This window comes from Neovison vison, chromosome 3, assembly GCF_020171115.1.
Source record: "Neovison vison isolate M4711 chromosome 3, ASM_NN_V1, whole genome shotgun sequence".
Taxonomy (NCBI): Eukaryota; Metazoa; Chordata; class Mammalia; order Carnivora; family Mustelidae; genus Neogale; species Neogale vison.
Genome location: NC_058093.1, coordinates 115,306,621 through 115,450,799, shown reverse-complemented (window position 1 = coordinate 115,450,799; position 144,179 = coordinate 115,306,621). Strand labels below are relative to the sequence as shown.

At 41.6% G+C, this 144,179-nt stretch overlaps 2 protein-coding genes across 13 annotated transcripts; one reads left to right on the top strand and one right to left on the bottom strand.

Annotated features, from left to right (window-relative positions):
• Positions 1-67,892: 67,892 nt before the first annotated feature.
• Positions 67,893-88,787, top strand: ARHGEF4 (Rho guanine nucleotide exchange factor 4). Of its 11 annotated transcripts, none has more exons than XM_044242747.1 (10): positions 67,893-68,003; positions 80,326-80,505; positions 81,526-81,702; positions 81,777-81,956; positions 83,595-83,827; positions 84,144-84,273; positions 85,633-85,764; positions 86,472-86,715; positions 87,448-87,525; positions 88,045-88,787. In XM_044242747.1, exons 1-10 carry the CDS (start codon positions 67,938-67,940, stop codon positions 88,221-88,223), a joined length of 1,599 nt encoding a protein of 532 aa, XP_044098682.1. In that variant the 5' UTR covers positions 67,893-67,937; the 3' UTR covers positions 88,224-88,787. The 11 variants fall into 11 exon arrangements, with proteins under 11 accessions (XP_044098682.1, XP_044098683.1, XP_044098678.1 ...); XM_044242748.1 differs by having other exon boundaries at positions 67,897-68,003; positions 88,072-88,787; XM_044242737.1 differs by lacking the exon at positions 88,045-88,787 and adding an exon at positions 87,838-88,037 and having other exon boundaries at positions 67,912-68,003.
• A 1,235-nt stretch (positions 88,788-90,022) lies between these two features.
• On the bottom strand, positions 90,023-125,588 carry FAM168B (family with sequence similarity 168 member B). Of its 2 annotated transcripts, none has more exons than XM_044242749.1 (6): positions 125,513-125,588; positions 117,553-117,636; positions 97,195-97,337; positions 96,898-97,075; positions 95,090-95,215; positions 90,023-94,638 (listed from the first exon to the last, which is right to left on the bottom strand). In XM_044242749.1, the coding sequence occupies exons 1-5, from the start codon at positions 125,580-125,582 to the stop codon at positions 95,103-95,105; spliced, it is 588 nt and encodes a 195-aa protein (XP_044098684.1). In that variant the 5' UTR covers positions 125,583-125,588; the 3' UTR covers positions 90,023-94,638; positions 95,090-95,102. The 2 variants fall into 2 exon arrangements, with proteins under 2 accessions (XP_044098684.1, XP_044098685.1); XM_044242750.1 differs by lacking the exon at positions 125,513-125,588 and adding an exon at positions 117,726-117,787.
• Between the last annotated feature and the right edge of the window lie 18,591 nt (positions 125,589-144,179).

Sequence of the window (144,179 nt, the reverse complement as noted above, 5' to 3'; positions counted from 1 at the left end):
CCCCCGCGCGCCGCGCCCGCGCCTGCTGTCGCTCCAGGTCTGCGTGCGCGCGTGCGCGAGCGCGTGCCGACCGGGCCCGCGACCCGCAACCCGCCGCCGATTTGCGCCCGCCAGGCAGGCAGGGAGCTGGCCGCGAGCGGAGGCGCCGTGCCCTCCTGGGTGGGCGCCTGCCCTGACCCTGAGTGGCGTGTGCCCCGTGCCTGCAGAGAGTCCCCGCCGCCGTGGTCGCACAGACCGAGCAGGCGGCTCCTGGCCGGAAACCTCCTTAGCGGAGCCCCATGATGTCAGCTGGCCCGAAGCTGCGGCCGTGTGGCGACGGGGATGGGGCCGAGGACGCCGTGCGATCACCTGCACGCCCCTCGCCCTCCTACGGCGCTGCCGGGTCCGGCGTGGGCCCCGGCTCGCTCGCCCTGTCGCCTGGCAGCCCCACCACCGCAGCGGCCCCTGCGCCCTGGCCCGCGCTTCCCCCCGCGGCCCAGCCGCCCCCAAGCCTGTGGCTGGAGCTCGGGCCCGCCTGCATGAGGGCGCAGCAATGCCCGAGCGAGTCGAGCGGGCAGACGAGCGGCGACCTCGGCACTAGCAGCAGCAGCGGCGGAAGCAGTAGCTCCGGGCTGTCTCCGGGCTCGGACTCGGACAGCAGCGGAGTAGTGTGCGGCGGCCGCGGCTGCAGCGGGGGCATGCGCGGTGCCCTGTCCCGCTCCTGGAGCCTGGAGAGCCTGCGCTCAGCCACCGCCGGTAAGGGCGCCGCCCGCGCCCCTGCCGCTCCCCGGGTCTGTCCTTTCTCCAGCTGCTGCTTCTCTCCTTTCCCCCTGGAGACTCTCTTGCTTCCTTTCCACTCCTTTCTCACTTTTTCTGTTTTTCGTTTCCATCTTCTGGTTCCTTGCTTCCCATTGATTTACTCTCCCGATTCCTTTTCTTTTCCCTGGTTTTCTTCTGATTTGCCACCCCCACCTCCCACCATCCTGTCCCTTCTTTCACCTACTTTTACCAGTGGGCCACCTGTTACATCTGGGACCTTGTTTCCCCCACCCCCAGCAGGGTGCGTCGTCAACTGGAAACTGAGTGCTTAAGGTGAGAACAGAATTTGGTCCTTGATGCTCTGTTTTCCTTCCCCAAACTGTTCTCGACCAATGGCACCTGTCTGACTTTCTGAGCTGCAGTTCTTTGAGCTCTGTGAAACAGAAGGTAGAAGAGGGCTCTCTGGCCAACGGTGGACAGGATTCAGTGCATTTGGTCCTCGCTTCAGAACAGGCTCCTCACCCAGAGAAGGGGGTTGTCTTGGACCCTCTGAAATAAGCAGTGCTGTTTCTCTGAGATGGGGTTGCTCTGGGGTCCCAGGGACCATGTGCTTCCCTAGTGCCCCCCTTTTCTATTCGGAAGGCCCAATTCTTGCTATAGGATGAGAGAAAGACTTTGACCCTAAATATTAATTAAGTCCAGACTAGTTTTATAAATGGTGTTGGCCTACCCTTGGTTAGTTGGCAAACGGGATTCTTTATATTTTACTTCTTGCAAACATTCAACAAGTTATTTTTGAGCTCCTGATGTGGGAGCTCTAAAGGAAGATAAGTGTTGCCCAGAAATCAGAAATGGGGGGTTGGGGGAAGGTAACACTTGCCCTATGCTTGTGCATGGTATAGGGGGTGCGACCTGTGAGAGCTATATGGTCCTACCAAGGACTTGATGTGGAGGTAAGGCTCTGCGTGTGCCCTGGTCAAAGCAGCGGAGCCAGAAAAGAGCAGGGGGCCATACAGACAGCCGTTCCCCTTTTCCCCAAGGGTGGAGTACAGGCCATGTTGGGGAGTAAAGGTTGACTTCCAAGGGTTGTGAGAGTACCCTTACTGGCAGATACAGGGTTGGGACCCTGCTCTAAAACAGATGGATTTGGAAAAGGAAAGTGAAGGATGCCCATTGTGTTGAGCATTCCATGATTCTCATCTGCTCTGTCCCAAAACAAACACGTGAAACTCAGAAAAGTTGGTGTCTCGTCCAAGTAAAAGTTTTTTCAGAATTCTACAGCTGACTCCTTCCCATCCCAATTCCCTTGAAACTCTCCATTCCCTCCTTTCCTCAGGTACTTAGATAGAACCCAACTTGAGAAAACCAAGCAAGATAATACCATAAGTGGGACTTTAAGGAAACTGATAAAAGATGCTTTTCTCTCTCTTTCTCTCTCAGCCCAAATAGCTTTCCTTCCACTTTAGAGTGAAAAGGCTTACCTGCTCCACCCCAGCAATGGCAAACAGGCCCAGAGAAGATCAAGAGGTGGCCCTGGTACCCCCAAGGTCTCCTTTGCTCCAGGGCAGGAGTGAAGCAGATGGAAATGGGAGAGACCTAGGTTAATTAGGTGACCTTGAGATTCAGGGACTCCCCAGACCACACCAGGGGCACTGAGGCCACCTGAATGAGTTTTAGAGATAACAGCTATATGGGTATGAAGGTCTGGGGTGGTATATATGTGTGTGTTAGGAGGTAAAGAAGTTAAAAGCTAAGGCCTGGAAGGCTGCTCCTTGAGGGACTCAGAGTTGCCCCTACAATGGGAGGACAGTGTTTAGAGCAATATGATATTGGAAGAGTTGATATGAGACCCAGAAGCAAATGCCATGCCCCTCACAGAACACAGGTACTGCTAGGCATATAAAGAGCTCAGGGAGTGCTGGTCAGTAACCAACCACAGAGACCCAGGGCTTGAAGGCATTTTAAATCCCCTCTTGACCCCCTGCTCTCAATCCCAACCCTCAGCCCTCTACTCCCTGCCTTGTTTGGGGGACCCTGTATCAGTTGTATTCAATACTATATTTGTAGCGGTGCTGCCATGGACCCTGTAGAGTTTTATGAGTCCATGACACCATCACAACTGGATTCCAGGAGAGAATTAAACCCTAATGTCCTAAGACATCTACTGTATGCAATGTATGAATTTTCTTCTCTTCTTCTAAAACAGCACTAACTATTCCATCCTTGAGAGAAATTAAGAAAATAGGCACTCGAGTAGTACTTTTTAGATTTGTGGTTTAGATGAGGAGATCTGGTTGGAAAGGCTGCCATGGAAGGGGATTCAATGTAAAGAACAAAGGGAATTTGTTAAGCATCTTCTTATGGGCCATGTTAACTTCTTTACCACATAAAAATCCAGTGAGGTAAGCATTATTATCCTATAACTCCGGTACAAAAACAGGATCAGAGAGATAAAATAATTTATTCAAAGTTGCCTAGCTAGGCCATGTCTAACTAAAGCTTCAGGCCTGGACCCATGTGATTTGATAAGGGCTCTTTACTAGGTTTGGAGTGGAGGCTCCAGTGGAGTGCCCGGTCCATAAAGAAAAGGTATGTTGGATGGCACACGGGAGGGGAGGGTACATATTGAAGTAATGTCTTGGCTATTTGCATGCTGTTATCTTTTTTTTTTTTTTTAAAGATTGTATTTATTTATTTGACAGAGAGAGATCACAAGTAGGCAGAGAGGCAGGCAGAGAAAGAGGAGGAAGCAGGCTCCCTGCTGAGCAGAGAGCCCGATGCGGGACTCGATCCCAGGACCCTGGGATCATGACCTGAGCCGAAGGCAACGGCTTAACCCACCGAGCCACCCAGGCGCCCTGCATGCTGTTATCTTTATTTGAGAGCTATTTTTTTCCTAGATCCCAGTTATCTCATTTTCAAAATGAAAGCATGACTCCTTCTCTAATCAACTATAAAATTCCATGATTTTAGTCAGAGCTATTGATTTCAGGTGGATACCCTCCATGAGTCAGCATTTTTTGTATATTCTATATTGTATTTCTGTTCCATCGATAGCTCTGAAACAAAATACATGTGTGTTTAATTGAACTGTTTCTTTCTTAAGAAAGATTCAGAATTACCAGTAAAAGATCCTTAGCAAACATAATTATTGTTGTTGTGATTTTTGTAATGGAGTGTATTTGCTAAACATTTTTGTAGTTGTCAGCAAAAACCAGAAGGGCTAGTCCCTGAGGGCAGAATTGCAATACTTACCTGCAGAGCAGAGCATCAGCTAGGGAATCTAGCAGAGAGCTGTAAATTCTCCTTATTTCCAAAAGACTTTTTGAATCTTAAATGTCCAATCTTGGCATTTTCCTTTGAAATTTCACTTTTCCTGGTGTGGAGAAGGCTTTCCTTTTAGACAGAATCTGAGAATTAAACACAGTTGACAAGGTGGAATTTCTGTTACCCTTCTTCCTACTCCACTGTTCTCATTCCCCTCACCCCCCAATTCAAGTGCCTGTAGTCTCTGCAGCCCTCAGCTATATTATCACACTGCTGCTGCTGGGCTAAGGCTTTTCAGATTTCTATTCTGGATATCTTGTCTGACAGAATTATTTCTCAGTTCAGGCTTCTGGGGTTGACAGTTTTCACTACCTGTGCTTTTGCATGGTTAATGTCATATGATTCCTTCTTGGTAGAGAACGCTTGCTACCCCCACATTTCCTCTGCAAGTCTCTGAGGCATTTTACTGACTCAGATAGGAATCAGGCTTTTCAGAAGGCTAGGTCTGTCTTGTGGTCAGACATTAGTTTAACACTTAGCATGTCCCAAGCACAGTACTAGGCACTAGAGATGGTAGACAAATCAGACAAATCATACATCTTACCCATAAATAAATGACAGCAGAGCGAGACAGACAGTGATAGAAGTAAATCCAATGGGATGATGTAGTGAGTCAGGAGCACCAAGCCCTTGGTGCCCAAGCCCAAGTGGCATCCACTCTCAGTGACTGATTCTCCAGAAAGATTCACAGAGCTCGGAAAAGCTGTTACATTCATGTTTCCAGTCTATTACAGTGGAAGCCTACAGACTAAAATCAACTAAGGCAAAAGGAGCGTAGGGCAGTGTATATAAGAGAAATCAGGGGTATACTTCCAGATGTTTTCTCCCATGGAACCATGTGGACCATGCTTAGCTTTCCCAGCAACAGTGTGTGACAACATGCACGAAGTATTGCCAACCAGGAGAATTTGCCAAAGCCTTGATGTCCAGGGTTTTTAATTGGAGGTCATTTACTTAGGCACATAGTGTCCATAAGACTGACCTTAGCTGCTTAGTCTCCAAGCTCTCCAGCAGCCACACTGATAGAGTATTGCCCAGGAACCCCCATCATAAATCACACTGTTAGTATAAAGTATCTGGGGTGGTTGAAGACCCCAGGTATACAAAGCCACTCTTATCAGACAGGATATTTCAAGGACTTAGAGTCAATCTCTCCAGAACCAGCTGAAGGCCAGCCCTTCCTTCAAAATGTATAAGGTTTGAACATCCCCAAACCTTTACTGTACATCCCCAAGCTTTCCCAAGGAAGCTCAGAAGAGAGGCACCAGACCCTACTAGTTATAAGGGGCAGAGAGAGGGAGAAGTGAGTCAGAGAAACCTTTCAGGATAAGGTACTGCCTAAGTCCTATTGCCTGCAAATTAGCTGTGTGGTGAGGAGTAGAAAGAGCCTTCATGAGGAAGAGCCAACATGAATGTAGAAAGATGTACAAGGGAGGGGAGCCTGTGTTTAGAGCACCTATGCTAGGTACTGTGCCAAGTGCTTTAAATATGCAGGAATTGCAAATAATTTGGAATAAGGGCCATAGGAAGAGATAAGGAAGACCAGGCTGTGGCTCCATGCTAAGAACTAAGGACTAACAGTTCTTGGAGCCTTGGCAAGGTTTTAAGAGGGACACTAATGTGGCCAAATGCTTGCATACTTTCTGTCCTTCTTTATTTTTAAAGTTAAACACAGTAAAAGTTACTCTTTATGGTGATAAGTTTTTACAGATGTATGCAGTTATGTAATCACCACTGTGATCGAAACACAGAAGAGTTCTATGACTCTAAAAAATTAATGCTGCTCCTTTGTAGTCACTACCCTCCCCTACCCTCAGTTCCTGGCCAGTTTGACTATTCTAAGAGTGTTACATCCATGGACTCCTGTCATATTGCCTTTCAAGGCTGGCTTCTTTTGCCTGGGATAACACATTTGAGGTTCATCTATGGTTTTGCATGTATCAGTAGTTGTTTTTTCCTTTTATTTGTTGAATATTATTCCACTGAATGGATATACCATAGTTCATCTATTAGGTTCACTAATTGAAGGACTGTTTGGGGTTATTCCAAGTTTTTGACTATATATAATTTTGTTTATTTTGTTAAATAAAGCTACTATGATGTTAGTGTAAGAGTCTTTGTATAAGTTTACATTTCTCTTGGGTAAACACCTAGCAGTAAATTGTGGGGTTGTTTTGTAAGTATATGTTTAACTATAGGAAACCATCAAACTCTTTTTCAAAGTAGCTACTACTTTCACTCTCACCATCAGAGTATGACAGTTCCCATTGCTCCATATTTTCTTCGGTACTTAGTATTGCCAGTGTATCAAACCATTCTGTTAGGTGTGATATCCCATTTGGCTTTATTTGCATATCCCCAGTGACTACTGATGTTGAACATTTTTTTCATATGCTTGTTTGCCATATGGATATCTTCTTCTTTGGTGAAGTGCCTGAATCTTTTGCCCAGTTTTTATTGGATTATTTGTTTTCTTATTACTGAGTTTTGAGTACAAGTACTTTGTCAGATCTGTAATTTGTAAATATTTTTTCCAGTCTGTGCCTTGTATTTTAATTATTTAATGGCATCTTTGCAGAGCAAAAGTTTATAATTTCAGTGAAACTCAATTTATAAATTTTCTTTTATGGACTGTACTTTTAGTGCTGTATCCAGGAACTCCTTTATTGAACCTGAGTACATAGAGTTTCCTATGTTTTCTTCTAGATGTTTTTATACTTTCAGATTTTATACTTAGATATTTGATCCATTTTGAGTTAATTTTTATATAGTTTGAGGTAAGAGACAAAGTTCACTTTTTTGCATATGCATGTTCAGTTTTGTAGCACCATTCATTAAAAAGATTATCCTTTCTCCACTGAATTGCCTTCATATTGTCAAAACTCAACTGTCTGTATTTGTCTAACCCTAATGTTATATTATTTCTTGAGGAAGGCAGGTGAACCTCTCATTTTATTCTTCTTTTTGAGTATTACTATAGTTATTCTAATTTCTTTGTCTTTCCACTTGCATTTTAGAATCAATTTGTCAATATCTACAAAATGTCCTTCTATAATCTTGATACAGATTGTAATGAATCTGTAAATTAAATTGAAATCTTGACAACATGGGGTCTTCCAGTTTATGAGCGTTGTACATCAGAGGCTAGGAAGCCAAACCATGAACCACCCACCACTCACCTACAGTACCTATAGATTTGGATTAATTCCTCCCTTCTAAAAGTTTCCAAAATATCCTAATGGTCTTGAGCCTGCCAGATAGTGACCTTCCTCACTGACCTATAAGTCTGGGAATCCTTTAAGCCCCAAATCAGACCAGTTTTTCTAAGAAGGCTTTGTAAGCATTGGCTGCATGAAGTCAACTTAGGTCCTTAAAAGTGTCTGGGTGTATGTCATTAAATTCATATTTTTAAATATGACATTCTAATCATATAGCCAAGTTTCCATGTATTCCTCCTGTTAAACAAGGAGGACAGATTCTTTCTGAACCTGTGCAAACAATTATATTGCTATGAATATAAGAGTATTCAGAGTGTCCAAATTCTGCAGGGGTTAGGCAGAGAGAAAAAGGTATAATTAATAAAGGTTTCATTTTACAAAAGCATATCTACCAAATGGCTGTTTATCAATTTAAAATAACTTAAGAGAATAAAAGGGGAGTTCCTTATATATCCAGAAATTAGAACATTAGAATGTTAACAATGTTGCAAATAAAACTCATAATCATCCTTAATCAAATTATTCAGTTTAATGTAGGTAATTATCACTTTGGTCTATCTTGGGTTTGTAATCTCTTAAATCCATCTGCTTCTCTGCTAGAGTTTTAGAAATCCACTGCTGGAATTTCAAAGTTGATTATGTGATATCATCAGAACATGATACCCAAAAGTATCTGGCATAGTCCCTTTCATGGAGTACTGAGAAGGTTCTTTGTTGAGGAAGTTTTTAGGCCACTAGCTGTAGCATCAGAATAAAACAAAAAACTATCTATAGAAGACCTAAAGTAGCTATGGTTAAATTATTACCAATAATTTTTAAAAGTGAAAGATCTTGAGATGCCTGGGTGGCTCAGTTGATTAAACATCTGCCTTCAGCTCAGGTCATGATCCCAGGATTCTGGGATCGAGTCCCACATCAGGCTCCTTGCTCAGGGGGGTGCCTGCTTCTCTCTCTACCTGTCACTCCCCCTGCTTCCTACTTGTGTTCATGCACACTCTCTTGCTCTCTCTGACAAATAAATAAATAAAATCTTAAAAAAAAAAAAAGTGAAGATCTCATGAGAATTCGTAATAAGAATAGTGTAACAGACAAGGAATTTTGGATATTTCTGCTATATACAAAGCAAGATAATAAAGTTATTCAAAAAATTTCAGATATTATAATTATAAACATAATGATTAGCTGTATTTTCAAAGAAGATAGTTAACATTATAGCTAATTTATTTAAATGAATGAGCATATCTTTACATAAAAAATCTTCAGATATAATATGTAATAATCCTGACAAAATTTGTTATGAATATACCAACCATGTAGTTAGAAGATACTAAGAATATCTATAAAGAGGTTGAATAAGTCTGAAGCAGGTCTTAAACATCTGTATATTAATAAAATTGCATAGGTTTTATTATTTTAATCCCCTGTTGAAAACTACTGGCCTACAAAATGCTAGATTTAAATTAAAGGAGTAAAGTTGCAACCAGCTTAACTTTTAAAAAATCAATGAAATCATAATTTATAACACTATGTTTTTGTTGTATGACACTAGGCAAAGTAGTACTCTGACATATAAGAACACATCAGGTGACAAGGGCATTGGAACTTTCCATATAGCATACATTTTCTGAAATATTTCTGTTAATATTTTACCCATTCATATTCAACCTAGGGAAGGTTAGATATCTCTTCTAATTTTACAGCTCTTCCTATTCAACTCATCTATGGTTACATATCAAATAAACCTAAATATTTCTAGCACTTGTCTTTTTCACAAGGTGAAATAACAGATGCTTTATGATTTTCCAAATACCCTCCAGGAAATCCCAAAGACAGTTTCAGGTTCAAAAGTTATTAAGGACTTAATTTTGGAAGGACAAAATATCAAAAGTTGTCAGGAGATTTGAACATTGATTAAGATAGGATCATAAGTTACTGAACAATACTTGACTAGCTGTTTAGCAGAAGTGACAATAAAATATTTCTAAAATAAACATTATTGCAAGGAATCTTAGATCTTTCCTAACTAAGAAACCTTTGTGATCTGAAATAATCAGACGTGGCAAAGTCAACATAAAACACAAAGAATGGTTTTCATAACATACAGAATCTCTGCTGTCTAGGCAGATTACAAGGAAAGCAACAAATAATCTACAACTTCCTATTAAGAACAAACCAATAATCCAAGAAAATTTTGTTATTTTTTTTAAAGATTTTATTTATTTATTAATTTGACAGATAGAGATCACAAGTAGGCAGAGAGGCAGACAGAGAGAGAGAGAGGGAAGCAGGCTCCCCGCTGAGCAGAGAGCCCGATGCGGGACTCGATCCCAGGACCCTGAGATCATGACCTGAGCCGAAGGCAGCGGCTTAATCCACCGAGCCACTCAGGCGCCCCGAAAATTTTGTCATTTTAACAAAGAGAAAACTAAATTCTTTTTCTCCATCGGTTCAATACTCATTTTGCAAATCTTATAAAACCTACCAACTCTTTGTCAGCTTTGACTATGACAAGATGAACTCTTCTCTTATAACTTCTAGTTCTGTCTGTATCCCTTACAGTATGCTTTTTAAAGTCGAAAAAGTAAACGCATTTGTTAACAGACCCAATTATATGTATATAGTCTCTCTGTAGCATAAAAAATAAGAGCACATAAACTCAGTGAACAATTCAGTATTCTATCTTATTGAAATAATCTAAATATCTATTGAATATCAATTAGTTAACTCCAGTTTGAGTGACATAAAAATCTTGGAAATTATTTTCAAGCTTACATACTTACTGTTGAAAGAGGGTTTGTCAGAATAACGATTCAGTTTTGTTAAACACATGTACATTTTCATAATGGTAAACACTTAGTAGAAGTAATTCTAATTTATATAATAAGTCTATATAAGTTTAGGAAGAACATACCCTAGTAGGATAAAAACCTACACATATATTAACACTGATAATTATTTAAAATAGAGAAGACATAGTTCCACTTATTAAGCCAAAGACTTACCTAAATTATCTGAACTTGAATAGTTAAACTGTTTCTGAGGGTTTTTTTCCAGACTGAAAATATTTGAGGTTTGATTTCCTTAGCTTTATACAATACTAGGAATATTCAGTTATTACAAATGCTAATTTATTTGTTTTTTTGTGTGTGTGATTTTTTTTTAGATTTTTATTTATTTATTTGATAGACAGAGAGATCACAAGTAGGCGGAGAGGCAGGCAGAGAGAGAGGGGGAAGCAAGCTCCATGCTGAACAGAGAGCCCGATGCGGGGCTTGATCCCAGGACCCTGAGATCATGACCTGAGCCAAAGGCAGAGGCTTAACCCACTGAGCCACCCAGGCACCCCATAAATGCTAATTTATTGTTAAGCTGATTAGAATAGAGCTCCTTTAAGAGATTTTATAATCTAATTTGGTAATATTATCTGAAATTAGGAAAATATTACACAAAGGGAAAGTCCTTTCTGAATTACAGACATGGAACCATACAGACACATAGAAGTTTTATAAGCTTCAGTCATAAAATTTCAGCAATTCCCAGAAATACAAAACTCGCCAGTCCAGATATCCACCTCCTGGTGAGTATGGAACTCTTAATTGACTTGAGCTTAAGAAAGGCATGGAGACACACTGAAGACTAACAAACCAGATTCTCTGCCATCTTGGCTCAACAAAAACAAGATCTCTATAAAGCATTATCTGTTTATGGAGATCACCAAATGGTAAGACCATGAAACGAAAAGAAGTCAGCCCCAGAAATTAAGTGAGCACTCAAAAGGAATCAAAATCAAATCCTTACCGTGCTACTGATGGACATGAGTCCACAGCCCAGTACCATGAGCCTGACACACGATTGTTTCCCCATCTCCAGCCAGGAAGGAGAGACTCATCACCTGGGTGGAGCAAACAGGGATCTGAAGACTGGCTCTGCGACTGTACCAGTCACAGCACCAAAACTACCAAAGATAAAGTGCACTGGGCAATTGAGATTGTTTGATTCAAGCTCTTTCAATAGGATGTATGTTCCTTACTGAGGAAAGTCTCAGAGAAGAGAGAGAAAATTTGGGGTTTTATTAAACAAGGGAGTCATTGAAGAAGGGCAGAGGTGGTCTTACGTGAGGATATGGGAGAGCAGAGTGGTCCTTTGTATTCTCAGAATACAAAAGAATCACAAAAGGAGGGAGATTTTTCTGTTTTTTGGGAGCTCAGGGCTCAGCTAAAGTTCAATATTGTCAGAATTATTCTTTTTTTTATTTTTAGGAGATTATGTAAATTATGTAGATTTGGGATTAATTTTCCTAAAATGCTCAATAGAATTCAACAGTAATTATCTAGGCCTGGAGGACTTTGTTGTGGTGGTCTTCTTTCTTTTTTTTTTTTATTTTTCAGTTAGTCTAACTAGTGGCTTGTCGATTTTATTGACTTTCCAAAGAACCAACTTTGGCCTTATTGACTTTTTCCGTCTTCTGCTTTCTTCAGGTTTTTTCTGCTGTTTTTTCTAATTTCTTAAGGTCTAAGTATAGACTTATATGTTAATAAAAAAAATTTTTTTTTAAAGTGTAAGTGTAAACAATTGATTTGAAACCATTCTTCTTTTCTTATAGAAGCATTTAAACTTGAGTCTCCCTCTAAACACTGCTTTAGCTATGTCTCACAAATTTTGATATGTTTTTATTTAATTAAAAATATTTTTTAGTTTCTCTTGTGACTTCTTCTTTTATTTATAGACTATTTAGATTTTTAATTTCCAGATATTTAGGAATTCTTCCAAATATCTTTTGATTTCTAGTTTAATTCAATCATCAGAAAACACATTTTGTGTGATTTAGTTCCTCTAAAATTTTTAAAGCTTGATTTTGTGGCACAGAGTATGATCTATCTTGGTTAATGTTAGGTGCTAATTCCATCTTAAAAGAACATTTTTATTTTTATATAAAGAGTACAATTAGGAGTCCATCATGAATTGGGCTGAGCTGAAGCTCCCAGGTATTGGAGTAACTAATTAAGACAAGCCAAAACGAAGCACTGGTCAAGCCTTTGATCACTCACTGTGATATATAAGCAAGAAGGGAAAACATGGCTCCCCCCACCGTGTTTCATTTTCCCTTGTATCAGGGCAGGTGGGGAGAATGTCTCACTGCTGAGAGGACAGAACAAAAGATTCCTGACATCTTCTGGACAGAGCCAGGAGTTGAGAACAGGGAAAGGACAGGAGTACTACGTACTGAGTCAAATTGGACAGAAGAATCTTGAAGGTTTCTCTCCTCCCTACTATAAGGAGATCTCTGTAGAAGCAGCTGAGTAAGGCTTTGGCTGAAGACCCCCAGTAAAGAGGTCTCCAAATAGAGGCACCTGTACTAGGAATGCAAGCATGTATGGGCGCGTGGCTGACAGGGAGGCCTGAGCCCTAACTACAACTCCTTTCAGAGACTACAGTGCACTGGCTATCACCAAGTCCACTATAGGGGTGGAGAGGTTGGAGCTGGGAGAAGATTTCCCCAGTAAAATTCTTTGTAATTGCCTGTGATCAGACCCGGAAGATCCTATTATGTTTCTGGCCAGAAGCTAGACTTCTTAGAACTTTTTGTGGTTATCAAAGCAACACATGATAGCAGCCATGAACTAAAACACTAATAGTAGGAGAAGACTTGAAAGTAGACTTCACAGATGTTAAGTTGGGAGTGTTGCCAAGACTTGGTAATAGATTGGTGCCATGGGTTGGGTTACCTGAGACACAGAATCAAAATCTGTGAAATGAGAGGAAGGACCTTCAGAGTTGTCTTGATTTGGACCAAGATGGTTAGGCTTTTATCCTTACACATCAACTGACCATAGGCCACTAAGTAGACAGGAAGGGCCTTGAATAAAGTGGTTCCCTAAGACTATGGCAGTCCCTGAAGGGACTGTCACTGAAGGCTGCCATCGGTTTCTAGCACTGGGCAACAAGTCCTTTATCAAAAGAGAACTGTATTAGCTCACAGCAAAACAGAGGAGTCTCTAACCCCTAGGTGTTTGACTTAGATGCCTGGGTAAATGGAGATATTCTTACTGAGTTAAGTAGTACAGGATGGACAGGTTTAGGGAAGAAAGATGGTGAGTTGAGTTCTGGACAGGTTAACAACTTGGGAATCAGTGAAGATCAAATCCCCTTCTTCTGAGTGTACAAAGAATTAATTGCATATTCATGTTTTTATTTGCTAATGCTTTGACATCTTGGGGCCTTGCTGACACTGGGAAGAAAGCCACTCCCAGGATACCTCTTCCCTTGAGAGAGAATACTCATCTGAGCCCATTCTCTTCCAAAGAAGGCTAACCAATCCAGAGGTCACACTCCCAACCACCTCCTTTATGGGTCTCTTACACTCAGTGCCAATATCCCCCAACCCTAATCATCCTAGGGTCAGAGACCATACAACTAGAGGTAGCCCCTGGACCCCAGAATCTGCTGAAATTATTCAAACTAGTCACTTCTAAGCCTGGTTACACCATGAGGCTTTGCCTTCCCCACTGAAACCACCATGTTTTCCCCCACGTCATGTGACATCCGACCTGTGCTTCCCCATGCGGTCTGCATGGCATGCCATGCTTCCTGTGTATAGGAAACTGTGAGCAGAATACATTCATTTATGACAGTCATTTCCATGCCCACATATCTTATTGTACCTGATTACAACAAATCTGGAGTACATTTTAAAACACTAATTTGGTGATCTGGCCTTCCAGACCTATCAGTTATGCATCTCTCCACCTACCATCTGCAGTCAGTAGTTGAAAGAACACTGTGAAGATGAGAAAGAAGAAATGCCACTAAGGATTTTTCTATATAGTCTTCACAACCATCCTATTTAATAAATAAGAGAAATGGGAACTCAGAGTTTAACTGACTTATGGTGATCACATCACATAGCTGATTGATTATTTTAGAGTTGACCTCAGGTCTATCAGATTTCCATGTTTGTTCCATCCAGCTGTCTCTGATTTGAGGCTTCTATTTGGTTTCTGTTGAAAAATGAAGAAATTGATGCATGGGGAGCTTGTCCAAGGCCACTAGTGTGAAAATCAAGCTAGAAACATGTGTCCCAGAGTGCATGGTCTCAGTCTTGAGCAATGTTCAGTGGAAGATGAACCCATAGACCAAATAAGTTGGGAAAATGCAGGTTAAAATATCTTAGCCTTTCTTATCTGTTCGTAGTGTTTTCAAAATTTGACTCCACAATTCTTGTGTGGAGTTTGCGCACGTGTATGTTTGTGTGGTGTGTCTTGTGCTACTTTTCTCTGCATCAGCTTCCTTCTTAAGTCTTATTAGGAAAGGAGTACCTTCTGGAGGTTATCTGGAACAGCCCACAGTGTCTAAGGTCAAATGTTACAGTCTGTTCTCATAGAGAGGGCAAGTGTCTCTCATTCCCAGTTTGAGATCCCTTGAGAAGGATCCTGATTGCCTTAATGTGTGAAATCATCTGAAGCCTGCACAGTCATAATTGCCTATGTGAGCCAGACAGACGTTCCAAGAGGAATGTACTGCAGGGAATTCCTAGTCTCATTAAAAACCTGCTATTTATACACAAGAAGCAGTGGAGACACTGTTGCTAAAATACATAGCTCAGACACCACTGCTAAGGAGGCTGAAGGGGAAGAGGCTTCTGTTCAGGCTGGCTAGTTGGCTTTGAGGGGTTTGAGGTGGACAAGTGCAGTAGTTCCATGCTTGGGAGGCAGAAGGAGGCTGGCAGGGGACTACAGGATAGAGCTCCGGACCTGCGCTAGCAACCTTAGGGCATGCTGGTTTCGGGCCCAGCAAAAAGAGCTCTCCTTATGGACATGCTTCCTTTCATTAGTGCTTCTGCCTCCTTTTCAGGTTGCAGCCACCTGCCCCAAGAAGAAAGGAGCTTTAAGGCAGTAGATGTGAGAAACAGGTGAAATTTGGAGGAAATAATTGGCAATGCCTGATAATTGTTTTGTGAGTACCTGTTCTCCCATTGCATCCCTTCATCTGGCTTCTCCTTTCTCCTGCTTTAGGCAATTCAGTAGACTTTGAAGCAGTCTTCTCTCCTTTCCTCCCTCCCGCAACACTGTCTGGAGAGCCTTGGGGTGGCCTACCCCAGGTGGTCTGCATCGATGGAGAGGTGAAGTTGGGAAGAGCACTTCCCAGGCCCTGAAGCAGCAACAGGGATAATGGGACCCCTTCAGTGCATGCACATTGCGAGTAGATTGGCTATTTGTACTTGCTGTAGGACTTTAACTATGTCTGCCATAGTGCATTAGGAACCCCATTACCAGTGACAGGAGTGCAACTAGTGTGCATAGGCAGACGGGGAAGGGGCACTGACCTCACCCTGGGGGCCCAGGACACAGCCCAGGGCACAGAGTGCAGCCAATAACTATACAGCACTATCCTGGCCCTGAACACATCTATGCAGGGCCACAGAGAGATGGTTCTGTGAGGTCAGAAGGCAGCCAGCTTTCCCACGATCTGTAAGGGGCTGATCAAGAGCCCAGCACGATGGTGGATCTTGTTGTGTGCAATGATTTCCACATTCTCACAGGGGTCCTAGGCTGAGAGCCTGCAGACCGTCCACAGTGGGTGTTAATGAGATGTGTCAATACCAAATTAGCTGTGCATTTTTTTAAAAAGATTTTATTTATTTATTTTACAGATAGAGCACAAGCAGGGGAGTGGCAGGCAGAGGCAGAAGGAGAAGCAAGCTCCCCTCAGCGCAGAGAGAGCCTGATGTGGGACTCAATCCCAGGACCCCAGGATCATGACATGAGCCGAAAGCAGTCACTTAAGCAACTGAGCCACCCAGGTGCCCTTAGCTGTGGGTTTTATTGGAAAATCAGCTTGTGAATGTAGTGAAAGATATGGATTAGTGTTCTATGTATCAAATCTGATCTTCTGATGTTTTAAAAAGAAATAGCCCATAGGAGGTACTGGAGGATTGTGAAGGACACTGGACTTGGCAGCCACATAGACACTGGGTTTGCATCCCAGCTGTGCCTCTTACTGTGATAAGCTGACAATTGACCTAATTCTCTGCCCTCCAGTTTGTCATCTGTAAAATCAGAAGCATGAGATGATTCTCAGGGTTTTCATGAGGAATGAGACAGTAATGTGTGTTTAGTTCCAAATTTACTGCCTAGCACATAGACACTAAGTGCTCAATAAATGTATAGAATGAATGACTGAATTTCTTTTTTTTTAATATCTATATTGTTTTGTTTGGCTTTCTTTTTATTATTATTATTATCTTAAGTTAGCCAACATACAGTACCTCATTAGTTTTTGATATAGTGTTCAATTTCTGATAGAAAAATAAGTAAGTCCACCATGGATGAGATCTATTTGCACTCCAGAAGTATCAGGGAGCCTGGCCATCCACCTCGGGCAGTGGCCAGAGGAGGCGTCTCAAGGCAGCTCTGAGGGTCATCCCAGGACCCTCATAGGAGTCTGACTCAGATTGGAAACCTCCTGTTGGCCTTGGATGACCAGGACTCTGACTCAGTTCCAGAGCTGCATCTTTGGAGGCAGTGCTTCATCCCCTGAAGAAGCTCAGGCCTTGTTACTACAGGGTAGAAATTGGGATCACCTGTGTGTTGTGATAGGTGACACAGAGAAATGAAATTGGATCTGAGGTTCAGGAAATTTAAGAATTAACTTATAATTGACTTTTATTATTACAAAAACAATGTTGATTATAAAATTATTTTTTTAATTACTCATAATCTCCCAACCCAGAAACCATTACTATTAACATTTTGGTGTATATTTGGCCAATCATTATTCTGTTTATAAAATTGTTCATTAACAAAATAGAGCTCCTACTGTATGTTTTGTCTCAGGACATTTTTTTTCCTCCATGTAACATACTGTGGTTTCTGTGGATGTCATTAAATATTCCTTTTATTTTCTTTTTTAAAAGAAATATCTACTTTATTATTAATATATAATGCATTATTTGTTTCAGGGGTACACGTCTGTGAATCATCAGTCTTATACAATACCCAGTGCTCACTACAACACATACACTCCTCAATATCCATCACCCAGCCACCTCAGCCCACTCATCCCCCTCTACTCCAGCAACCCTCAGTTTGTTTCCTGAGATTGAGAGTCTCTTATGGTTGTCTCCCTCTCTGGTTTCACCCTGTTTCATTTTTTCCGTAGAGGGTATTATGCTAAGCGAAATAAGTCAATCAGAGAAAGACAGTTATCATATGACCTCACGGATATGTGGAATTTCAGAAACAAGGCAGAGGATCATAGGGGAAGAGAGGAAAAGAAAGAAATGAAAAATAAATATTCTATTATTTTCATGGCTACATTTTATTGACATGTCATAATATTTTTAGTTAATATTTTATTATTGAGCATTTAGGTCTTGTTTACAATTTTTTAGTGTTTTAAACACTAACTTAATTGGTATCCTCCACATATCTTTGTATTCTTCCATGATTATTTTCTTAAGATAAACTTCTAGAAATAGATTTGTTGAGTCAAATTGTACATAAAATTTGATGGTTTCTGATAAGTTTACATTACATTTTGATTGCAATTTTATTCACTTTGCTACAAATCCCTGGAACAGGATTATCCTCTATAATTCCAAATATCAGAGCTGATACATTTATGTTCGGAAACCACACTACCTCATAAGTAAGATATTTTGTAAAACACTTAATTGAAGCACATTATATTTTTAGCAATGAGCATGACTATAATTTAAAAAATCTGAGACTGAATAAGCATAAATAGGACAAAATTACCCAAAATTCCTTTTTCCAATTAGATTTATTCTTAACATTTCATATTTTCCTTTCAGATTTTTTTCTATTCATTTAAACACAACTGAGATCATTCTATATCCTTCATTTGGTACTTCCACTAGTGTTATTCATGTGTAGTAAATGTGCTCAGCCTGTCTCCATCAGCTTTTCGATGACAGGGCACTTGTTTTGTCCCTCTTTATGGCCTGACATCAAACAAAACTGTTACAAACACCAAACAAGATGTTCTATATAGACGTTCTCTGAACGGATTTGAGAGTCAGGAAAAGCTAAGGTAAAATTAGTCTTGTGGCCGTACGGACGGGGAATTACTGCCATGTAGTTAAGCTTCTGCCCTTCCAGGATTAACTCACGTTGCTGATTCTCAGAAGTGAGAATCAGAGGAGAATCAGAATCAGAGGAGAAAAACAGTTCTCCATACACAGATCCCTTTGAACTTCTGTCAGTAAACACAGCATGGACAGTGATCATTTCCTCTACACACTTCCACACTACTTTACTTGGGTCTTCCTAACCCCTGCTGTGTGCTGGGATCCATTCAGATTTGCAGCTTTGGAATCTAGAGATCTTTAGGGCTTGGGTTGTGGTTTCAGATAAGCTTTTAGAGTTTGGCACATTCCAGAAAAAAAATGTACACATAAAATGAATTGATGTCATGGAGACACAGATCAGCCTTCTTCAGGTGAGCGAATTGTTATTGAGAAAAATATTCTGAATAGCCAAGGGCTAAAGAGTACGCTCTTTCTGTTTGAATATTTTTGCATTTTTATGCTAAATTCATCTTCCCTTTCTTTAAGTGAGTCTAGAGACTTTAAATTTTTCTTTGTTAATTAAATATCAGCAGATACTCAAGAAGTTTTTGTAATGAAGAATGCCTAGCATGGGCTTCAAGGTCAGACCAATCTGAGATTAAGCCCTGGCTCCAATTCTGGTGAACTGCTTGGCTTTAGGCAGATTATCTAATCAGGACCTGAATTTTCTCATCTTTAGAATAAGACTAATGATACTTCATTAGTTGAAATATTGAATGCATATTTCCTAATACAGTATTTAGCACACAGTAGATGCTTAATTAGTGTTTAATATTTTCTTCTGCTTTCCCAAGAACTATCGTCAGTGGTCGTGAAGTGATCTAAGACTGAAGTCTTAGATCAGTGCCAGATATCAGTACCGTGGCCAGGAGCTGTAGGAGAAAAGGCATAGGAAATTAGCACATAAATAATGATCTCTGGGTATTAACTGGTTACATTTTTAAACAAATCCTTAATAGCAGTTAGTTTTATTATCTTTTTTTTTTTTGCTAAAGATTTATTTATTTATTTATTTATTTGAGATAGAGAGAGAGAGAGAAAGAGAGAGAGAGAGCATGCTCGAGTGGGTGAAGGAACCGAAAGAGGGAGAGGGGAACAATCTCACACAGATTCCTTGCAGAACCTGATGTGGGACTTGAACTGGCAACCCTGAGACCATGACCTGAGCCGAAATCATGAGTCAGATGCTTAGCCAGCTAAGCCACCTAAACACCCCTATCTTTAATTTTTTTCTAAAGAAATTGACTATATCCAAAATTTAAGTTTCTCTCTGCATATCTGAATTCTGCTTCTTTTTACCTCTGTGGCTGGGGGAAGAGTATGTTTGTAAGTAGTTTTTAAAGGTGTGTAAAACACCCTTGGGCGTTTTGGGTATTGGTTAAAAAAAAAATTTTTTAACATGCACCAATCTGATATTTTCCATGATTTCTCTGTTAATATTGAGATTTAATTTCTTATTAGCTTCTTGAGGAGTTTACAGTCTTAGAAGCTGCAATTCAGTTATTGTTTTATGTAAAGATAAAATTACAGCTTCCAGTTCTGCCAGATGATAAGCTGCGATATCCTAAAAACTTACTTGCTGTAAACTTTTCAGTATGCTGGGTAAAATACAACAAAAATTACCATAACAACATCAGGAGGCTCTGAAGCTGAAAGTTAACTCTCATACACTCTGACACTATGGTTGATGAGATAATAAAGGGTATTTGCCTGAAATAATGGCAGTTAGAGTTGTTGTTTCCACTTGGGAATAGAAGATCAGGCCTTGGACCTATGCAAGGTGGGAGATAGAACTAAAACCCTTACTCAAAACTGAGGCCCTGTAAAACCTGTACTTGTGGGAGGGTGGATTTTTTTGATTCCACTCAACTCTTGCTATCTCTAGGTTTTGGGTCTGTGTAAGGAAAAGAAAGACTCTCCTTGAGAATTGGAAATTTGGGGCCTGTACTTTACATGGATATAGGGTTCAAATTTATATCAATTCTTGCAGTCTGAGAACCCACAAATTGGGAAATCACCTAAAAATCAGTTCCTATTTAGTGATAACTCAGGGCATTTGAGAAACATTCATATATCTAAAGGTGTTCCAAAAGGGAAAAAAATAGTATAAGAAACAATATTTGAAGCATTCATAGCTACAGATATTCTAAAATAGATGAAAGATATAAATCTTTAATTCAACAGTCACAGTAGGCTGGTCATCATGGTGAAACTGCAGAACACCAAAGGCAAGTAGAAGATACTAAAAGCAACCAGAGAGAAGCCAGATTATCTATGCTAGAATGACATTAGATTGAAAGCCTACTCATTAGCAGTAACAGTAGAAGCCAGAAGAATAGTAACTTTGGGAATAACTTTAAAGTACTTCAAAATGCTAAGAATTTGTTACTCAAATAAAGTAACATTCAAGAATGCAGCTAAAATAAAGACATCAAGGCCTTCCTCTTTCCTAATGCAAACTTAAGGCTATATATTTTCCTCCAAGCAGATTAAGTCACATTCTAGGACTTATATTATTTTCATTATCTTTCAGTTCAAAATATTTTCTAATTTATATCTAAATTTCTTCTTCGGCCCATGAGTTATGTAGAAGTGTATTATTAATTTCTAAATCTATGTGAATTTTTCTAACTAATATTTTGTCCCTAATTTTTGGCTTATTTGCATTAAGACAAAAAGTTTCATAATTTCAACATTTTTGAATTTGTTTAAAACTTGGCTGATTTTTATGGTATTTTTGGTATTTTATATGTACTTGAAAATAATGTGTATTCTATCCTTGTTAAAGGCAGTATTTGTCAGCAAGTCAACTCTTGCTGTATCTGTTTGTCTGCTTGTTCTCTCAGATGCTGAGAAAAGAATGCTTAGATATTATTCCACCAGGATTTTTAATGTTTCTACTTGCTTTATATATTTAGGGGCTATGTTATTAGGGACATGTAAATTTAGATTTAGGTTATATCTTCCTTAAATATTAACCTTTTGTTATTATTAAATGTTTCTTTTTATCTCTAATTATGTATTTTTCCTTAACATCTATTTTGATATAAATAAAGCTGCATTAGATATTTTTGGTTAGAGTTTGCATGACATTTCATTTTCCATTCTTTTATCCTTTCTGTTAGTTTAAACCTATCTCTTACAAATAGCAAATTAAGTGGGTTTTTAATCCAGTATGAAAACCTCTCTTTTAATTGGAATATTTAGCGCAGCATAATTAATAATATATTTAGTTTTAAATCTGCCATCTTCATAAATGTGTTTCATTTGTCCCATTTATTTTGAGTTGCTTTTCACTCCTTCTTTTTCCCTTTTTAGGACTGACTAATTTTTTTTCCTTTTTTTAAATTAGCTTGGAAGTTATAAACTTGGAAATTATAAACTTTATCACTCTTTCAGTGGTTATCCTAGAGATCACGTCATAAAACCACTTTCATCTTATAAAGATCTAATATGAATTAGTACTTTAAATATCTTTCATAATGTAAGGACCTTGGAATATTCAGTATATCTATTCCTCTACTGTCTTATAAGCCATTATTATCTTTCATTTTAAGTTTTTGTATATTTTGGGGGCACCTGAGTGGCTGAGTGGGTTAAAGCCTCTGCCTTCTGCTCAGGTCATGATCCCAGTGTACTGGGATCGAGCCCCGCATCAGGCTCTCTGCTCAGCGGGGATCCTGCTTCCCTTCCTCTCTCTCTGCCTGCCTCTCTGTTTACTTGTAATCTCTGTCAAACAAATAAACAAAATCTTTTAAAAAAAGTTTTTGTATATTTTTTCTACATATTTTTAAGTCAACAAGACATTTTTTTTTTGTAGAGTCAATGCTTATTTATATTTTCCCATATATTTACATTTTCATTTCTTTCTGAATCTCCAGTTTCATATCTGGGATACTTCTCTCTCTGCCATGATAAACATGCCTAGTTTAAATCCTTATGCCTAGTTCAGACCCCTTCACTTTGGGGTGTAGAATTGATACTTTGAAGATATCATTACACTGTGTTCTAGTTCGCATTGTTTCTATTGAAAAATCAACTGTTTGTTTGTTTGTTTGTTTGTTTTTAAGATTTTATTTATTTATTTGACAGACAGAGATCACAAGTAGGCAGAGAAGGGGAGAAGCAGGCTCCTTGCTGAGCAGAGAGCCCGATGCGGGGCTTGATCCCAGGACCCTGAGACCATGACCTGGGCTGAAGGCAGAAGCTTAACCCACTGAGCCCCCCAGGTGCCCCGAAAAATCAACTGTTGGTCAGCCTTTTGCAGCTTTAAAGTCAATCTGTCTTTTGCCTAAACTCCTTATAAGATATTCTCTTTGCCTTTTGTTTTCAGCAGTGTTGCTGATGTGCATGGATGTAGATTTTTTTTTCTTTTGCTTCTTCTTTTTTTAAATTTATTACTCATCTTAGGGTTTTATAGAATTTCTTAAATTTGTGACTTGATATCTGTCTTCTATCTTGGAAAATTCAAAATTCTCAAACCATTCTTTTCAAATATTGCTTCTAGCACACTCCCTCTCTCTCTCTCGTCTCTTGAGACTGTAATTACACGTAGACTTCCTTGGTGGATTTGCCATCTTTTACCTTCTCTTCTGTGCTTTCCATCTTTTTGCCTCTGCTTTATTCTGATATTTTGTCTGACCTACCTTCTCTATTCGGCTGTATCTAATTTTCTGTAAACCCATTCACTGGGCTCTTGATTTCAGTTACTGAATTTTTTAGCTCTAGGGTTTCCATTTGTTTTGTTGTTGTTGTTGTTGTTGTTTTTACACTTTTAACTTGCCTGCTGAAATGGTCATTCTTGCCTTTTACCTCCTTGAACCTATAAGTATGTTAATTTTTTAAGATCTCTATCTAATAATTCCATTCTCTGGATTGTCCTTGGGTCTGTGTCTATTGAAGTTATTTCTTTTGTTCATACTGCCCTTCCTCCACATGTGTCTGGTTATATTTGGTGATGAGCAGATATTTGCAGAATTGTTTATAGAAATAGTTTTTGGGTCTACGGCCATACCACCCTGAACGCGCCCGATCTCGTCTGATCTCGGAAGCTAAGCAGGGTCGGGCCTGGTTAGTACTTGGATGGGAGAAATAGTTTTTGGTTTAAGATGATATTATCTTTCTGAAAAACAAATTTCTACTTGCTTCTGCCAAGTAAGTCCAGGCACTAGCAATGAGTGTCACCTTGGTCCAGTTTTAAAGTATTCAAAGCTCAGCCAAATCCTGCAAGGGCCTCTCTATTTATAATGTATCTGCACTCCTAGGATATAGTCCTACAGAGTTCCACCATAAGGATAGGCAACCCCCCTTAGCCCTTCTGGAAGCCCTTGCATTTATTTCTTCCCCCCTAGCCCCTTGAGGTCTTCTAGACCCCCAGCCATTCCTCTGTTTTATCAGGATTCAGTACTCCTCTTCCACAAGGAAATGAAGCCATAAACACTTGGCTTCTTTGCTTGGGCCTGTTTTCCTCTGGATCTTGACTGTGTTGCTCATATCTTAATCACATTTTCATGTCTTGAAACATATGTGTTTCATATTTTATCTACTTTTTCTAATTGCTCCCCATAAGTGGATTATTTGAATTATAGTCTCCCATTATCAGAAGCAGAAATCCCTTATCATATTTTTAAGATCTGCCTATGTTGTTGTATATATGTTTAGTCCTTTGATTCTCACTGCAGTCTATGATGAGCATCTACTACATTTTACCTATTACTCCAGTGATAAACACCTAGATTACCTTCAACTGTTTCCACAATTAGTACTACAAAGAATATGCAGAATTGTGTTTCCTTATAAACTGTGTAGGAATTTGGGGGAGCTATCCAGGAATAGATTGCCAGAACATTGGGAATTCCTGCATTTATTTTAATTAAGAGCTTCCAGGTGGAGGCACCTGGGTGACTCAGTGGGTTAAAGCCTCTGCCTTAAGCTCGGGTCATCATCCCAGGACCCTGGGATTGAGCTCCCATGGGGCTCTCTGCTCAGCAGGGAGCCTGCTTCCCCCTATCTCTCTGCCTGTCTCTCTGCCTACTTGTGATCTCTGTCTGTCAAATAAATAAAATCTTTAAAAAGAAAGAGCTTCCAGGTGACTTGTCCTCAGTCCAGGATGGTTGCATCAATATATTTTCCATCAGCGTTATCCCCACACTGTGACCAAAACTGGAATGTTCCAGGTCCCTAATTTATGTCAAGTCTAATGGAAATAAAATGGTATCAAAAGTTTAATTTGCATTTTCAGGTTAGTTTTTCTATTGGATTTCTGTCTTTTTTCTCATTGATTTTCAAGAGTTCTTTTTGTTTTTAAATAATATCCTTTGTTAGATACAGGTATGACAAATATATTCTCAGTCTGTAATTGTCATCCTATTCATAATGTCTTCATTGATCAATATTGCTGTTTATGACTTGTGCTTTGTACTACTCTAAAAAGTCATTTTCTTGCCTTATTTCTTCTTATTTTGAACTTTTAATTTTATATTTTTACCATTAATTGATAAGTATTTAAATCATCTGGAGCCCACTTTTGTATAATATGTTGATAAGGGTCCAGTTTCATTTTTCTTTATATAATAATCCAGTTTCCCAACACTAGCTATTGACATTCTACTTTTTCCTCTTTTTTTATTTCTTTTCACTTTTGATAAATTCCTATTTTTTTAATATGTTAATAGCCAGATTTTTTAGTTTTATCCCCCAACCCTATTTTCCCCCAAATCCTATGGTTTTAGTTGTGTAATTTTATATAGCATAATGATTTTTAGGAATGCATATGTTGCATGATAGAACTACATGTATATGAAAATTTTCATAATAAAATTTTTTTTAATTTTTAAATAAAAATGTAAACCACATAAATTCTTTTTTATTTCAACTTTGCTAAAAGTGTTTGTGTTTTGGTGCAAGTGAGCATTAAACATTTTTTTAGCATTAAACATTTTAATATGCTTTTTCAGAATTGATGGAAATATCTTTTCAATGATTTCTCTTTCTTGTCTCTATTTGGTGAATTTTATCAGTAGATTATCTCATGTGGAACCACCTTCGCATTTCTGGATAAGCCCCTAATGATGCATTATTTTTAATGCACTGATGTATTTGGTTAGTTAATATTTTATTTAGGGTTTTTGTATCTATTTTCTTAAAGGAGCTCTGAACCTTATTTTTTGTTGTTGTTGTATTCCCTTATTTGGTTTTGAATCATAGTTATACTACCCTCAAGTTGAGCAGTTTTTGTTCTTTTTCTGTTTTCTAGAACAACTTTTATAAGATATGAATGAACTGTTCTTTAGAAGATTGATAGCCTCTAATCTGGTCTGAGGTGCCTGGGTAGTCCAGTCAGTTAAGCATCTGACTTGATCTCAGGTCAGGTTAGGGTTAGGTTTAGGGTTAGGGTTAAGATCTCAGGATCATGAGTTCAAGCCCCGTGTTAAAAAATAAAAGATCTGGGCGCCTGGGTGGCTCAGTGGGTTGAGCCGCTGCCTTCGGCTCAGGTCATGATCTCAGGGTCCTGGGATCGAGTCCCGCATCGGGCTCTCTGCTCAGCAGGGAGCCTGCTTCCCTCTCTCTCTCTCTGCCTGCCTCTCCATCTACTTGTGATTTCTCTCTGTCAAATAAATAAATAAAATCTTTAAAAAAATAAATAAATAAATAAAAGATCTTGTCCATGGGCTTTGGGGCACAAAGGTTTTTTGTTATTGTTGTTTTGTTTTGTTTTTTAATACTACCATTTAAATTTCTTAAACCTTTGTTGATTCAAATTTTCTTTTATGCCAACTTTTACCATTTTATGTGCATTTTTTTAAGATTTTATTTATTCATTTGACACAGAGAGAGAGAGATCACAAGTAAGCAGAAAGGCAGGCAGAGAGAGAGGGGGAAGCAGACTCCCCGCTGAGCAGAGAGCCTAATGTGGCCTGATCATAGGACCCTGAGATCATAACCTGAGCGGAAGGCAGAAGCCTAAGCCACTGAGCCACCCAGGCGCCCCTTTATGTACATTTTTATCATTTAATGTACTTTTTCAGAATTTAATTATTTTATCTAGGTTTTCAGATTTAGATTTGAATGACAAACTGAAACTGCCGCCAAATCTAGAAGAAAAGATATGTGCCTTAAAATAGTTAAGAAAGGGGCATTTGGGTGGTTCAGTTGGTTCAGCATCCAGCTCTTGGTTTTGGCTGCGGTCATGATCTTGGTATCCTGAGTTAGACCCCTGCAGGCAGTCTGCTTGAAATTCTCTCCCTTCTCCTCTGCCCCTCCTGCTATATTTGCACATACTGCAGTCTTTGTCTCTCTCTCAAAATAAATACATAAATAAAATCTTTTTCAAAAACTAAATAAAGGGGCATCTGAGTGGCTAGGTTAGTTAAGCATCTGCCTTCAGCTCAGGTCATGATCCTGGGGTGCTGGATCCCCAGGCCCGTGTGGGGCTCCCTGCTCAGCAATGGAGCCTGCTTCTCCCTCTCCCTCTCCCTCTGCCTACCACTCCCCTGCTTGTGCTCTCTCTCTCTCTCTCTCTGTCAAATAAATTTAAAAAATTTTTAAAATAAATAAGTAAAATTTTTAAAAAACTAAATAGAATAAAATAAAATGGTTAGAAAAAGTAAAAGTCAAAAAAGAAGCCCTAATATAAAGGAAACAAATGGATAGATCTAATAACATTAAAATGTAAAACTATGCTTCAAAAGACCATCTAGATAATTTGACACTTCAGACTAGGAAGTAGACCATGTCATAGTATAAGAAAGATATTTACAATATTTTGTAAGTGACAAAGGATTAGTGTAAACAATGTGTAAAGAACGTCTAAAAATAGATAAGAGGAAGACAGAAAACTCAATATACAACAGGTGTATGGTACAAACAGGCAATTCTTAGAAGTGGAACTTGAATAATCAATAAATATATGAACAAATGCTCAGTTTCATTGATCATCAAAAGAAGCAACATAAAATTGACACTCTAAGTGTGAATCCCAAATATTGGTGAGGATGTACAGTGTCAGGAATTTTTGTAAGTTGCTAGTGGGAGTGTGAATTTATACAGAGACTTTGGAGGGTGGTTTGTCAATATCTAGTAAAGTTGAAGATAATTTTCTGTGTATCCTAGATACATGAGGGGACACCTGTGTATTGATTGGTGCTTCAAGGTTTGGTTATAACCAAGGAATGCAGAAGAAGCAGGCTTCAGAAGGATACATGCAGTATGATAGTGTTTATGTAAGTGTATAAAACACAAATAATAGAATCCATAATAGTTTACTTTTGGATATGTATATATTTAGTATTAGTAATATAAAATCCCATGGGGCACCTGGGTGGCTCAGTGGGTTAAAGCCTCTGCCTTCAGCTCAGGTCATGATCCCAGGGGTCCTGGGATTGAGCCCCGCATCAGGCTCTCTGCTCAGTGGAGGGCCTGCTTCCTCCTCTCTCTCTGCCTGCCTCTCTGCCTGCTTGTGATCTCTCTGTCAAATAAGTAAATAAATTAAATCATTTTTAAAAACAGTAATATAAAATCCCTTTGGATATATACATATTTAATCAGATTATAGAAAATTCATGAGAATACAGGATAATGTTAAATAAAGAGATAAGAAGTTCACATGACGGGTGGGCTTAAGATGCACCCAAATGTTTTGGGAGATCAGCAGAGAATATAGAAAAATGTTAATTAACACTGTTTAATCTCAGTGATGGCTGCATGAAAGATTCTACCATTTTCTTTTCTATGCTTTTCTGTATGTTTAGTTTGCATTTATTCAAAAAATATTTACTGAACACCTCCTAGTTGTCAGGCTTTGTTCAGGATGCTTAGAATCGAGCAGTAAACAAGGTACACATGTTGCTCTACCCTCATGGAGCTCACAGAGTTTAAAACGCTTCAGAATTCAAAATTTTTAATGCTTAAAATAATTTTTAAAAGACCCCTTTGGGAACTATTCCTTCTATAAAGTTCTAATTACACTTCTAAATCCATCCAACTTCATTTCTCCTTATCCCTGGACTCAGGCACTTAAAAAGCTGTGGGTAACAAACTCAAACTCTGGTACAGAATGCTGATAGAGGAGGCGGGAAGGAAGTGGGGGGCAGGGGGTGTATAGGAACTCACTGTACTTTCCACCGACTTTCACTGTTGCTGTGAACCTAAAGCTGCTCTTAAAATAGTCTATTTAAAGTGTGGGGGGGAAGCCTTTAAAGGGAGGGCGGGAGGAAGAAACCTAACTGCTCCTTGTAAGGTCAACCTTCATAAATGGAATGTGCAGTCTGAATGAGCTATGGGTCTGCATCCTATACAAGGTTTCCAGCCTTGTGGTTAACACTTTGAAGATCATAGAATGAGCGCCTCAGCTCTATAGTTCTGTAAATAGTCACCTATGGGAACTGTTTTAATGAATAAACAAGGATGGTTTCTAATTGCTACATTCACTGAACATATATTGGGCACCCTTACTTTGTGCAAGACTAGAATACAGGATATGGACCAAACAGAAACAGAGACCCCTGTTCCCAGAGGTCCAACAGTATTTATAGTAATAATAAGTAATAATAACAGCAGCTGTGATCATTCACTGTGCTATCTCTTGCATCAATTATCAAAAGACCTGGACCAGAGCACTGATGCAAGGACTGCCATGCACAGGTCTCCACATCCAGAGATTAGGGAGCCAGAGATCCAGGGAGTCAGTAGTGGTGGAAGCATCAGAAAGGGGTGGTAAAGGGGCACCTGAGTGGCTCAGTCAGTTCAACGTCCGACCCCTGATCTCAGCTCAGATCTTGATGTTAGGACTGTGAGTTCAAGCCCCACGTTAAGCTCCACACTGGCGGTGAAGCCTACTTAAAAAAAGGAAAGAAAAGTAAGGGGTGGCAAAGGAAGCCCCTAGAAAATGAGACGGTACATGCTGACAGCCTTTTCAACCAAAGGGAATAACCTGAGCAGAAAATGTCAGAGCGGCAGAGTGGTCAGGAAAAGGAGGGCATGCATGAAGCTACTCATGGATCAGAGAGATTTTTGAAACCACAAACATGAGCGAAAGTGTAAAGGGGGAGAAGGCCAAGGGCAGAACCCCAGTACCTGCTTTTTGGGGTGTAGACAGCATGGGAGGAGACCCTGTGCCGCTGGGCCAGGGGTCTGAGTGGCCCGGCCAGTCTGGCCAGGACCGTGCAAACCATCATGTACCCAGCTTAGTAGAGAAGGTTCCTCCATGGAGGCCATGTTCGCAGTCGGTAGCTCTTGTGGGGCTGGTGGCATCCTGACTGAGCCAGTGTGCAGTTGTCTTAGCACAGACACTGACATCGGCAGGCATCAGATTGGGGTTCTGACAGTTCTGTAGGACTTGCCACAGGCCATGTTCCAGAGTTAGTGAGGACATTTGGCCCTCGGGCACCCTCATTCCACACCTCCCAGACTCTCCAAATGTTGTCATCCTTGGTCAACCTGAGTTCCAGACTTGTCTTGGATAAATGGCTCGTACTTGAGGACCTGGTCAGTGTCACTTCTACTTCTGAACACAAGGCTTGAGGATGACCCAGAGAAAAGTAGAGACCACTAGTGAGAGTCGTGTGTAACTAGAACAAATGGCTGGAGCCAGGCATTCCCCACTACCTCACAAAAAGCTACAGACTTAAAGGACGCCTGCTAAAGGAGACCCTTTGGGACACATGTCTGAGAGCTGGAATGCTCTGAGTCAGACATTTGTACAAGGTATATGGGTGTTAGGCCTTGTGTGTGTTAGGCTTTGTGCCAGGTGGTGAGATACACCAACTCAGGTGGTGAGTTGGAACAAGAAGTTGTCCCTGGCCTTTACAGGAAATTTATCCTAGTAGAGAACCCAGACCAGTAAAAATGGCAGTGCAGGAATAATTGCAGAGGGTGATGTTAGTATTTTTGTCGACAGAAGTGCTGGTTGCAGGAATCAAGGCAGTAGAGTACTGGCATAAGAGATACACATAGGTCAGCAAAATCAAATTGAAAGTCCAGACATAGTTCTTATACTTCTAAGCTCAATTAATTTTCAACAAGTGTGCTAGGACCATTCCCTGGATGAAAGAATAGTCTTTCAACAAATAGTACTGAAACAATTGGACGTCCACATACAAAACAATATAGTTTGGTCCCTATCTCATACCATGTTCAAAGTGCATCATAGAACTAAATGTAAGAACTAAAATTTTAAAAGCTTCACTGCACAGGGCAAGATATGGGAGAGTTGGCTCCACAGCAGAAAAGCTACCAGGGGCTTTAGCTGACAACTGAAGGAGTCAGCCATAGGGTGGAGGGAACAAACAAATTGGGGCACTTTTACGAGCCTTAGGCTGAGCCATTTGAAACCCAATCTTGGAGTGATTGGTTAGTCCCTCACTGAGACATTGCAGATATGTGTACTACAATGTTGGAAGGGCAGAGCAATCCAGAATAGTTCAAAGGAGTGAATAGATTCACTCTACTGTTCCATGCCTTCTCTGAGATCTGTATTCTGTGTATACGTAGCAATGTATGTATATTGTCTCTTTCCCTGGCTGGTGCACAGGCATAGATGTTACCACTTCTCTGTGGGCCAGGAGGTGAAAAAGATTGAAAGGCACTTTTCTCTGCCTTCCGTGGCATCCCCCTGTGTGAGTGGACCTGTGCCCAAGGGTGCACTTCCTCTGATCCTTTACATATATCTGCTTCTCTGTCTAAAATAGACTCTACTGTACCAGCATGCTTGTTCCTGTATGTGCATCTTCATTCACGCATTTTGAGTTCCTTCCCCATTCTTTTCTCTGTCTCTCTCCAAACCTACTTTCTCCTGGACATGCTAGCACCTATCTATCTTTCTTAGCTTCTTTCTCAGTTACTCATTTGCACCCCACAGTAAGCACAGACCATCAGCTTTAATATTCCTTCTAGACCTAGACAACTTGTTCAGCCAAGTGTTGTCCATTTTTGATGTGTATTGCAGACAGTGGCAAGATTGCCATTACCTATTCTTTCTATTAACAGCTTGGTTGATGTGATTTGCATTGTTGCCTCATTTTGTGTCATGCATTGGCAGTTTCATTCAGCAGACCATCCCATCTTCTATAGATCATAACAGGAGTATTAGGCTCCTGGTTGTAGTTCAGGAAATGTCTGTTACCTTACTGGTTCTATTGACTCTTTTCTCTTCAGACCCAGTTGTGTGACTCCAAAGGCCATATTGAAATCTGGAGCGCAAAGTATTTATCATCAAAAGGGCTAATTCCTTAAGGGTCTGGAACTATTTGTACTTCAGCAGCCTTCTCTGTCTTCATCTTTTCAGAGTTCTCCAAACAAACCTATCTTCTTCAGTGGGCCAGGGCCCCTCACAGTCTTCCAGATAATCCAGAGTTTCTCCCACTTCTGAGTCTGCCTGAATGAATGCCTTGCCCCATCCTCTGCCTCTACAAAATCTCAATCCTATGTAAGGTCCAGCACTAGTGTCTCTTTTTCTTAGAAATATCTCTCTTAGTGTCTGTACATAGAGCTGCCACCAATTCCACTGCATTTGGTTGTTTACTATTGCCTGCATTCACCTTGGTTTCTCAGTGGAAATTATTTTGCTCTGGATATAGCTAGACTTTACCTCCACACCCTCTCACTCCAAATCACTACTGCTCTGAGCCTCACTCATTTCCTTATTTATAAAACAGTGGTGATTTCTATTTCACCCAGGCTTTGTAGTGAGTGGAATAATATATATGAAAATTCCTGACACATCATAACCTCTCAGTAAATGTTAGTTTTATTTTCTTCCTTCTTGAGTAGGAGCACTAGCTCTTAAAATTTCTTCAGTAATCTCTGCAAAGAATTCTCTTTTCTGAGCAGAGTTCTGGTCAAAGCAGGACACTCAGTAAACACTGACTGATGGGACTATATGGTCCATTGAGTCCCCAGAAGCACAGGACAAGTGGCCTGAGGGCAGATGGCTGAAAAAACTCTAAAAGATACTCTGTCCAGATTTACTGGGTCACTGAGAAAGACGACAGCCCAGCCACTTTACAAGACTCTGCTGAGTCTTAGAGACTCAAGTGATGCTGATTTTAAGATTGAGATAATCTTTTCTGAACTCTGACTTAGCCAGCAGTCTGCCTTGCATTGGATAGTACATGACAGCACTTGCTAGGATGTTGCTAAAATGCAGAAACATTGAGGAAAAAATAATATCTGACAGCCTAGCCTAGAAGTCCAAACCTAAGCAGGTTTATGTCCATCAGCTGATGGCTTTCAGGTCTGTCTTCTGGAAAATAAGCTTTTGTGAAACTGATGGGCTTAATCAAAGAGAACTTAAGTAGGATAACGGGATTTGGAAATAGTTATGCAGGGACCATTCACAAGGAGTTTTTGTTGAAGTAGGACTTTTTTAAACCCTAAGTTTTCAACACCCAAGGGCCATCTTGGGGAGGCCATCGTAGAAGGGAAATATCACCTCAGAGAACCTCCCAATGCCCACAGTGGTCTGGACCTGACTCTAGGGGACACAAGAAAGGGAGGAGCCTGGGTCCTGTATAGTGTGAAATCTGGGCACACCTTTGGAATCAAAATATCCATTAGTGTTTAAACTATATTCTGAGGGCACCTGGGTGGCTCAGTCAGTCAGTGTCTGCCTTCAGCTCAGGTCAGGGGCTGGGATCCTGGGATCAAGTCCTGCATTAGGCTCCCTATTCCACAGGGAGCCTGCTTCTCCTTCTGCCTCTGCCACTCTCTCTCTGTCTCTCATGAAAAACTAAATGAAATTAAAACAAATAAACAAACTACGTTTTGAAATATTTCCATTCTGATGTCTTTTCTCCTCAAAACAAAAAGAAAGGCTCAGGGAAGGAAATGGGTTGACAAAGCTACTCAGCGGCAGAGCTAACCCTTCCTGGTCATGCCTCCAGAACTTGTGTCAATAGTCCTTCCAGGGCCGTATCTCAGACCCTGTCTCCCTGGCATATGTATTGGGGCCACATGCACCTGCCACCTCAGCCAGCCCCTAGATGTGTACAGTATTCTGCATCCCACCAGATCCTTACAGAGTCCAGGCATAGATCTCTGTACTTATGGGAGAATGAAGAATGCTTTGTACCTAGGAGGCACAGATTTCAACTGATGCCTTTTGGTGACAACATCTCCAGTGTCAGCATATAGTTTGCATATTGTTTTATGGTTGCCTGATGGAGGGCAGGATCAGCTCCCTGTGCAGTGTACCAAAACCTAGGGTAGATGTTGAATCTGATGATAGCACAAACACACCAAGAGATCATGAACAGTTTTATTGCCCACATAACGGCGTTTTCTGGGAGAGCAGAGTAGACTCCCAGCATGTTTGGAATAGCTGGAGCAAAGAGTGGGTAGTGGTTTAGGATTTTATTGTGGTTAGCGATGGGCTTGGCTAAGTGTTCTTCACTTCCTGATGCCTCAGATGGGGCCACAAAAGGCAGAGGGATCCTCAGAGAGGTACAGCCATGAGCAAAGTAACCCCTAAAACATGGCGAGGACTTTGCCTTTCTGAGGGCCTGAGCTTTGCTGTACACAACATGAATGGGTTTTTTCTATAGGAAAGGTTTAGTTAAAATATTTTTGGTTGAAAGCATGGATTTTATATTCTAAAGTCAGGTTTGGGGGCATGGGTTTTGGAACTAACCTGGCTAGATTTGAATCCCAGCTTCCCCATTTCTTTTGCTATGTGAACTTGGGCAGGTTAAGCTAAATAAGAGTGAGTGTTAACACTGAGATAACAGTGCCCATGTAAAGATTTATTTGAATTAGGTGAGATTATAATAATGGGCTAACTGAGTTTCTAATACATTGTGAAGACTCAATTTTTTTTTTATTTTTCTGGATGTACCAATACTAAGAGTAAAATAAGAAAATAAGTCAAAATCATAAAAATTGGAAAGGAGGAGGCAAAGGTATTATAACTTGAAGATTATTGTTTATTCCTGGAAAACCAAAGAGAATCAACTATCAGATGGAAACAGATTAGTGTGCATGAAAGGCAAAATTAGTAATATATTTAAAAATCAACAGTTTGAGGGGGATGCCTGGGTGGCACAGTCTGCTGAGCCTCCATCTCTTGGTGGTGATCAGTGGTGATCTCGGGGTTATGAGATTGAGCCCTACATCAGGTTCAGTGTGGAGTCTGCTTAGGATTCTTTCTCCCTCTCCATTTGCCTCTCCTCACTGAGCTCTCTGTCTCTCTCTCTCTCTCTTTCTTTAAAAATGGATTAATCTTTTTTTAAATCAACAGTTTTTAACATATTATCAAGAATAATGCAAGAAAAGATGTCACATATATTTCTAACCAAAATTAAAAGATACCTTTGTATCTTGAAAAGAAATGTGATGGAGCTATATGAAGCAGCTTTTAAAATTCTAAACAAAACTTCAAGATTAGAAAACTTCTTTTTAAGTATCATGAAGTAAAACATCATCTCTTCCCTAAATCAATGTAAAAATTCTACTGTTAGGGTATGGAGTCAACCACCCCTCAATTAGACAGAGAACACTCTCGGTAATGCAAGTCACACAGTGAGGTTTATTTCCAGCTAACTGGGGTCCAAGTATCTGCCCGGAGCAGCGGGTTTCAACAAGAACCCCAAGCATTCAAAGCCAAGGGTTTATATACCATTTTCAAGGCACTTTTTCATAGCTACATACATATCTTGTGCCCCACTTTGACAGTTTAACTTTGTATAACTTTTTGCCACCCCGGAGTCACCCTAGCTGTTAAGTGAGATTTAGGTTTAGAAGAAATTTAACTTTATTTACATTTCCTTCTGCCTTAGCTTCCTTCAGTTTTATGGTGGGGAGGGCAACACCAGGCCTCAAGGATCTGAGCCATTTGTCTCTGGAAACTGGGCCATTGAAGAGATAGCCTTTTTGTTGTAAATCACCAGGACGTTTGCAAACCGCGGGAGACTCCTGACTTGCAGGATTGTGATCTCTGCAAGTTAACTATTTGTTTTTCTTTAACCTCTGGTCCCTGTGGTGCCACCGCCCAACCGCCCCTGGTGGTATATGATTAAGTTGGGTTTTTTTAGGTTTTAGCTAGTTTCTCTTATCTCAAGTCACCTACGTGGTGTCGGCAGGTTATGGACGCTCAGTAAAATGGCTTCCTGGCCTTCAGGTTGGCCATTCTTATGCTAACCCACTCTTATACTACTTTGCTCAGTTCACTCATTTATTCAACAAATATTGAATCTCTGTGCTAGAACTAAGAGTATAGTAGCAAACAAGACAACCACAGCATCTACCGCCAATACTGGTGCTTGTGATAAGTGGAAGGAAGAAAAAGTTTAGAATAGTGTGAGGCCAGTTACACAAAAGTAGGTGTTCCAAACAAAAGTAGGCCTATTTTTCTGAGTTAGAAGATATTAAAGAGATGTAACAGTCAAATGCAGGGTGTAAACATTGTGACCTTTTCCAGATACCTAATACCTAATACCCCACCTGACCCCAAGTGTTAGGTTCAGTCATTCATCAAATTGCTCTGAGCACTGAGATACAATGGAGACAGAACCCAGTTAAAAAACTTGTTTGGGAGAAACAGGGAGCCTTAATGTGAACTTTAGGCTAGATGATATTATTTAACTAATGTTAATTTTCTAATATTTGATAATGGTATTGTGATCATGTAGGAGAATGTCTTTCCTAGGAGCTGCATGCTGATGCTTTGAAAGGTGAAGTGTTGCCAGTGTGTGATAGAAAACATGTGTAGGAGGAAAATGTATGTATAAAGAAAGAGGAAGACCTAAAGAGGTGTTATTTAAAGGTACAAACTTGTGGGGTGCCTGGGTGACTCAGTAGGTTAGGCATCTAGGTGAAGTAGCATACTTTAAGGTTTGCAATTTTCCAAAATAAAAATTGGGGGGAAATCCAGTTTCTCTGTCTATAGAGTTACAAACTAAGAGCCCATGCCCCATTTGTGAACTGCCTTGTCCGCAATTTGGAAGAGTTGTGACCTGAGACTGGGCTGGGGAGCTTTGATACTAAGAGAGAAAATTGTATCCTCACAGTTTAGCAGGTTAGCATCTGAAAGATCGAAAGGCTCTATTTCACAAGCCATGGTCATGTGTATTAGAAAGCAGTTATAGGATCTGTCTAATAAAACATTAAGGAGCTGTCATTTGTTGAGACCATTTAGATTATGTCTAGTTTATATAACTCAAAGTGATGAAGTTCTGGAACCTAGGTGAGGTTCGGTGGGCTGAGGTCCGGAGCCGATGACCAAGAAAGAATTCTTGAGACATCTTTGGTGCAAAATGGTGGTTTATTAAAGCATGGGGACAGGACCCCTGGGCAGAAAGAGCTGCAGCTGCTTAGGGTTGTGAGGGATGGCAGGTTCTGTATCCTTCGGTTGGGGAAGGTGAGGGGAAGGGAGGTTTCAACAGAGTTTTCATATGCTAAAGAAGGCCTAGGAGGTGCCCAGAGACCAAGGTTGTCTTTTAGCAAGCCGTTGACATTTTTGCTATCAAGCGTCTTTGTTAGTGAGATTTGGGTTTAGAAGAAACTTAACTTTCATTTAGGGCTGAGGAACTGAGTTATTTGCCTCTGGAAATTGTGCTATTGATAAGGTAATTTCTTTGTTTATAGATCTCTAGGACGTTTGTAAAGCAAGGGAGACTCCTGTCTGGCAGGATGGGATCTCTGCGAGTTAACTATTTGTTTCTTATGGAGGTCAGGGGTGCCTGAGGAATGCCACACACATTACCAAGGGGAGGGGAGCGAGTGGAGAGGGGGTGCAAGGTGCCAGCCTTTGCTTTGTCCTCAGCCAGCCTCCTGTTCCCTCATCAAAAGTTCTGTTTGGGGAACCAAATTTCTTCATCAGCAGATTGGTTGTGAGGGCACAATAATGGAGCAATGCTTCTTGCCAGAGAGACAGGGAGTCCAAACAGGAGAGGGTGCATGAGAATTTAAGACAGTCCTGGGTTCAAATTTGGGATCACTTCATCTTTTTTCACCTCCACTTCCTCAGCTTTAAAATGGGGATGGTAAAAATCTACTGTCTGGGTTCTTACGAGAATTAAACGAGATAAATGATATAAAGTTCCTGGCATATTGTCTGTCATTTACAAAGCAGTTGATGCTCAGTTTCCATTTGTCCTTGGATTAATGTTGAGAATCACATAAAAAATAATAATAATAAAGAATCACATATATATGGATTTGTATATAAGCTAAATTTTGAAAAGCTGAATCTTGACATGTATGTACATGGCTGTGTACAGGATATGGATCTAGAAAGATATAGGTCAAATTATTGATAGTGTTTTAAACAGGGAGTGTGGGTGGGCAGTCTTCTATTTACTTTAGATACTGTTAAATTGTTTTCAGTGAAAACCTATTTGTTTCATAATAAGAGAAAAGAAAGAAACACTGAACTGTGTAAATGCACTTGAGGTAGAAATGGGCTGCGTATCATGGAAAGGAATCTTGTGATGAATCCTTTTGTAAAGACTTTCCTTCTTCCATTCATCTGCAATCACGGTTATATGCAGAGTTTTTGTTTTTTAATGAGGTGTCCTAGAGTTCTGGCTGGTAATGGCAGGATGAGAGGAGAACCGAAACTGCTAAAAGAAGAAGAAAATAAAAAATAAAAACCTGTCTGACCTTGATTTGCCTCTCTTTCCTTCTAAGAGGATCGCTGTAGGACTCCGCTGGAAATGGTCTGGCTGTGAGAGCCAGTCCATGGGTCCCCTTTTCTTTTCAGTCACTCTTTACATTTATTTATACTGTTAAACAACAAAAACTCAACTGAGTAATTTAAAAGATCGAATTGGCTTTATAAAACCATTATGAATTAGGGAGCATCCCATCCAGCAAATAGAAAGGAGCGCCATCAAGCTGTAGAAAAGGAAAGGTTTTGTTTATTTGTTTTAAAGATTTTACTTATTTACTTGACAGATAGAGATTACAAGTAGGCAGAGAGGCAGGCAAAGAGAGAGAGGAGGAAGCAGGCTCCCAGAGCAGAGAGCAAGCAGGACTCGGGGCTCCATGCGGGGCTCCATGCAGGGCTCCATGCAGGGCTCAATCTCAGAACTCTGGGATTATGACCCAAGTTGAAGGCAGAGGCTTTAACCCACTGAGACACCCAGGCATCCTGAAAAGGAAAGGTTTCTAAAGGTAGAGAGGGAGCAGAAAAAAGGAAATTATTAGCAAAAAGTTCATTGTTTTAGGCACGGTCACCCTTCCCAGGGGAACGGAAAGGTTCTACCAGTCAAATTCCTAGTGCTGAGCAGGAAAGTGATGTTGATTTAAAGGTTAAAGTTTACATTCCTGGGGGAAAGAGGAGCTAAAATTGAAGATGGGTCAGCTATTGTCTCATTTGCTGATGTGGGGCCCTTAATATAAGTGACTCCATTTCAGGCCTGTGGTTTTCTTTTTAACAATAGTCATGGGACAAGCATGCTATGGTACTATATGCAGGGAACTAAGGCTAGTCTTTGGCTTAGAAGAATAATACCACAAATAGCTAAAGCCATCCTGCCTTAATCATTAACCACAGGCAAGAACCCCTTCATTATTATTCTTGTGAGATATCACTCCCCTCTTCCCTGACTGAACACTTTAGTTTTAATTTTGGAAAACTTGACTGCTTAGAAAAGCCTTCATCCTTAATGCTGGGCCACAATCAGCCTTCCTGTACCCTTTCACTCTTGCTCATGCCTTAAAGTAATTTTTTTAAAAGTTTATTTTTTTTTAAGTGACAGCCCTTCAGAAGCCTGAAAATCTTTCTCATCTCCCCTGCCTCCTCTTCCCTTTGCCAAAATAGCCATCAATAGTAACATAACTATTCCTGATATTTATAGAGATATCATTGCCCTAGTTATTTTCTACCAGATATGCTCCTCTTTGTGAGGGTTCCTCCTGAAACAATGTTGCTAAGTGTCAAACATAGTATTCCAAATGTGTTCCATCAGAAACAATGGAACCCATCCTCCTTGGATCACCACAGTATTACAAGGAAGATATGTGTATATATCTAAAGAAGTTAGAGGAAAAGAAGTTAAACTCAAATAGAAGGGAGGAGGTACTAAATATGAGAAAAGAAATTAATTAAATGTAAAACAAACATATGATAAAGAAGATCAACAAAAACAAAAGTTGTTCCTTTGAAAAGTCTAATAATTTCTTAAAGTCTAAAATTGATAACTCCTAGCAAGAATGACCAAAGTGGGTAAGAAAGAGAGAAGGCACAAATTACCAGTGTGAAATGGGGAAAGAGCTCATGAAATCATATAGACATTAAAAAAGTCTTAGGACCATATTTTGAGCAACATTATGACAATAAACTGAAACTTTGAAATGGCTAGAAAAATAAACTTATCAAACTTAACCAAGAAGAAACAGAATATCTGAAGAGTTTTATATCTAAAAAGTTAAATTCATAATTAGAAACCTTCTCATAAAAAAAAAAAAATGGGAACAGATGACTTCACTACTGAATTCCACCAATTTATTTTTTTAATTCTACCAAACTTTAAAGGAAGAAATAATAGCAACCTCATATAAACTCTTCCAGAGAATAATAAAGGAGTAAATTCTTCCCAGTTTGTTTTATGACACGATGTAATATTGGAAAATTAAAACACATACTCATTAGAATGGAGCAAAAGTTCTAAAAAAGAAATTAAACCAAATTCTGCATTGTGTGAAAAAGGGACACATCTAGCCTAATTACATTCTTAAAAATCAGTCAGTAGGTTCAACTACTTTAGGAAATAGTTTGGCAGTTTCTCTCTTTTCTTTCTTTCTTTCTTTCTTTCTCTCCTCTCTCTTTCTTTCTTTCTTTCCTTCTTATTATATTCAGTTAGCCACTGTATAGTACATAATTAGTCCTTGATGCAGTGTTCAGTGATCCATTACTTAAGCATAACACCCTGTGCTCATCACAGCTCTTGCCCTTCTCAATACCCATCACCCTGTTACCCCCCTCCCCGCCTCGTCCCCTGTGAAACCTCTAGATTGTTTCTCAGGGTCCATAGTCTCTCATGGTTCATCTCCTTCTCTGATTTCTACCCCTTTGGATTTCCCTCCCTTCCCTTATGGCAATTTCTTTAAGAAGGTAAACATATACCTACTGTATTACCCATTCTACTCCTTCTTTGGGGTTAATTGATTCCTTTTATTAAATCCCATTTTTATTTATTATTGGCTTGGCACAATTCCTTTGTATTATTTTATAATGGTTGCTCTAGAGAATATCACATATATCCTTATATATATATATATCACATACATCCTTAACTCTTCACAGTTATTACCAAGAGTAATATTATACCACTTCATGTAAAATGTAAGAACCTTACAATTGTACAGCCTCATTCATCTCTTTCTCATGTTTCATCATACATTCATCTACATACACTATAAGCCTCATAATATGTTATATAAATTTTGCTTTATTTTAAATAAGTTTTTTTTTTTTTTAAGTAGTGTGTTGTATGTGCCCACATTTACTACCTCTAGAGCTTGCATTCCTCCTTGAAGATCAGAGTTTTCATTTGTTATTTCTGTTATTTCACCTCTAGCTAAGGAACTTATTATTTCTTGCAATGACGATCTGCTTATCATTAATTATCTTAATTTTATTTTTCTGAAAATGTCTTTTATTCTTTATTTCTTTATTTATTTCTTTCAAAATTTTTACCACTTTTATTCTTGAAAGACATTTTTGCTGATATGGAATTCTGAGTTGACAGCTTCCCCTACCCTCAGCAATTCAAAGATATTGTTACACGTCTCTGTCCTCATGATGAGAAGTCAACTGTCATTCAACTAGGTTCTGTCTAATTATGTTCCTATTTATACTGCCTGGAGATCGCTAATGTCTTTGATCTGTACATTTACACCTTTACCAAATTTGTGAAATGTTTGGCTGTTATTTCTTAAGATTTTTTTCTGCCCCATTCACTTTCTCCTCATTTGATACTGTCCCATAAGCCACTGGTGCTGTTCACTATTGTCCAACATTTTTTTTTAAAGATTTTATTTATTTATTTGACACACAGAGATCACAAGTAGGCAGACAGGCAGGCAGAGAGAGAGTAAGGGAAGCAGGCTTCCTGCTGAGCAGAGAGCCTGATGCTGGGCTCAATCCCAGGACCCTGGGATCATGACCTGAGCCAAAGACAGAGGCTTTAACCCACTGAGCCATCCAGGTGCCCCAATTGTCCAACACTTTAAAATCTCTTTTTCAGACTGGATCATTTCTCTGGTCCATCTTCAAATTCACTGACTTTTCCTTCTGATATCTCCAATGTGCTGTAAGCTTATCCAGTGAATATTTTTATTGAAGGTACTATACTTTCTAGTTCTAGAATTTCTATTTGATTCCTTGTTATGATTTCCATTTCTTTGCCATTTCTTATTTCTTCATTCATTAGAAACATGTTTTTCTGTATATTTCTGAGCATTGTCACAATAACTTATTTGCTAATTTTGACATGTGACTGACTTCTCTCTTGAGAACTAGTCATAGAAAAGGAATATTCCTTTTCTTCAAGTGTCTAATAAATTTGAATTGTATATTGGTTATTGAATGATAAGTTATAGAGTCTCTGTAATCTGTTTCTCTAAAGAGTATTGTGGGTGTTTGTTTGTTTGTTTGTTTGTTTTAAGCAGGAGATTAAGGTGACTGAATTAGAACTTCACATTCTTGCTCAGTTTTTTACCTTTAGCTAGATTTCTTAGTCTTCTCCATACCTTCCCATTTCAGGAGTCACCTAAAGATTTAGGCAGAGTTCCACCCAGAAATTATTTGTAGCTACCCCCTTGAAGCTCTCTCCTTTCTGGGATAGTCTCCCTCATTCCAGCTTCTATGATCACCCTGAATTCTATTTTCTGATTCTTCCATCAGTGAGGCTGTGACTGAAGGTTCCTACCTGAGTTTTAGCCAGCTCTTGGAGCCTGCCCTAAGGCAAAAAACTAGGAAACTTACGCAGTGGTGTTCTGTTTTTCTCACCTCTAGTTTCTTTCTGGTTTGGGTCATTCTTCGGGGCCATCAGACTATTGACTTTTACATTTTTTCCGCTGTGTATAATTATGCATGGGAGAGTTTTTCTGATAGTAGTTATTCCACTATTAACTGGAAACCCTTGAGATAAAACTATCTTATTTATTGAGTAGTTGAGGGAGATATTTTAACATTCTCTGACACAAGATAGTAAAATTTGCTTGACCTTAAACACCTCTAAGTAGAATAATTAAGGAGGGGTGAGTCACAGTGTTAATGTTGTAACTGAGATTAATTTATTTGCACACTTGGCATATAATAAATGGAAGTTAACATCCTTACATAGCCCTATATTTTGTCATATTTCAGGGAACTTTTCATTGCAGAAATCAAATTCATTCATGTTTGTGGGTCTTTTTCATTTTTTCTTTTTTTTTTTTTATTAACATATAATGTATTATTAGCCCAAGGGGTACAGGGCTATAACTACCAGGTTTACACACTTCAGAGCACTTACCATAGCACATACCTTCCCCAAATTCCACAACCCAACCACCCTCTCCCTATCCCCCTCCCCCTAGCAGCCCTTAGTTTTTTGTTTTTTGGTTTTTTTTTTGGGGGGGGGGAGATTAAGAGTCTCTTATGGTTTGTCTCCCTCCCAATCCCATCTTGTTTCATTTATTCCTTTCCTACCCCCCCAAACCCCCCATATTGCCTCACAACTTCATATCAGAGAGGTCATATGATAGTTGCCTTTCTCTGATTGACTTATTTTGCTCAGCATAATACCCTCTAGTTCCATCCACATCATTGCAAATGGCAAGATTTCGTTTCTTTTGATGGCTGCATAGTATTCCATTGTATATATATACATACCACCTCTTCTTTATCCATTCATCTGTTTATGGACATCTAGGTTCTTTCCATAGTTTGGCTATTGTGGACATTGCTGCTATAAACATTTGGGTGCATATGCCCCTTCAGATCACTACATTTGTATCTTTAGGGTAAATGCCCAGTAGTGAGATTCCTGGGTCATAGGTCTCTCTGTTTTCAACTTTTTGAGGAACCTCCATGCTGTTTTCCAGAGTGGTTGCACCAGCTTGCAATACCACTAACGGTGTAGGAGGGTTCCCCTGTCTCCGCATCCTTGCCACCATCTGTCATTTCCTGACTTGTTAATTTTAGCCATTCTAACTGGTGTGAGGTGGTATTTCATTGTGGTTTTGATTTGTATTGCCCGAGTGATTTCTATTTGCCGAGTGATGTGGAGCACTTTTTCATGTGTCTGTTGGCCATCTGGATGTCTTCTTTGCAGGAATATCTGTTCGTGTCTTCTGCCCATTTCTTGATTGGATTATTTGTTCTTAGGGTATTGAGCTTGATAAGTTCTTTATAGATTTTGGATACTGGCCCTTTATCTGATATGTTGTTTGCAAATATCCCATTCTGTCAGTTGTCTTTTGGTTTTGTTAATTGTTTCCTTTGCTGTGCAAAAGTTTTTCCTCTTGATGAAGTCCCAATAGTTCATTTTTGCCTTTTCTTCCCTTGCCTTTGGTGTTGCTCCCAGGAATAAGTTGCTGTGGCTGAGGTCGAAGAGGTTGCTGCCTGTGTTCTCCTCAAGGAATTTGATGGATTCCTTTCTCACATTGAGGTCCTTCATCCATTTTGAGTCTATTTTCATGTGTGGTGTAAGGAAATGGTCCAGTTTCATTTTTCTGCATGTGGCTGTCCAATTTTCCCAACACCATCTGTTGAAGAGACTGTCTTTTTCCATTGGACATTCTTTCCTGCTTTGTCAAAGATTAGTTGTCCATAGAATTGAGAGTCTATTTCTGGGCTCTCTTTTCTGTTCCATTGAAATATGTCTCTATTTTTGTGTCAGTACTATACTGTCTTGATGATGACAGCTTTGTAATAGAACTTGAAGTCAGGAATTGTGATGCCACCAATACTGGCTTTCTTCTTCAACATTCCTCTGGCTATTTGAGGTCTTTTCTGGTTCCATATAAATTTTCTAATTATTTGTTCCATTTCTTTGAGAAAAATTGATGGGATTTTGATAGGGATTGCATTAAATGTGTAGATTGCTTTAGGTAGCATAGACATTTTCACAATATTTGTTCTTCCAATCCATGAGCATGGAACATTTTCCATTTCTTTGTGTCTCCCTCAATTACTTTTCATGAGTACTTTATAGTTTTCTGAGTACAGATTCTTTGTCTCCTTGGTTAGGTTTATTCCTAGATATCTTATGGTTTTGGGTGCAACTGTAAATGGGATCCACTCCTTAATTTCTCTTTCTTCTGTCTTGTTGGTGTATAGAAATGCAGCAGATTTCTGTGCATTGGTTTTATATCCTGACACATTGCTGAATTACTTTACAAGTTCTAGCAGATTTGGAGTGGAGTCTTTTGGGTTTTCCACATAAAGTATCATATCATCTGCAAAGAGTGACAGTTTGACTTCTTCTTTGCTGATTTGGATGCATTTATTTCTTTTTGTTGTCTGATTGCTGAGGATAGGACTTCTAGTACAATATTGAATAGCAGTGGTGATAATGGACATCCCTGCATGTTCCTGACCTTGATGGAAAAGCTCTCAGTTTTCCCCATTGAGAATGATATTTGCTGTGGGTTTTTCATAGATGGCTTTGATGATATTGAGGTATGTGCCCTCTATCCCTACACACTGAAAAGTTTTGATCAAGAAAGGATGCTGTACTTTGTCAAAAGCTTTTTTAGCATCTATTGAGAGTGTCATGTGGTTCTTTTTCTTTCTTTTATTAATGTCTTGTATCACATTGATTTGTTTGTGGATGTTGAACCAACCTTGAAGCCCTGGAATAAATCCCATGTGGTCGTGGTGAATAATCCTTTCAATGTACTATTGGATCCTATTGGCTAGTGTTTTGGTGAGAATTTTCACATCTGTGTTCATCAAGGATATTGGTCTATTTCTCTTTTTTGATGGACTTTTTGTCTGGTTTTGGGATCAAGATAATACTGGCCGAATAAATGGAGTTTAGAAATTTTCCTTCCATTTCTATTTTTTGGAACAGTTTCAGGAGAATAAGAATTAATTCTTCTTTAAATATTTGGTAGAACTCCCTGGGAAACCCTCTGGCCCTGAGCTCTTGTTTGTTTGTGAGATTTTTGAGGACTGTTTCAGTCTCCTTGCTGGTTATGGGTTTGTTCAGGTTTTCTATTTCTTTCTGGTTCATTTGTGGTCATTTATGTGTCTCTAAAAATGCACCCATTTCTTCCAGATCGTTAAATTTGCTGGTGTATAGTTGCTCATAATGTGTTGTTATGATTGTTTGTATTTCTTTGGTGTTGATTGTGACCTCTCCTCTTTCATTCATGATTTTATTTATTTGGGTCCTTTCTCTTTTCTTTTTGATAAGTCTGTCCAGGGGTTATCAATCTCATTAATTCCTTCAAAGAACCAGCTCCTACTTTCATTGATTTGTTTACTGTTTTTTTTGGTTTCTGTTTCATTGATTTCTGCTCTGATCTTTATTATTTCTCTTTTCCTGCTGGGTTTAGGCTTTCTTTGTTGTTCTTTCTCCCACTCCTTTAGGTGTAGGATTAGGTTGTGTATTTGAGATCTTTCTTGTTTCTTAAGAAAGGTTTGTATCGCTATGTATTTTCCTCTCAGGACTGCCTTTGCTGTGTCCCACAGATTTTGAACCATTGTGTTTGTTTCCATGATTTTTTCAATTCTTCTTTAATTTCCTGGTTGACCCATTCATTCTTTAGAAGGATGCTCTTTAGCCTCCATGTAGTTGGGTTCTTTTCAAATTTCGTCTTGTGATTGAGTTCTAGCTTCAGAGCATTGTGGTCTGAAAATATGCGGGAAATGATCCCAATCTTTTGGTACTAGTCGAGATCTGATTTGTGCCCCAGGATGTGATCTATTCTGGAGAATGTTCCATGTGCACTAGAGAAGAATGTGTATTCTGTTGCTTTGGGATGAAATGTTCTGAATATATCTGTGAAGTCCATCTGGTCCAGTGTGTCATTTAAGGCCTTTATTTCCTTGTTGATCTTTTGCTTGGATGATCTGTCCATTTCAGTGAGGGGGTTGTTAAAGTCCCCTACTATTACTGTATTATTGTCAGTGTGTTTCTTTGATTTTGTTGTTAATTGGTTGTATAGTTGGCTGCTCTCATATTAGGGGCATAGATATTTAAAATTGTTAGATCTTCTTGTTGGACAGACCCTTTGAATATGATATAGTGTCCTTCCTCATCTCTTATTATAGTCTTTGGCTTAAAATCTAATTGATCTGATATAAGGATTGCCACCCCATCTTCCCTTTGATGTCCATTAGCATGGTAAATTATTTTCCACCCCCCTCAGTTTAAATCTGGAGGTTTCTTTGGGTCTAAAACGAGTTTCTTGTAAACAGCATATTGATTTTTTTTTTTTTTAATCCATTCTGAAACCCTGTGTCTTTTGATTGGGGCATTTAGGCCATTTAAATTCAGGGTTACTATTGAGAGATATGAATTTAGTGCCACTGTATTGCCTGTAAGGTGACTGTTACTGTATATTGTCTCTGCTCCTTTCTGGTCTTTTAGGCTCTCTCTTTTCTTAGAGGACCCCTTTCAATATTTCCTGTAGAACTGGTTTGGTGTTTCCAAATTCTTTTAGTTTTTGTTTTTTCTGGAAGCTTTTTATCTCTCCTTCTATTTTCAATGATAGCCTAGCTGGATATAGTATTCTTGGCTGCATGTTTTTCTCATTTAGTGCTCTGAATTTATCATGCCAGTTCTTTCTGGTCTGCCAGGTCTCTGTGGATAAGTCTGCTGCCAATCTAATATTTTTACCACTGTATTTTTTAGACTTCTTGTCCTGGGCTGCTTTCAGGATTTTCTCTTTGTCACTAAGTCTTGTAATGTTTACTGCTAGATTATGGGGTGTGGACCTATCCTTATTGATTTTGATGGGGGTTCTCTGTGCCTCCTGGATTTTGATGCTTATTCCCTTTACCATATTAGGGAAATTCTCTACAATAATTCTCTCCATTATACCTTCTGCTCCCCTCTCTCTTTCTTCTTCTTCTGGAATCTCAATTATTCTAATGTTGTTTTGTCTTATGGTATCACTTATCTCTCGAATTTTCCCCTTGTGTTCCAATAGTTGTTTGTCTCTCTTTCGCTCAGTTTCTTTATTCTCTGTCATTTGATCTTCTTTATCACTAATTCTCTCTTCTGCCTCATTTATCCTAGCATTTATCCTAGCAGTAAGGGCCTCCATTTTTTTATTGCACCTCATTAATAACTTTTTTGATTTCAGCTTGGTTATATTTTAGTTCTTTTATTTCTCCAGAAAGGGCTTTTATTTCTCCAGTCAGGGGTTTTTTGAGCCCAGCTAGCACCTTGAGAATCAGCATTTGACCTCTAGATCTGACATATTACCAATGTCCATATTGATTACATCCCTAGCCTTCAGTACTGCCTCTTGTTCTTTCTTTTGTGGTGAATTTTTCTGCCTTGTCATTTTATCCAGATAAGAATATATGAAGGAGAGAATAAAATACTTAAAGGGTGGCAAAGGCCCCAGAAAAATGTGCGCAAACCAAATCAGGAGAGACCCCAAATCATGGGTGGAAGAAAAGGGGTAAAAAGAAGTTAAAAAAAAATTTTTTTAAAGAAAATAAGAGAACATATATATTAGACTGGTGAATAGAACAGAGCCACTCACTTAATTTTGGAAGTATTTTGGTCTCTTAGAAGAAACTACCTCCCAAAATTTTAAAGAAAGAAAAACTTAGAAGAAGTTGAATTCCAAAATTTTTTAGAAGAAAAAACCCTATGGTATACAAAAAATAAAATTAGATACAATGAAGGATAAAATATGACTATAATAATTAAGGTTGAAAAAGATTTTTTATGAAAGTTATTGTTAAGATAAACTAGTTAAAAAATGTTAAAAGAGGAAAGAATAAAGGTTTAAAAAATTAGAATAAGAAAAAATAAAATTTAAAAAATTAATCAACTTTCCAAGACTAAAGCATCATAGGGAGAAAGCCATGAATTCCATGCTTTGCTTTCTCCTCAGGAATTCCGCTGTTCTCTTTGATAGGTGAGCTTGGTCTTGGCTGGATTTTTTGCTGATTTTCTGGGGGAGGGGCCTGCTGTAGTAATTCTGAAGTGTCTTTGCCCAAGGCAGAATTGCACTGCCCTTGCCAGGGGCCAGGCTAAGTAATCTGCTCCGGTTGGCTCTGGGGAGCTTTTGATCCCTGAACACTTTCCATAGAGCTCTGGAAGACCGGCAAGAAAATGGCAGCCTCCCAGTCTCTAGCCGAGAGTTGTCAAGAGCTCAGGGCCCCACTCCTAGTGCACCCTTGGCGAAAAGTGCTCAATCACTCCTGTCTCCCTGGCCTCTGGCTGTGCACTGAGTTCACCCCGCCTGTGACTGAGTCTCTCTGTCTCTGGCACACAACCCCTCCTGGAGTCTCCAAACCCAGCAGATCCCTGCTTCTCTTCCAGGGGGTCTCCCCAGATCTGCCACTTGTGGGGTACCTGCTCAAAGAGCAGCATCCTGACTGTGCCATGGATCACAGTTTAAGGTAACCCTGAGTTGAGAGCTTACTCCATGGCTCTGTCTCTATAGCTGACTTTCCCCCTCTAATATCTGTGAGTTCTGCGATACTCAGACACCCCCAATCCTTCTGTGACCTCGCAGGACCTGAGACCATGCTGTCCCCACGAGGGATCCACCCCTGCTTAGCCTCTGGAATGATGTCCCTCAGTGGGGCAGACTTTTAGAAGTTCTGATTTTATGCTCCATTGCTCTGCCGCTTGCCAAGAGCTGGCGCCTCCCCCCACGGTCTATATCCCCTTCACTTCGGGTTCACTTCTTCACAGGTCCTACCTTTCAGGAAGTTGTCTATTTTCTGTTTCTAGAATTTGTTGTCTATTTCTGTTTGTCTATTTCTATTTGTTGTCTATTTTCTGTTTCTAGAATTTCTGTTTCTAGAATTCTGTTTCTGCTCTTTTCCTCCTCGAGGAAAAGAGGTCAGGTAGAATGACCCCTGAAGGTAAAGCCCAGCTGCACAGAAGGCTCCATTATGGATACGAAGACAGCAATATTTGAAAAGTTACCTCAACCTAAAACTGGTACATGGCTTCGCCTTCTTTAAGGACAACCTCACAAACTTTCATTTTACTTTACTAAGAACATTTAACATGAGATATACCCTCTCAGCAAATTTTTGAGTGTACAATAAATTATTGTTGACTATAGGTGAAATGCTATAGATAAAATCTCTGGAGCTTATGATCTTGCTTAACTGACACTTTATGACCATTTATTAGTAACTACCATACCCCATCTCCCCAGCCACTGGCAACTACCATTCAGTTCTTTGATTCTATTAATTTGATTATTTTTGATCCCTCATATGAGTGGAATCATGCAATATTTGTCTTTCTGTGACTGGCTTGTTTCACTTAGCATAATGTGCTCAAGTTTCATCCATGTTGCATATTGCAAAATTTCCTTCCTTTTTAATACTTAATCATATTCCAATGTATGTGTGTACCACATTGTCTTTATCCATTCTTCTGTTGATGGACTTTTAAGTTGTGTCCACATTTTGACTATTGTGAACAGTGCTAAAACGAATGTGAGAATGCTAATATGTTGCTACAAAAGTTGGGTATTCATCCTTTCTGATGGAGGCATAATACTCCATAGTGTATATGGACCACATCTTCCTTATCCATTCGTCCGTTGAAGGGCATCTTGGTTCTTTCCATAGTTTGACGACCGTGGCCATTGCTGCTCTAAACATTGGGGTACAGATGGCCCTTCTTTTCACTACATCTGTATCTTTGGGGTAAATACCCAGTAGTGCAATTGTAGGATCATAGGGAAGCTCTATTTTCAATTTCTGGAGGAATCTCCACACTGTTCTCCAATGTGGCTTCACCAACTTGCATTCCCACCAACAGTGTAAGAAGGTTCCCCTTTCTCCACATCCTCTCCAACACACATTGTTTCCTGTCTTGCTAATTTTGGCCATTCTAACTGGTATAAGGTGGTATCTCAATGTGGTTTTAATTTGAATCTCCCTGAGGGCTAATGATGATGAGCATTTTTTCATGTGTCTGATAGCCATTTGTATGTCTTGATTGGAGAAGTGTCTGTTCATATCTTCTGCCCATTTTTTGATGTGTTTGTCTGTTTCGTGTGTGTTGAGTTTGAGAAGTTCTTTATAGATCCTGGATATCAACCTTTTGTCTGTACTGTCATTTGAAAATATCTCCTCCCATTCCGTGGGTTGCCTCTTTGTTTTTTTGACTGTTTCCTTTGCTGTGCAGAAGCTTTTGATCTTGAAGAAGCCCTAAAAGTTCATTTTCGCTTTTGTTTCCTATGCCTTTGGAGACATATCTTGAAAGAAGTTGCTGTGGCTGATATCAAAGAGGTTACTGCCTATGTTCTCCTCTAGGATTCTGATGGATTCCTGTCTCATGTTGAGGTCTTTTATCCATTTCAAGTTTATCTTTATGTATGGTGTAAGAGAATGGTTGAGTTTCATTCTTCTACATATAGCTGTCCAATTTTCCCAGCACCATTCATTGAAGAGACTGTCTTTTTTCCACTGTATATTTTTCCCTGCTTTGTCGAAGATTATTTGACCACAGAGTTGAGGGTCCATATCGGGACTAGAAGAGATTATTCTGAGTGAGATAAGTCAAGCAGAGAGAGAGTCAATTATCATATGGTTTCACTTATTTGTGGAGCATAACAAATAATATGGAGGACATGGGGAGATGGAGAGGAGAAGGGAGTTGAGGGAAATTGGAAGGGGAGGTGAACCATGAGAGACTATGGACTCTGAAAAACAACCTGAGCATTTTGAAGGGGCTGGGGGTGGGAGGTTGAAGGAGCCAGGTGGTGGGTATTAAGTGGGCACGTATTGCATGGAGCATTGGGTGTGGTGCAAAAAACAATGAATTCTGTTACGCTGAAAAGAAATTAAAAAAAAAAAAAAGAATGCTAATATGTCTTTGAGATCCTGATTTTAGTTCTTTTGGATAAATACTCGGAAATGAAGTTGCTAGATCACATGATAGTTTTTTTGTGTGTGTTTTTTGGTTTTTGGTTTTTTTTTTTAAGAACCTCCATTGTGTTTTCCATAACAGCTGCAGCATTTTGCATTTCTACCAAGAGTATACACTGGTTCCAATTTCTCCACATGCTCTCCAACACTTGTCTTCCATTTTCTTGATACTAGCCATCCTGACAGGTGTGAAGTGATATCTCATGGTAGTTTTTATTTGCATTTCCCTGATGATTAGTGATGTTGAGCATCTTTTTATTACCTGTTGGCCATTTGTATGTCTTCATTGAAAAAATATCTATTCATGTCTTTAACCTATTTTTTTAGAGATTGATTTATCTATTTTAGAGAGACAGAACATGAGTGAGTGTGACATGGAGGGGCAGAGGGAGAGGAGATAGAAACTCAAGCAGACTCCACAGTGAGCATGGAGCCTGATGCAGGGCCCAATCTCACGACTCTGAGATCATGACTCTAGCCAAAACCAAGAGTCAGATGCTCAACTGAATGCACTACCCAGGTGCCCATAGCCCATTTTTTAATTGGGTTATTAGCTTTTCTGTTATTGAGTTATAGGAGTTCCTTGTATATTTTGGAGATATCTTATCAGATAACACAGTTTGCAAATACTTTCTTCTCTTCCATAGGTTATCTTTTTACCCTGTTAATTGTTTCCTTTGCTGAGCAGCAGCTTTTTAGCTTCAAATAGTCCCACCCATTTGTTTTTGTTGCCTGTTCTTTTCATGTCATACTCATTAAATCAGTGCCAAGACATACGTCCTAAGCTTTCCCCCTGCATTTTCTTCTAGGAGTTTTACAGTTTCTGATCTTATATTTAAGTCTTTAATCCATTTTGAGTTGCTTTTGTATAAGGTGTAAGATAAAGGTCCAGTTTCATTCCTTCATATATAGATATCCAGTTTTCCCAACCCCACCTGTTGAGGGGACTGCCTTGTTATCATTGTGTATTTTTGGCATCTTTGTCAAAGATCGGTTGACCATATATGCATGGATGTATTTCTAGGTTCCCTATCCTGCTGCGTTGGTCTATATGACTCTTTATGCCAGTACCATATTGTTTTAATTATTTTAGCTTTAAAATATAGTTTAAATAAGGAAGTGTGATGCTTCCAGCTTGGTTCTTCTTTCTCAGAACTGATTTGGCTATTTATGGTCTTTTGTGCTTCCATATGAATTATACAATTTTTTCTATTTTTTAAAAAATGCCTTTTTGATTTTGATAAAGATTACATTGATCTGAAGATCACTTTGGGTAGTATGAACATTTCAATATTAGTGTTCCAATACATGAACACAGGATGCCTTTCCATTTGTTTGTGTCTTTAATTTCTTTCTTCAGTGATTTGTAGTGTTCAGTAGACAAGTCCTTCATCTCATTAATTAGACTCATTTCTAAATATTTTATTCTTTATGGTACCACTTTAAATGGAATTGTTTTCCTTTCCTTTCCTTTTTTTTGCCTTCTCTTTTTATTATTTATTTATTTTTTCACGTTTTCACTTATTTATTTGAGAAAGAGAGCGAGAGAGCACAAACGGGGAGCAGGGAGGGAGAGGGAGAAACAAGCTCTCTGCTGCGCAGATAACCCCAAGTGGGGCTTGATCCCAGTACCCTGGAATCATGACTGGAGCTTAAGGCAGACAGTTATTTGACTGAGCCACTGAGGTGCCCCTTCCTTTTCTTTTCAATCATTTTTGTTAGTCTATAGAAATACAACTGATTCTTATACTTGATTTTGCATATCCTTCAGCCTTACTGAATTCATTTATTAGTTCTAACAGTTTTTTTAGTATAGAGTCTTTAGGTTCTTCTATATAAGTTTGTGTCATCTGCAAACAAAGACAGTTGTACTTCCTTTCCAATTTGGATGCATTTTTTCCCCTAATTACTCTAGCTAGAATGTCCAGTACTGTATTGAATAGATGTGGTGAGAGTGGGCATCCTTGCCTTATCCCTGATGTTAGAGGAAAAGCTTTCAGATTTTTCACCATTGAATACAATGTCAGCTGTAGGATCTTCATACATGGTCCTTATTATGTGGAGGTACTTCTGTTTCTAGTTCGTTGTGATTTTTTATCATGAAAGAATATTTGATTTTGTCAAATACTTTTTCTGCATCTATTGAAATGATCGTGTGATTTTTATCCTTCATTTTGTTAATATAATGTATCACATTCATTGATTATCATATGTTGAACCATCCTTGCATCCCAGGGATAAATCCTACTTGGTCATGGTGTATGACTCTTCTAACATGTTGTTGAATTTGGCTTGCTAGTATTTTGTTGATGACTTTTGCATCAATGTTCAACAGCATTATTGGTCTGCAGTATTCTTTTCATGTTATGTCTTTGGCTTTGGCATCAGGGTAATTATAGACTTACAAAATTAGTTTGGAAGTGTTCCCATTTCTTCAGTTTTTTTTGGAAGAGTTTGAGAAGATTGTTGTTAATTCTTCTTTAAATGTTTATGCAGAGACAGTTTCTAGATACATGAGATTGTCCTGTTGCATTTAACTTAGGCAGCTTACACACTAAAAGAAGAAAGTTGTATCATTTTAAAGGCTCAATCTACTTAAAATAACTGGCTCAGCTATAGTCTGTCATGAACAATCATGATATTTTATATGGTACTTAAAATTATTATTTCAGTCATGTATGATATGATTCTGTTGCATTACAGAGTATTGAGGTAAAAATAAAAGTTTTCATTAAATGTGATATTGTTTTATTATATTATGGAGTATTATATTATATTGATTTACCAAAACTTTACATAAAATTTGATAAAAGATACTGCCTTCTTTGGATTTGTACTCCAAAAGTCTATTATATTGTGGGCTGGTTAAACTAAATGAAAAATTAAAGTCATTACCTAAACTTTACAATAGTCTAAACATAAAGGAACAGTTGTTTACCTCCTTAGCACTTCATATTTGCCTAACATAAAATTTCCATGTGTCAAAAATCATGCTTCCCTTCTTGTTAAAATATGATATGTCACATTTTTTAATGTAATTGCTTTTTGAAGTAATTATGACCACAAAGCCTCTTTTATACGTGAAGACCTGTACTTTGACTGATTTCCCAGGTACTTAATTCTTTGAGTATTAGGGAACCATGGCACCAAACAGGCAGGCACAGGAGGGTAGCTGATGGGCAAGAAGGCTAAGGGAGAGTAAGGGATTGTGTGCTCATGAAGGCCGGACGGCAAGGAGACCTTCAAGAGGTATGGGGGAAAATGTGGGCATTTGGGCAAATTTTAAAAATTATTTATTTAAATTCAGTTTAATTAAAATGTACTGTATTATTAGTTTCAAAGGTAGAATTTAGTGATTCTTCAATTTCAAATAATACCCAGTGCTCATTATATCAAGTGCCCTCCATAATGCCCACCATCCAGTTAACCCTTCCCCCCAACCCACCTCTCCTCCAGCAACCCTTAGTTTGTTTCCTAGAGTGAAGAGGCTCTTATGGTTTGCCTCCATTTCTGTTTTCCTCTTATTTTATTTTTCCTTCCCTTGCCCTATGTTCATCTGTTTTGTTTCTTAAATTCCACATATGAGTGAAATCATATGGTATTTGTCTTTCTCTGACTGACTTATTTCGCTTAGCATAATATCCTCTAGCTCCATCCATGTCATTGCAAATGGCAAGATTTCATTCTTTTTTATGAAGGAGTAATATTCCATGGTATATATAGCTAAACACATCTCCAAAGACAAGAGGAACAAAAGCAAAAATGAACTATTGGGGCTTCATCAAGATAAAAAGCTTTTACACAGCAAAAGAAACTATGAACAAAACTAAAAGGCAGCCCTCGCAATGGGAGAAGATATTTGCAAATCTCTTATCAGATAAAGGGCTAGAATCCAAAACCTATAAAGAACTTCTCAAACTCAACACCCAAAAAAGCCAAAAATCCAGAAATGGGCATAGGATATGAATAGACATTTCTCCAAGGAAGACACACAAATGAACAACTTTTAATCCTGCCTCTGCTGTTGGCTATCTATGGGACAAGCAAGCATCTTAACCTCTGGGAGCCTCTTTATCAATGTGTGATGTGTCTAATAATACCTGTCTCCTGGGTTGGCTTGAATCTGATGTGTAAAGCAGTCAGAACATTGGAAATGTTCAGAAAAAGTTATTTACTGCCAGCAATAAGAGGACAAGAAGACTAGCAGGGACAAAAGAAGTTCAAAGTCTTTCCTATGAGAAAACCCCACAAGTAGGCCTGGTGGGACAGAGGGGATTCAGGTTTGATGCTATAGATGCCATAGAGTTTTATTTGCCAAATGGACAAAGATCTCAGAAGCTTGAATAAGTGAGGCTTTGTGCAACCTGAATAAAAAATCTTGATCTGAGGAGATCACTAAATGTGATATGGGATCCTGAAACAGTAAAAGGGTATTAAGGAAACACTGAGGAAAAACTGAGGAGAGTATGGACTTTAGTTAATAGTAATGTATCAATATTGGCTCATTCACTGTAACAAAAGTAGCTTAAGATTTTAATAATTAGGAAAACTGGGTATGGGGTATATGGGGACTCTGTACTATCTACTATATGTACTCTCCATACTATCCACTCAGTTGTTCTGTAAAACTAAAATTTCTAACAAATAAAGCCTATTAACTGAAAAAAAAAACTTTTTTTTAAAATCTGGAAGCTGGACAAGATTTAGGGCAGAAGGCAGATTCTAACTCATGAGCATAGCACCAGAAGAATAAGAATGCATGAGGAGAGACAAGTCATGTCAGGACAGCCTGGCTTCCAGATCAGGGGGATCTGGCCCCTAAGAAGACACCCACCCTTTCCACCCTAGGTCCACAACCCTGACTCCCCAGACATGGCTTCAGAGCATGGTGCAGGGAGTGGCTGCTGTACCTAGTTACAGCTGCAAGGGGATGCAGGGCCACAGATAGGTTATTCATGAGCAGATGGACACTGCCTGTGCTGTGGGCTCCTCTAGCAGTAAGCACAGACCTTACGGACTCTTGTCCGACTTGCTATCAGCAGGAACCCTTCATGCAAAAAAAATAAATATAAGCAAACTCGGTCTGGTGAAAGCTGTTCAGAGATCTGGCTGGTGTCTGAGCTTTGACTCCTTGCCAGGTGGGTGATTTTTCTAAAGAAAATTTAATTCTCTGTACCGCCAGTTCTTCTGTAGAACAAAATGCATAATTTAAACTTCCCTGTCCATATCACTAGGATGTAGTGAGAAGCCCATGAGGTGACAGACCTGACAAATTACTCTAGTTGTTCTGCAAGAGGCTGTCTAGGACATACTATTTGCATTAGCTGTCATTCCCAGGAAGTGACCATCAGACCCCACTTCTTTCCTCTCTTCCCCTTTCTCTATTCCTGGAATTCTGAGATTCTTCCATGTCCTTGGCCAACCCCACCTTCTTGCTTCTGGGGCCTGATGCTGCCTCCATTGCTTGGAATCCCTTTTGCCACCCCCTCTCATTTTCCCACAGGTCACTTCCATGTTGAGGTGTCTAGGACACCTCAGGCTTGGCCAGTATCCTGTGCTTGCCACTTCACAGTTCTGCCACCTGTCACCATTTAACTCCAGTGTTTCCTGCCAGACTCTAATCCCCACAGAGAGCAGGGGATGTGTCTGTTTTCTTCACACAATATCCTCAGAACCCAGCATGTATCTGGTAGTACACACACAATGGGCACTAAGTACTTTTGAGTGAATTCAGAAAGAAAAAAACACATGCCTAGATGGAATAAATGGGAGCCACTGGTTAGTTGGTTAGTTGGCACTGGGGGAAGCCAAGGCTGCCTGTGCCCCTCCAGATGTTCTGACATTCTGAAATTCCTGTTTCTACCCTGCAACTTTGTGCCAGGTTCTTAAAAGTTTTTTTTAACCTTTTAGAAAAAAAAAGCCCTTTTAGATCCCCAGATCTGTTGAAGCAGAAATTTCCTAGGAAGTAAGTCACTTTGTTAAGGACTCTTGACTGATAGCAGTAATCTCAGACTTTAAACTCTGGACCAGTGTCACCTGGGGGGCTATTAAACACAACCTGCCAAAGAAACTAGTTCCCAAGAAATGCTTCTGGTCTGAGGACAATACTTTGAGAACTACTAATTTCCAGGGCTCTAGGACAGCACAAAAAGATTCCCCTGGGACTCTCTCCCTTCATTGGTTGAGCCATGGCCTTTCCTTGTAAGTGGACACAAAGAATTGTTTAGTAAAAGGGTCTTGCTGACCTTTTGTCTAGAACCCAAAATTCTTATCTGTCTAAATGTTACTGTCTAAATGTTCTAAATAGTTAGAATCTCAGAACGGATCAGACAGCTGACTTGTTTTCCTACATGCAAATTAAAGATCTGGAGTTAAGACTGACTTTGTGTTGACCAGGCCGTATTGTGCTCATGTATTTATTCACCCAGAGATGCTCATAGAGCACTTGTTCCACCCTTTAATGCCTTCGTATAAACTAACTGCATGTGAATCTTCCATTGGCCTTGTTTGGTAAGGAAGGAGTTTGGGCCACCTCTCAGAGGGCAAGTGACTATCTCTGCCCTGGTCATTCGCACAGATCAGCCACACCAGGGCCTGGATTTCCTAACTTTAGTCTCAAGGTCATTCTCCCGCTATGGGCTCCACTCACCCCCAGGAATTCCCCACCTTTCCTTTAATGAAAATACCACTTCTGTCCCAGATCCTGTGATGGAAACTGGGATATTAGATGCTGAGTAAAAATATTGGGACACTCACATTAAAATGTAGTTTTCTTTTCTCCGGGGTCTAAGTTTGCTAGGTGAGCAATCATTCTGTGAGCTGTTGAGACCACAGGTGAGACTGCCTAAGGAAAAAAAAAAAACGAGGAAAGTAGTGACTCTTACAAAGAATCTATTTTATTTCTCTCAAGACCTTTAATGATTTTTAAATTCCCTAGAGAAAAAGGATGGCAGAGAGACTGTATCTTTTAAGATATGTTTAATAGTATTTATAGATTAAATTATAGGATTCTGGGATTTGATTTAAAATAATGCAGTGCTGCAAGAAATCAAAGAAAATCTAAGTTATGGAGAGATATTTCATGTTCACAAACTGGAGGACTCAATAATTTTGTAAAGATGTCAGTTATCTCCAAATTGACACACAGTTTTAGTGCAATTTTTATCAAATCCCAGAAAATATGACTATAGTTTTTAACTATAGACAAGATTATTCTAAAATGTATATAAAAGGCAAAGGAACGAGAATAACCAAAACAATTCTGAGAAAGAGTGATATATTAAGGAAGAACTGCCCTACCAAATTTCAAAAATTACTATGTAGTTGTGTTCCCTTCGGCAGCACATAAACAAAAATTACTATGTAGCTACAGAAAACTGTGTAGTACACACTGCATGGTATTGGAGGAATAAACAAATAGATCATTGGAACAGAAAAGAAGATTCAGAAACAGTGCTGAGCAAATAGAGCCAACCAATGTTTTAAACAGCCTTATTGAGTTATAACCCACATACCACACAACTCACCCACTTGAAGTGTAAAATTCAGTGGGTTTTGGTATATATTATTAATTTTTAAAATTATGATAAAATGTATATTTTAAAATTTACCATTTTAACTGTATAATTCAGTGGCATTAATTATTTTCACATGTGAAACCATCACCACTATATATTGCTAAGCTTTATCACCCCAAGTGGAAACTCTGTATTAAGCTATAAATGATGTTCCTCTATCTCTACAGAGCCTGGTAACTTCTAATCTATTTTCTGTCACTATGAATTTGCCTATTCTAGGTACCTTATATAAATGGAATCATGCAGTGTGTGTCCTTTGTGCCTGGCTCATTTTACTTAGCCTAGTGTTTTCAAAGGTCATCCATGTTGCAGAATGAAATAGAACTTTGTTCCTTTTTATGGCTGAATAATATTCCATTGTACATATATACCACATTTTGCTTACCCATTTATTTGTTGATGGACTTTTCAGTTGTTTCCAACTTTGGGCTATTGTAATTAATGCTACTGTGAATACTGGTGTACGAGTATGTTTTTGATTCCCTGATTTCACTTCTCTTGGGTACATACCTAGAAGTGGATTTGCTGAATCATATGGTAATTCTGTTTTGCTTTTTGAGGACCTACCAACTGTTCTCTGCAGCAGCTGCACTGTTTATGTTCCTGCCAGCAGTGCCTGAGGGTCCTACTCCCTCCAATCCTCCCCAGTGATTGTTATTCCCATGTTTTTCATTTTTGGCATTTGTTTTAATAGTAGCTCATCCTAAAGGGTATGAAGCAATATATCACTGTTGTTTTGATTCATATTTTCCTAATCATCAGTGATGTTGAGCATCCTTTTATGTGTTTATTGGCCATTTGTATATCTTCTTTGAAGAAATATTTATTCGAGACCTCTGCCTATTTTTTATTCAGTTTGTTGTTGTTATTGTTTTTCTTGTCCTTGAATTCTAACAGTTTTTTACATATTCTGGATTTTAATTTCTTATCAGACACATGATTTGCAATTATTTTCTCCCTTTCTGTGGGCTACCTTTTCACTGTCTTGAAACTCTCCGTCAATGCACAAAACTTTCAAGTTTTGATGTATTCCAGTTTACCTATTTTTTTGGTTGCCAATAGTTTTGATGTCATATGCAAGAAAGTATTTCCCAATCCAATGTCATAAAGTCTTTCCTCTGTTTTCTTCTAAGAGTCTTTGAGTTCAGTTTTTATACTTATGTTTAGGTCTTTAGTCCATTTTGAGTCTATGGTGTAAGGTAAGGATCCAGCTTCATTCTTTTGAATGCGAATATCTAGTTTCCCAACACTATTGAGACTGTCTCTTCCTCCACTGGCCATCTTGGCATCTTTGTCAAAAATCATCTGACCATATGTATGACAGTTTATCTCTGGGATCTCTATTTTATTCTATTGGTTTACATGTCTATCCTTAGGATAGTACTACACTGTTTTGATTGCTGTGCGTTTGTAGTAAGTTTTGAAATCAGGAAATGTGAGTCCTCCAACTTTTAGTTTTTTTGTTTCAGGATAATTTTGGCTATTCAGGGTGTCTTTATATTCCATATGAATTTTAGGGTAAGTTTTTTTTTTTTTTTTGTAAAAATGCCATTGGGATTTTGATGGGGATTACATTGAATTTGTAGATTACTTTGGGTAGTAATGTCATCTTAACAGTATTAAATCTACCACTTCATGAACATGGAATGTCTTTCCATTTATCAATTTTCTGTAATACCTTATAGGAGGTTTTATAATTTTCAGTGTACATAATTTTTGCCTGCTTGGTTAAACTTATTTCCTATGTATTTTTGTTACTTCCAATATGACTATATGCAATTAATTTTTTCCCTTTTCAAATTGTTCTTTGCAAATATACAGAAATAAAACTGATTCTTATGTGTTGATTTGTACTCTGCAACTCTGCTGAATTTATTAGCCTTAATGATTTATTGTGGATTCTTCAGGGTTTTCTATATGTAAGATCATGTCATCTCTGAAAAGAAATAACTACTTCTTCCTTCCATTTTAGATGTCTTTTTTTCTCTTTTTCTTGCCTAATTGGTCTGGCTAGAACCTCCAATACTGTTTTGAATAGAAGTGGTAAGTGAGCATCCTTGTCTTTTCTCATCTTAGAGGAAGAGCTTTCAGTTTCTCACTATTGAGTATATTAGCTATGGCTTTTTCACATATGGCCTTTATCATATTGAGGACATTCCTTTATATTCTAATATGCTGAGTATTTTTTATCATGGAAGGGGGTTGAATCTTGCCAGTGCTTTCTCTGCATCAATTGAGATGATTATGTAATTTTTTCCTCTTCATTCAATTAATGTCATATATTGCATTGAACAGTTTTCATATGTTGAACTATTTTTGTATTCCAAAAATAAATCCTAGTAGGTAAAGATATATATAATCCTTTCAGTATCCTCTCGAATTCAATTTACTAGTATTTTACTTATTGAATTCAGCTTACTAATCTTTTGTTGAGGATTTTTGCAATCTATGTTCATAAGGGATATTTGTCTGTAGTTTTCTTGTGGTGTTTTGTCTGGTTTTAATGAGGAAGTATTTTCTCTTATTGAGTTTTTTGGAAGGTATTGAGAAAGATTGATGCCAATTCTTATTCACATGTTTAGTAGAATTCACTAGTGAATCCATCTACTCTTAGGCTTTATTTTGTTAAGTAGTTTTTGACTATTGCTTCAGTCTCCTTACAAATTTTATATATATTCAGATTTTCTGTTTCTTCTTGAGTCATTTTTGGTAGATGTGTGTTCCTAAGAATTTGTCCATATCATCTAGTTTATCTAGGGTTGATCCCCCCCAAAAAAAAAGAAAGAAAGAAAAGAAAAACACAACTCAAAATGGATCATAGATTTAAATGTAAAAGGCAAAACTATAAAGCTTTTAGGAGAAAACATAAGTGAAAATCTTTTGCAACTAGGGTTTGGTGATGAGTTCTTAGATATGATTCCAAAGGCATGTTCCATAAGAGGAAAAATCAATAAATTGAACTTTATCAAGATTTTAAACTTTAGCTCATGAAAACCCTTGTGAAGAGGATGAAAAAATAAGCTGCAGACTAAGAGAAAATATTTCCAAATCACATATCTGATAAAGGACTCATAGCTAGAATATATAAAGAATTTTCAGAGGTACCTTGCTGGCTCAGCTAGTATTGTTCTTAGGGTTATGAGTTGAGTCCCATGTTGGGTGTAGACTGTTTATTATATTAAAAATGAAATATAGGGGCACCTGGGTGGCTCAGTGGGTTAAAGTCTCTGCCTTTAGCTCAGGTCATGATCCCAGGGTCCTGGAATCAAGCCCTGCATCAGGCTCTCTGCTCAGCAGGGAGCCTGCCTCCCCCCATCTCTCTGCCTGCCTCTCTGCCTACTAATGATCCCTGTCAAATAAATAAATTTTAAAAATCTTTTAAAAAATACAAAAATTAAATTAAAAAATTTAAATTTAAAAACTTAAAAAAAAGAATTTTCCAGGGTACCTGGCTGGCTCAGTTGGTAGAGCATGCAACTCTTGATCTCATGAGATTAAGCTCCACATTGAGGGTAGAGTTCACTTAATAAAAAAATTAAAAAAAAAAGAATTTTCAAATCTCAACATCAAAACAATAAACAATCTAATTAGAAAAGGGCAAAAAAAAAAAAAAAAGAAGAAGAAGAAATACTTCACCAAAAAAGGTATATAGATTACAAATAAGCACATGAAAAAATGTTTAACAGCACCTGTCTTTGGGAAATGCAAATTAAGACCATGATACAATATCACTATACACTATACACTATACACTATACATCAAAATGTCTAAAATATAAAATTGTTAACAGGGTCACCTGGGTGGCTCAGTCAGTTGAGTATGCAACACTTGGTTTCAGCTCAGGTCATTACTGAGCCCTGCTCTGGGAGGTCAGAGCTTATCTTAAGATTGATTCTCTCTCTTCCTGTCCCTCTGCCACTCTCCCCACTTTTGCACTCTCTCTCTCTTTCTCAGATAAATTAATAAAACTTTTAAAAAATATATAAAATTGTGACAATACCGGATGCAAGTAAGGATTCTGAGAAATACACATTGTTGAGTATGAGAGTGTAAAATGGTGTAACTATTCTAGAAGATAGTTTGTAGGTTAAGCCTCTGCCTTCAGCTCAGGTCATGATCTCAGGGTCCTGAGATAGAGCCCCACATCGGGATCACTGCTCGGCGGGGAGCCTGCTTCACCCCTGCACCCCACCCCCCGCCTGTTTCTCTGCCTGCTTGTAATCTCTCTTTGTCAAATAAATAAATAAAATCTTTAAAAAAAAAAAAGATTTAAGAAAATAGTTTGGCAGTTTCTTAGAAAACTGAACAATAAATTGCCATATGACCCAAGCAACTTTACCCCTGGGCAATTACATTTATCCCAGAGAAATGAAAATTTAGGTCCACCCAAAAACCTGTTCACAGATGTTCATAGGACCTTTATTTACAACAGCCTGAAATCAGAAATCACTTGGATGTCTGTCAGTGGGTTGGAGGTGGAACAAACTAATATACCCATTGCATGGAAAACTAGTAAGCTACAAAAAGGATGAGGTAGAAATACAAACATTTTGGATGGATCTTAAGGCCAATCAGCTGAGTGAAAAAGTTATCCTCCAAAGCTTACATACTGGTTGCCATGGTGGTTACACAAATCTACACAGACGGTAAAATGATATAGAACCATAAACACACATTGTACTAAGGCCACTTTCCTGTCTGTGATATTTTATCAGAATTCCATAAGCTGTAACCACTGGGTGAAGGGTACACAGGATCTCTGCATTACAGTTACAATTCCCTAGAGAGTTATTTCAAAATAAAAGGTTGTTTTTTTGTTTGTTTGTTTGTTTTTTAAGATTTATCTATTTATTTGGGTGGGGGGAGGTGCAGAGGGAGAGAGAAAAATCCCAAGCAGACTCTGCACTGAGTGCAAAGCCCCACATAGAACTCAATCTCACAACCCTGAGATCAAGACCAAAGCAGAAAACCAAGAGTCAGTCATTTAATCAACTGTGTCATGTAGATGCCCTTAAAAAAATTTTTTAATGAACTAGTGGAGAAGGTATGCCACTAAGATAACCTCTGATGGATTATAGTTTGTTTTAGATAGGTATTATAGCTATTTTTTTAAATAAAGACCAAGTCCTCATCTCTTATATACTACAGTTTTTACAGATGGAATTGTATCATATCTAGGATCTGAAAGGGGAGGGGATATGGATGATGAAACAAAATTGCCTTCATGTTGAAAATTGCTGAAGCTGGATAATGGGAACACAGTATTCATTCAGTCCCTTTGTACTTATTCAGAACTTTCCATAATAATCATTTAAAAACAATAAAATATGAAATAAAAATGATGAGGGTTCCTTGGGACTCTTGACTGTGTGGGGTCAGGGGCAGGGCTCTTAGCTCCTGCCCCGAAGCTGGGCTCAGGCAATTGCTGCTGCCAGGCTGGAACAGAGGACTTCTCCAGTCATTTCCAGGGACAGAGTGCTGCTTTCAAGTTCCGTGCTTCTGTGTCCATATTCAGCCATGGGCATGAAGCTTTAGCTGTATTTCAGGCATTGGCTCTGCCAGGCCCCAGAGACTCTGCCTTCCATTACTTGCCATCATCCTCCAGGCCTCTCTACATTCACTTATTTGTCTCTCCATTTTTTTTATTCATCTATTCAGTCATTCCCTCTGTCCACCATGCTCCCATTTCTTTATCCATTCATTTCTTTAACACTTACTGAAGTCTACATCAAGGAATAAGGCATGGTTACTGCCTTTGGGGACACAGACAGTGCAATGTATAGGGGATGTATGATAAATGCCATGACCATTGTCTGTACAAAGCTACTTGGGAGTGAGATAGAAACCAATGTCAGTCCTTGGAGTGATATTAGATAAGACTTGCCCAGAGGAAATGCTTGAGATGAGTCTTCACAAAGTTAATATTTTCACCTATGTTTGGCTCACCCAGGGAATGTTGGATAATCCTCTTATGTTGATATCAGCTGATTTGTAGATTTAATTCCATTTGCAATCTTAATTCCTCTTTGTCATGTAAAATAACATATTAGGACTTTGACACTTTTTGGAGGCTATTACTTTACTCTGCCTTCCACAAGAATAGAGTCCAGAACTCAATTTAAGGCCAGAGCAGACATCATGGATCCATTGGAAGGCACTGTCTATTCCATAATGATGCTGAGAAAATTGCTTATCTTTACAGAAAAAAATGAAACTGAATTCTAAAAGTTCTGGACCCATTCTCATGTGTGTTCCCATTACCAAGCAATTTCTCAGACACCAGCAAGGTGTCCTGCAATTCAGCTCAATTCTCATACTCATCACCTGGAGATAATTTCAGATCCCACAGGTTAAGGGCTCAGTCCTATATGACCACCCTTGTTCTCCCAGTTCAGGTACTAGTAACAAGCCCCAGGTGTTTCTGATCCACAGGCTATAAATTGGAGGTTCCAACAAAGTCCTGCAATGAGTTCAATTAATTTGCTAGAGCGGCTCACAGACCTCAGAGAAACATTTTATTGACTAGATTACCAATTTATTACAAAAGGATAGAACTCAGGAACAACCAGATAGAAGAGTTTCCCAGGAAACTCTGAAGGAAGAGTCACAGAGCTTCCATGCCCTATCTCCAAATTTCCATGTGTTCACCAACTAAAAAACTCTCCAAATGCTGTCCTTAGGGTTTTTTTGGAGGCTTCATTATGTAGGTGTGATTGACTAAATCATTGGTACTGCCTATTGATCCAGCCCCTTTCCCCTCCCTAGAAGTAGGTTGGGGGGGCAGCCCCATCCCTGCTACCTAGGGGCTTTCCCAAAGTATTCATTAACATAAGAAAAGAAATCTTTATCACTCTTATCATAGGATACCCCAGGAGCTCTGTGCCTGGAAAGGGTCAAAGTCCAAGTATATATTTCTTATTATAAATGATAATACCACAGATTTCAAACTACACAATACACAAAAATCATTCCCAAGTGCAATAAAAACTTAATGTCAAATGAAAAACTACAAAACCTTGAAAGATAACATAGGAGGGTACCTTTGCAACTTTGAGGTGGGGAAGAGTTTATCAGCACGAAAAATATAAACCACACAGGACATGATTGACAAATTTGTCTATGTGAAAATTAAGAACTTCTGTTCACCAAAAGCACCTTAAAGAGATGGGACAAGCTACAAAGTGGGAGATGATACTTGTGATAGAAGTGAGTGAAAAAGATTTAGCATGCAGAATTGGGGCAGTGTATGTATATATACACATATATAGAAATACATTTTTTACATTATTGATTACATTAAAGACCAATAGCTCAATAGATATAGATTTTTCACATTAAGAAAATACCAATGACCCATAAACATGGATAAGGTGTTCACCTCATTAGTGATCATTAGTGGTCAGAGAAATGTAAATTCAAACTATAGTAAGATTCCATTCCACACCCATCAGCCTGTCAACTATGTCTGATGATGTCAGTCCTCAGAGCTGGCTAGGATGGGGTGTGGTGGGAACATTCATACATACTGTTGGACGTCTTTTTTTTTTTTTTTTTTTATTGTAGAGAGAGAGGAGAGAGGGCATGTGTGCATGTCAGTGACAAGGACAGGGAGAGGGAAAGAGAGTCTTAAGCAAACTCCATGCAGAGTGTAGGGCCTGAGGTGGGGCTCCATATCATGACCCTGAGATCATGACCTGAGCTGAATCCAAGAGTCAGACATTTAACCAACTGAGCCACCGAGGCAACACACTGTTGGAAATTTTAAGTGGTAGAATAGCTTTGGGAAACAGTTTGGCACACCTAGGACCCAGGGATACCACACCTGGGACCCATCCACCTAGACTATCAATTCACACCAGAGGTAATGATTTTTGCCAAAGGGGGCAAAAATTTTAGGCATGACAATGGTTTGTGGCCTTCCAAAGAGCCATGGAACATAAAAAACATACAGTATATTTGTGGTATTAAAATTTCGTTGGGACAATTAGGAAAACAATGTATAAAGGGCTCTTTAGGGGGTAGTAATGAAAAAGAGGTTGAAAACCACTTTCCAAGGGGACATGTGCCCCAGCGGTGTGGAGGTATGTCTGCAGTACCGTCATTCATACTAGCAGCAATACAGAAAATCACCCGCTGCTCTCTAGCAGTGCAATGGATATGTAAAATTTGACATGTTCATGATAAGACTGTGCATCTGTGAGAATGAATCAATCACAGCTACATAAGCAGTTGAGCAAAAAAAAAAAAAAAGGCCAGCCAAAGCAGAAACAGTACTGGATGGTCTCATTTATATAGGGTCAAACCATGCAAGACTCAGCAGAAATAAATGCTAGAACACAGCACAGGTGTGATTTATAGAAAGAATAGATAGCTCTAAAGGAAAGAAGGGAATGCAGTCTGAATAGAGCATGCAGATAGTTGAATTCCTAGATTCTGGTATTTTCTTAAGCAGAGTAATTACTATGGAGTTCATTTTATTAATTTCTAAACTATACTCAAATGTATTACTTTATATTTCTTTGGATACATATGTATTTCAGAATAAATTGTTAGCATTATTCTTAGGAAATAATGGAGTCATTATTTAGTGGGTAGAAGGCTTTGAACTGAATTCAGCTGGAGGGGACTCTTGAGCATCATGCTCTGGCAGATATTTCTGTTTCCTTAGGGTGATGGTGGGGATTGAAGGCTAGGTGATCAAGAGCAATGGGACAAAAGTCACCTTGTGCTCTTTTTCAACCAAACCACATTTTGCAGGAAAAATGATTTGAAAAACTAGTCCTCAGGTCTTCTCCCACCTCTCAAAGAAAGATCATTTATCCTGCAAAGGTGCATTTCCTTCTCTGCTTGTCCCCCATCCTCAGCTCTTCTTTGCCACCTGTTGTCTCTCCTTCCAGCTATCCCTGATGGAGTTCTGGACACAGCCCTCCGTGCTGACGAGGCGGAGAGTGAGGAGGACCTGTTTGAGGACATGCACAGCTCCAGCCACCACTACAGCCACCCTGGAGGGGGTGGTGAGCAGCTGGCCATCAACGAGGTAGGGTCAAGTCTGCATGGATGAAGGGATGGGGATGGGACAGATGGCCTGGATGTCAGGGTCAGTCCAGCATTCTCTTACAGGCCTAGATGTCCACAGTCTCTGTGTTCCAAGCAAATGGCAGTGGCCCCCAGGTGTTTCAGCCTGTGGCTCTCATTTTAGGATGTGGTGTCCACCAGCAGAGCTTACCCCAATACAGGACTTGCCCCTCTGCTCTCATGGCCTACAGGGAACCCAAGATGGCAGGCATGACCCAAGACATATGATGAAAGAGTGCTGGTCTGTCCTTCCCTATAACAGCCCCCATTAGCCATCCTGGACAGAAGACACTCTGCTTGGTAAAAGGGAGGCCAGGGCGTTAGCCCCCATCCCTCCAAGAAGTTGTCTGGGCAGGATGGAAAGCAAGGCAAGTGAAAACTGATTTCTCTCCTATTGACTCCAAGAGCTCAAAGAGCTTTGTGGTTGTTATGACAACTGTGTGCAAGTTTGTTTGCTTTTCCTACCTAAACAGAAGAAATTAGTGACATACTTCCTCTAGGTAAAACTGGTTCCCCTATCAAGGACTCCTTTTGCATTCTCCAAGCACAGAGACATTTTGAGACCTTGACTCCTCTCTTTTTCTCACTTGTACTTCTATTTTCTCCTCATCTTCATTTTTTACTTAATTTGGCAGGTAGAGGACCCCTAAACATAATGTGGTCCATAACCACATCCATAACACTGCATTCTCTTCCTGGTCATAAGCTATTGTGTATTTCTGTCTCATCAAAACCAGAATCTGACTACCCAGGATCTTGCAACACCTCAGGAGGGGATCAGTTTACAAACACTGTGAGTGAATAAACAGGCTGGTGGACTTCTCAGAAAACCGCAAGGACTATCCTCATTACCTACTTCACAGATGGGTACAAACTATAGACGGAGGACAAACTCTTCTCTCATGCCCAGATCTGAATAATTTAAAAGTCACTAAATAATGCTTTATTCAAAATCCATGGTGTGTTAAAGAACACATATCCAAGTTAAGTGGACATTTCCAATACATAAAGCCTTTCTTTAAGTACTTCTCATCAGCTATTTTGTTATCTTAAGCAGAATTCACAGATAATGGTTTTGCTTTTCCTTGAAGTCTCAGGCTGCCCTCTTCAGTCTTGGGCCCCAGCCCTGGTGGGGAGAAGCATGGTGCAGGGAGTAGAATCTGAGCACTGGGGCCTCCCAGACCTGGATGATAGTTTCTCCCTGCCCAGGGCCAGGTGTGGAGCTCCGAGCAGGTAAACCCTCTGAACGCTGGTTTACTTAACTGTAAAATAGGGTATCTATGAGGTTACGTGAGGACTGACTGAAATAACATAAATACCCAGGCATGTGGTGGGTTCTCAGTAAATTTTCAGCAATGCGAAATACTCACATACAGTTTTTAGGGACTCTGACAAGGTGTGTGGCCACTAGTGTTGTATTGTTAGAATTCCTGTGTCTGTTTTTCATAGCTGTGTGTGTCCTACCTGATGGCAAAATTCTGGTCTGTCCTATCTTGCTGCTGGGGTGGAGGTGTCTTCTGAGACCCTTGACAAGTTTTTCATTCTTAGATGCTTTGGATGAGGGAAGTCAAGAGCCAGGGCCACTCTAAAAGAACAAATAGGCTCTGGCAGAGGGCATCTTTATGAGGGAAATGAGGGTAATTTATATTATGAATTGGATAGCATCTATCTTGGCCACCTAGAAAATTCGTTTCCTATTCGGTTCAAATGTCTTTCTTGGTATTGGGGCTTCTGAGTAGACAGGGTGGTAATGTTGTTTCTTATGTTCAGAGCAGTCAGTGCTTTCCAGGTTACTTGTCTTTCCTTGATGTGCCTCTACAGGGAAGGACATATCACATCCCGGAGGAGGGCAACCAGACCAAGGAGCCCTTCTCCAGAGATGCAGCAAGATCATGCCAGTTGGATGCTGGGCTGCTGACTTGGTTAGTGTCCACCAGGCTACTCACCTTTATGACACCCAGCAGCACTTCTAGATACTTTATGCTATACTGCCCTCCTAGGGCTTATGCTATACTCCTAGGGCAGTATAGCATAAAGGACAGGGCCTGGGTTTGGAGGCTGACAGCCTTGCACTTCCCTTCATCCTGCCACTGGCCAGCTGGGGACCTATGGCAAGTCATTCCCTCCTCAGGGCCCAAGTTTCCTCCTGTGGAGTGGATGTGGCATCTGAGTCACATGGACAGCTATAGGAGGGTCACTTATACAGGTTTATAAGATACTGTGTAAAGGCAGGCATTCATTATGATTTTTTTGCAGCATCAAATAAACCCACATAATCAGGAACTGAAGAGCTATGAAAGGTGATTCTCCAATAACAGGATGGTTCCCTTGGCCTTCTAAGAGCTGCCAAGTCCCACTGTGCTTTCCCAAACCCTCTAGCACTCATTGCTGGCTCACAGGTACAGCAAGAAGATTTGCTAGGGTCAATGTGAGTTTCATACTTAGAGATTATAGAAGCAACAGGTGTCAAAGAAAAGTCCAGACTAAAGAATAGTTGTCTTGCTCTAAAATCACACATTCACTTGGATTTTTTGGGCACATATGAATATCATGCTCTAAATTGTGACACTTTCTTGTTTGTGTTGACTTCAGAAGGAGAGACGACATCTCAATTTCCAAGCAGAAGGGAGCTCAAAAACCATTTCGCCCAAAGAGCGGTAGATACAGGTAGTACAGAATAGTGAAGCACTTTTGTATTCTGGATACAGAAGTGAGTGCATGTGCCCACACTTGCATGCACAAGAAGGTTCTGAGTGTGTTGCGTGGATGTGTATGTTGCATGTATGTGACATATCTACTGAGTATTTAATTCGTGTCTGGTGATGTCCCAGGCCCTGGGATACAGGACTGGCAGGGGCCAGGGGCACAGGGCATATATGTGAGAAAGTGAGAAAGGACACAGCATTATGCTCATTCTTTATTCCCCGCATCTCATATGGGCCTTGCCCTCATGATCGTCCACCCCTGCTATAGGCATTCTCTTCAGTGCCCAGAAATATCCCTTTCTTTCTTCAGCATTGTCCCATCTAGTGTGTTATCCAAATGTTCGAGACCCAGGCCTGGGCCTATCTGCCCAATTCCTCACCCTCTTCCCAGCCTCTCCCTACCTCACAAGGCTCTGAGCCTGTCCTGCTGGGTTGGGCACTTATCACTGCAGTCAGGCCTGACAATATCCTTAGCCCGAGCATATTTTCTGGAGTTGAGGGCCGAAAGGAGGAGGTGTCTTGGGAAAACATCATTTTCTTTTCATTTCCACCCAGCTACCCACCCTCTCCCCACCAAGTTGTGAGATGGGACCAGAAGAAGGGAGAGGACATGGCTCCTGGCTCAGAGGCCTATGGTCTTCTGATGCCCACTCCACTGCACTATAGGTGACAATGTCTCCCCTATTGGCCAGGTTACAACTGCATGAAAGGAGGGCACATGTGTGGAGCTGGTCTTCTTTCCAGTTCTGCTCACTGCCTGTAAGGCTCTGAGGGCCTTGTTGTGTCCAGGTCTACTCCAAGCACCTGTGCATAGGAGTGTTCCGATGTCCCTGCTCCAGGAGGGTATAGGGGGGACTAGGGAAGTTCCTGGAGCCTCCTACTGAGAAGAGATGAAGTTTGAACTAGAGGGGAGGGCAGACAGATATAAATCTTGTCATCTACCCTGAGACTTAAAGCATAAAAGGAGCTCTACCAATAGTTAGAACAGCAGAGTAGATGGGAAACAGGACTGTCCTGGCCCACCAGGCCACAGGGTCACCCAAGGATAGAAGACAGTCTTGTCATCCTTAAGCTCCCAGAAATTCCTTGTGGAATATTAAGAGGACACTGCAGGACACCATGCCAACTTGTGCCCACCCCATCCATGGGGTTAGTCTGACCTTCTCTGCAGATCTTTCTGTCTTCCCCAGTACCTGTGAGCCTGGGTATCCATCCCAAGGCCTGACCTGGCTCTTGTACCCCCTTTTTGCACCGTCCCAGGAGAAGAGCCTGATATTGGCCAGTGTTCCAGTTACCTCTTTTATGCCCTGTTTGGGGACAATGACTACACTTAACTCTCCATGGGGTAGAGTAGTGTCAGCTTGAAAACACCCAGGGCCAGGACTGAAAGTTTTCTAGCAGCCAGCATACCAAGAGCAGCTTTCCTCTTCCCTCCCCAAGACATGGTCCTGGGGGCTTATCCCTCATCTGTCCTTCTCTCTGTCAGTCCTGCCACCTTGGCAGCCTGGGTGGGCCACTCCCTGCTGCCATCTCCACCTACTCTACCCTCCCTGGCTTAGCACCATCTAGCTTGAACCCCTCAAGGGTGAAGGCTTTCGCTTTTAAACTTTTCTGGCTTTGTTTTTGGTCATGAAACATACACAAAAAAGATGTTGCCACTGTGTTCCCTGTTATACACCCAGTTCCCCAGGCCGGGCAGAAGGCACCCCTTAGTTCTTGGTCCCAGCCCAGGTTCAGAAATTCTTCTGCCCCAGGCTGGTCAGCTATAGGGAAGACCTTACACCAGAACTGGGCCTTGGATGGAGCCTTAAAGTATGGTCCTCAGGCCAGTCCAGCAGCAGGTAGTACAATAGACCCACAGCACTCAGCATGCACTGACCAGTGGAGTCCCAGAACTTCCTTCTGTCCCTTCTTCCCTGGTGTTTAATGGTTCTGTAGCTACAGGGGCACAATAGAACATCTGGCCCAAAGTCAGGGCTTCCAAGCTGCTCCCTACCAAAGGGCATGTCACACAGTATTACCACAGGACCCCTGGGATTTGGGGTGGCAGAGAGCCTTTGATGCTTTCTCTTCCCCCACAATCCTCCTGAGAGCTTGAGGGAGCAAATCTTGAGCCTAGTTTCCTGAAGAACTGAAGAGATACAGAAATAAGACAACCAGACAGACAACCAGACAACCAGACAGATGGGATCAGGCTGAACCATCAGCTCTGAGGCAGGCAGCCAGCCTCTCTGGACACAATCCTGAACCACTCCTGGTACACACATCCCAGCATCTGCTTAGGGTGTTCAGCAGGATGGGAGTGTCCTCAGCGCACTCATCTGTACTCACTCACATGTATGTGGTACTGATCTACACATAGAAACCTGAACATACAGAAACAAAGTCACTCACATGTGAACACCCACCTCTGCACACATTCCATCACTCATACCCCCATGGAACCTGAAAATCTCTACTCACTTCTGACCTGCTTTTAAGTCTCCTCAGCCCCCACAGCTGCACCCCTCTAATGGCATGGTGACTATGACAGAGCTTGCTGTTATAGATGGACTGACAGACACCTGCACATGACACCTACGGTGTTAAGTTTGCAGCCTCCATCAGGAAGAAAGTGTAAACTCCTGCATAGTTGACATAAGGTTTTGTTTTGTTTCACAATTTCATTTCTTTTAGAGAGTGTGTGTGTGCACCAGCGGAGGGAGGAGCAGAGAAAAGGGAGAAGCAGACTCCCCACTGAGCAGGGATTCTGATGTGGTGCTACATCCCAGAACCCTGGGATCATGACCTGAGACGAAGGCAGACGTCCAACCAACTGGGAGCCACCCAGGCACCCTGACATAGGGTTTTTTTTTAAAAAAAAAGCTGTTGAGCCACATGCAGAAGAATGAAACTGGGCCCTTACCTCACAAGATACATAAAAAGCAACTCAAAATGGATTAAAGACTCAAACCAAAAACCTGAAACCATAAAGCTACTAGAAGAAAACAGGGGAAAGCTTCTTGACACTGGTCTGGGCAATGGTTTTTTGGGTATGATACCAAAAGCACAGGTAACAAAAACAAAAATAGGTAAGTGGGACTACACTAAATTATAAGATTCTGTACAGTGAAAGGAAACTGTCAACAGAGTGAAAAGGCAGTCTGTGGAATGGGAGAATACATTTGTAAACATATACCTGATAAAGGATTAATATCCAGAATATATAAGTAACTCATAATATCCAGAATATATAAGTAACTCATATCCACAATATATAAGTAACTCATTAATATCCAGAATATATAAGTAACTCATGAATAGTAGAAAAAACAAATAATTCATTTTAAAAATGGACAAAGGGCCTGAATAGACATTTTTCCAAAGAAGATACACAAATCGCCAACAGATATATGGACAAACACATGGAACATCATTAATCATCAGGGAAATGCTAATCAAAACCACAATGAAGTATCACTTTACATCTCTTAGAATGCCCATTATTAAAAAGACAAAAGATAAGTTTGGTGACAATGTAGAGAAAAGGAAACTTTTAAACTGTTGGTGGGGATATAGATTGGTAGAGCCAGTATGGAAAACAGTATCGAAGTTCCTCAAAAAATTTTAAATAGAATTATTATTTAATCTAGCAATCCTATTTCTGGACATTCCAAAAGAAATGAGATCAGATCTCAAAGAGATACCTGCATTCCCATCTTCACTGCAGCATTATTCACAGTAATAAAGTCATGGAAGTAACCTAAGTGCCCATTGACAGATGAATGGACAAGGAAAATGTGGTATATATACTATGAAATACTATTCAGCCTTAAAAAAGGAAAGTCCACCATTTGCGACGACATGGATGAATGTGGAGGATATTATGCTAAGTGAAATAAGCCAGACACAGAAAGACAAAAAATGCATGATCTTACTTATATATGTAATCTAAAAGTCAAACTCATAGAAGCAGAGAGAAGAACGATGATTGCCTGGAGTTGGGGGAGGGAGAAAGGGGATAATGTCAGACAAAGGGATACAAAGTGTGTGTGAGATGAATAAATTCTGGAGATCTAAGGTGCAACATGGTGATCATAGTTAACAATACGTTGTGCACTTTAAATTTGCTAAGAGGATATATCTTAAGAGTTGTCACCGCACATAGGGACACCTGGGTGGCTCAGTCCGTTAAAGGGCTGCCTTCTGCTCAGGTCATGATTCCAGGGTCCCAGGGTGGAGTCCCGCATCAGGCTCCTTGCTGCGCGGGGATTCTGCTTCTCCCTCTCTCTCTGCCTGCAGCTCCCCCTGCTTGCTCTCTGTCTCTCTCTCCCTTTCTCTCTGAAAAATAAATAAACTTTTAAAAGAAAGTTGTCACCACACATAGATACGCAAATGGTAAGTGTGTGAGGTGACAGATATGGTAATTAGCCTGATTGTGGTGATTATTTCACAATGTATACCTCTTTCAAAATACCAAGTTGTGCACTTTAAATATATACAATTCGTATTTATCACTTAAACCTCAATAAATCTGGGAGGGGATGACTAGCAGCTGAAGAAGCCAGCTGCTTTCCCAAAGGAACAAAATACTGCTCTGATGGGTCAGTAAGGAGAGGTCCTGAGTCAGGGCCTCAATGGAGCACCTCAATGTGGATGACCTTCAGTCTGCCCAGAGTTCAAATCCTGATTCCACCATCCATGTATACCCATGAGATTTTATGAGTGCGCAAACTACCTGAACTTTTAGAGCCACATTTACTCCTTTGAAGTGGAGGCCACGATAGCTCTTGGTGTTAGGAATCAGAACTCCTGGCTGGTCCCCACAGCTGAGATGCCTCAGGATCTAAGAACTCCCGCAGCACCCCCGAGCGCCTCCCTACCCCCGCCCCCGCCCCCCGCCCTCCGCCCTCCCCAGCGCCACCGCGGTCCTCTGCGTCTGGCCGGCCGAGGGCCAGAACCATCTAGTGGACCTTGAGAGGTTCCCCGGACATGTACCCCGGAAAGCGCCAAGGGCAGAGCGCCGAGCAAGCCCAAGCCTCCTTACCCCTCCCACCCGCCTCCTCCGCCCCTGCAGTCGCTCCGTTGCTATGGCTGCGGGGCCTGAGAGACAGGGCGCGCACTACGCGGGCTTAGCCAGAGGAGCCCGGGGCTGGGCGAGCGCAGGCGGCTCCGCCCACTCCGGGAGCTCCCGGCTGCCGTGCTCCCGCCCTATCGCAGCGGGACCTCCGGGCCGCAAGGAGCCCGGAGGCCGGGCGCCATGGCCAGGGCCCCGCAGTCCCGGCGACGCCCCGCGGCCCCCGGGAGCGCCCTGCGCGCCTTGCTGCGCTGCAACCTGCCCCCCGGCGCCCAGCGCGTGGTGGTCTTTGCCGTGCTGGCGCTCCTGGTCCTCATCAACGTCGTACTGATATTCCTGCTGGCCTTCCGCTGACCGCCTGGGCAGGGCGCTGCGGGGAACCGCGCAGGGGTGAGTGGCGCCAGCGTTGGGCTCCTTCGGCAGCCGCGCGTCTTCCCTTTCAACCCTGTCCTTGGTGCCCGCCAAGGCTCCCAGCCCGCAGTGGCCGGAGGTGCGGCGATTGGCCCCGTCTTGCCCCCGCGAGTCCTGTACGGGACGCCACCAGGGGAGGCCTCCCCTTCCAGACCCATGTGCCAAGGCCTGGTCTGTGTGCACGCCCCGCTGGGGATGCGACCTTGCAGGTGATTCAGGGGCGTAATGACACTTGTGCCACGGGTTCTTTCCATCTGTCCTTTGTACATGTATGCATGTGTATGTGTGTGTGTGTGTGTGTGTGCGCAGGCGTGTGTGCGTGTGTCTAAAATGGCGCATCTTTATGTGAAACTGAGGATGTGGATGCAGCTGTGACCACGGCTGTGTATGGTTGCCTGGAATTTGTACATGTGATTGCCTTGTGAGCGGAACTGGACCTGCGTTTCTGTGTGGGTTGAAGTGTCTAGGAAGTGATTGGGCTCCTCTTCATATGTCATCTGCCCTTGCTTTTCCTATTTTAAGTGTTAGTGGTCTCAGCCAACCTGCTCCCACTTCAGGTAGAGCCCCTCCTGCATCCCCTCGAAGGTGGGCATTCTGAATACTCCCTAGCCCTTGCTGTACAGGGACCCAAAGTAGCCGAGCCACATTCTTTCCCAGACTGTCTGATTGGAATCCTCTGTTAGTCTGCATATGTGAGAGAGGAGGAGATGGGGCAGGGTGAGAAACATAGTGGGTGGTCATCAGGGGGAGCTTTGAGGCAAGCCTGGCTTCTTGAAGCCTGTCAGAATCTCTGGGGTACAGGAGTGGATCCTGCCCCCTGTCCCTTCACAGGGACAGTTCCTCCAGCTGGCCTCCACACAAGTATTCCATGTCTCAGAGCCAGCTTCTTCTCCCCACTGCCAGGCCAAGAAAGAACCTGCAACCCTTGCGGCTCAGCCTACTGGACTTGAATCTGGGCTTCCATGCAACTGCACCTCAGACAGGGAGCATCAGGAAGGACCTCTGCCCAGAAACCATGCAGTGTGGGCTCTGGTGGCCTCTGGTGGCCTCTGAGCTGTCCTGGAGTTAGAACGTATCTCCGACCTCTTGGAGCTACATTTTATCTTGGTGACATGGCTTAAATGATTAATGTCCTTGCTCTAACTTGACAGAATGCCTCACATTTGTAGGTCTAGAGGAGCTTTGTGGCCCAGGGAGAGCACATGTTACTTTGGTCATTGACCAATTTGGGCATTGGTCAGTACCAAAGCACAGGGAGATCAGGGGAATTACTCATGGCTGTGTGTCTGTCAAGTACCTCCTGTGCACAGCAAGGTACTGGGACAAGGAAGTGACAAAGGTGACCATCCCCACCACCACCAAGGGCTTCTGGATGATTGGACAATGCAGGCGTAGGGGCTTGTCCATAAAGGTTTCAGGAACCATTGTCTCTCTGGGAAGCCCTGCCTCTTTGTCCCACACCTAGAGCCCTTCTCCTGCAGCTATATAGGAAACCACCTGAATAGGATCTGCACCTCTCTGCAAGGGCTGGCAGAGGAAAGCAGCAGGAGGACTGGCACATATAAAAGTGGCTTTTTCTCAGGGCTCATTTGAGAGAACCCAGAGTTAGGAAGAGACACCTGACCTGGTTAATATTAGTGGGGAACAGCCTTGGCAGGGAAATGGTGGGAAGCTGGGCTGTGTGGAGTGTGTCTGCATTATGTGTTCCCTGCCTGGGCTCCAGGAGTGCTTCTACGCTGTCCTGGAGACCTGCATGTGCACCTGGTGTAAACTGAGGATGGACAGCATTCACCGGCAGTGTTCTCAGGAGATCAAAGTGGAGCATCCCATTAAGCGATTGTATAAATGTGTTTTGCCAGGTGCATGTCGGGGTGTGTGCAGAAAGAGGGAGTCTCAGGACACTCACCTCTCAAAGATCAAAACTACCCAAATACCCTGTAGTCATTTCCTCCATTGTGATGCATACACTTCCCTGAGGTCATACACACCCTCTGTCCTTGTGCTTACAATCACTCTTGCTCACACACATCTTCTGTGCTGATGCATCAGCTCACCTGTGATCACTGTCCCTGAAAGAGGACATTCACCTGCAGACCACATTCTCTTTGGCTCACCCACACCACCCTTGAGTACGCTGCTTCCTTGTCTTCAGGCAAGATCCTTCATGAGTAGGGGTGGTAGCCTGCTCATGTGGAGTGTGCCAGCTCTGGGATACTTAGTCCAGTACCTGCTCACTAGGTACAGCAGGCACTTTCATGTGGCCTCCCTGAGTCCTCCCTCTTGTCTCATCTTGTTCATATTGCAGCCAGGAGGTCTTGATCCTGGGGACCAGGCCTTCCTGCAGAAGAGGACATACTTGTAGTAGGTCTTTTTAGCTGGGGTGAGTTCAATGGTCCCTCGAGGAGGCATGCAGCCCCCCAGGAATAAATAACCCAGTGCTTGGTGCCCAGGGTCTCTGGGTGGGCATCAGGAATCTGCAGCCCCTGAATGGCTGTTGCATGGGAGAGTAGGTCTACAAGTTGGCTGTGGATCATTCGGGGGAGTGGTTTCATCAGGGTTTAGAGCAGGTTTCATCCCCAGAGAACACGAACTGGAGGTTTCTGAATGTGCTTGCTAAGGCCCTACCCTGGAGGAAGGTTCCAACCTGAGTGGGCTCTGGTACCCAGGTGGCCTATCCCACCCTTCACCTTGCTCATTCAGGGCCTAGGGGAGACCTCCTAGCTACTGGAGCTCTCAGGTGAAGACTCAGACAGGCTGCTGCCCGGCTCCGGATCCCATTTCAGTCTGAGAAAAAGCACATACACTGAGCTGGGAGCACCCAGAAAAGGCACCACTGGACCTGAAGCCAAGGAAGGATTCAACTCATGAGTGGGGGCAGAGGCAAGCAGTTCAGAGGAAGAGATAGTTGGTGCAGAGGGCCTGGCTGGTGATGCTCTGAGGCCTTAATTGCCAAAGAGGCACCCTGAAGAGCCAACATTTGGTCCCACTAGAGAGAGGCATGTATCTCACCTCTTGTATAGCCCCCAACTTACCTCTCCCTCTTGTCCTAAGCCCCAGGGCCATTCATTATTCATGGAGAAGAAACTGAGCCCACTGTTACAGGAAAGCAGGCATCAGCACAACAGGAAATAGGGCTCTAAGCACAAGGGCTGCCTGGGGCGCAAGGGGGAGGGAGGGAGTCCCATCTCCCTGCCTCTCAGGGTAAGGGAGCGTTCCTACTGATTTGAGGTCCATGACCATGTGGGAGGAAGGAAACACACTAAAATTATTTCAGCAGAGAGAAGTCAAAGAATTGTGAGCCCCATAAAGAGTGCTGGATTCCATAACCAAGTGCATAAGAACAATCCTGAAGTATCTGTTACAGAAATAGCAGCTTCAAGATGTACCTACCTCCCCTAGACCTAGGGAATAAAGAAAAGAGGTTGAAATAATTAAAGATGAGGATTCCTTGGGCCTGGGACCTAGAAGTCTGAGGCTAGGTGCTGCTCAGCTAGTGCGGAGGGCTGGGGGAGGATGGCAAGGGAGGGCCATGAGACTGGTTCTATAAATGTTCAAAAAACACTGAAAAGCCACTGTGATGGCTGGGTCCCCATGTACCTGAGAGGAGTGGCACTGCTGCTTGCCAGGGAACCTCACATAATGCAAGTTCACAAGAAGCCAGTAGGAGGGAATAAGCCCCTTCTCCCTCCAGCCTTGTGGTCTCCCTCCAGTGCCACATTAGGAGGACCTAATGTGAGCAGAGATGGAAATGAAGCTGAGGGTAATAATTAAATCACTGGTCTAGTGGGGTGGGTGGAAGATGTGCCCTATGCAGGGGAGTGAGCAACACACTTGCTTCTCATATTCTGTGGCTCACCAGGATTCTGGTGGTCAAATTCACTTCAGGCTTCATCATGAGCCCTGCCAGTCTAGACATGCCCAAGGCATAGTCCTGTCCCCTGAAGAATGACTGACTCAGAGGGACCCTCTGTTCACCCCTCTGTAACATGAGTCAGGATCTCCTCTTTGCAGGGCTGCTGAGGGATGGAGGGCAGAGGGCAGAAACACCGTTCCCCATGAAGAGGTCCACGACAGCCTTCCCACTGATCTGCTATCTGTGGCTCTCTCCACAGCTCATCAGTGATGGCAGTGTGGTCTGTGCTGAGGCACTCTGGGACCATGTCACCATGGATGACCAGGAACTGGGCTTCAAAGCTGGGGATGTCATCGAAGTAATGGATGCCACCAACAGAGAGTGGTGGTGGGGTCGTGTTGCCGACGGCGAGGGCTGGTTTCCAGCTACCTTTGTGCGGGTATGGCACCAGCCTGTGCTGCTCCTGTGCCCATAAGGAGTCAACTGGCTCTGTTCAGAAGTGCAGACCTGAAACTGCTCTGGTGTCCGAGGTCCTGGGCATGGACTTACCCCACCCCTGCCTCCTCCCACCCTCGGGGCTGTGCTGAGACTGCAAGGCTGTGGGTTGGGGTGGGAAGTGAGGTGTCAAGAAGGCCAGCTACAGTGTGACACAGGCTTCCTCCTCCTGCAGAGCCATCACCAAATCCTGCCTGCTCCCTGCCTGAGGGCATTGAGGGGTGCCCTCAGTGTCAGAAAGGAATGGGTCAGAAATGATGGTGTGTGGATTCCTCCAGGGGGAATCTGCATGTTAGAATTCCATCACCACAGACAAAACACCAGGCATTTACTAAATCAGGTGCAGAAAATTTGGGCGGGCATCTCCGTTAACAACTTTCACAATGCCCTGGGATCTGGGAAAAGCTACTTACACCTGAGAAAACTGACGCATGGACTAGTTAAGTCTTTAGCACAAGAGACCACAGGAAGGGGACCCAGAGCCTAACTGTGGCAGCCTTTGGTCTCCAAGGAAGGAATCATGGTGCCCTCTCAAAAGCCAGATGGAGGGCAGTGGAGAGGAGATATCCCAGACCTTGGGGTTCACTGCTGCTCCTGCCCCAAACCCCGTGGATAAGCTGCCCACTCTCCACCTCCAGCCTGTCCTACTTACAGGTCGGAAAGCCAGAAAGGCCCCATCACCCATCCACTTCTGTCACAGCCCCTAAAGGGTCTGCCCCTTGTGAACAGGCACTCGTTCCGAACCGTGAGAGAATGAGCATTTGCTTCGCTCCCAGGACTGAGTCCAGAAACAGCAGAGGAGGGAGAGCGGGTGCGGTCTCGGGTATTGGGGGTAAAAAGGCTGGTGGGTCTATGCATCTTCCGAGCCTCAGTTCCCTGCTGCCGCCGCGTGCCGGTCGCAGGGCGCTGACCCTTGGCAGGGGCTGACCTGAGGCGGCGCTGACCAGCTGCGCGCTGCCTGCAGCTGCGGGTGAACCAGGACGAGCCCGCCGACGAGGAGGCTTTGCGGGCCGGAGACGGAGAGGCCGAGGATGGAGGGGCCGAGGCGCAGAGCAGCAAGGACCAGATGCGGACCAACGTCATCAACGAGATCCTCAGTACCGAGCGGGACTACATCAAGCACCTGCGCGACATCTGCGAGGTGAGGCCTCGCGAGGGGCGCGGAGGCTGGCGTGGGCGGGTCCGGACAGAGACCTGATGCGTTGCGGGCCTCAGGGCTACATCAGGCAATGTCGCAAGCGCGCGGACATGTTCAGCGAAGAGCAGCTGCGCACCATTTTCGGGAACATTGAGGACATCTACCGGTGCCAAAAGGCGTTTGTGAAGGCGCTGGAGCAGAGGTTCAACAGGGAGCGCCCCCACATGAGCGAACTGGGCGCCTGCTTCCTGGAGCACGTGAGCACGCCCCGCCCTAGACACCCTGCTCCCCAGGACCTACTCGACCGGTCTCCCCACTAGGCAGGCCCCCTGCCCTGCCCATTTCTGCTGGGGGTACCCAGCCTACTACACACACACACCCTGGCCCCAGCACAAAGCCTCCCTTTGCCCTTGTCTCCCATGCCTGCCTCATCTCAGAAGTCCAACCTGCAGGCTAAAGCCCAGGAAACTTGCTGCTCTTTTCCCAGAAGCTTCCAGGCCTCACACTCTTACTGCCCAACAGCCCTCACGCTGCCACAGTTTTTGCAGCGTCTCTCCTTGTTTGGGAGGCAGACCAAGTCAGAGAAGGCTCCCTGGAGCAGGGGTGCCTGGGCATCTGTCTGAAAACATCTGCTTCGGCTAGAGTAAGTAGAAAACAGAGCTGGGCTGGGCCACCTCTTGAGCATCTTCAGAGCTGTTCATAACAGATTCTGGGCTTCCTCACACAGCGAGAAAACTAATTTGTGGAATGTATAGTGCTTACTTCCACTCTAAATGCCAACTGGCATTTAGCCAAGGTTCATGGGACTGGTCTGAGCTAGATGGACTCCTTCTGGCCTCGCCTGGTAAGGAATGCACTTGTTACTATCTCTCTCTTGTGGCAGTTATGTGGGGTTGAGCAGAGGATGCCAAGGCCAGCCCATGAAGGACAGTATGTGTTCTTTCCTGGTGTTGGAAGGGCTCTGGTACCTCACTCCAATGGCAGGAGGAAAACTGGAAAGGGAGACCGTACAATCCCCAAGCAGGGACTAGTGGTGGGTCAGAGCACCTGAGTGAGTATGGGATTTGCAGCCAGTTATTCAACAGGCAGAGCTGTGATGGGGGCAGGAAGGGGAGGGCGGGCACATTATCGATATTACCTAATGTAACCATCCCAGCAACCCACCAGTCAGCCAACTGCAGTTACTCTCCTATCCCATCTAAGTCCATGAAATCCTAGTCACAATGGGGCACACCCAATCTTGCTCTCACTCTACATAGATGAAACTTAAAAAAAATTAAAAAAAAAAAGGCATGAGTCTCATATGATACACACACAATATGGATGTATCTGTCACATTATGTTGAACAAAGTGGCAGTGTCTGTCTTTCATATATGAAGCCAGAGCTTTGTGAAGAAGCAAGACACTGGGCTGAGGATGAATACAATCCAGAGGACATAGCCATAGACCCTGACATCCATTTAATCTCTCATAATCTCTTTCCCCTCTCCCTCCTTCTCCCCGTCTTTCCCTTTCCCTCTCCTTCACTCCTTCTCTCGCTCTCTTTCTGCCTGTCCCTCCCCCTCTCTCTGGTTTTTGGCCTTGATAATGCTTCCTTATTAGCATCATTGATTTCATCCAAAAAACCAGACATGCAGTCAGAATATCTGCTTGAGGGCCCTGCTGAGAAAGCTGGGTGGCGACAGGGCACACACATGCCTCAGTTTTCAGATTGCTCACATCCCTAAGCCTAATTCCACATAGTTTGTGCCCAGTAAAGTAGGTAGATAAAACCTGAGCCCTGTAAACCCAGTTCTTGAAGGAAGTGCAGAGGCTCCCTCCTGATGCTGTGCCTGAGTTGCCTGGGTGGCCTGAGGGACAGGTCACCATCCTAATCTCCAGCTGTGCCCCCCAGCAAGCAGACTTCCAGATCTACTCAGAGTACTGCAACAACCACCCCAATGCCTGTGTGGAGCTGTCCCGGCTCACCAAGCTCAGCAAGTACGTGTACTTCTTTGAGGCCTGCCGGCTGCTGCAGAAGATGATAGACATCTCACTGGACGGCTTCCTGCTGACACCAGTGCAGAAGATCTGCAAGTACCCTCTGCAGCTGGCTGAGCTACTCAAATACACACCCCCCCAGCACAGGTAGGAGGCCTCTGGGAAGGCTGCTCGAGGCTCTTCCTGCCCCAAGTCAGCCGGTTAGTTGAGTCCTGGTAGTGTGTGCACACTGTTATAGGCACCGGCTGACAGCCCATGGTAAAACAGTCCCTGCTGTCACATGCTGTCCTTGTAGTAGTGAGGAAAGAGGACAAAAATGGGATATTTAGTTCTGCTGCCTGGTCAGGTGTGCATTGACAAGTGAAGAACTGGCCAAGAGCAGAGCCCTGGAGGGAAGCAGCTTCACAGGGGGCCCTCTCTGCTCTCTGTAGTGCAGCCTTCTTCCATCTCACTTCTGCCCCAGGGATTTCAAGGACGTGGAAGCAGCCTTACATGCCATGAGGAATGTGGCCCAGCTCATCAACGAACGGAAACGAAGGCTTGAAAACATTGACAAGATTGCTCAGTGGCAGAGCTCCATAGAGGACTGGGAGGTGAGGGTCCCACACCCCAGAAAATACCATGGGGCTCTGCCCCTGAAAAATCTAGGAAGGAGCTGCAGCAGGGAGCCATGGTCTTGGGAGATGGCAAACAGGAACTAGTGGTAAGAAAGCTAGTCCTCTGCCCAGGCCAACCCACCCAAGCACTGAGCTGCAGGCCTGTGGCCCCTTTCCTGGTCAAGAGTGTAGGGCATATGTGAGATAGGATGTCGTTCCTGGTGCAGCTGGCCAGCCCAGCAGGACAGTAACTGTTGGGACTCCTCCCAACAGAAGGGTTCAGGCTTGCCACAGCAGAACCAAAAACTGGTTGCCATGGGTCAGAGCCTCCTGGTTCCATTCTTCTGGCTTATACATACCCCTTGTATCTGCCAGTCTTGCCCTCTAAAGCAGCCAGAGTCCTGAACTCATGGGGACATTCCAGTCCTCCAGAGGTCTTCCTGTCATCTCACCTCCACCCATTAGCCATAAAATGTTATGAAAATACAGATTATTGGGCCCCACCCAGAAAATAGAGACTTAGAATCCCTGGTGGGGATGTTGAGCAATGTGTTCTTTGTTTTGTTTGGGGTTTTTTATTTTCCTAGTGGCTGGTTCTGAGGCCCACCCCTGGCCAAGGACCCACATGAATTCACTTATTTCAAACTAAATAGCTGCCAAAAACTCCTGGCTGTGGTTTGCAATTCCCAGGAGGAATGGGAAGGGGGCAGGGGTTAACCTGAAAGTTTGAAGTATGATGATGGGGCTTCAGGTACTAACTACATTTAGATGAGAAAACTTCCTTAGCCCCTAAAAGACAAGGTTCACAGATGACTTCTAGCCAGGTCTAATTATTCTCGAGCTCAGCACTGATTGAAATATCATGGGAGCCACATAGGTAATTGTGTATGTTCTAGTAGTCATCTTAAAACAGAAAAAAAAGCAGGTGAAATTAATTTTAATAATGTTTTATTTAACTCCGTATACCCAAAGTATCATTTCAGTGTGTACTCAACATAAAATCATTAAATATTTCAGATTCTTTATTGTCTTCAAGATCGGTGTTACTTTACTTACATGACATCTCAGCAGGGATTAGCCATATTTCAAGTGCACATGCCACTGGCTGCCACGGGGCCCCATTTTGAAGAGACAAGCAACTTGTCAGTCAGACAACCTTTCCACTCTCCACCCTCCCCAACAACCCCCACCACTTCCTTGGGCTTCAAGAGCAACCCCTCCTTCGGTGGCCTGCTGCTTGATACCTGTCAGTGGGGAGCCCACCCAACCCATGATGGAGGCAGGAGGCAGTGCCCAGCGGAGAGGGCTTCCAATGTTGGGTGCGTTCAGCTCACAGCTCTCCTTGGCGTTTCCCAGGGGGAAGATCTCCTGGTCAGGAGCTCAGAACTCATCTACTCGGGGGAGCTGACTCGTGTTACCCAGCCACAAGCTAAGAGCCAGCAGAGGATGTTTTTTCTCTTTGACCACCAGCTCATCTATTGCAAGAAGGTACTAGATTTGCTGTGCCCTGCTGGATGAGCCATTTAGAGCAGGAGTGGAGGGGTGAGGCTGAGGTAACTCCCAAAGAAAAGGAGCCACCTGTGTGTGGCTGGTCCGGCTTCTAGGACTGGGATAAGGGTGATTCTCTGCAGAGGGAGCCAGATAGCAGAGGCCCTCACAGTCTAACCAGTGTTGTTAGTACTCTCTTGCCTAACCTAGGCCCCACTTGCTACTTACCCACCTCCCCTATCCCTGCAAACCTCAGTTCCCTGACCCCGGGGGTCCTTGCTCGTACTGCCTCTTTACTGTTCGCTTCTACTCTCAACATGTGGCCCAAGTGCCTGGCCACTGGCCCTGGACCCAGCCTGCTAGGCCTGGTACTCTTCTCTTCATGTGGGATGAGCCGTGGGCCATTGTTTCCATGACTGCCTCACCATGAAACTATGGGTACCCTAAAGATCCTCCAGGCCAGTCAGTAACTTCACTGAAGGAGTGAGGCTCCTCCATCATGGGTTCAGCACACAGGTGTGGGCCACCCCACATTCACTCTGCCGTCTTGAGCTCGCTGTCTGCTGGGGAAGTGGGTGAGCAGCTCACTGGCCCTTCCAATTGCAGGATGCGGGGTGAGGCATAAACATGGTCAGGAGAGTGGTTCAGAGGCCTGGGAGGGACCCTGACAAGCAGAACAGGCCAAGAGCTCACAGAGTCTCTGGCAGGACCTTCTCCGCCGGGATGTGCTGTACTATAAGGGCCGAGTGGATATGGATGGACTGGAGGTGGTGGATCTGGAGGATGGAAAAGACAGAGACCTCCACGTGAGTGTCAAGAATGCTTTCCGGCTGCTCTGCGGCGCCACAGGAGAGAGTCACCTGCTGTGTGCCAGGAAGTCTGAGCAGAAACAGCGCTGGCTCAAGGCCTTCGCCGAGGAGAGGGAACAGGTGCGGCTGGACCAGGAGACAGGTGCGAGACCCCACCATCCTTGCTCCACTGTGAGGGCCCACTCAGCCCTCCCTACACTCTGAATGCAAGGTCAGGAGAACCTTGAGACTGTGAGACAGCATGTCCCACAGCCCAAGGGCCTCAGGTTTTGGTAAGGCTCCAGAACTTCTTCATTTCAGCCCCAGGGCATGGGTCTTCTGGCCTGTTGGGGGTTTGCTTCCAAAACAGTCACATATGTACGCACACTTTATAAGGTGGGGGCCCTCTGCTCAGTTGCAGAAACCTGGTGAGGCCCCTTTCTAGCATGGACCATTCAAGTAGGATTTGGGCACTGGCTTTGAGAAGACTCCACTCCAACATAAGCAAGGCACCTCCGCTACTGCATTCCTCTCATCTCCAGCATCAGGCTCAGAGTGATCTGATTGGATCTTGGTCTGGGAAAGCCATATGGAGAGAAAGGACACTAGATGTTGGAGACACCAGGGATTGGGTCAGGGTGAGAGATGGGATAGGGCAAGATGTGGGGAGGGCCCTTGTGCATGTCCTCTGCCTCGTTGGCCAAGGTAGGCTGGCTGAGCAGGATGCTGAGCATCTGCAGCCTGATGGGACCCCAGACCCTGTGGGGAGGAGCAGGACCACAGAGGACCAGAGGTTCCAGGAGGCACAGGACAAGAGAAATATTGGCTGGGGTGGTAGAACGGCAGCCAAATCCTCAAAGTAAGCAGAGGTATTATTTGTGGCCCTCTCTCCCAGGCTTCTCCATCACCGAGCTGCAGAGAAAGCAAGCCATGCTGAATGCCAGCAAGCAGCAGGCCACTGGGAAGCCCAAAGGTTAGTGGATGGTAACCTAACTCCTCCCATAGCAGCCTGACCCTACCCATGATCAAACTTTTCTCTAATCTCCCAAAGCAAAGCCAGCTAGTACCTGAGGTTCCTCTGCTGCCCACTGCCCTATTTGTTCCCGAAGATGGGTGTTAAGAGGCCACTGGTAACAAAGCTTCAGTCAGTGTGCAGTTGATTTTGCACTCAATTCCCTTGGGCACCCCAGAGCAGTAGCATTAGTGACAGCACACCTCCCCAGGCAGGATTTCTGCAGGCCTTATGTAGTCACCTGGCAAGAAGCTCATATCCCCATTTCTACAGATGTTGCCTGGCAACAATGCCTGGCGTGGAGGCTGTTCCATGGAGGAGCTCCAGGGTCCCACCCTATCTCTGCAGACTAGAGGGTGGCCCAGGCCACTGGGTATGATGGGCCCCATAGGAAGGAAGTTCCCTTGCATGGGACAGGCCCTATTCTATTCCCTACGGAACAGAGGCTGCTGCTATGCCCTGTGTCACCTGGCTCCCTAGGCACTTATGATCCCTGCTTCTGCTCAGCTCTCAGCCGGCCTTACTACCTGGCACGCCAGAAGCACCCAGTACTGCCCACCAGCCTGCCTCAGCAACAGGTCTTGGTATTGGCAGAGCCCAAGCGGAAGCCGTCCACCTTCTGGCACAGCATTAGCCGGCTGGCACCCTTCCGCAAGTGAGACAGCTCCCCATCCGACAGCACTGTCTGGACCTGCCTCACCACTGGGCCTCCAGCTTTTTCTCCCTGAGGCCAACCGCATGTGGCCTACTCTGCAGGTCACGCCCACTGGAAGTTACAGGCTGAGTGAGGGACTGCTCGGCACCCCATTCATGGATTCTTCCCCACTACTGGTGCACTGAAGACACCAGCTGGAGGGGCAGGGGCCCATAGCAGTCAGCCTCCTGCCACCCTCTGGACCTCTATGGGGCCTCCTGGGAGCCACAGCTCAGCCACCAGCCAGGCCAATGTGGTGAGAGGACTGGCCGCTCTAAAACCTCTTCTCTGGACATCTGATCATCCCTTCTCCTGTTTCCGCTGGGCAGGAGACCATCTGCCTTTTTAGGCCCCTGCAAAGTTGGGCTGCCCCTCTGCCCTCCAACTGTCTCTGAGCCCCCAGTCCCCAGCTGGTGGTGCCAAGCAACTTGCATCCCTGGAGGGTGGCAGTCAGAATTCTGTGCACAAAAATGTCTGGCCCAGAGCCCACTCATTTTCGCCTTCTAGCCCCTCTAGACACTCCTGGCTGCTGGACAACCTTCCTCACTTGTGATGTGTTTATAGTGGAAAGAAAACAAAACCATAGTCACTACATACTTCTGTCAGGGTTTGTGATCAGTCCATGTGTAGCTGTGGGTTGACTCCAGAACCTGATCCTTTTTTTTTGTTTGTTTGTTTGTTTGTTTGGATTGTGCTGTTTTTCTAACAATGGGGAAAAGAACTGTTACTAGTGACCTAGTGACACAGAAAGATTGCCTTACCCTAAGTGAGCGTGAGAAGCCATACGGACTGAATTCTGTAGCCCAGCATCCAGGACTGACCCACCAATCCAGAGGATGATGGGCATGCGAGCTAGAGGGAAGGAAGCCCAAGTCCCGCTGAGAAAGGTCACCCATGAGTACAGCCAGGACCTGCCTTGTGGGTGTGGAACACTGAGCTTTCCCTCTGGCACACAGGAATTCAGCAGCATGTACAGTCAGTCACTCTTGCACTATACCTTCTCGAAGCCACAAACCACATTTAATTTCATAAAGAAATTTATGAAAAATAACCTGGCTGCCAGCCCTTGTTTTTCCATTTTGTCTGTGTATTTTCTTCTTTGCATGCCCCATCCTTCCTGTATCTCTTATACCTGTCTCTGCCCTGGACCTTTCCTTCAACAGAAAGGATGAGACCAGCATCACCCACTGTGGTGGGAGCTCACTTATATGCAGACCATGCCCTCAGAGTTTTGATGGATAGAAGCAAAGGTGACAGGGAACTTTAGAGGCTCAGAAGGAGCTGGGAGGACAGTGTGTGGCCTGGGAGCTGTCCTGGTGTGGGATACAGCTGGCTCAGCTCCTCCAACCTATTTGGGCCTGGAAGCCTCCCTGGCTGCTCCAGAGTCAATGTTTAGCTAAAGTTGGCAAATGTCAATTTGGTGAACAGAAAGTCTGTAATTTTCTTAGGTCTCGGCATCCTCCTCAGTGAAATGGAGCTAAGAATGTGTCCTCCAAGAAGGACCCAGGTTACAGGACCAGGAGAAGAGGGACAGGGCCAGCTTTCCTCCCTTCTCCCGGGGGCAATAGTCCCCACAACCTGCTGCCTCCACACACCCTTACACACTGTGATGTCGGTGCCATACAAGGTCACCAGGGCTGAGCACCACAAAGCCTCTGCCCCCAAACCTGGATTTCCTAACTTGAAACTCCTAACTTGGCCTCCCAGCCATGCCATACCACCTCAAGATAAAACCTGCAGGGAAAAAAAATTAAAATCATAATATGCAACACAAGTCAATCTTTATTGAAAACTGCAGTATTAATACATAACAATTCTTGTTACAATAAACGTGCTTTTAAGAATTTTAAATCTGAGCTCATCTACTCATCAGATTGCATAAAAAATTAAAATAGTATGAATTTACACATAATGGAACTGGCTCAGGATGGATGTTCCATTCCTTTGTATTGACTGACACCATAAGTTCAATGCAGAGGTGAGGGATGCCTTTAACACTGGAAGACAATGCTGACTTAAGCTTAAAAAAAGTACCAAGGGAATGGTCTAAAAAAACAGTATTTAAAAATCATTAAAAAGGAAGAAAAAAAAAAAAAAGGAACCATTTCCTAGTCAGTCACAACCCATGTGGCTCCGTGGGGCCTCTCCTCCAACACAGCTACCTGATCACAGCCATCACAGCAACCCTGAAAGGAGTACAGCACAGCCCAACTATTTTACTGACCACTAGTCTGCACAGGACCCATGGGAGAGTGACAAGTCTCAGGAGGCCCAAATGAGACACCTGTTCTAACACATCCACCCCGGGAGCACAGGTCTCCTGAAGCCTTCTGCAGGCTTCCTGAACAGACCCCTGCCTCTCTCTGTCTCCCTGTCCCAAGTAAGTAAACTTTAGTCCTGGGCATTCAGATAAGGTTACCCTATCGTTTTCTGTTCTTCAAATGAATTGGTCAGGGGGGGAGTGCTGCATGGTAAGTGGGGGGAAACAAATCCTCTGAAACATATAAGAACAACTTTGTGACTTTCTATCCAAAAAATCAGACCCTTTTCTGCAGAAAGATGACTTGCAGTCATCTGCAAGTCTGTTCAAAAAAGTCTGATGCACTTTCAGAAAGCTCAGGTGAGTAATAAAGAGCTCAGGGAAAAAACACACACAAACATTTGAGATGTGCTAGAGAGAAGAGCTAAGCAGTCTGCCCTTCCCCTGAGCCAACCACACTCTTCAGTAGAGACACTCCACCCACCCTTAGAAAGCACCAGAGAAGAACCAGAAGCTAACCCCCCACCCTCAAGCCATTCACCCTTAAAACTGCCCATAAGTCTGCTGATAGGTCAGACAGGTAACCTGTCCTGTCTGGGCAATACTTAGATTGGCAATGACTAGGGAATCCAGTCATTAGCTGCCAGAAAGAGAGAAGGTGGCCCAACTGGTCAGAGAAACACTGTTTCAATTGTTTACAAGAACTGGTGAAGAAGCCTAGATTTCCTTTTGGATGTAGGCCCCAATGTTGATATGGTTGGTGTATGCCACCTTTTCATTACCGACTGGCAGGCACACTCACAGAAACCCATATGCCAGGTAGCAGTATATCCAAAGTGCCTTAAGAATGTACTTTCTCTCCTTATAGAAGTGATGGTGCCACCAGATGGAGCAAAGCACTGTATGCTCAGTGTGCAAAAGGCAAGATGCTCATCAACCAGGTGCCCAGCCCAAAGCCCTCATGTCCTGTAAATACTACATTTGCATAGCACTCAAGAAACAGATTCACAGAATAGCAACTGGTAGGCCTAATAACCATACCAACAAGAATGTTCTGAAAAGATTTAACATGCGACATAAAAGGTTCTGGAAGAGCCTTGTCTCTGTGCCTATCACTATGAATGGCCTTGGCCCTGATGATGTTGGCCTCACTTCACAGAGGCAGCAAACTGATGGGACCAACACTCAACACTAAACACTCAAGTCACCTGGCCCAGATCCAAACAAAATTTCCATAAGCAAAAAAACGGACCTCCTAAGCCTCAGCAGAGAGGCTGTAGAACAATTTTTTTTTTAAATACCCATGATGACGTTCATGTTTAGAGGAATTAGGTCCTTCACTTGCCTATCTCCACTTCTAAAAGAACCATAATTCAGCTGAAAGACTCTCAAATTAGGAATGTCACGTACAAAAAGAAAAGTGAAGTTTCTCCGAATGTTCCATTATTATGCTTGGGATATCATATTATGCAGCTCTTTAACAGAAGTCTATTCCTTAATTAATTTTACTGGAATTAAATGTTGTTAAAATTATAACCTATGATAGCATTGCTACTATTCATATGTCCAGATTCCTACCTGCTAGACAAGATCTACCTTTCATTATATTTGATAGCTCAAGCCCTATCAGTTAAAATGGGAAAGATTTCCAGAGATGTAATCCATTATGCAAAAGTATTTGATAAAGTACTCACCTTCACAAAAGGGAAAAAAGATTAAAAAAAAAAAAAAACTATAAGGGGGAAAGTGTTTATGAAGCCGATATAAATGAAGGCAAAATGCAATCTACCCTTCTTGCTCTCAAAAACACCATTTAATTCAGTGCTTGTGAAAACACTCACCCTGTGTGTGCCAGGTCTCAAGCCAGCCCAATGAAGCATCATCTATAACTTCTTTCTGCTCAATTCAAATGACCCCACCCCTTTACATATAGTTTTGTGTGTGTGTGTGTGCGTGTGCGTGTACGTGTACGTGCCCATTTTGTGATATTTAGGGCTTTTCTAAAGCATACATTAAAACTGTATTTTCTCCTAATCTATTACCCTAAACTGGGGAAACTGGCTTTTCCTCTACTTGGGCAGTTCACCCCTACAACCCTTAGAAACGATCAAATATTTATTACAAACCATTTACTATGGAATTACCAACAAAGAGTTGAAGAAGTGGACACAAATCGTGTGCCTGAAGTAAATGGTTCACACACACACACACACACACACACACACACACACACACACGGGTTAAGTGCTAATAAAGCAATTTAAAGTACTTATCAGAGTAAGCACACTATGTTAACAGACATTAGGAATAAGGACTCTTCTGTTTACAATGATCCATGCAAAAATATTGCTAAACTTCTTATAAAATAAAATGTGAAAAAGAAAATTATGGGGTATTTACTATAAAAAAATAAGGTTACCAAAGGCTCAGGGGTCAGGTGTCCTACTCACCAAACGGGGCTGAATGACAAACCAGTGCCAGAGTCCTGACCTAGCTGCCAGAGATGGAGGGGTAAGGTTCCCTCCCCAACCAAAGCCCACAACACTTAAAACAATGATGGGGTGAACAGGAGCATACCCCACCCCCACCTGACAGACTGCTGAAAGGGAACAAAACCCTCACCCTCCCACCCCCTCTCTGAACAGACACATACTCCCATCAATACAAGTTGGGCACACTTAGGCAAAAAAATCCTCTTCATTTCTTATGTACAATATTCAGACTCTAAACACAAAACCATTTCCAAGTAAACCCTGGCAGGCAAATACATTCTGATGCTGCCTGGCCCTTTGCTGTCCATACCTGCTTTGTGCCAAGAGCCCTCAGCTTAAAGACATAGCAGACTAGGCTCACAGACAAGAGGCACCAGCTCTTCCCTCACACCTCCACAGACCCACCTCCAGAAGCAGCCTCCAAATGGTTTCAGATGACAAGTCCCCATCAGGTGGATAGGCCCAAACATAGCCACAGCCCTGCCTCTCCAGAAGAAACAACTTCAAATAAAGTTTGTTCCCTTTTACTAGTTCTTAAATATATAATTTTCTTCATAACAGACAGCTGAAATCTTCGCCCTTTGTGGAGATGGTGGTGAGAATTAACAATGCCTACATAGGTTTTCAGTGGACTGAAATATCTCTTGGGGGGAGGGCGGAAGGAATGGTTTCCTAAATTAAGTAAAGGAGAGAAGCCAATACCTTCTCCAAGTGTGGCTATTTCTCCTTCACATATCTTCCATCCCAGGAAAATAATTTAGTTGTATATAGGACTTTTCCAGTAAAGATACAGAAAACCTCATCTCTATCTATAAGAAGCCTGTCATAAAAACTTAGATGGCAGAGAAAATTGCTTTGCTGATGAAGACCACCTCTTGCCCCTAACTATACTGGCCACACAACTCTACACTTTCATGATGATTTTTAAGAATGTCCATACCACAATGCCCCGCAAGAATAAATGGCAAGAAAGGAATGCCCAGTAAGCTGGCTGTGTCCCAAGCAGTGGCAGCCCTCTCTGCACTCTCCCTGTCCCTCCAACCCTCTCCCCACGCCATGCAGTAAGAATGAAAGAAACAGATGGCTGAAAAATCAAAGTCCACTTTACCAACTGGCAACCCACCTCAACCCCAAAGGCTGAATCATCATCTAAGGGATTTCAGATACTCTATGAAGAAATTCACTTTAACACTTATAACTTTAAGACTCTGCATACATTACAACAGTGCATTAGTGATACAAGTTATAAAATGCTTTTCCATTCCTTTGGGTTTTGCATATGATGGTTTTGCATCAGTCACTGCAGGTAGATTGAGCAAGCTTTGTTTTTGTGTTTGTTTTTTTAAACATGCATTCAACTAGATATGATTCAGAATAGATTAATACTCCCTTTTTATCATTACAGTTAGCTAAAAAATTGCCAGGCAGCCCACAGAACAGGATTTGCTTTAAGACCAACCCACAGAGTTAGTTGGAGACTAATGGTGCTGGGACCTGCTGGGCTGGGCCATAGTAGTGTTTAGCTAAGTGTAGAGAGCATTAAGAAGAAAGTCCAGGTTGGAGGCACGAGGCCTGCAGCACCAGCTGTGGAACCTCCATGATGTGACTGCACAGCTCCATCCTCAAACCTGGCAGGGGGAGAAAGACAGATAGACAGTCAACAAAGAGTACCTCTGACACCACTGTTCCAAAAAGGAGGTGTTTCATTCAACTCAAGGAAGACAAAATCCACTAGGACCAGAAAGGACAGCAAGGAGAGGCCACTGCTCCTGGTTCCTGTGGACCTCAGAGAGACTTCCAGTTACAACCAGAATCCTATTTTCTGCAAAACCAGTGGGAGATTACAGCATGGAACAGGAAAGGAACAACGTCTATAGTGTAAACAGCAAGTACTCAATGATTCCTTTCCTTCTTCTACTTTATAGAGTCCCAGTAAGAACAAAAATTTAAATACCACACTGCTCTTGGATTAATTAGTAGCATTTTTCTCATCAGTGTTTAAAATATGTTAGATTGTCATTCTGTACCATAAAAAATGCACTTAGTTAAGAACTGACACAGGTTTCACCAGTCACTTACATTTGCAGGGTGATCACCACTGAGGGGGCACGTAGCTGTAGGTGGGTGTTCCTGGGGCCCGATACGTGGGCACAGTGACTGGGTGGGGGGCAACAGGAGTTGGGGAGTGAGCGGTCAGAAGGGTACCTGGAAGAAAGAGCAGCTGTCTCAGTGGCAGGCAGCACCAGACACACACATGGCTAGCCTGTGTCACCGCACAGCTACATGCTGCCTGATGAGAGAGCTCTGAGACCTGGCCTGCTTGGAAAAGAAGGAGGTACACAGGAAGAGAGGTAGTCTTGACCTAGAGTGCTGTCAGAACTCTGATCATACACAACTCAAAGTTGTACGAACACAGCAAGCTCATGTGATAATATCTATAGAAGGCTTTGTGTCTCCCCTTCACAAGAGCATACTCAATGATTTTTGGAAATCAGACGACAACTGATGAAATAAAAAATTTATTATTCTGCCTTAAAAAGGAAGGAAATTTGTTACATGTTACAACATGGATGAACCTTAAGGACATTATGTTAAGTAAAATAAGCCAGTCACAAAAAGATACATCCAAAAGGACTACACTCAATGAGGTATCTCAAGTAGTCAAATGACAAAGTAAATGGTGATGGCCAGAAGCTTGGCTGGGGTCGGGGGACAACTCAGGGGATAAGGGAAGTTGTTATTTAATGAGCAGACCTTCAGTTTTGCAAGGTGAAAAAATTGTTTTACAAAAACATGACTATACTATATACAGTTAAAAATGGTTAAGACGGTAATAAATTGAAGAGAGGGAAGACACTAAACCACATGAGTTTCTGAATACATGAATATAATTATATTTCCCTTATAGCTAGAGAAAACTCTCTGAGTCCATTTGTAGATAAGCAGAACCTCAAACCTAACAGCCTTACCTTGCTTCTCTTTACTTCCCATCTCCCTGCCCACAACCAGCCCACAGCCTTTCATCCCTCCTTCCACATGCCTCAAACATGCAGTTGCTGTCTCTTCACAGGTAAGTATGGGAAACCCATATACAATGGAGATTCTGGGCAGAAAACATACACCTTTCTCTCTGGCACAATCTCCCTATGCTGAAGTTTAAGAGAGAGACAGACAGAGAAGGAACACTGAAAAAAAACAAAAACAAAACAAAAAAAAGCCAGTGCAATCAAATGCATCCTGTGTACCTGGCCAGCCTGCCATAGATAATTCATATGCCCACTGGAGGTAACCTAAACCCTAGACATTACATCAAGTCCCCAGGGGCTCCAGAGTCCAAGATGATGGGCACATCCTACCCAGGAGTCTCATATCTCTGTGATTTATCAAGGAAAGCCTTGGGAAACAAAGTTGACCAATGCCAAAGGATTTCTACAAGTAGCTGTTCTATCTGTTAACACAAAGCTAGTTTTCTTAGATTTATGCAAACACCAACATTCACAGACTAAAGGGAGGTATCAGGAGGGCCAGACCACCTAGACACAAAGTAACCTCCTTCTGTTCAAGCTTGGTATGCTCCTCAGAAGGACCGGCCACTCCCTGGCCCTAATGCCAAGAGCTCAGCTCACCCGTCAAATACAGAGATCACTACCCAGTCATGGCCACAGGGAAGGTACTTAGTTCTTGGCTTATTACTCTAAACCCCAAACCCAGACTCCTCTCAAGTGAAAGGAGAAGAGGAGGAAATGAAGGGAAGGGAAAGAAAATGTTCCTTTCCTAAGAAAATGTCCTTCCATACAACTCGAAGCATGAAAAATCAAACCAAAGTTCAAAGAATTAGTGAGCTCTCCCGCCATCATAAAACAGGCAAACCAGGGTCACGGACTCACCTGCCGACATGGCCATAGTGGTCCCGGCCACCATGCCCATGGTGACGCCGTTGCCTCTAGGTGGAGGAATGGGAGCAGGGTACACCGTCGCTGGCATGCCATTGGGCTGCACCACTGTAGTGTGGTGGATGACGTGAGGGGGTGCTGCATACAGGGGCTGTGTGTAGTACGTGCCTTGCTGTGGAGGAGAGGAGAGTCAACTGCCACAAGGCTGCACACCCCATGGCTCAGAGCCCAGAGAGAACCAACCCTTCCCATATGCACCATTAACAGACCCAAAGCACATCCCAGGCCTACCTGCGCGTAGGGGCTCTGCTGGGGGTAGGCACTTCGCACAGGGTACACAGCAGTCTGGTAGGGGTTGGGGGAGGAGGAGTATGGTGGCACTGCCCCGCTGGTGGGGGAACAGGACACTTTGTAAGGTGTGCCAGGAGTGTAACCTGAAACAAAGAAGCCAATGGCCATGAAAAACCCAGAGCTTTCCCTCTAAGGTCAGGAACAAGACAAGGATGCCCACTCTCACCACTGTTACTCAATAGAGTACTGGAAGTTCTAGTCACAGCAGTTACACAAGAAATACACGTCATCCAAAATCATAAGGAGGAAGTAAAACTGTCTCTATCTGCAGATGACATGACACTACACAGAGAAAATGCTAAAGACGCCATCAAAAAACTAGAAAATAAATGAATTAGGTAAAACTGCAGGACATGAATATATAGAAATCTGATGCATTTCTACACACTAGTAACAAAGCAGAAGAGAAATTAAGAAAACAGTCCCATTTCCAACTTTACCAAAAAGAATAAGGTACCTAGAAATACATCTAACCAAGGAGGTGGAAGACCTGTGCTCTGAGAACTGTAGAACACACCGATGCAAAAAAACTGAAGACGACACAAACAAATGGAAAGATACACCACACTCATGAACTGGAAGAATACAGCTAAAATGTCCATACTACCAAAAGCAATATATAGATTCAACGTAATTCCCATCAAAATACCAATAGCATGGGTGCCTGGGTGGCTCAATTGGTTAAGCAACTGCCTTCAGCTCAGGTCATGATCCCAGAGTCCTGGGACTGAGTTCCACACGGCTCCCAGCTCCATGGTTCTCCCTTTGAGCTTCTCCCCTCTCATGCTCTCACACTCTCTCTCTAATAAATAAATAAAATCTTTTTTTTAAATAGCATTTTTCACAGAACTAGAACTCACAATCCTAAAACTTTTTTATGGAACCACAAAAAAGACCCCAAATAGGCAAAGCAATCTTGAGAAAGAAGAACAAAGCTGGAGGTATAAAAAGCTGACAATACAGTACTGGCAGAAAAACAGACACATAGATCAATGGAACAGAATAGAGAGCCCAGAAGTAAACCCATGTTTTTATGGCCAATCAATGATCTACAACACAGGAGGCAAGAATATACCATGGGGAAAAGATGGGGTTTTTTTGGATGAATGGTGTTGGGGAAAAATAGCTACATGCAAAAATATGAAAATGGACCACTTTCTTACACCATTCACAAAAAATAAAATGGATTAAAGATCTAAATGTGAGACCTGAAACCTTTAAAGTCCTAAAAGAAAATAGAGGCAATAATCTCTTGTACAATGGCCTTAGCAACATTATTTATGGATCTCTCAAGCAAGGGAAACAAAAGCAAAAATAAACTATTAGAACTACATCAAACTAAAAAGCTTCTGCACAGGGGTGCCTGGGTGGTACAACTGACTGAGTGTCTGACTCTTGGTTTCTGCCCAAGTCATGATCTCAGGGTCATGGAATCAAGCCCCCTGCCCACTTTCGGTTTCCACACTAAAGGAGTCTGCTTTGGTGTCTCCCTCTCTCTATGCCCCTCCCTCCCGCAACCATTAGCTCTCTCTGAAAAAAAAACCTAAAAAATAAAAAGCTTCTGCACAGCAAAGTAATCCATAACAGAACAAAAAGACTATGTACTAAATGGGAGATAAGATCTGCAAATGAAAAATCTGATAAGGTGTTAATATCCAAAATACATAAAGAACACCACCAAAGGGGCGCCTGGGTGGCTCAGTGGGTTAAAGCCTCTGCCTTTGGCTTGGGTCGTGATCCCAGGGTCCTGGGATTGAGCCCCGCGTCGGGCTCTCTACTCAGCAGGGATCCTGCTTCCCTTCCTCTCCCTCTGCCTGCTTCTGCCTGCTTGTGATCTCTGTCTGTCAAATAAAAATAAATAAAAATCTTAAACAAACAAACAAACAAAACACCACCAAAAAACCAAATGATCCAGTTAACGAATGGGCAGAAGACCTGAATAGACATTTTTCCAAAGAAGATCTCAGAGGGCTAACAGACATATGAAAAGATGCTCAACATAACTCAACATGAGAGAAATGCAAATCAAAATCACAATGAGATCTATCTCACACCAGTCAGAATGGCTAGTATCAAAAAGACAAGGAATAACAAGAGCTGGCAAGGATGTGGAGAAAGGGGAATCCTGGTGAACTGTTGGTGGGAATGTAAATTGGTACAGCCACTATAGGAAAATAATATGAACATTCCTCAAAAAGTTAAAAACTAATATACCCCATGATCCAGTATTTCCTCTATTGGGTATTTAACCAAAGAAAATGAAAATACTACTTTGGAAAGATACATATGTACCTGTTTTTACTGTCGCATTATTTACAACAGCCAAGATACAGAAGCAACCCAACTATCCAATGACAGAATGGATAAAGATGATATTATGTATATGATGCACCCCCCCACACACAGACACACAGTGGAATATTACTCAGCCATAAAAAAGAATGAGATCTTGTCATTTGCGACAACATAGGATGGACCTAGAGAATATTATGTTAAGTGAAATAAGTCAAGACTGAGAAAGACAAATACTATATGATCTGGCGATTTCACTTATATTTGCAATCCAAAAAACAAAACAAATCCACAAACAGCCTCAAAAATAGAGAACAAAAAAGCAGTGGTTGCTGGGCTGAGGGGTGGAGGGAATGGTGATGGGCAAAACATATAAAGGGGATTATGTGGTACAAATGTCCAGTTACAATGTCAGTCAGTCATGGAGATGAAAAGTAGAGTACAGGGAATACAGAGTACAGGGAATAACACTGCACTATGAGAGATGGTGAGCACTCACTGTGCTGAGCAATGAGCAATACAAAGAAATGTTATATCACTATGTTTGTACACCTAAAACTAACAAAAAATGTAAAAAGGAAAGAGAAAAAAGCCTTAATTCAAACCCACTTTCATGCCTGGCACAGGGAAGGAACAAAGCAGTGAGGAACAAAGCATTGTTACAGCCCTGACTGCAGTCAAGATCTGACACTACTGTGGACCTATCTTCCACAAATATCTGACTTCATTTCTAGACCTGATGTGCAAGTACATGTGTGTGAACTGGGGTAGGTGGCATTTTGGGGGAGAATGGAAAAAACAAAGGAGAAAGTTCTACTGAGAGTATACTCAATACAGGAGTAGGAAAGAAATACCTGTCCTGTGGGAATATAAATTGGTACATCTTTCTGGGGCACAATCTGGCATTAGAAGTATGGATTGGAACAAACTCAACTATAAGAATGCGAATCACAGTGCTCTTTATTATAGCAAAATAAAAGGGGTTGGGGGAGAAACTTGTTGAACACCAGGGCTAAGGTAAAAAGATTGAGTTAAGACAGCAAGTTGAACACATATATTTGCCTCTCCACAAAGTGAGAATAAATCAGATTAACAAATTAAAGATGTAAAGCCACACAAAGAATGGGAAAAAAGACAACAGTTTGGAATCTAAAAGACAGAAATGGAAAATGACTTGGGAGACTCAAAATAGCTACATCGTAGCCAACAGTGAAAAAGGCCGAGAAGCAGCCTACTACCAGGAACAGGAACACCTCTTCCAAAAACCTGGAAACTATCAGCACTTGCTTCCAGGAGTTGATAGAGGGCTGAAGTCTGGAAGAGTGGCTAGAGTCTGTCTGGGTAAGTAGGAAGATGTCTGGCTCCCCTTCCTGACTCCCCATCCCAACACAGAACAGTGGCTTATTCTAAATGAGGGTATGCAAAGGTCTTTGAACTGCTATGTTCGTAGCAGCTTTATTCATAATGACCGAATGTCCACCAGCAGACTGGTATATCCATATAATAAAATACTAGTTAGCAACCAAAAAGATACAACTGCTGATAAATACAACATGGCATAAATTTCAAACTGTAAAATGCAAAGGAAACCAGATATAAGAATACATGCTGAGGGGCGCCTGGGTGGCTCAGTGGGTTAGGCCTCTGCCTTCAGCTCAGGTCATGATCTCAGGGTCCTGGGATCGGGCCCCGCATCAGGCTCTCTGCTCCGCAGGGAGCCTGCTTCCTCTCTCTCTCTCTCTGCCTACTTGTGATCTCCCTGTCAAATAAATAAATAAAATATGTTTAAAAAAAAAAAAAAAAAGAATACATGCTGAGAGGTATCTGGCTGGCTCAGCTGGTGGAGCATGTGACTCTTGATCTCAGGGTGTTGAGCTCAAACCTCACGCTGGGCATGAAGACTACTTAATAAATTTTTTTTTAATTATTTAAAAAAAAAATACACGCTACATTCACTGAGAGGAAACTCTAGGATAAAGACCAATCTAGTATTCCAAGATAGAAAACCAAATGGTGGTGCTCAAGGGCCAGAGGGTTTGAGGGAACTTTTCAGGGGAATGAAGTCACTTGACTGTGGTGGTATTACACAACTCACTGTATACCTTCTATCTAAACACACCACACCGTACATTTAAAAGGATAACTTCTAGTGTATGTAAACTGTACCTCAAAAGAACTGTTTTCTAAAAGTGAGGGGGCGCTGGGTGGCGCACTCAGTCAAATGTCCAACTCTAGACTGACTCAGGTCATGATCTCAGGGTGGTGAGACTGAGTCTACTTTGGGATCACCACTCAGGGTGGAGTCTGCTTGACAATTCGGTCTCTCTCCCTCTATCCCAACCTCTAAAATAAATAAATAAACCCACAAAAAATGAAAACAAAAATGAAAGTTTTTGAGATATTATTTCTCATTCATTACAAGTGCTCACTCACTCATTAGCTCATGGGAATGTCAGACAGTAAAACTTCTCATAAAGCTAGAGAACTTTCCAAATGACCCAGGAATTCATGCTCAGATACCTGCCCTAGAAGAATGAAAACATGCATCCACAATAGGACTTACAAAAAACTGTTCACCAAACTTAATAGACAAAAGATGGTAAATAATCCAAATGTTCAACAAAAGAAAGAATGGTTCAATTATGATACATCCAAATAAAAAATACGAAGTATCAAGAGGAAAAAAACACAAGTCTCAAGCCATGTTGAACTTTTAAAACTCACCAAACACACATAAGAGCACACATTGTATGATCTCATTTTCAATACAAAGCATACAAATATACATATGGCGGGAGAAATGGGAGGGGTGGTTTGGAGAGGGCAGAATGAAAGCTATTTGGAATGATCAAAGTGCTTGGTATTTTCTTTCAGGTGTGATTACATGAATATATACAATTGTCAAAATTTGTCTAACTGAACACTTAATACGTATCAGTGTTTGTGCATAAACTATACCTCAAGTTTAAAAAAACAAGCTAAGTGAGGCACCTTGGGTGGCTCAGTCAACTGAGTGTCTGATTCTTGATTTTGCCTCAGGTCATGATCTTAGGGTCCTGAGATCAAGCCCTGTGTTAGGTTCTGTGCTCACTGAGGAGTAGGCTTGAGATTTTCCAGTTACTCTCCCTCTGCCCCGCCAGGCCCTCACACATGGGCTCGCTCTCAAATATATAAACCTTAAAAAAAAAAAAAAAAAGAGCTATTAAAAAATTAAAATAAAAAAATTTACATTATTGGTCTGTGGTTAGAACTATATATATATTATATACACATTATATATATATATATATATATATATATTTATATATTTAAGGAAGAGAAAGAGAATGAATGACTCCCAGGAATTTCAGATTTATTTATTTATTGGGAAGGAGGGGCAGAGGGGAGAAAATCTCAAGCACACTCCCTGCTGAGGGGTGTGGATACAAGGCTGGATATCATGATCTGAGCCAAAATCAAGAGTTAGATGCTTAAAAGACTGAGCCACTCAGGTACCCCAAAATGCACCAGTTTTATTTCTTTAAAGTCCATTAGTAAACATACAGTATATCATTAGTTTCAGATGAAGTATTCAATAATTTATCAGTTGCATGTAACACCCAGTGCTCACATCAACGTTCCTCCTTAATGCCCATCACCCAGTTATCCATCCCCCTGCCCACCTTCCATCCAGCAACCCTGTTTGTTCCTACAGTTCAGAGTCTCTCAGTTTTCGTCCCTCTTTGAAGGCTTCCTGTTCACTTTTCCCTCCTTTCCCCTATGATCCTCTGTGCTGTTTTTTCATATTTCACATGAGTGAAACCACAAGATAACTGTCATTCTCTAATTTATTTCGCTCCAGTTTCATGCACATCCATGTAATTAAACTATAATAAGTATTCATCCTTTCTGATGACTAATATTCCACTGTGTAGTGTGTGTGTGTACCACATATTCATCCTTTCACCATCTGTCAGTGGACATCTTGGCTCTTTCCACAGTTTCACTATTGTGGACATTGCTGCTATAAAAATGGAGGTGCACAGGTGCCCCTTCAGATCACTACATTTGCATTTTTGGGGTAAATACTTAGTAGTGCAATTGCTTAATTATAGGGTAGCTATCTTTTTAATTTCTTGAGGAAATTGCTTTTTCTGCATCAACTGAAAAGGTTATATGGTTCTTGTTCTTTCTTTTACTGATGTGATGTATATCACATTAATTGATTTGCAAATGCTGAACTACCCCTGCAGCACAGGAATAAATCCCACTAGGTCATAATAAGTAATCCATTTCATGTATGTTGGACCCTATTGGCTAGTATCTTGGTGAGAACTATGGCATCCATGTTCATCAGAGATACTGGTCTGTAATTCTAAAATTTTTAGTGGGGGTCTTTGCCTGGCTTTAGGATCAAGGTAATGCTCGCCTCACAGAATGAGTATGGAACTTTCTTTCATTTCCATTTTTTGGAAAAGTTTCAGAAAAACAGGTACCAATTTTCCTTTAAATGTTTGGGAGAAGTCCCCTGGGAATCCATTTAGCCCTGGACTCCTCTGTGTTGGCAGATTTTTTATTATTGACTCAATTTCCTTGCCAGTTATGGGTCTGTTCAGGTTTCCTATTTCTTCGTGCTTCAGTTTTGGTAATTTATATGTTTCTAGGAATGCATCCATTTCTTCCAGATTGCCTAATTTGTTGGCCATATAGTTGTTCATATGTTCTTAAAATTGTATTTTCTTGGTGTTGGTCATGATCTCTCCTCTTTCATTCCTAATTTTATTAATTTGGATTCCTCCTCTTTTCTTTTTGTTAAGTCTGGCTAGAGGTTTATTGATCTTAGTAATACTTTCAAAAAACCAGCTCCTGGTTTCACTGATCTGTTCTACTGTTCCAATGGATTCTATTTCATTGTCCACTCTAGTCTTTATTATTTCTCTTGTCCTGTGTGGCTTAGGCTTTATTTGCTGTTCTTTCTCCAGCTCCTTTAGGTGTTAAGGTTAGCTTGTATATTTAAGACTTTTCAAATTTTTTGAGAACAGCTTGTGTTACTTTGTACTACTTCCCTTTTAGATTGCCTTTGCTGCATCCCAAATTTTTGAACAGTTGTTTTCATTTTCATTTGTTACCATGATTTTTAAAATTCTTTAATTTCCTGGTTGATCCGTTCATTCTTTAACAGGATGCTCTTTAACCTCCAAGTGTTGAGTTCCTTCTAAATTTCCTTTTGTGACTGAGTTCAAGTTTCAAAGCATAGTGGTCTGAAAATATACACGGAGTAATTCCAATCTTCCGATACCACTTGGGACTTCATTAGGGACCCAAAGTGTTGGTATGATCTCTCCTCTTTCATTCATGATTTTATTGATCTGGGTCCTTTCTCTTTTCTTTTGGATAAGTCTGGCTAGGGGGTTATCCCTTATCAATCCTTTCAAAGAACCAGCTCCTAATTTCACTGATCTCTTCTATTGTTTTTTTTTTTTTCCATTTCTATATCATTGATTTCTGTTCTGATCTTTATTATTTCTCATCTCACTGGATTTAGGTGTTATCTATTTGCTGTGCTTTTTCCAGCTTCTTTAGGTATAAAGTTAGGTAGTACATTGGAGACTTTCCTTCTTTCTTGAGGAAGGCTTGCATTGGTATTACTTCCCTCTTAAGAGCACCTTGCTGCATCCCAAAGGTTTTGGACTGTCGTGTTTTCATTTTCATTTGCTTCTATGTATATTTTAATTCTTTAACTTCCTGGTTGAACCATTCATTCTTTAATGGGATGTTCCTTAACCTCCACATATTTATGATCCTTCCAAATTTCTTGTGGTTGACTTCAAATTTCATAGCATTGTAGTCTGAAAACATGCAGGGAGTAATCCCATTCTTTTGGTACTAGGTGAAACTTTATTTGTGACCCAGCATGTGATCTATTTGGGAGAATGTTCCATGTGGATTCAAGAAGAATGTATATTCTGTTGCTATAGGATGAAATGCTCCTTATCTGTGAAGTCCATCTGATCCAGTGTATCATTTAAAGCCCTGTTTCCTTACTGATCTTCTGCTTAGATGATCTGTCCATTGCTATGAGTGAGATGTTGAAATATCCTAGTATTATTATCAATGAGTTTCTTTAATTTGATTATTAACTGATTTGTGTAATTAGCTGTTCCTAAGTTAGGAGGATAAATATTTGTAATTGTTGGATGTTGTTGGATAGACACTTTAAGTATGATACAGTGTCCCTCTTCATCTCTTACTACAATCTTTGCTTCAAAATCTAATTTGTCTGACAGAAAGATTGTTATCCCAGCTTACTTTTGAGGTCCATTTGCATGATAAATTGTTCTCCACCCCCTCATTTTCAATATGGAGGTATCTTTAGGTCTAAAATGAATCTCACCATATGGATGAATCTTGCTTTTTTATCTAATCTGATATCCTGTCTATTCTGATTGGAGCATTAAGTCTATAGAATAACTACTGAAAGATACTAATTTAGTGCCAATGTATTATCTCTAAAGTTCCTGTTTCTGTAGACTGTCTCTATTTCTTTCTGGTGTATGTTACTTTGGGGTTTTCTCTTTGCTTACAGAATCCCCTTTAATCAGGGCTGGTTTAGTGATCACAGATTCTTTTAGTTTCTGTTTCTCCTGGAAGCTCTTTCTCTCTCCTTCCATTCTGAATGGCAGCCTTGGTGGCTAAAGTATTGTTGGCTGTATTATTTTTCCCATTTAGTACTCTGAATAATCACACCAGCCCTTTCTTGCCTGCCAAATCTCTGTGGCTAGGTCTGCTGCTAGTCTGTTGTTTCTACCATTGTAGGTTAAGGAGCTCCTGCCTCAAGCTGCTCTCAGGATTTTCTCTTCATCTCTAAAATTTGAAAGCTTCTATTATATGTCAGGATGTTGATCCATTTTTACTGACCTTGAAGGGTTTTTTCTCTACCTCTTGGACACAAATACCTATTTTCTTTTCCAGATTAAGGAAGTTCTCAGCTGTGATTTTCTTAAATATACCTTCTTTCCCTCTCTCTTCTTCATCTGGGATCCCAATAATTCTAATACTATTTCACTTGATGGTCTTGCTGATTTCTCGAAGCCTCCCCTCAGGAGCCATTTAGTTGTTTTTCTCTCTTTTCTTCAACTTCCCTTCTTTACATCATCTTGTCTCCTATGCCACTTAACTCTTCTTCTGCCTCATTTACCCTAACTGTTAGAACATCCATTTGTAGGTCAGACTGCATCTCAATTAAAGCATTTTTAATTTCAGCGTGAATGGATTTTATTTCTGCTCTAAGAGATTTTCTATTGTCTTTTATGTTTTTTCAAGACCCAGCTAATAAATGTATAACCATTATCCTGAATTTCACCTCTGACATTTTATTTATGTCCGTATTCATTAGATCTATGGCAGAGAATATTACCTCTGGATCTTTCCTTTGTTTTACATTTCTCTTTCTAGGCATTTTGCCCAGAGAAGAATGGATGAACAAGAGAACAAGACCAAAAATATCACAATACACAGTACAAGCACAATACACAGTAGACAAATCCAAAGAGGTTAGAAATCAAAAAAGAAAAGAAACAGAAACAAAAGAAGGGGAAAAAAGACAGAATATAATCCTCTAGGTGGACAAAACAGGGTGAGCCAGTAGGTCCTGGGTATTTTATTTTATTCTTTTTGTTGTTGTTGTTAGAAGACACTAAATCCCAAAACTGTAAAGAAAGCAAAACTTTAAATATTTATATACAAAAATAAAATTGAATAAGGTGAAAGGAAGCCAAAAATGAAGAATATATCTATAAAATATAAATGTAGAATGAAAGTTAAAAAGAAACCTTAAAAACAAAAAGTTGATAAAATAAGAAACTGAAAAGAAAAAAGGGATAAATTTAAACTGAAAGATAAAAGAATTATGAGAAAAAATCCTCAAATTCTATATACTATTCTCCCCTGGTGCTTGAGTTTTACAGTTCTGTGTGCTTGGTAAACTTGGTATTCTGCTGATGTTGAACTGGTCTCCTGGGGGAGGAGAAGCCTACTATGCTGATTCTCAGGTGTCTTTGCCTGGGCAGAGTTGAACCTTCCCTTTCAAGGGGGCTGGGCTCAGTCAGTGTAAGCTGCTTTTGGTTGTTCTCTGTGGCTTTTGTTTGCTGAAGGCTTTCCCCCACTGCTTTAGGGGATGAAAATAAACAAGACTGCACCCCATCCCTAGCCCTGGAGGTAAAAGATCATTGTCCCCTCTCTTCAGTAAACCGTAAACCGTCAGGGAAAAGTGGTCTCCAATTTTGTGTGCTCCAAACTCTGCAGACTCCCATGGTATGCACCCGTGTGGATCCTCACGTGGGTGGGAGGAGGGTCACCTTGGGCCTGCACTTTGCTGGGCACTCGAATAGAGAGCAGTAGCCCAATCGTGTCCCAATTTGCAGTTAATGGCAAACCAAACTAAGAGCCCACTGCCGGGCTTGCCGACCCTAGCAGGTTTCCCTGCTCCAATGCCTAAGAATTCTGCCAGCTCAGGCACCCCTGTTCCTTCTGTGATCCTGGGGATCCTAAGACCACACTGTCCCACCTAGGATTCTGCCCTGCTTTGCCACTTGAGCACCACTGAAGCAGGGCTGTCCCTCAAAGAAGCAGATGTCTACAAGCTCTGATTTTGCACTCTGCTGCTATATCACTTTCTGGTAGCCAGCTTATGGAGGCTTTCTCTCCCAATCATTTATTATCTTCCAGTATATCCCCTCAGATTCACCTCTCCGCACCTCTACCTTGCAAAAATTGGTGAATTTTTGAAACGAAGCTTCTAAAAAGCCTATCACTATTCCTAATAAGAAAGTCTAAGACCATTGGGGCGCCTGGGTGGCTCAGTGGGTTAAGCCGCTGCCTTTGGCTCAGGTCGTGATCTTGGGGTCCTGGGATCGAGTCCCACATCGGGCTCTCTGCTCAGCGGGGAGCCTGCTTCCTCCTCTCTCTCTCTGCCTACTTGTGATCTCTCTCTCTGTCGAGTGAATAAATAAAATCTTAAAAAAAAAAAAAAGAAAGAAAGTCTAAGACCATTTTGTCACTATTCAAAGTGCAGAAAGAGCTTGGAGCTTGGACTGCATACAAAACGGAAGCTGTCCACCTGAATAAGCCTCCACAAACACAGTATAAAACCAAAACAAGGATGATCTAGGCATACAGTCCTCCACAGAGAGTCTCTGATTCAGAAGCACTGTTCTGACCAACCACATCCACTAAAAAAGGTGAAGCCCTTTACTCACAACCAATGAATGGTCAATCTACAATGAGTTTCATTTCTAATGGAGGCCCGAGGCCTACTGCTGCAGAAATCTCCAGCTGGCCCTAGGTGTCTTAATCATCTGAAGATGTCATGTAACACCTGCCTCATATGTATGCTTTATTGAAGATGATGATTCCAAGAAGATACTATGTACATGCACCTGTAAGAATGCAACTGAATGGCACACTTAAAATGTATACATCTCACATGTAAATTTCACCTTAACAAAAAAAAAAAAAAAAAAAAAAAACACACACACAAAACAAAACCTAAACTAAAATACAACTACAAATAGCAATGGTATGTACACTGAACCAAATGGGATTAAGTGTATTAGTGTCCCAACTTACTGTGGTTTCAAAGTAACCTCAAAAAACAAGATGTGGGGCACCTGGGTGGCTCAGTGGGTTGGGGCCTCTGCCTTCAGCTCAGGCCATGATCCCAGAGTCCTGGGATCAAGCCCCACATCAGGCTCTCTGCTCAGTGAAGATCCTGCTTCCTCCTCTCTCTGCGTGCCTCTCTGCCTACCTGTGATCTCTGTATGTCAAATAAATAAATGGAATCTTAAAACAAACAAACAAACAAACAAACAAAAAACCCAAGATGTACTGCAGGTACACAAATGTGATACAAGTAAAAAAGTTAATTTTCAAAGTTGATTTTAGGGGTGACTGCCTGGCTGTTGGTGGAACACATGACTCGAACTAGGGTCAAGAGCTGAAGCCCCACATGGGGGGGGTGTAGAAATTAAATAAAACACTAAAAAAATAAAATAAAAGATTTAAAAGGTTTAATTGTAGGGGAGCTCACAGGGCTAAGTCATTTAAGCATCTGACTCTTGATTTCAGCTCAGGTCATGAGCTCAAGGTCGAGATTGAGCCCTGTGTGGGGGCTCTGAACTAGGCATGGAGCCTGCTTGAGATTCTCTTCTCCCTCCCCACCTGAATCTCGAGCATGCTCTTCCAAAAAAAAAAAAGTTTAATTGTAGAATCTTGGCAGTCTACATGTAGATATTCACTGTGATTTTTTTTCAGTTTCTCTGTATACTGAAAATTTTCACAATAAAAATGTTGGAAAAACAGTAACCCATTATTTCTACTAATGACAGCAATGATTTTTTTAAATAAGATTTACTTATTTATTTTAGAGAGAGAGGGAGTATTAGGGCAGGGTGGGGCGAGAGGGAAAGGCAGGGAGAATCTTAAGCAGACTCAGCGCTAAGCACAGAGCCTACCTGACATGGAGCTCCATCTCATGATTCTGAGATTACCGTGCTAACAGAAAACAAGAGTTCGCCACTCAATAGACTGCACCACCCACACTCCCCAGCAATGATTTTTAATATATGCTATCTTACTGCCTATTTTTGTAACTTTGAGCTACATCCTAATACTAACCAGAAAATTTATTTTGTTTTCTTGTATAGGTACTTTCAAACCAACAAGATAAACCAGTTACAAGGAAACAACTGTGTTCCCGAATCACTTAAAACTGAGTGTGTTTGCCAGGCACCTTATTTTTTTTGTTGTTGTTTTAGATAGTACTAGCTCCAATGTATCACACAGGAGAACCTAAACAGGAAACTTAAAATACATACACATACCTCTCATAGTATCCAAAACTCAACTTAAAATACATACACATACCTCTCATAGTATCCAAAACTGACACGGCCTCTCTACAATAATTTGTAGGGGCGCCTGGGTGGCTCAGTGGGTTAAAGTCTCTGCCTTCGGCTTAGGTCATGATCCCAGGGTCCTGTATCAAGCCCCGCATCGGGCTCTCTGCTCAGCGGGGAGCCTGCTTCCTCCCCTTTCTCTGTGCCTGCCTCTCTGCCTACTTGTGATCTGTCAAATCAATAAATAAAATCTTTAAAAAAAAATTTTTAGACTTATCAGCCATTCACCATATAAAAACAAATACAGGGGTGCCTGGGTGGCTAAGTGGCTAAACGTCAGCCTTTGGCTCAGGTCATGATCTCTGGGTCCTGAGATAGAGCCATACATTAGGATCCCTGCTCACTGGGAAGTCTGCCTCTCCCCCAACTCATGCTCTTTCGCATGCTCTCTCAAATAAGAAATAAATAAAGACATATACACACACACACACACACACACATTCACTATATGGTCTTTTAAAAACAGTAATAGCTTTCCAGATTGGCCTTTCCTAAAAAGACCATTCACACCAATGCAACATAGACAACAAAATGATTAGAACCTTTCTCCTTTCCCTCTCACCAAAAAAGTGAGGCATCGCTGGTTGACTTCCTCTCAAGGAAAAATTCATGTCTAGGGCCACTGTTCTTTTTTTTTTTTTTTAAAAAAGATTTTATTTGACAGAAAGAGAGATCACAAATAGGTAGAGAGGCAGGCAGAAAGAGAGAGAGAAAGAGGGAAGCAGGCTCCCTGCTGAGCAGAGAGCTCGATGTGAGGCTCGATCCCTGAACTCTGGGATCATGACCTGAGCTGAAGGCAGAGGCTTTATCCCACTGAGCCACCCAGGCACCCCTAAGGCCACTATTCTTAGACTGCTAATTATGGGATACCAAAAGCTTTTTATATTCAAATAGATAATTTCTCCCATAAGTACTGCACAAGATTGTATTTAAGTTTCTCAGCATAAAAGACAAAAAAAATCAGAACGCTAGGGGCACCTGGCATGCAATTCTTGATCTCAGGGTCACGAGTTCAAGCCCCATGTTGGATGTAGAGAACTACTTAAATAAAAACTTAAAAAATATACATTTATAAAAATAGAGCTTCCCTACGACCCTGCAATTGCACTCCTGGGTATTTACCCCAAAGATACAGATGTCGTGAAAAGAAGGGCCATCTGTACCCCAATGTTTATAGCAGCAATGGCCACAGTCGCCAAACTATGGAAAGAACCAAGATGCCCTTCAACGGATGAATGGATAAGGAAGATGTGGTCCATATACACTATGGAGTATTATGCCTCCATCAGAAAGGACGAATATCCAACTTTTGTAGCAACATGGACGGGACTGGAAGAGATTATGCTGAGTGAAATCAGTCAAGCAGAGAGAGTCAATTATCATATGGTTTCACTCATTTGTGGAGCATAACCAATAGCATGGAGGACAAGGGGCGTTAGAGAGTAGTAGGGAATTTGGGTAAATTGGAAGGGGAGGTGAACCATGAGAGACTATGGACTCTGAAAAACAGTCTGAGGGGTTTGAAGTGGCGGGGGGGTGGGAGGTTGGGGTACCAGGTGGTGGGTATTATAGAGGGCACAGCTTGCATGGAGCACTGGGTGTGGTGAAAAAATAATGAATACTGTTTTTCTGAAAATAAATAAATTGGGGAAAAAAAAATACATTTAAAAATATTTAAAAAGAAAAAAGAGAAATCAGAACATAAAATGTATTTGAGAAGGAAAGACCTGCACCAAGACACGGCATCAAGAAATTTCAAAACACGAGACAAAAATGCCAAATTACCAAAAAGAAACCCAGGTTACAGTCAATCAAGCATCAGCAAGGTATCACAATTCTCAGCACCAACAATGGAAGCTGGAAAACAATTCAGCAATGTCCTCAAAACTCTGGAGGGAAGTAACTGCTAGCCTAGACTTCTATAACTAAACTACAGAAGTATGAGTGCAAAACAAAATGTTTCCACACATGAAATTATGACTCTCCCATACTACTGGGAAACTACTGAAGGAGATCCTCCACAAAAACCAAAAGGTAAACTACGAAAGACAAGGAATCGAACAGAAGGGAAAGATGTAAGAAATCCCTGAGATGTTGGAAAGAATGACCCCAAGGTAAGGTGTAATCTAGGATACTGGATCCAGGGAAGACAAAGCAGTTGCAGAAGAAAATAGTCTCAAATTCACTAAAGGATGCTCACAGGGTCACAGTAACAGGGATGGGAAGGAGAGAGGTTACCTTTAAACTATATGGATGTGAATCCTTTATTTATTTATTTTTAAAGATTTTATTTATTTATTTGACAGAAAGAGAGAGATCACAAGTAGGCAGAGATGCAGGCAGAGAGAGAAGGAGAGGCAGGCTCCCTGCTGAGCAGAGAGCCCAATGGGAGGCTTGATCCCAGGACCCTGGAATTATGACCTGAGCCGAAGGCAAAGGCTTAACCCACGGAGCCACCTAGGCGCCTCATGTAAACCCTTAATTTAAACAAGAGAAAGCAGATCCCATGACCCCACAAACTGGTAACATTCTAAAGCTTTTCTCTCCTATGTGGCTGCCATAAGTGTAGTTTATTTTTTAAACAAACCTGGGATCTTACTTCATGGACATAATTCAAATCTTCCCCAATTTATTCTCCACTCAGCCCTGCATGGCAAAAACCAAGGCTATTTTATCACTCTTAGCAACATTTTCTCCCTTTAAAATGTATGCTGTGAGTAAGGGGGATAGGTTCAATAGTTCATGAGTCTCAAGGAAGGCACTTGCGTTGAAGCACTGGGTGTTGTATGTAGGTGATGAATCACTAAATTCTACACCTGAAACTGGTATTACACTGTATGTTAACTGGAATTTTATAAATACCCACCCTCAAAAGTATGTTAATGTAGTGTTTAAGTCACTTCTTAAATAATTTACTACAAAGAACTGAATGTTTTCTTGAGGACTTCAGATGATTATTGTAAATATTACTATAGAGACTGTAAGTAAGAGTAGAAGAGAAAGAAGCCTGAATGTGCAGACTCAGTACCATGGAAGCCTGACTGTGTGCATGCTGCCTGAAAGCATTCTCAATAACAGAGCCAGGGAGATATGTTAATTCATTATACAAATGCCAAAAATGAAATAAAATAACTTACCCAGGAGTGACACAGCTACGATCTGAGCCACATCTAGCAAACTCCACACCCCAAACTCTTTCCAACAGATTGTGGATTCCAAAAGGAGACAGCCAACTCTGGCTTAATAGATACTCAACCTATTAGGCTTGTTCATGAGGATGAAATGAATGATACCTCCATCAGAGTAATGGAATCTTTCAGCAAAAGACATGACATCTCATCACAAGGTTCTGTGTCACACTTAGAAGAGTGGTGTGTTCATGGACATTGCCAAAGTGCCTTAAAAGCTAACCTCCACGAACATACCATACCAGTTTTGTCCACAAATCTGGTGCTGAGAGAACCAGAAGGCAGCTTGAGAAAGCAGCAGAAATGGAGACAAACTTTTTAACTTTTTTATAGTAACAACTCTGACTTGCTCATCAGATAAATGAAAGGCCCATTAAAAAGGAAAATTTTAAAATTCACAATATGAAACATTGAACAGATCCCAGAAAAAGATGGGGAGCACAGCTGTGGCTCAAATCAGGTGGCTAAAAGACCTGGGGATGTTGGTGGAACCTTCAAAGTGCTCTCATTTTCTCAATTGCAAATTTTATATACATCTTATCCCCACCCTCTTCCCGGATTATTTTTTATTCTCAGCTTGTCATTTACAAATTTCACATACATCTTTATTATCAGCTTTCCCTAAAAATCAGAGGGTTTTGACAATCCTGGGCCAGCAGTATCGCAGTTGACAACTCTCTCTGCCATCTATCAGCAGATGCTCCTTTGAACAAGGCAGGCCCTCTTGGCAGCCACAATCCCCAAAAATCCTATTGCTCCCACCTGCCTGCCCTAGCTTCTTGGTTACAACAGCAGCTGCTGAGCAGTCTTGGAAAAGTAGCAAGAAAGGACCCATCTCCCAAAGAGAAGATGGATGACATCAGTTCTTCATGTTGGCCTAAGGTGCCCCAAAGTAGGAAGCTAACCAGACCTAAAAACTCCAAGCTTCCTCTTGGGAGAGCATTTACTTGAGAGAGAGAGAGAGAGAGAACATGTGAGCATGTGTAAGGGAGGACGGCAGAACAGCAGGAGGGGAGAGAATCACAAGCAGATCCCGTGCTGAGTGCAGAGCCTGATGTGGGGCTTGATCCCACAATCCTGAGATCACAGCCTGAGCCCAAACCAAAAGTTGGATGCTTAGCTGACTTGCCAACCCAGGTACCCTGCTTTTCAGTACAATTCTGTTAACTTGTGTACTCCAAGAAGAAAATGAATACAAATAAACTACTATGGAAAATTCTAGAATGTGCCATTTTATGGTGGTTTGCAACATGATAAGTAACAATTCTCAAGCAAAAAAATGAACTTCAATTGAATTCCTCCCATCATATACAAAAACTAAACCAAACGGGCAATAGACTTAAATGTAAAATCTAAAATTATAAAACTTCTAGAAGAAAACAGGAGAACATCTTTGCGATTTGGGTTAGAAATGACACCAAACACACGACCCATAAATAAACAAAACAATAATCTGAAAACCATTAAATTTAAAAACTCTTGCTCATGGGGCGCCTGGCTGGCTCAGGTGGTAGAGCAAATCACTCCTGATCTTAGAGTTGTAAGTTCAAGCCCTATGCTGGGTGTAGAGTTTACTTACAAATAATTTTATAAAAATATAGAATAAATTAAAAAATACAAACTCCTGCTCTTTTAAAGACACTGTTAAAAGAATGAATAAAAGCCACAAACTAGGAGAAAATAGCTGCAAATCATATACCTGTAAAACAAGTCTCAAAGGGAAAAATAAGAAGACAAACTCAAAAACTGACATAAAATAAAGATGTACACACTTAACCAAAGACGTTACAGGTAGCAAATAAGGACATGAAAAGATGCTCAACATTATTAGTCATTAGGTAAGTTCAAATGGCTAAAATTAAACACAACAACTATACCAAGTGTTGACAAGGAGATAAAGGAACTGGAACTCTCATACACTGTGGATGGGACCAGAAAACAGTACAACCATTTTGGAAGACAGTTTGGCAATTTTTTACGAAGTTAAATATTCACTTGCCTTGAGAACCAGCCATTCTCCTCCTTTGTATTTACTCAAGAGAAACGAAGTATACATCCATACAGACTTGTACAGAGATATTCACAGCAGTTTCATCTTTAACAACCCCAAACTGCAAATAATCCATACATTAACTGGAAAATGGGTAAGCAAACTGTGGTATTCCCAAACAATGGAATCCGACAATAAAAAGGAACCAATTACTGATAAACACTACAACATGGATGTTAATTACGTTGAATGAAAGCAGTCAAAAAAAGGACATTCCATATGATTCATTTATACAAAATTTTAGAAAATAAGGCAATCTATAGGAGAGAAAACCAATCAGTGATTTTCAGGATCCTGGTAGAAATCACAAAGGGTGAGAAGAAAACTTTTAGTGAGTTATATTCACTCCCAACTGTGAGAGTGATATACATTATATCAAAAATTATCAAACTATACACTTTAAACATGTATAATTTACTCTATGTCATCTAAGCCTCAAGAGAACTACTTTAAAGAAATTAAACCTGAGAAGTTTTACAAAAGGAGATGGGTGGTGCCATTTAGCTGTTAAAGAATCCAGTGAGTAGTAAAATAATATTGCTGATACCAGGGAAGGGATTTCCTTAATTGATCCCAAAACATAGGCAACAAAGTAGCAGGTACTCTCCACCAGGTGGGAGAGAAAAAACATTAGTAAAAGCTAGCAAAAACACAAAACAAAAACCATTTTGGAAAGAACAGGCCAATGTGGCAAAGAACCAGAGATTTAAAGTTGAGTCTTGCCTTTACAGTCAGAGGAAACCTTCATCTGAGAACATTACTCTGGTATAAGCAAGCCAAACATGAACCAAAGGAGAAAAGCCTGGGAGCAGGATGAGCAAGCCAAGATCTTTGTCTGGGTGTGAGCTATAAGCTGAACAAATGCAGTCAGAGTAGAATAGAAACAGGAGTAAGGACAGAAGAGTCACAGAAGAATTTTATGATTAGCAAAACAGGGAGAATTCAGGGAAGGGACACTACTCTTATCTCCTTTTCCATCAAAGTTAACTGTGTGAGGCAAGGGGTTCTAAGGTGAAAAAAGTGAAGCACGCCAGCAGATCTAGGAGGCCAAGACTTCAGGTCACTGTGGGCCACCACTGCTGCAGGAGAATCACAAAGTCCAGTGTCGGTGAGTGAACCCTGGAACAAGCCCACATCAGAGTACAAGCTCACAGAGAAAAGCATCACCCCCTTACCAAGTTAACTTTGAACTGTATCACTGATTTCTAACATCTAAAAATAATCTCATGCATATGAAATAAGACTTTGTTTTAAAACTATAAAAGGGACAGTGTAGAGAACATAGTCAATGGTATTGTAATAGGGTCGTCAGGTGACAGATGGTAGCTACACTTGTGGTAAGAACATAAAGAACATTTGTAGGATCACTGTGTTGTACATCTGAAACTAATGTAACATTATTAACTACACTTGAAAGAAAAAATAGTAAAACTATAACCAGAGTGCTAAAACACTGGAGAGAAATCAGTCATCTCTAAAAATATTAGCAACATGGAAATTCCACCTATTAACTATGCAAAATGATCTTTAGTTTCTAGTAATCAACACTGTTTCATACATATATGTCCTGGCACTGGTTACCTATAAAGACATATGATTAGAATAAAGATCTATGTTATGGAAGAACATCAGAAATGCAGTGTCTAAAGTTTTACATGTAGTAAGGATAAAGTTTTTATCATACTCATCAACAAGGCTGAACTTAAAAACCAAGAAATCAATTCAACCCAAATCCTAATTCTATAACCACACTTCTCAAAACCCACCCACTTTACATTCTCCTAAGCCACACGGACAAAGCACTTATGTCAGCCAGCACACATATGCTGCATACCTGTCTGGAAGGTAGGATTCGCTCCAGGGTACATGTTGGGGGAGTAGGCAGGCGCTGCAGCTGCATAGCCCATGGGGAAACCAGCTGGAGAAAAACAGAACAATGGGATATCACCACCTGAAGGAGTAACATAATTTTACAACCATGGCTCCTAAAGACCCAGTCGTTCTTACCTTTTCATCAAACTCCAGACTGACTGAAGGAGCCCAACAGTTTGTCACTAGTTTTCTCCTTTCCTCAGAACTGGAATGGGTCACACATGTCCATTTACAGATGAATGGATAAGGATGTGGTATATATACACAATGGAATAGTACTGAGCCATAAAAAAGAATGAAATCTTACCATTTGCAACAATGCGCATGGAACCTTATAGCTGGTATTATGCTAAAGGAAGTAAGTCAGCCAGAGAAAGACAAATACCACATGATTTCATTCACATGTGGAATTTAAAAAACAAAACAGATGAACATTAAGGGAAAGAAAGGAAAAATAAAATAAGATAAAAACAGAGAGAGGCAAACCATAAGAGCCTCTTAACTATAAGGAACAAACTGAAGGTTGCTGGAGGGGATGTGCGTGGGAGGGTGGGGTAACTGGGTGATGGGCATTGAGGAGGGCACGTGATGTAATGAGCACTGGGTGTTTTTTGCAACCAATGAGTCACTAAACTCTACCCTGAAACTAATAATATACCATAGGATAACTAACTTGAATTTAAATTTTAAAAAATTGGAATGGGGAGCGCCTGGGTGGCTCAGTGGGTTAAAGCCTCTGCCTTCGGCTCAGGTCATAATCTCAGGGTCCTAGGATTGAGCCCCACATCGGGCTCTCTGCTCAGCAGGGAGCCTGCTTCCCTTCCTCTCTCTGCCTGCATCTCTGACTACTTGTGATCTCTGTCTGTCAAATAAATAAATAAAATCTTCAAAAAAAAAATTGGAATGGGACACAAACATAATTAAGTCTTTTAAACCTGTAAGTAAAGGCAATTGAAAAAATTTAGCAGAAAACTGAGTCAGAATGCCAAAAAACAGAACAAAACAAAAAAAGCTGAAGTCAGAAAACTCCTAATTTTCATCACAAAATTTATTACTTAGCAACAGTAGTAAGAATGCTAGGAAACTGTGTGATGAGAGAGCTGTTAACTGGCACACCGACACACGGAAATGGGAAAAATCCAATTTCACAAACCACTTGCAAGCAACCTAATCTTTATTAATATAAATGAGAATCCTTAGTAACACTAAACCATAAGCAACCATAAAACAAAAACATCAAATGTGACTACAACAAAAACATCAAAGACAGCATTACAGTCAAAATCCTGGCAACCAGGCATCCACAAGCAAAGGGGCCACAATTACCTGTTTTTGGCCTCCTGAGAGCCTAAGGACCCCTGTAAGGTTCCCTAGACCTATCTGGGTGAACCTATCTGGTTCACAGTTCAAAATGCTCCATTCAAGTGACAGCTGGACCATTAAAATCTACTTCCTTATATGCAGGGCAAAGAACCAACAAAGATGACCCACATTCCTTAGTCTTTACTATTGTCACAAACTAGTTGTAAAAAGGTGTTAACTTCTCCATCCCTCTTTCCCCTCACCTGTAAATAAAGTTGAAATGGAAAGGCAGACTTCAAATGAAAGACACTGTTGAGACTCAGAGAAAAGTGTCTCCCAGGGATATCTAAGGCACTGTGGTGGTTGAGTAAACAAAGTGAAAAAAACACAAGGGTAGTAGGATAACATAAAGGAGAAAACAGAGTAGAGTTCAGAGTAGAATTCCAAAGGTAATCTTTGTGGATCTGAATGTCATTTATAAAGATTTTGGATAAAGTGCCTTACAGGAATCCCTGCAGTCTCCAGCACAGGTTGGATGCCCTTGTGCTGCTGCACCTCCTGCTCCAGCTGTCCTGTAGTTTCCATGGGTCTCTTCCAAGGACAAGGACAGAAGTTCAGTCCCACTGCCCCCAAGGAATCCCTACTTGCAAGTGCCCAGTTCTCACTTCATATACAAATCCTCTGCTTCAGAGCTGCTTTCTTCTTTCTCAAAACTGATCCGCCCCTACCTCAATAGAAGCTATTTGGAGTTTCCTTCCTAGATTATCATTTTCCTGTTTGTCTAATTACTTAGAAAACAGTTTGAGGGGATCAAATGCTCATCAGATTCCCTCATTTTGGACATCAAGGACAGATTCCACTTGATTCCACGGACCTAAGATGGCTTTTTTTTAAAAGAACAGGAAGGTGGTTTTCAATCTGTGTTCAATGAATCCTAAGCATTTCCTTAGAGGCCTCAACTGTGAGCAGCAGGAGGATAAGCAGGCTCTGGAGCCTGCCTGAAACTCACCCTGGGAGATGCTGTAACTCATCTTAGTACTAAGGAACCACTTACAAATCTTTTCTAAGGTTTCATTGTTAAAAAACAAAGTTTAAAATACTATTGACCTAGATCATATCTTAGAGACCTCTCCAACAATTCCCACAAAATCCAAATGACCTCATCTCTCCACAAAGTCTACCAATAAATCCTCCAGCAGCATTGTCTGCTTCTGTACTTGTCTTGTGTCTAAGAGTTCCTGGAACACTATTATTATGTTTGCTAGGCCCTTCCTATCTTCACCTTCTAACAGTGAGTTAAACATGCTCTAAAATGAAAGAGAAAAGCCACATAACAAGTATTTAATACAGCATAATTAACCACCAAAAACAGGTCAGGATGTTTTAAATGTTTTTTCTATTCCTACGCATAGAAGTATACCACCCTCACACACCACCAAATCCCACACATACACTACCACACTGACCCAGAACCCCTGCACAGTTGACCTTCCACCTTGGCCATACAAAACCCCCACAGGGAAACCCCTGGAAGAACTACCTCCCTGGAACCCCACAAACACTGTTTTAACTGGTCTTGGTTGTAGCATCTTCTGTTTCTTCATTTTTCTAGAAAATTCCAACCTGCAGGGCTCCAATCATCAAAGTTGAGAAGCACTGTTCCTTCCTATCCCTGTCAATCTTCTTGCCAACACCACCATGTTCCTAAAAATGCCCCTCACTGCAAGTACTATGGACTGTTTCCTTCAACATCTGGTCTAGCTCCCTTCTGGGACAGAAACATTGGAATGCTAGAAACTATACTGCCCAGACTTCCCTCTTGTAAAAGACTGTAAGTGACCCCAAATCTAACCACTTTTATGAGATTCATTACTTCATGAAAATAAAAACTTCAGAGCAAAAGATACCATATGCTAAGTACAAAAAAATTAAGAAAAAATACTTGCAAATTACATTAACAAAAAATACTATACAAAATATGAAAATTTAATAATATAAATAATTCTTAAAACTAAAAAAAAAAAAGAAAAAAAATTCAGTAGAGATCTAGACAGAATTGCTAACTATCACTACATCTATCCCATTTCTAACAGGAGACTGGTAAAACTCCCAAAAGCTGAAAACACACTTTGTTGGCAAGACTATGGGGAAACCATCGCCTCACACACTTCTGGTAGGAATACAAAACGGTAAAAATCCTACGGAGGAAAAATCAGAAGCATCTTAAAAATTACCTATGTGGGGCACCTGGGTGGCTCAGTGTGTTGAAGCCTCTGCCTTCGGCTCAGGTCATGATCCCAGGGTCCTGGGACTGATCCCCACATGGGGCTCTCTGCTTAGCGGGGAGCCTGCTTCCTCCTCTCTCTCTCTCTCTGCCTGCCTCTCTGCCTACTTGTGATCTCTCTCTGTCAAATAAATAAATGAAATCTTTAAAAAAGAAATTAAGTATGCATTTACACTCTCACCCAGCAATCCCATCTCAAGGAACCCACTCTGAAGATAACTTCCACAATCAACATATGCTGTAATATTACAGGAATATCAAAATACTTCAAACAATACATCTACCCAAAGAATTGGTTGAATCTAACTATGGAAACCCCACAAGATGCAGGTGACACAGCAGTACTCTGCAAAATAAAAAAAGAACAAGGCAAACCTTTGTAAACGGACATGGAATGATTTCTAGGATATACTGAGTTGACAAAGCAAAGCGAACATCTCCACCACCTCAATCTCCATTCCAGAAAAGAAGCCGTTATTCAGCCATGAGCAGTACATGGACTGCCAGCCTCTGGCAGCAGCGCCTCCAAAGGCCACTTCTGCCTAATGAGGGCCTCCTTTAACTTCCAGTTCTTCCCTCACAGCTCCCCCATGAGCTGAGAATTCAGCAATGTGTAGCACAGTCCTAAGGCTCCCCACTACCTGATTCTGCATCCTCTTCATTAGACTTTTCACAAATGTTCCCCAAAAATGCCTACTACTCTAATTTCTTTTTTTTTTTTTTAGGTATTTCTTTTTTTTTTTTCCCCAATTTATTTATTTTCAGAAAAACAGTATTCATTATTTTTTCACCACACCCAGTGCTCCATGCAAGCTGTGCCCTCTATAATACCCACCACCTGGTACCCCAACCTCCCACCCCCCCCCCCGCCACTTCAAACCCCTCAGATTGTTTTTCAGAGTCCATAGTCTCTCATGGTTCATCTCCCCTTCCAATTTACACAAAAGCACATACCCTCCCCAATGTCCATAACACTACCCCCCTTCTCCCAACCCCCCTCCCCACAGCAACCCACAGTTTGTTTCGTGAGATTAAGAGTCACTTATGGTTTGTCTCCCTCCCTATCCCTACTACTCTAATTTCATCTCAGTGTCCATTACCATGAGTATTTGTGTCTCCTTCAAAATTTATATGTTGAAATTCTAATTCCCAAATTTGACAGTATTTGAGTATACTCAATTGTGGTAATCATTTCACAGTGTATATATATATTAAATCATCATATAAACCTTAAATAAAACAAAAAAAACCATACTGGGACACCCGGCTGTCTCAGCAATTAAGTGTCTGCCTTCAGCTCAGGTCATGATCCTAGGGTCCTGGGATTAAGTCCCACATCTGGCTCCCTGCTCAGTGGGGAGTGTGCTTCTTCCCCTACCTATTGCTCTGCTCCCCCTGCTTATGCTTGCTCTCTGACAAATCTCTCTTAAAAACAAAACAAAAAAACATACTGTACAACCTAAATATATATAATTTTTACTTGTCAATCATACCTCAAAAAAGCTCAGTTAAAAAAAAAAAAGCTAATCAGCATGCTATCTACCTCAAAGGAAAGACATCAACTGGAGCCACAATTTTTAATATACTATATATTACATTCAATGAAAAAATACTAGGCATGACAAGAGACAGAACTGCTTAACTGAAAACCAAAAGAAAAAGACAAATTGACAATAGAAACAAACCCACAGGGACACCTGGGTGGCTCAGTTGGTTAAGCGGCTGCCTTCAGCTCAGGTCATGATCCCAGCGTCCTGGGATCGAGTCCCACATCAGGCTCCTTGCTCGTCAGGGAGCCTGCTTCTGCCTCTGCCTGCCATTCTGTCTGCCTGTGCTCGCGCTCTCTCTCCCTCTCTCCCTCTGACCAAAAAAAAAAAAAAAGAAACAAACCCACATGTAAGTCACAGACAGCCTTCAACCAACAAAGTCTTTAAAATAACTTAGTATGTTGGAGGAAAAAAATGGAGTAGATGAAAAGATTCAATAAATGGGTTTTTTAGCAAATTAGAGAAAAATTAGCAGGGTTGGTGAAATGGAAGCAGATCAGTGCAAAATATCCACATTAAAATAATGTAAAATACAAAATAATGAAATAAATGTAAAATAATGTAAATGTAAAATAAGAAAATAATGTAAAATACAAAAAAGGATGCAATAGATGTGAGATAGAGTAAAATGGTTTAACATACCTATAAATGGAGTCCCAAGAGAGAAGGGAGCAGAAAAAAAGTATTTGAAAAGTCACTACTATTGCACTTTGGGGGAAAAAAAATCAACTTACTGAGGCTATTTTCAGAGTTAATACACACACACAGTATTATCTACAGCTGCTTCAGTTCTGGAAAAGCAGAACTGAGGAGTTGCAACAGAGACACTATGGCCCACAAAGCCTGAAATATATACTACACCTGGACCTTTATGTAAATAAAGTCTGTCAACCCTACTTCTGACCAATCAAAGAACTGGAATAAAATTTAGACAACCTGCATAGAACTGGAGTATGACAGTCACTGATTTATTAAACTATCAGGTAAAACTAATACCATTGAGTTTTGCCTATTTCCCTTGCTCTAGATCCACTCAGGATTCTCAGGAAGCTACCTGGCGTTCTGTTTAAACTGTCTTGGTAATTTAAAGACAGCAGGTCTCACTACTAAGTTATTCTGGAAAATTCTGTCACTCCTCTTCTTGTCTATTCAGTCCTTCTGGAGCTCTTAATTCTCCCCAATTCTTCTGACATCTTTATTTCTTAACTGAGGCTATTTTCAGTCTCCTACTGCCCCCTCTTCCCTTATTCTGCAGCCCTGTTCTCCCATTTAGCAGTGTTTTACCTACAATTTAACCTGAATTTTGTTCAAATGATTTGCTTTTTCATTTCTTTAAATTCCAGTTCATTCTTTTTTCCCCCAGTGTCTTGTTCCCCTCTTAGAGTCTTATTTCTTCTAGATCTTCAATTACTCTAAACTTGTATGATGTGGTATCTGATATTCTATTCCTGAAATTGGTCATGACTGGTAACTCTTTTTTTTTTTTTAAAGATTTTATTTATTTATTTGACAGAGAGAAATCACAAGTAGATGGAGAGGCAGGCAGAGAGAGAGAGAGAGGGAAGCAGGCTCCCCGCTGAGCAGAGAGCCCGATGCGGGACTCGATCCCAGGACCCTGAGATCATGACCTGAGCCGAAGGCAGCGGCTTAACCCACTGAGCCACCCAGGCGCCCCATGACTGGTAACTCTTATGTGATAAAGAAGTCACATGTTTTATTATAATAATTTTGCAGGAAACCTACACAACCTAGAATGAGAACATGTGCCTCCACAGCAGTTCTGCTTTATGCTGCTCTCAGGCGCTGGGGGTAATGCAGGCTACAGACTACTTTTTATGTTCATTTCTTAAAAATTATGGACTGCCCTCCACCCCCCCAGGTAAGTACAAGTAATACAAAGTACAGCCTCCAACATTCCTGACTGGGTATAAAGTTTTAGGAGAGATCTTCCCTTCCTATAGAGCCCAAGCAAATTGCCTTGTGGAGCCAGTGAATGGATTTTTTTACTCTAACTCTTCCCTGGGAGTATCATCTGCTGGAGGAACCAGGTTGATGACGGGTCCCACCTCCAAGCCCCAGACTCACAAGGGCCTAAGGCCTCACTTTCCCCATGTGGGTTATTAAAACGCATGGAAAGCAAAATCCACAATAAAAGTGTAACATTACAAATAATTACTCCTTGTTAGATGTCACCAATAAGGATGTCCACTTGCTATTTTCAAACAACCAGTTCCTTTTTCCCCAAATTTTGCTTTACCACCTCCCTCACAGCCCATGTTCTACTAGCTGACTCCAATAAGGAGGAAAAGTGGCTCAGGTCTAAATTAATTAGTAGAATCCCCTCCCTGGCCCTGGGATGGAAGCAGAGTGCAATCAGAACACGTCCCAGGATTGGTCTGATTAGAGAACAAAAAGCCCCAAGGGGATTTCCTATAGAGTAGAGATAGAGGCTCATAGCTAGGGTACTACTTGGGGGTGGTTGCTGAACACCACAAAGAGACCACAATGGAGAGACATGCAACCTGTGACCAACACTGAGCCAATCCTGAGGAAGTGAAGTTGAGCCTAGGGGGTAAACACTAGATCCTAGTCCAACTGCTGGAGCCACCAGATCAAGCTTTGACCAAAGCCAGTCCTAGCTCTTGATTTTTCAGTTCCATGACCCAAAACATTTTCTTCTCTGTATAGATCACTTTGAGCTAGGTTTGTCAACTGAAAGCATTCTGAGCAACAAGGAAACTTACCAAGTGTTCGAACTTCAATAATGAAACAAAGTTTTATTTGCTTACCTGGATAACCAATTCCTTTGGCATTTGCATAGGGAACTCCGGAAGAACCAGGGCTATAAACAGGATTCATGATTTCAAGAACTAAAAAGGAAAAAAAAAGTAATTCAGCAAGCACTTTTATTCTCTGGTTTTTCTCCAATATCACTTGCAAAAGAGCAGGCAGCAAGGGTCCCTTCTCTAGTTGATGAGAAACAAGGCATTTCATGCTGCTGCCAACCAACACAGAAAAGGCAGGCCAGAAGTCCTAATGAAAGCCCACCTAAACACTGTAATCTTTCCAACTTCTTCAGTCCATCAGAAGCTAAGGGAAAATGTGTTCTCTATGTCCCTGCTTAAAACAGTGAAAAAAAGTTATGATCTAAATGTCCTTATAACAAAGAATAGTTAAGGAAACCAGACCTATGCAGAATATGAATATTACACAGATACTTTTTAAAGTGTTTAAAAACATGATATGTTATGTGACAAAAGGAAAAGAACAATGCAGTATGATCCTAAATTTGCACCTACATGTAGTACAGGCATGTGCACTTCTAGCACAAACAGAAAAAATCTGGAAGAATATAAAAATGTGAACAGAGATGATCTCCAGATGGGATAGGTTTAGTGTTCTTTTTATACATTTCTCTATTTATTAAATAACCTTTGTTAAATATATATCTGTTTTAAGAGACAAATCAGCTATAGCCTAGCAACTCTACTAATCCATTCGATGTTTTTTCATCCTTTTTTTTTCCTGAAAAGTTCAAGAGCTTGCACAGCCACCAGCATCATTTTACCCCTTCCCCAATAGAAAAATATGATTCTCATCAGTATCTCCAGCAAGCTCCTCTGAATTCTGTCAACCAATGTATTACGAAAGTATGTTTAATTAAGACTACTCTATATTCCTCACCTATATTCGTCACTGGTGTGGAATGGTGGTAGTAAGGATGAAGGGGATCTTAAATGTAAATATAAAAACAGTACAGGATAGGGGGATAGCAGGCAACAGGTACATGGGAACTCTGTGCCTTCTGCTCATGTTTTCTGTGAATCTAAAACTGCTCTAAAAAAGTCTACTTAAAACTAAAAATAAAGAGGGGTGCCTGTGTAGCTCAGGTCTTGCTCTCACAGTCACGAGTTCAAGCTCCACAATGGGTTCCATGCACAGCACGGAACCTACTTTAAAAACAAAATTAAAAATAAACAAAATGTACACATATATACTTATTTAGCATCTGCCTCACCCACCACATCCCCACTAGAAAGTAGCCTGTGGCAGACAGGAACAGGGACTTGTTCCTATCTACTGTAGTAGCTCTAGCACCAGTAACAGTACCTGGGACAAAAAAGGTGCAAGCACCTGACTTTTTGTTTTTAAAAAAGATTTTATTTATTCATGAGCAAGAGAGAGAGAGCGAGAAGCAAGCTTGCTGCTTATACTCGACTCTAGGACTCTTGGATCATGACCTGAACCAAAGGCAGACACCCAACCAACTGAGCCATCCAGGTGCCCGACCTGCTGACTTTCTAAAAACATATACACATTCAAACACTGCAGGTATCAAATTCCATTACAAAAACATATTGCAAAAATTAACCACTTCAAAGTCTCAGCTTACCTGACTCATTTAAAATATTCACAATCAAGCAGTTCAGTACACATAAAAAAATACCCAGTCATATCCCTAGCCTTTGTAACACGTTCTAATCTAAATTAGGAATAAATCAGGAACATCAGTGATTAGGCCATTCTTACTTAAATAACTGTTTTTTTAAACTTCTAAGCCAAAGTTACTATGACACCCACAATTACAACTAAGAGATTAGTCTAGATCGGTGCTAACAAACAGTACTCTCTGCAACAATGAAGATGCTCTCTATCTGTGCCTTCCAATATGGCAGCCACTAGCTAGAAGTTAACTACTGAGCACCCCAAAAACATGGCTAGTGAAGGATCTGATTTTTAAATTTTATCTGACTTTAACTTAATTTTTTAAAATTAATTTATTATGTAATCTCTACACCCTATGTGGGGCTTGAACTCATGACCCCGAAATCAAGAGTCAACTGAGCCTCAACCTAAATTAAATAGTCATATGTGCCGATGGACTACCATATGGACAGCAGTCTACAATACAGATGAGAGAAAACAAGGATAGAAAGGCACAGAAAGCAAGCAGGAGAATCAATTACATATCTTACCACAGAGTTAAGAACAAACAAACTGGGGAGGTGCCTAAGTGGCTCAGTCAGTAAAGGGTGTCTGCTTTGGGCTCTGGGCATGATCCCAGCATCCTGGGATTGAGCCCCATGTTGGGCTCCCTGCTCAGCAGGGAGCCTGCTTCTTCTTCTCCTCCCCACTCATGCTCTCCTCTATCTCTGACACTCCCTCTCTCCAATAAATAAGATCTTAAAAAAAAAAAAATAGAATAAACTGGGGGCACCTGGTGGCTCAGTCAGTTAAGCATCTGACCCTTAATCTCAGGGTCATGAGTTCAAGCACTGCATTAAAAAAAGAATAAACAAATTGGCAATTGCCAATCTCTATTACCCTGTACTTTTAACCTATTCTTGGTGGATCTCCAACAGAACTGCATAAGCCCTCATCTCTGTCGTTCAACTGTGATCTGCTGAGTAAGTATATAATTCTCAAAATTCTGTTTCTCTATTCTGTGCCAGAACCTAATTTTCTCAATTGAATTCAAGATAAGCAAAGCACTATGCAAAGGCCACAGAGAACACAAAAAGAGCAAGTCACAATCTTCTGAGTTTACAATCTAGAAAAGTGTTGTCCAATAGAACCTTCTGTGAAGATGAAAATGTATGATAACTGTACATGTAAAGTAGCCACTAATGGCTGGCTAGTGAACACCTCAAGTGTGGCTAGCACAACTAAGGAACTACATTTTAACTTAAACAGTCACAAGTAGGTGATAGAGATTATATTGGAGAACTCTGGCCTATAAGACAAAAGACATGAGGAGCACCTGGGTGGCTCAGTTACTAAGCTTCTGCTTTTGGCTCAGGTTATGGTCCCTGGATCCTAAGATCAAGCCCCGCATTGGGCTCCCTGCTCAGCGGGAGGACTGCTTCTATTCCCTCTGTAAGTACCAAAAAGGAATGAAATGTTCTGAAGGTTGAGAGAGCAAAAATTCAACAGGTGAGGGGAGGAATGGTCAGGAAAAACTTGATTATAGAAAGTAGTAGCTCTGAACAGGTATGATCCCAAAAAGCCACTGAAGAGAGAAAATGCAAGATGCACTTTAGGAATACTGGGCTATTGGGTTTGTAGAGAATTAACACAGATGATTATGAAAACACAGGTTAATTTCTTAGAACCATCATGTGTAGACCCTTAAATGTAGGGCTGAGCAGATGACATCTGGTAGGCAACAAAGCTCATGAGTAACCTGGTAGACTAACACAGGAGTTACCAGGTAACCTGGTAATTCTATTCCTTGGTATATACCTAAGAGAAATGAAAACATACATCGAAACAAAAATCTGTACACGAATTTTTATTATTCATACAGCCAAAAAATCGTAAACAACCAAATGAAGCACTGAACACAAGGCTCTCCTGCCGTAAGGATCTCAGTGTAAACCAATAATACAATTCCACTATACACTTGTCACTACAAAGTACATAGAACTGCCTATGGATTCTCAATACCATAAGTTTCAAACTACCCAGAAGTTTTATTTCCTAAAAGCATTTTTACCTCCCCAGAGGATAACGTTTCCTCAAGAGACCGAAAAATCTTTTTTTTTTTTGGAGATTTTTTTTAAATTTACTTATTTGACAGAGATCACAAGTAGGCAGAGAGGCAGGGGGTTGGAGGGGGTGGAAAGCAGGCTCCCTGCTGAGCTGAGAGTCAGATGCAGGGCTTGATCCCAGGACCCCGAGATCACGACCTGAGCCAAAGGCAGAGGCTCCAACCCACTGAGCCACCCAGGCACCCCAAGACCGAAAAATCTTAATGAACTGAAAATATTAGGCAAGAAAATATAAAAAGATTGATGAAAAATGTTGCGGGGTTCCCTCTCCTATCCAATAAAAGGGCTAGACTGAGCAATATAAAAACAGACTATGGGGGCACCTGGGTGGCTCAGTGGGTTGGGCCGCTGCCTTCGGCTTGGGTCGTGATCTTGGGGTCCTGGGATCGAGTTCCGCGTAGAGCTCTCTGCTCGGCGGGGAGCCTGCTTCCCCCTCTCTCTCTGCCTGCCTCTCTGTCTACTTGTGATCTCTCTCTCTCTCTCTCTGTCAAATAAATAAATAAATAAATAAAATCTTAAAAAAAAAAACAAAAACAAACAAAAAGTCTGTGAACTAATGTCCAAAAAAAAAAAAAAAAAAAAAAGCTTCTTAGGTTACTTGTTCAAATAATAAGGGGACGCCTGGGTGGCTCAGTTGGTTAAGCAGCTGCCTTCGGCTCAGGTCATGATCCCAGCGTCCTGGGATCGAGTCCCACATCGGGCTCCTTGCTTGGCAGGGAGCCTGCATCTCCCTCTGCCTCTGCCTGCCTCTCTGTCTGCCTGTGCTCTCTCTCTCTCTGACAAATAAATAAATAAATAAAATCTTTAAAATAAGAATAAGAATAAGAATACCCCAAGATTCTAAGCCTCAAGAGCAGAGAAAAATACTTTGTTCAGCTGTCTTTCTGTTTTTCACCAGTGCTAGGCACTCAGACAGCTTATATGTATCTTCTGAATGTTTTTGAAGAACTACGTGATAGAAATATAACTTTTCACAGCAATAAACATTAAGTTGAGCATGTGACTCTTCATCTCAGGATAGTTGAATTCAAGTCCCATATGGGTATAGAGCTTACTTTAAAAAAAAAAAAAAAATGAAGCTGAGACATTTATTTAAAATATAACTCAGGGGCACCTGGGTGGCTCAGTGGGTTAAAACCTCTGCCTTCCGCTCAGGTCATGATCTCAGGATCCTGGGATCAAGCCCCACATCCGGCTCTCTGCTCCGCGGGGAGCCTGCTTCCTCCTCTCTCTCTGCCTGCCTCTTTGCCTACTTGTGATCTCTGCCTGTCAAATAAATAAATATATCTTTAAAAAAATAATTAAATAAAAAAATAAAATATAACTCAGAATAGTTGAAACACCATATATTTATTGATTAGTGACTATGAAAGCAGAACCCACTGGCCAATCTTAACATTTCCAGAAATCAAACTATTTAACATTAAAAGCATGCTCATATGATAGAATTACTCTGCATCACCTAAGGTACTACTACAAAAACATTACAATATAAATCTAATGAATCCTACCTCGTGAATTTTTGGTAGACAAAAATTTCCTTTTAAATTACAGAACCTATACCTATAGGGGTGCCTGGGTGGCTCAGTCTAGTTTACAGAAAAAGAAGTTGGAGGAATAGGATGAATAACACCATGAAGCAATCAGACACAACCGAAAGATGGAGCATCTTAGAGGACAAGTAACCCAGTTTTTTTCAAACTGGTGGGGATGGGGGTGGTGGGAAGGCAGGGAGGGCAGTTCTAGATTAAAATAGATTTAGACATTAAAACCACTACGTAGTTTTGTTTGGATTTTGGTTTAGATTGAAAAAACTGTAAGAAGATATTTAAAGGATTTGGGGACACAAGTGAATATGGGCTAAATATCAAATGGTATTCATTTTGCTAGGTATGGTCATAGCATTTTGGTTACATACATAAAGACAAGATTTTTCAGAAGTACATGCTGAGGCATACAAGACAAAAAAAATGGCATGATGTCTCTAAGTATTCTTATAAAAAAGGAAAACTACAGTAAAATACTAATGACTGTTATGCTCAGGTATTGGGTTATGCCTGCATATGGTATTGTTACTCATTTCAAGTTTGCATAACAAAAAAATAAAGAAAAAACACATCATCATCATTCTGCCTCCTATCCTAGTGCCATTGGCAACCCAGAAACCAATTTTCCAGTCTGATTTACTGTGGACCAAAGACTCCAATTCCAACACTGGATCCAGAAGGTACCACTTTTTTTTTTTTTTTTAAAAACCTATGTGGAATGACTCAACTGTCAGAATACCTATGGGTGGTCTGACACCTGCACCAGGAAACCCAATCTCAGACTTACCTTTAAAAAAGATGACAGCAAAAATTTTTGAATTTGAAAATCCAATAATTATCAGAGATAAGATACATTTAAGACCCATCACTGTATTATTTTCTCTAGTTTCAAAAGATACCATGATCTAAAGAAAGTTCCCACACACAACAGAAATTATAAAACTTTGAAGTTCTTTTTAAATAGTATTTCATACCAACAAAACTAATTTCAAGAGGGTTAAATTTTATTTCTCTCAGAGACTAACATTAATAAAGATATACCCTTTAGCACAACACTGGAAATTCTCAGCAACGTCTGATATTATAAAGAAGAGCATATAAGATGACAAAGTTCTTCTCAACTCCCTCAAAGTCTCCCTTCACTATTGAGGTTTGCAACCTACTGGGAGAAATTCATGTATTTCTCACAGGACTGGTCAGACTCCAAAGACAGAGATGTAGAGTGGAAAGCAGACATGAAAAAAGTAACTATTACTTTATTACATTGGTGTACCACTATTCTTATAGGTGTTTCAACTGATATTGGAAAAGAAGCTGTTTAAGTGAGACAAGTTTGGTGGACAAAAATTTCCCTTTAAACTACAGAACCTATACCTATAAGGGTCCTGGGTGGCTCAGTCTGTTAAGACTCCAATTCTTTTTTTTTTTTTTTAAAGATTTTATTTATTTATTTGACAGAGAGAAATCACAAGTAGACGGAGAGGCAGGCAGAGAGAGAGAGAGGGAAGCAGGCTCCCTGCCGAGCAGAGAGCCCGATGCGGGACTCGATCCCAGGACCCTGAGATCATGACCTGAGCCGAAGGCAGCGGCTTAACCCACTGAGCCACCCAGGCGCCCCAAGACTCCAATTCTTGATTTCAGCTTGGGCCTTTACCTCAGGGTTGTAGGTTCAAGCCCCATGTTGGTCTCCACACTGGCTGCAGAGCCTACTTTAATTTTATTTATTTATTTGACAGAGAGAGATAAAGCACGAGCAGGCAAAGTAGCAGGCAGAGGGAGAAGCTCCCTACTGAGTAAGGAGCCTGACATCAGGCTCTATCCCAGGACCCTGGGACCATGACCTGAGCCAAAGGCAGTTGCTTAACCAACTGAGCTACCTAGGTGCCCCGTGGAGCCTACTTTAAATATATATATATATATATATATATATATATATATATATATTTTTTTTTTCTTTCTACAGAACCTATAAAAAGTTAAGATATTTAAAATGCACTTAAATTTCAGGCACCTGAGTGAGCATACTGAGTTAAGCATCTAAGCCCTGAATCAGACACTCTGCTCAGTGGGAAGCCTGCTTCTACTGCTCCCACTCCCCCTGCCCCCCCCTTGTGTTCCCTCTCTCTAATAAATAAATAAATAAAATCTTTTTAAAAAATCCACTTAAATTTTTTTTCAATTCTAATCCTCTACCTCTGTGGCATTATACTAATTTTCCTGGTGTTCAAAAATTCCAATGATTTTGGTATCACAATTCTAAACTCAAAATGAAAATGAGTTGAAAGGCAGGTGTAGAGCAGAATAATCAATATCCTAACAAATATATCATGGCCTGATAAAAGGGCAGGGGGCAATAATAGCAACAGCAGCAGATGGTGCTTCCTCCTGAGATGCAGGCACTTGCCTCACAGGCACAACCCTATCTTCCCACTATTTACAAGGACAGGAACCAGGAAGAGGGGATGCTGCTACCTGCTCAGCATTTCTAGAGACTGCTGCCCAAGAACACCAGGCAGAACGCACAGGCAGCCAGCTGTCTCCAACTCAGAAGGCCTTCGGAGACCTCTAACAATTCTCAGCTTCCATTTAGTCACAAACACAACTAAACATAAGAAACATGCAAACACCCCAACCAAAGTAAGCTAGCTTTATTAAGCTGAAGGAAAAACAAAAACAAAACAAACAAAAAAACCCTTCACAATATGCACACACTAGCTTTGGCATTAAAAAAGAGAACTTGAAGTTATCCAACTGGATGTCAGCAAAAATAGTACACTACTTTACTTAACAAATTTGCAAAGTGTGTCCCTATTATTGTCCACAGCAAAAACTTTTAAACTTTTTCATGTAATATTTGAGAAAATCTCAAATTACACAAGGATGACTTGAGAATTTAAGGTGTGGGAACAAGACAAAATTTTTCCTGCAGGCAAAAACTCTCCAAAATATTTTTATGTATGACTTGAGTGAAACATTAACTCATACAATCCATTACATGCATTTACATATATTATGAAAGAAAAATACCGTTTGTTGACAGGTTGCAAAAGTACACCTTCTTTTCAAAGTTAACCCAGATTGGGCCACGAAACGTCCTTTCTGAAGAAATCATTAAAAGCCTTTCAAGCTGGAGGGCGAACACTAAGCTTCTGGCAGGCAAATGGAATAATTTTCACTTCGTGGGCAAAGTGAATAGTTTACACATTCGAAATGATTACAACCATAAGAATCCTAAATCTAAGTTACAGAAAACAACACCCTGCTGCTTCTCATTTTTTCATACGTTTTCCTGACCGGATCTGAGTCGGACCCTAATAAGGCCAAGGGAACATTCTTATGCACTGACTCCACCTCTCACCGGCCACCTGGGCAGCACCCCCCTCCCCCGCCGCCCACACCGCACCTGCCCGTGCGCGAGTCCGCGCCCAGCTCCGCCTCCCTTGGGCTCCCAGCTGCCTGGTTTACCCGACCCGGCAAAGCACAGCCGAGGTTCGGCCCAGGGGCCAACAGGCCGTACCCGAACCCGGTGCCAGGCAACCCCTAGCCGCGGGCCCGACCTTGGCGCCTTGGCGCCGCCCCAGGCCGGCCGCACAAAGCGCCGCACTTCCGGCCGGGCAGCGCCGCCGCCCGAGCCAGCCGCCCCGGCTCGCGCGCAGCCGGGCGCCCGAGAGGGCGCCGCGTCGCCCCTCCGCCCCGCCCCCACCCGGGGGCGCCCGCCAGCCCGCACTCACCGTGCCGCGACGGCGGCGGCGGCGGGCTGGGCCTCAGTGACCAGCGCACGCCGGCCCGGGGCGGGCTCGGCGAGAGGCGAGCGCCGCAGAGGAGTGCTCCGATGCGGGGGCTGAGCCTCGAAGTCCCCGGTCGCCGCCGCCGCCTCCCGGGCCCGCGCTTCCAGTCGCCCTGCTTCGCCTGGCCCGCCTCTCCGCAGCCCGCGCTACCAGCCGACGCTGCGCAGCCAACGAGCCACCGACCTCACTTCCGCCTGGTGCGCGCCGCTGCGAGGGCGCGCTGGCACGTGACTGGAAGACTCCGTTCAGACTAGGGTAGTGGCGTGCGCGCTCCCGCCGGCGTCTAAGAGGCCCCCGGATGGAGAGTGTCTGGAGCCGGCTGGCGTGCGACCCAAGGCTGGTCTGTCTACCCTAGGGCACCGCGTGCGGGTGGGAGAGTAATCCGCGGCGGCGGCGCCCACGGGGACGTCCGTGTCCACTTTTCGGAATAGGTACTCAGATGGAGTTTTTTCTCACCCTGTTTTTGCCCTTCTAATGCAGCGTGGAAGGCACATATTGGAATATAGAGTTTTACTAAGATTTTTTTATGAGAAATATGTCTTCGATTTTGTATTAAAACAGCTACCGTACTGCAGGAACCTGTGTGTAAATGAAGACGCAAAGGTGCGGTGGGGGTGTGTGACCCGGTCCTAGCTGTGATGCTCGATGGTGACAACTGAGGGCAAGGCTCAGCACCCCTCAGCCAGGGCTAGTGTAGTGGCGGGCAGTCGAAGTGTTATCCCACCGAGTGGCACAGGGGTCCGGACTGGAATATTGCTGGGACACTCGCATGCCCCAGAGCACCAGGTAGAGGCTGCCAGCACCGACACTGCGCTCACTCTGCCAATCACTATTTCCAAAGCTCCGCATTCATTAGGTCATGTAATATACGTAATAAATCATTTTGCAAACGAGGGAATTAAGACGCAAGCTGATAAGCATTCAAGAACACGCTATTAGGAAACCCATTCAACATTCAAACCCCAGCATCTGGCTTCAGAGTGGTTTTTTTTTTTTAATTTATTTGACAAAGATCACAAGTAGGCAGAGAGGCGGGGTGGGGGGGAGGGGGGAGAGCAGGCTCCCCGCTGAACAGAGAGCCTGATGGAGGGCTCCATCCCACAACCCTGGGACCATGAGCTGAGCTGAAGGAAGAAGCTTAACCCACTGAGGCACCCAGGCGCCCCCAGAGTGCATGTTCTTAAAGGGAAGTCCTCGGATTTGGTTTTCCCAGAACAACCTTGTGTGACATTAGTAGGACCCACAGATTCCCTGCTTGAGCTGAGTCAGTCTGCCTTGAAAAGAGGTGGAGGAATCCTGTGATGCAGGCTGGGATGCGTCCTTCAGAAGGGTCTGGAGAAAGCAAGGGCCTGTACTCAGCAGAAAGAGCCCAGGCAGTTTACCTATGGAGAGACATTCAGTACATACAGCTTCTAAAGACTCTTTACCTGGCACATCTGCAAGAATTCAGTGTAGGTTAAAGAGGTTGCAAAGGACAATATTTCTGGCAAGGTGTAAATGTGGACTTTTCTTTTTCTTTTTCTTTTTTTTTTTTTTCAAGATTTATTTATTGGTGGGGGGGTGGGTAGGAGGGGCAGAGGGAGAGGAAGAAACATCCTCAAGTAGAGTCCCTGCTGAACTGAGCTGGATCCCAGAAAGCCCAGATCATGGCCTTAGCCCAAATCAAGAGTTGGCTGCTTAACTGACTGAGCCACCCAGGTGCTTCTGAAGATTTTATTTTTTAGTAATCTCTACACCCAACTTGGGGCTCAACTTACAACTCCAAGATTAAGAGTAGCATGCTCCACTAACTGAGCCCATCAGGAGCCCTAAATCTTGACAGTTTTAAATAAAATGATGTTACTCTTTAAAAATACCCATTAAGGGGTGCCTGGGTGGCTCAGTGGGTTAAAACCTTTGGCTCAGGTCATAATCCCAGGGTCCTGGGATCGAGTCCTACATCAGGCTCTCTACTCAGTGGGGAGCCTGCTTCCTCATCCCTCTCTGCCTGCCTCTCTGCTTACTTGTGATCTCTGTCTGTCAAATAAATAAATAAAATCTTAAAATAAAATAAAATACCCAGAATATAAACACTATAGCAATTCAATCCCCACCTTTTTCCATTTTAAAAATACATGAGTAAATTATGTAACAAAAAATTTAATTGTTCCATTTTCTCCTTGACTGCTTCTATTTCACTGCCCCCACAGAATTTTACCCTAATATACTTGTGTGTTGAGTGTCTTTTTTTTTTTAATCACTTTTATCTGTCAGGATAGCTAGGAAATGTTCTAGTAATAACAAACCCAAAATCTCGGTCTCTTCACACAACAGAATTTTATTTCCCACATATCCATCAGGTCAAAAACAGATGGAATTGTCTGAAAAACTACACAAACAAAATAATTCAGCAGCAAACTGGAAAAATGTACATATATATGTGTATATACATATATATGAAAAAAATATATATATAGCTATCATGCATCTAGTTAACAACCAGTTGGAAAATATAATGAAATTATGCAAAAGATCAATATTATACAAGGAATATATAAATATAACAATGTAATAACTAGCAATAAACTTTTATAAGAATTTAACAAGATCTATGTGAATAAAACTTTAAATAATCCCTGAATGGCACAAAACACTTAAACACATGGTGAAAAACATCATGTTCTTGAATGAGTAGATTTAACATCAAAAAGATGTCAATGCTTCCTAAATTAATTTATAAATTTAAATAAAATTCCTATGAAACACCCAACAATTATTTTTAACTAGATGAACTGATTCTGATTTACATATGGGAAAAAATCAGAAAGAATCGAAAGAATTGGCCAGGAAAACTTTGAAAACAAAGAGTTATAGGGTGGTGGCTGGCTACTAGATAAGAAAACATATTTGAAAGCCTCAGTGGGGTGCTTGGGTGGCTCAGTTGGTTAAGCATCTGCCACCATTCAGCTGAGGTCCTGATCCTTGGACTCTGAAATAGAGCCCTGAGTCCTCTCTGCTCAGTGGGGAGTCTGCTTCTCCTTCTCCCTCTACCCTTTGACCCCTGCTCTTGCTCTGGCTATCTTTCTCTTTCTCTCTCAAATAAATAAAATCTTAAAAAAAAAAAAAAAAGCCCCAATAAGGAGCATTTGGGTGGCTCAGTCGGTTAAACATCTGCTTTTGGCTCAGGTTGTGATCCCAGGGTCCTGGGATTGAGCCCTGCATCAGGCTCCCCACTCAGCGGGGAGTCTGCATCTTCCTCTTTCCTTCCCTCTACCCTGCTCATATGCTCTCTCTCTCAAATAAATAAATAAAAACTTAAAAAAAAAATAAAGCCTCAATTAAATAAAGCAGTGTGTCTCTGATACATGAATAGACAGACCAATGAAAACAGAAAATTCAGAAATACACCCAAATAATTTTGGGAAATCACCAAGGAAAAGATGGATAATTCAATAAATGGCATTAGGACAAAAATATAGCCATCTGAAAAAATATAAAGTTGGTTCCATACCTTACATCATACCATACCTTACATCATACCAGAGTGAAATCCAAATCAAAAAAAGATACGAATGTATAACAGTGGAATCATAAAAGGACAAGAAGAAAACATGAGGAAAATTCTTTTCAATTTTGGGGTAAAGAAGGTCTTTTTAAAAAATATTTATTTATTTATTTAAGAGAGAGCAAGAACTAGCAAGTTTGAGCAGGGGAGAGGGGCAGAGGGAGAAGCCGACTCCCTGCTGAGCAGAGAGCTTGATGTTGGGTTCAATTCCAGGACACCAGGATCATGATCTGAATGGAAGGCAGACACTTAACTGACTAAGTCACCCAGGTGACCTAAAGAAGGCCTTTCTAACTCCTGCTCAAAATCCAGAAGCCATGACAATGAAAAATGTTAGTTTGGCAAAAATCACCATGAACATATGCAAAAGACAGATATTAACAAGGAATAAATAGTTCCAACACATGTGATAGACAAAAGGCTAATAGAATAAAGGAATTTTAGAAGTTAGTATAAAGTACTACAAACCAATAAAGAACAATGAGGAAAGGGGCCCCTGGGTGGCTCAGTCAGTTAAGCGGCTGCCTTCAGCTCAGCTCATGATCCCAGCATCCTCGCTCGCTCGGATCGAGCCCTGCCTCAGTCTCCTTGCTCAGCCAAGAGCCTGCTTCTCCCTCTCCCTCTGCCACTCCCTTCCTTGTGTGCTCTTTCTCTCTGTCAAATAAATTAAGAAAATCTTCGGAAAAAAAACAAACAAACAATGAGGAGAGTTCACAGAAAAAAAAGTAAATGGCTCTTAATCATATAAAAAATTCAATCTTACTCATTAAGAGAAAAATGCAAGTTAAAACTCTTTGATATAGCATTTCCCTCCTATTTGATTGGCAAACATCAAAGAAATTGATAATACACTCTGCTGATGTAGTGTGGAGAAGCAGGCACATTGCTGTACTGGAGAAGGGACTATTTGATGATGCATCATGACAAGTATACACAAAACATTTGACCCAACAATTCCACCTCTGGGAATGTGTCTAGAGAGATGTTCTCTGGCATATAAAATGAAGTAGGTACAAGCTTACTTATTGCAACATTGTGAGTAGCAAAATATTGGAAACAACACTGGTTGGGCTGGCAGAAAAAATGTCTACTTAAGATGGTGAAAGTCCCCGCCACAAAACCTGAGCTCCGACAGGAGAACAAAGACCCAAGCAGGAATCTTACCCTCCCGCCCCAGGATCCCGTTGACCAATGGGACACTGACAAGCCGGAATCTGAGACCCCCCACCCCCACCCCGGGCTCCAGTGGACCAATGGGACCCCGACCAGCAGGAGAAATATCCAAATAAGGGAAACTTGCCAAAAGACCCCTGAACTCCCTTGGAGGCCCCTTAAAAGCCCCCTTCTCCCTGCTTTGGGTACGACTTCTGCCACTCTGCTTTCCAGGGTCCCCGAACCTCGCCGGAGGGTGCCCACCTCCTCCCAGCGCAACTTTCCTAGCTCCCCTTCTCCTGAGCCCTGAAACTTTGCCGGAGAGTGTTTTTAATAAATCTTGCCTTGCACCCACTTTGCCTGGTGTTGTGTTTATCTCCCTGGAAAAACTTTCCAACCCTAGTGTCCATCAATAGGGGACTGTTTACTGACCGGATGGTTCATTCATACAATAAATTACTCTCTAACTGAATAAACAAATAAGCAACCTTTCTGTATACTGAAATGGGAATATCATCAAGGGCAACTGGTAAGTGAACAAAGGATAGAACTGTTCTTATAGGCTAAATTGTGTTCCCCCACCTTTAATTCATATGTGGAAGCCCTAACCCCCAGTACCTCAGAATCTGTATTTGCAGATAGGGCCTTTAAAAGAATACTTAGGTTAAAATGAGGTCAGTGGGGTGGGCCCTAATCCAATCTGATTTATGTCTTTATAAGAAGAAGATGGGATTAGAACACAAACAACACAGATTACTGGAAAGCCATGTGAGGACACAATGAGAAGGTGGTCATCCACAAGCCATGAAGAAAGACATCTGCAGGAGAATCTAACCCTGCTGGCATCATGATCTTGGACTTCCAGCCTCCAAAACTGGGAGAACATAAATTTTTGTTGTCTAAGCTGTTTTGTCTGAGGTATTTGTTATGGCAGTGCTAGTCAACTAATACAACTGTGTTAAAGTACATTGTATAAAAAGGGTAAATGAAAAGATATATTAGTATTTGCTTGTGTATAAATACAGATATAATTTCTGGGGTGCCTGGGTGGTACAGTTGGTTAAGCATCAGACTCTTGGTTTTGGTTCAGGGAATGATCTCAGTGTCCTGGGATTGAGCCCTCATCAGGCTCCAAGTGTGGTGTAAGACTCTCTCTCCCTCTCTCTCTGCCCTTCCTGCTTGTGCGCTCTCTCAAAAATAAGTAAATAAAATCTTGAAAAAAATACATAATTAACTTCTAAAATCCAAGAAACTAATAGTTCTGATTACCTGTAATGAGGCCAGGGACAGAGTGGGTCCTGAACAAATGTGGGAGGGGTGAGAAGAATAATTTTCAAGGTTTCTTTTTCTTTTGAAATACATGAATGTGTTACATATTCTAAAATTAAATTATAAAAAATAAAAATCTAATATATATAGGGATACATTATCCCTATATATATTAGGAATGTAAATGGTATAATATTTTGGGAAAGGGTCTGGTTGTTTCTTAAAAAATTAAACACACACCTATCCTGCCATCTAATAAATTGCTGGTATCTGCCAAAGAGAGATGAAAACATACATCCATGCAAAAGAATTGTACACAAATGTTTATAGCAGTTTTATTGATAATAGCCAAAACTTGAAGAAGAGTGCAGACATATATCATCAGGAGAATAGCTGAACAAGTTCAGTAGGGTGCCTGGGGTCTGTTTACAATGACCTGCACTGGCTCCTGAAAACCAAAGGATACATTTTCAGGAATTTGGCAAGCACAGTCATTATTAACAGTTATAGAGATTTAATATTAAAAACAAAAGAAATAAATATTCAAAAACTTATCCTTTCCTAATTCTTGTATTTTATTTTTGCCTTTGCCCTGAGGCTCTTTGCCACTATTAGACCAGCCTGGTGGAAATGTTTTATAACACTAGGGGTGGGGGTAGGGTGAGAGGGAGAAGCAGACTCCTTGCTGAGCAGGGAGCCCAACACAGGGCTCATCCGAGGACCCTGGGACCATGACCTGAGCTGAAGGCAGACACTTAACCCACTGAGCAACCCAAGCACCCCTAATTTCTATTTCTTATACACCTGATATATATCCTTGTAAACTACATTTGGCTGACATTTCTGTATACTATGGGATTTTTGCATCAAAGAATCACTGACTTAAAGAGTATGAACTTAAACTTCTTGATAGTATCAAATTTAACTCTGGAAGGGTTACACACCAATCTACATTTGCACAAATACTGTATACCACTGACTGTCTCATCAACTCCTTATATTGAGCATTTCATTGAAAACCTTTTAAAATGTGATCACTAAAAAAAGATTTCATTTAATTTGCATTTGTTAGATTACAGGTAAAGTTCATCTAAAAATGTTTGTTGCAGGGCACTGAATGGCTCAGTTGGTTAAACAACCAACTCTTGATTTCTACTCAGGTCATGATCTCAGGGTCCTGAAATTGAGCTCTATGTCTGCGTCTGTGTCAGGCTCTGCCCCAGATAGACATGGAACATGCTTAAGATTCTCTCTCATGGGGTTCCTGGGTGGCTCAGTGGGTTAAAGCCTCTGCCTTTGGCTCAGGTCACAGTCCCAGGGTCCTGGGATCGAGCCCCCCTCGGGCTCTCTGCTCATTGGGGAGCCTGCTTCCTCCTCTCTTTCTGCCTGCTTCTCTGCCTACTTGTCATCTTTTTCAAATGAACAAATAAATAAAATCTTAAAAAGAAAAAGATTCTCCCTCCCTCTGCCCCTCTCTAGCATTCTCATTTTCTCTCTCTAAAAAAAAAGAAAAAAAATTCTTGTTACATTTGCTCTTTCCTTATGTGAATGATTTACTCATATACTTTTTTGCCTGTTTTTATACTGGAGTCTTAGCGTTTTTCTTGTCAATCTATTCAAATTCCTTTTACATGAAAATTGAAGGGTTATTAGGAAAACAGCACCATTTTCTGTTCACTGTCTAGCTGGTTGCAAAGTTATTGAGAATACAAAATTTTTGGTTTGGTTGTGGTTTAGCACATAGGATTGAACATAGATAGGGATCTACTTCCCTTCCCTTCCAGACCCTATTTAGGTAAAAGAAAAAGTATTTTTAGTTTTTGTTATTACTTATTTTTTTAAGTAGGCTCCATGTCCAGCATAGAGTCCAGTGTGGGACTCCAACTTATGATCAAGACCTGAGCTGAGATCAAGAGTCAGGTGTTCAATGGACTGAGCCACCCAGACACCACCCCCCAAACACCCAAGTTTTTTAAAAGAATGAATCCTGAATAGTCCTGGAAAACAAGGTAAGGGGATTATTAGTTAACAAGACATTTAGAGACAGTTGAGCATGACAGAAAGGAGTTGGGGTTGGAGCCTTATGACTCAAGATGGCAGACCAAGAACACACTTTGACTTTCTATTCTCTCCTTAGACTTCTATGAAACAGTAGGTGTTTAAAAATAATAAGAGACGCAGCAATAACCAAGTAGTAGAAGTTGTGGCGGGTGGGAGAGCAGAGGGACTCACTTTTATGTGGACAATTAAAGAGGCAGAGAAGGTGTGAGGTGAGGGAGGGGAAGGGTGTTTAGAAATAGGCCTGTAAACAAGGACAGTGACAGCAAGGCTGAATGTGCCACATCTGTGCCCCATCTCTCTTCTTCATTCTTGTGTTCATGGACAGTTTCATGTTTATAGTGGGTGAAAACACAACTGTTCGCCTCAAAAGAAATGGGCTCAACTATCTGAAGAAAGTTAACACTTTTCAGTAGGTGTTGAGGGAAAAATAAAGTCAAATTCAAACATGCAAAAAATGTTTATTTTGTACCCAATAAAATTTCAGAATTTCCTTCCAGGAAGAGCTAAGGTGCAGCAAGCAGAGTAGAAGAGCTTCCTAGTCCTGGACTAGATTTGGTTTTGACTTAGGATTCTCATTCCAGATCATAGGGTACGGCATGGAGAGGCATGACATAGTATTTCATATCTTATTAATTTTTTTTAAATTTTATTTATTTTAAATGATTTTTATTTTTTATTATGTTATGTTAGTCACCATACAGTTTTAAACGATTTTTAAAAGATTTATTTATTTATTTGAGAGAGTGAGAGCATGAGCAGGGGGGAGTGGGGAGGGGCAGAAGTGGGGGGAAAGAAAGAAGTGCGAGGGAGAAGCAGACTCCCTGCTGACTCTGGGATCACAGCCTGAGCTGGATGCAGAAGCTTAACCAACCAGCCTGAGCTGGAGGCAGAAGCTTAACCACCCAGGCACCCCTATTTATTTATTTTAGTAATTTCTACACTCAGTATGGGGCTTGAACTCACAGCCATGAGATCACAAGTCACATGCTCTACTGATTGAGCCAGCCAAGGACCCGATGTCTTATTTAGATTTTCTTTTTCAAGAATACTGGTGGAATTTTGATCGGAATGGCATTAAAAGTATAGATTGCTTTAGGCAGTAGAGACATTTTAACAATGTTTATTCTTACGATCCAAGAGCATGGAATGGTTTTCCATCTTTTTGTGTCTTCTTCGATTTCCTTCATGAGTGCTCTGTAGTTCCTCAAGTACAGATCCTTTACCTCTTTGGTTAGGTTTATTCCCAGGTATCTTACGGGTCTCGGTGCTATAGTAAATGGAATCGATTCTTTAATTTCCCTTTCTGTATTTTCATTGTTAGTGTGTAAGAAAGCCACTGATTTCTGCACATTGACTTTGTATCCTGCCACGTTGCTGAATTGCTGTATGAGTTCTAGTAGTTTGGGGGTGGAGTCTTTTGGGTTTTCCGTATAAAGAATCATGTCATCTGCGAAGAGAGAGAGTTTGACTTCTTCATTGCCAATTTGGATACCTTTTATTTCTCTTTGTTGTCTGATTGCTGTTGCTAGGACTTCTAATACTAT

Bases quoted from the DNA above. Each gene is read 5' to 3' on its own strand.
- ARHGEF4 (XM_044242747.1), top strand. From the start codon at position 67,938: ATGCACAGCTCCAGCCACCACTACAGCCACCCTGGAGGGGGTGGTGAG. The intron at 81,957-83,594 runs GTGAGCACGCCC...TGTGCCCCCCAG, and splicing joins GCGCCTGCTTCCTGGAGCAC to CAAGCAGACTTCCAGATCTA. The intron at 84,274-85,632 runs GTGAGGGTCCCA...GGCGTTTCCCAG, and splicing joins GCTCCATAGAGGACTGGGAG to GGGGAAGATCTCCTGGTCAG.
- FAM168B (XM_044242749.1), bottom strand. From the start codon at position 125,582: ATGAATCCTGTTTATAGCCCTGGTTCTTCCGGAGTTCCCTATGCAAAT. The intron at 97,076-97,194 runs GTAGGCCTGGGA...TCTCCTCCACAG, and splicing joins AGCAGAGCCCCTACGCGCAG to CAAGGCACGTACTACACACA. The intron at 95,216-96,897 runs GTGAGTCCGTGA...TCTTTCTTCCAG, and splicing joins CACTATGGCCATGTCGGCAG to GTACCCTTCTGACCGCTCAC.